Below are 130,152 nucleotides of genomic sequence, written 5' to 3' on the forward strand. Positions count from 1 at the left end.
CTAGAACTAGAGAAATTTTTTGATAATTTGCACACTCTGTTGCATCCTCTTTGTTTAGCACTGGGATGTGAGCACCTATCTTGACCAGTTCTTCTTGTAACAAAGCCTCTGGAACAGTCATGCCTGTTCGAGAAGCCTTTCTTCTTCACAATGACAATGTTATTTCATTTTCTGTTATGAAGGGTTCTTGTTCATAATCTGTTCATGTGTCTTGGTTATAAATGTACTCGGGTGAATGTAAAAGACATAATGTCTCCAGAGATGTACTTCAGTGCAAGTAACAAAGGTGATGTAACTTGTAACTACCCACCTCTGGTAATATATTAGTGCTAATAACAGCAAATACTTTATCTAATCTGATTTTATCCAGTTATACTTATTGGTAAGTTGTAAAATTTTTAACACAGATTCACAATCAGAAATTGAAAGGTTTATACTTCATTATATAACTGGCTGTTACACAAATAAGAAAAAACAGAATTATATTCAACATGCCAGTTTTCTCAAAGCACATTAGTGAAGCACAAAACAGTAAAAGGAGCTTTAACACATTAACAATAAACAACTTTGTTCTGTCATTAATTCATAAAGATTTAGATTTTGCTTGAAGTACTATAACTGAGAGTCACAATGTCCTCTCTAATCTATTTGAACAGGCAGAGAGTAACAGCAGACAGCTTGGAGAGATCACTTAATCTTATCTCTTGATGATTTGCAAAGTTTAATTTCTCTAATGCTCTTCCGGCCATGGCACTTTGCTGTGGGCATCATGCTGGAAGCGCTGAATAAGTTCAATGAGTCACGCCTTGGACAAAGAGTAAGAGAGAACCAGTTTTCAATACTACACTATTTAAATGCATATGGACCACATTTCTCCCCAGATCAATTTTATACCTTAATTTACAAGAATTAGAAAATACATGATTATTGGTTGTACACTATATGCCTTATACTTCTACATAATATAATATGTAGCCATGCACTAAAGAAATATGCTCTCTGAACAACTACAGCACCGTAAGTTTGGCATACGTCAACTATGTTCAGTTATAGAGTGCTGACTGCAAATCCAATAAAGGGCCTTTAAAATGCTTAGTGCATAAAAAGTAACTGTAGAAAATGAATGTCCACGAAAAGTGTAATACCTGCTGTATTGGTTTAGTGAAAAAAAGAGTATCAAATAATCAAGCTGCAGTGATATGAGTACTGAAATGACAGTCGACATGGTGAATTATGGGAATGCTGGGATTGTTAATGCTGCTGGTCAATGCCATCTGTAGAGACGTGTCTGAACTGCAAATTATTGAGACTATCGTTTGGTACAGTACGTAGGACATATAGTCAGGTTTGCTCATATTGCTGAAGTTGTTTTTCCAGGACTTACTGTATTACTTTTATTATGTTACTACTTTTATTATGTTCTCTTTATTAACCTCATTAATACACTTGAACTTTAATGAAGTAGAGGATAAGGCTGTTTGTAAGCTAAATACTTTTGAATCACACATTGTTAAACACTGAACTGAATTGTTATGTTGAGGTCACCACTTAGAGATATATGTGATAGGTGAAGAATTTAAAAACTATCACCAATAACAAAAAGTGAGGAAATGCAAGATGCAATATACACTGAAGTATCAGAACCTTACACACTTTGTTTCAGTTTGCTCAACAAAGTAAACTATTGCTAGCAATTAAGATAAATTAAATAAGGGGAAACATGGCATGTATGTTTAATGTATATCAAAAATATTACAGCTATGGTTTATAGTATGATTGTAGCCATGTGGCTTGGTTCATCCCAATTAAATTGGTCCACTAATACAATCCATAAAGTCCGACTATTACTAAAAATTACGACAAAAAATAAAGATAGGCACATTATTCCAGTAATAGAATCCATTAACCAAGAAATTTTTGGATTGTGTTTTTAAAATTGCTGTACTAATTTTAATGTATATTTATTCAAAATGCCAGCTACTACACATCTAGACTTTACAGCAAAATCCACTGATTCCCAAGCTTTACATAGTTAAACTGGCAGCCTAAAAGTATCGTTTAAGTTCAGAATTTTGACAAAATCACAGAAAAACTGAACAGGAACACTGGTTATGAATTAAGACCAAGTGCACAGACATCTTATTTGCTGTATAAGCAGAAAACTTTGGACAAAGTTTTATTTAGGGTCATGTCAGCAACATAGGCAGGAAAGGGAATCCAGGTGAGTCTAAAACTTGCGAAGCAACAGTCATTAATCAGTAAGGGCAAAGGCACAACCTGGGACATGGCTTCATTACAGCACTTGAGGACAAACACAGCTGCTGAAACAGTTAGATGCAATGAACTGGAAAAAATGTTCATAACAACAATGTATGTTGTTCGGTCATTTAAACTGTCTGGAACCTTCCTATATCTACATCTTTGAGAAATTCTTAACACACTGTTTTAACGTACTTTAAGCTAAGTACATTCAGCAGTGAAACTATTTACTACTTTACATTTACATTTAAATTTATTAATTTAGCAGACGCTTTTCTCCAAAGTGACATACATCTCAGCAAAAATACAACTTGTGCATTACATTAAGAGAAAGAGACATTGATTCCTAAGTAAACCTAGTTTGTTACTTTTTACTAGATGCACTGATGTTCATTGCTCGAGAAGGTGCATAAAATGCTGAATACATGAATCCTGATAACCTTTCTACATTTTTTTTTTTAAATAAAGTACACAAACATTCACATACAATGCAGGAGTACCATCTGTGTAAAGGCTTATCTGGAGATGATCATGAAGTTACAGTGATGAGCACTTGCACTATACATGAGCTGGAGAAATCTTGGGTGAAGTGAATCTGGAAAAAGTGAGTTTTCAGACCCTTCTTGAATGTAGACAGAGGTTCTGCAGTTCTGAGTGAGGGGGTCATTCCACCACAACGGAGCCAGAACCGAGAACCTCCGTGCTTTACTTTTTGTGAGCGGGACCACCAAGCGAGCAGAAGTAGATGAGCAAAGGGGTCTAGCTGGGGTGTAGTGGTTGATCAAGTCTTGCAAATAGCTGGGAGCAGTTCTATTGATGCATTTGTAAACAATAACCAGGGTCTTGAATTTGATCCGGGAGGCTATAGGAAGCCAGTGCAGAGAAATGAGTAGAGGATATACATGGGAACACTTTAGCAAATTAAACACAACTTGTGCAGCAGCATTCTGTATCAGCTGTAGAGATTTAATGGCAGTACTGGAAAAGCCACACAGGAGCGAGTTGCAGTAGACCAGACGGGAAGTCACCATGGCCTGAACAAGTAGTTGGGCAGAGTCAGTTGTGATGTAGGGATGGATCCTATGAATATTATGTAGGATGTATTTGCAGGACTGGGTTGTGGCTTCGATGTGCTCAGAGAAAGACAGACTTGAGTCAATCGTCACTCCCAGACTCTTAGCTGAGGAGGTAGGCAAAATGAGTGAATTGTCCAGTCTGATCGAGAGATCGTGACAGGAAGACAGGCCAGCTGGGAGGTGTAGGATCTCTGTTTGAAAGAGGGGGTGATCAGACATCCATGTAGAGATGTCCGACAGGCAGTCAGTGATGTGCGCAGAAATGCCATGCTCCAGGTGGAAAGGAGAGGAAGAGCTGGGTATCATCAGCATAGCAGTGGTATTTGAATCCACGGGAGGCTATGACTGGGTCGGGGGAGGACGTGTAGATCGAGAAGAGAAGAGGACCTAGTACTGAGCCCTGCGGGACACCGGTTGAGAGAGGCAGAGGAGAAGAACGAGTGCTCTGCCAAACCACTTGATAGAATCTGTCAGATAGGTAGGACTCAAGCCATCTTAGTGCCGCTCCTTTGATCCCAAGCTGACTAAGAGAGGAGAGTAGAATCCGGTGGTCGTTAGTGTCGAATGCTGCAGACAGATCAAGGATGATGAGGACCGAGGAGAGGGAAGCAGCTCTAGCAGTTTGGAGAACATCAGACACTGCCATAAGCGCCATCTCAGTGGAGTGACCAACTTTGAAACCAGACTGATATCTATTGAGGAGATGGTTCCGAGTTCAAATGGACCACCACATACTTACCATCTACCACCTCCACTTCCATTCCATTGATTGCCACAAATGCAAAAAGTTCCAAAAGCAAAAGCACAAAGATTTTTGGTTTTGGCTCTGATATGGAGGACTGACATGCCCCTGTCACTCAGAAGAGAAGAATCTCCGTCCACTTTTATAAAGGGTTAAAACTCGCCTCTTCTGGACTCACTTCTCCCATAATCTCTTAAATTCATGTAATGTGTAAATGTTCATGCTCTATAACTTTCAGCTCATAGCTATTAAAGAACAGGCAAACTTTCACGCAGCTACTCGTGTAATTTAAAAAATTAAACTAACTAAACTAAAACTAAAAAAAATTTACTAAACTGACTAAAGTAGCTAAAAAAAATTAGGAATGTGATTAGGAACTGTAGATTATTTGGATAAACCTTCACGCAGCTACTTGTGTGATGTACATTGGTTCATATGGTGGAAAGAAACAAATTTACTGTGCTTTAGAATCACACATCTGCATCTAAGTCTGTATTTCTGTTGATGTAATGCACAGATTGTATTGTAACAACAACCTGTCATGGGGAACTGAGGCTGTGGGGAAAGCTGGACCGGACCCAAGTGCAGGATTGTTTAGTTGGAACTGAGGGGTCAAGTGAATTCTCATTGCTGGGGACGGTTGAAGAGTCGGTCGATTGGTGGTCAGAGTAGGAGCAAAGTTCCGTAAAGGAAGTCAGGGAGTGAGACAAATGGTCAGAAGTCAGGAAACGAAGGAGACCTAGACATAGGAGCAAAGGGTGATGGTTGTCCTGATGAGATTCTACGAGTGCGAAGGGGCTGAGGAGGGTCTTTTACTGCTGAGTGCGCTGATTGTCATCAGGTGCCCAATTGGCATCAGGTGCTGTTGATTGCGATGCGGGTGTGGACGTGACACAACCGAGGTGCAGAAGAATAGTATTAAAAACACAGAAAGCAATGGAGCAGAGCACACTTCATGTCAAAGAGTACTGGATGTCATAGAACGACTGTCTGCACACCTATTTGGGCCATGCCAACACTGGACGATATGTTATGTGTTAGTATTTCACCAGCAGTTCTGGAAGGGTAATCTCCTCAACCATTTTTTATCAAACAAGGGACATGCAATGTTATGGTCAGAGTTTCCATTTCTTGACTCAGTGCAGTTATCTCCCTTTGTGCAACAGCCTAGGGGTGCTTAATGGTCGCATAACTGATAAGTATGGTTATTACACATATCCAACAGCAGCAGGAACAACCACTCAGACAGCTGGCCAGGCCACAGTATAAACAGCAATGCCAGTAACTTTAAATAGAGCATGCAGTCAATAGAAATGGGTTGTAAGTCTATTTTTAAATGTATTGACAAAAAAGGACCTTTTGCAACAATGGCTGGGTAACTATATTGCTATTTAGGAGCTCTTTAACTGAAAGTACAAGTTGATTTATTTAGATTTATTAAAAAAGCAAGTATCCAGTGGTCAAATAGAGTGTCAGGACATATTATCAAGGTCTGATTATTAACTGAAGGCTAAACTTTTCACAGCTTCATAAGTAATAAGTAAGATCTCATTTAGAGATGGATTGCCAAAAAGATTATTGTATAGTACTGTATAATCAAAATTTTCTTTCACTTAAGGAAAATTTGGAATTACACACACACACACATCATCTGAACCGCTTGTCCCATACAGGGTCGCAGCAAGCCGAAGCCTAACCCGGCAACACAGGGCATAAGGCCAGAGGGGGAGGGGACACACCCAGGACGGGATACCAGTCCGTCGCAAGGCACCTCAAGCAGGACTTGAACCCCAGACCCACCAGAGAGCAGGACCCGGTCCAACCCACTGCACCACCCCGCCCCCTAATTTGGAATCATGGATTCATAAATGCATTTATATGAATGATAGGATGACTCATCATATTAGGTTTAGATAAGCAAACACATATGCATACTTAAACATATTAATAGCCTTTGCAGCTAAAGTAATAATGATGCCTTTCTGATTAAGTATAATGTTAAAGAAAATTATTTTAGAGCATGCCACTGTCACGTAGAACACAGGGAGCCGAGATGGCTGAACCCAAGCGCAGCGTTGTTCATTAGACGTTGAGGGAAGAGGCAAGGTCTCAAAAGCAGGAACAGGCGAAGGGTCGGTCGATCGGCGAACAGGACAGGAACGAGGATCCATGGACGTGGTTGGAGAACGAAGCAAGGAGTCAAAAAACCGGAGATCGTGGACAGAGCAAGAGTGTAGTAACATGAGGAAGGGCGGTTGTCCCAAACGAGATTCCGCAATGGTACGGGAGCTGAAGAGGGTCTTTATAGGGTGAGTGATTACTCATGAGCTAGTGCGGAGTCAGGTGTTGTTGCTTGTGTTGTGGGCGTGGACGTGACAGCCATAAGCTTTGCAGCTTTTAGTTCATTCCCAGTTTAAGAAACAGCTTAAGTTGCTGCAAGATATTACTACCCATTCAGTTCAAAAACCTTTTTTGTTAAAGTTGACATTTATCATAATTTTTTTATTTACTATTTCTGATTGTTGAACTCGTCCTGGATTGGGGCTTTGTTGTGGTCGAAGGGCTTGCGTGATCTAGGGATCTCCAAAGCTATATCGTTGGGAGCAGTATGCTCCTGGTAGGATTTCCCAAGGCGAACAGGTCTGGAGTGAAGATCCAGACTAACACTACCCAAAAACCCCCATGAAAAAGGCAGACAAGACAGCGTTTACCCTGCCCGGAATATGGTCACCGGGACCTACCCCTGGAGCCAGGCCTGAGGGTAGTGCTCCTAGGCAAGCGCCTGCCGGCCGGGCAACCCATGTAACCCAGTTGGGCTCAGCCCGAAAAGGCAATGTTGGGGACCCATATGGGCTTGCCAACCGGCGAAGTCCTACATGGGGGTCGGGTGCAATGCCTTTCAGACAGCAGGAAGGGGCAGGGTGGGGCATGGCATCATGGCCCCTCGTGGCAGAAACTGGCTCTTGGCATGTGGAACCTCACTGCGGGGGGATGGAGCCGGAACTGGTGCAGGAGGTTGAGAGATAGCAACTAGATATAGCTGGGCTCACCTCCACTCACAGTGTTGACTCTGGAACCAAACTTCTCAATATGGGGTGGTCTCTCTCCTACTCAGGAGTTGCACAGGGTGAGAGGCGCCAGGCAGGCGTGGGGATACTTACAAGCCCCCAGCTGGCTGCAGTACAGTTGGAGTTTGTCTCTGTGGATATGACTTAAGGTTGCAGAGAGGAAAACTGTGACTGTTGTGAAAGGGGACCGGAGAGTGTGTGCCAACTATCGGGGTATCACACTTCTAAGCCTCCCTGGGAAAGTCTTTGCCAGGGAGCTGGAAACGAGGCTCCGGCCGACAGTTGAACCTCGGATTGAAGAGGAACAATGTGGATTCCGTCCTGGCCGTGGAACAGCGGACCAGCTATTTACTGTCTCACAGATAATTGAGGGGACATGGGAGTTTGCTAATACAGTCTACATGTGTTTTGTGAACTTGGAGAAGACTTATGACTGGGTTCCCTGAGAAATTCTGTGGGAGGTGCTTCAGGAGTACGAGGTGCTGGGGGCACTACTGCGGGCCATTCGGTCTCTGTACATACGGAGTGAGAGCTGTGTCTGCATACTCGGCATTAAGTCAAGCTCGTTCAATATGGGTGTTGGACTCCGCCAAGGTTGTGCCTGTTTGTGGTTTTCATGAACAGGATATCAAGGTGCAGCCGAGGTCAGGAGGGCATCCTGTATGTGGGGCAGAAGGTGATGTTTCTGCTTTTTGGGGATGATGTTGTCCTTTTGGCACTGTCACATGGATGCCTCCAGCGTGCATTGGGACAAGACCCCGAGGTCGCCCCAGGACCCACTGGAGAAATGATATCTCCCAGGCCCAGGATCCCCCAGGCTGAGCTGGAGGAAATTGCGAGGGACAGGAGCATTAGGGCTGCTCTGCTCTCCCTATTGCCACCCCAACCCTTGTAGGAGAAGCGGGTAAGAAAATGGATGGATGGATGGATGGATGGATGGATGGATGGATGGATGGATGGATGGATGGATGATTGTTAATAATCATTCTGATTCTTAATAAAAGCATCATCTTCGTATCATTTTGTGATAACATCTTAGCATGTTGGTGGGGGGCATGGTGGTGCAGTGCGTTTGACTGGGTCCTGCTTTCTGGTGGGTCTGGGGTTTGAGTCCCAGTGGGGGTGCCTTGCGACGGACTGGCGTCCCGTCCTGGGTGTGTCCCCTCCCCCTCCGGCCTTGCGCCCTGTGTTGCCGGGTTAGGCTCCGGTTCCCCGTGACCCCGTATGGGACAAGCGGTTCAGAAAATGTGTGTGTGTATGTGTGTTACTTCTATGCCAGCAGAAGCAAATAGAGAGAGCTACAGAAAGTCAATGTAGAGTTATGCTGTAGCAGCGAGAAACAGCAAGTGTTTCTTCCCACTCTTTAATGACTATTTAAACACTCACAGAAGCATATCTTAAAACTAAGCAATATTATTTAAATTTAAGAAATGGTTCCTCTGCTCATTAGATAAAGAGGAGGATAAAATTCTTAAAAAACTTGTGCCCTGTGTTGCTGGGTTAGGCTCCAGCTCGCTGCAACCCTGCTCGGGACAAGCGGCTTCAGACAATGTGTGATCTGAGCATGTTGTACTTAACCAAGATAAATATATTAAACATTTTTGTAAGTTGTACATCTATCAAGTTTAAATGTATTGATTGATTATCGCAATTCTGTTATTCAGAGGACATCATCAAGGTCAAGCGAAAAAGAATTGAGGAAAGATGACAATAAGCAGAATCATCATGGAACTTCCTGAGTTGAAATATGTCATCTGCTTTCTGCTTGTCAATGTGACATGGTCAATTTCAGTCACGTTTGCAAATTGTCACTGTGACTTTTTTGAACATGTCAGTCCCCGCCCCCCCCCCCCCCAGCTCCACTGGACAAGAATCATAGGGGAAACATCACTTGCCATATTTTTGCTGGACCCTGTAAACATCAAAAACATTTATGAAGGCTAGATCTTGTCAGAGCAGTCTTAGGTGCTGCAACTCTTCCCGATGACTCACCATGCAATACATACTGCATACAAAATGCTTCAAGCTGATCAAATTAGTTGACTTCCATGTTTTATTTAATTCTGTTTGAACTCTTACAATGCTATGCAAGGGAAATCAATTTTTACTGTACCTAAAACAAAGCTTCTGGGAAATGATCATTGTAAATAGGTAAATGTCATTGGTATTTAACCTGAAGGTCAGTTACGGATTTTTTGCAGGAATACCGAATTAGTAATAGCACGAAAACATTAAGATAACAACCTGCAAGACTGTGGCCTGTGAGTAATTGCTTGTCCCTTTGCTAGAACCTCTTTTCTTCAAAGATGATGTGTAAAGCACCATATAATGTCTCTTATCCAGCGCATTTCCCATGTGCTTATTACTTATGATCATCCTAATACTATACAGTGAGCACTAAGGTTATAACTGCATGTTTTTAGTAAAACCAAAGTGACGGATTAAAACTGATGCATTAATGGATTATGGATAATGTTTTTAGTTTAACCAAAGTTAATCAGAATTTTTCCTCACAGATACCTTACCTTATATTCTAGGAATATACTCAAGCATGAGTTTGGAGGAGAGTTTTGGAGCCTTTATGGAATCAGGGACCTCACGGTCCAGCGAAGGCATGTTGCTGTGATGTAAATTTTGCCTCAGATTGTCCTTGGGACAGTACAGGAATTAAACTTTAATCTCTCGCATTTCCTGTCACTAGCAACCAACTAGAAAAAAAATGCTTTTGCTCACATTAGAATGCTTACTATCAGGAGACACAGGGATGTGATTTTGTAACCCTTCGTGAATCTGAAAATTTGAGCAAAATGGTGGATCATCCTGCCTTGTGCTGTAATGTGTCTTAATCTACTATAATACTGTGGTCATTTGAGATGTTTAACTAAAAATGAAAGCCCCTTCATTACTTCCACTGGAGAAAACTCTGGAAAGAGGACATATCTTTTCTAAGAGCTCAGAAAAATCCATTTTATTTATAGCGTACCTCAATCAGTTTTACATGACATTCGATGCCAAATTAACAAAACAGAGTGACATGTCCTTCGCACATACTGTGTCTCTAAAGAAACAAGAAAGGTAAACACATTTCATATTACACTATCACCTGAAACAAATTTAAATAGTTAAAGTACTGGTAGTGCAGGTTTGTGCGTCATTGGCGAATTGTTGCCGACAAGTAACATGAGAAGTTCCGAAAGTCACGGCAAATATGAAATATTTTTATATTTGCATTATGTTACGAATGTTATGGAAACAGAGAATATATATTTAAACACCATGTCTTTCTAAATACCATTAGTATCTCACGTGACATCTTTTAAAAATGTATGTTCACCTGTATCTGTGACTGCAGCTATTAACTGAATTGTATTCAGGTGCGAGTTCTGAAAGAAAACACCGAAACAATGTTAAAATGTTGAAATGTGCACATGCTTTGTTTTTTTTTTGTTTTTTGTTTTGTTTTTAAATCAGGTTTGGTGGTATTCAGGTATCTATTTTTCATTTTCCCCAATGTCAGAAAATGGTTTTATCAGAATTTCTTTTTTTGTTTTAACAGTTATCAGAACAGAACTAGATCACAGCACAGAGACACAATTAGAATGCTGAGAAATTACAAAAATTATACATACACAAAAAGAACTGCAGTACAAGGGCAGAAGGTAACACAATTTAATAGGGGTGGTCAAGAAGAACCAAGAAGTTCCAGAAGGGTAATTCTTTTCCCATAACCAGTAACTTTCACATTGTGCATAGGCTGTTAAAAACTGGCAATTGTTTAAATCTAAAGTAAGTTTTAATGCAGTTTTGCTCATTTTCATAAAGAGGTTAGTTGGCACAAAATAGCACTTGATTTATTGGCTAACAAAAAATAATTAATTGCTTGAAAAGTAGGTTCTGGACTGAGAAATGAGAGGTTCTGGAGTCTCAAATTCTCAAGTCACCTCAGAGATAATCCCACATTATGAGTTAACATGACAGTCTGTCATTAGCGGGTACTCCTGAGTAATAATGTACTGGGATCAGAAGATACTTGTGGAAAAATCCATCAGTGTTTGTGGGCAGAAAGGGTTAGTATTTACCACTTCTCTTACACTGTCGATCAGTAATGTATCATGTACAAAAAGATTAGAATGAACAGGAAACACTGGTAGTCCTTCGTCCTGCCTGGAACCTTTCTTCCAGTAGCACTCCTTGCATTCTTTTTTAGTCCCGCTTGTGTTAAATAATGGATGCTCCTGTTTCTCACATTTCTGCTCAATAAAACCAATATATCATATTAGACAGCAAAATAATGCCAAAAGCAAGCCTCAGAGACAGACCAGCTGTCATGTAACATTACAGTAAAAGAGTAATAAACCATAAGCAATTAACATTAAAGTCCAGGCAGAATTAAATCCGAATGTTTTAAATTTAAAGAAAAAAAACATTAATATCTCTGTTTTTCAAGTCTTAATTACATATGTACATCAACTTACATGAATAAATGCAGTATATCATTGATTCTTTATCTGGACAAATTTTCTGTCTTTACTAGTATGTACGTTCTCTTTCCTTAGCACCAACATCTCTTTTGCAAGGACCATTTTAGCAGCTGTGAGGACAAAAAGGGAAGAGCACAAACTGCAAAAAGCGCTCTCAGGACTTTGTGACATCGCCAGGCAAGGTGAAGAATAACAACAATGGATTACATTTGGTGATCTGTGGAACGTTCTGGGATTGTTTTATTTACATATCCATTGCATTTTAAAGAAAACGGAATAATGTCTGTCAGCTCCCACTCCTCTGCCCCGACTCCCACAATATGATATCCTTAGTATCTGTAGCACTTCCATCTAAATGGCTATAGAAATGTTAGATTTTTGCGCTTGGTCCTTGTATTGTATGAAGATGGAGACACTGGTTGTAACTCCACCTTGTCCACATGTAGAGACAAACCAGCACTCCAAAATGTGTTTGTGTGGTATTATGAGTTATTAATGTTAGCTGGCTGAACAGGTCAAAATAATGATTACATGGAATGTTAGTATTCTGACATTTTTAGAAGTCTGATAATTTCCTGTCTGCACTGGACCTATAAATATGTTCCAGCTGGCGTGATCTTCTATTATTTCAGTGCCTTTGAACTTACTAACGACTTAAATTATTTTTTCCAGCTACTTCTCTGACATAGTTAAATGACCATGTTTCACTTTCAATGTGCTCATTACATATTTTCAGATTGTATGTATAAAATTAAATATGTCCTCTCTTTCTTTGTCAGCAGTTATAATGAGCTGCACTCACTCCCCTAAACACAGAAATTACACAGAAGTGGTGCTCTAGCAAAATACCGCCACTGATTTATAATCTTCGTACAGTGCAGCAGGTAGTGTAGTGAATAGGTGACGCGACCATACATTCATTAGGTTCCTGGTTTGAATCCCACTTCTTATGTAGTTCCTTTGAGCAAGGTACTTATCTTGAACTGATAGCTAGAATATTATGCTGTATAAATGGATAGATAAATTATGAAGTTCCTTATCCAATAGTGTAAGTCATCTTGGACTATGGTGTCAGGTGAATTGAAGCTACTAATGTAGTTTTCTTCAGGCGTGTCTCTTAAAATGAACAATTATGATAAATCAAAGCAATACAGTATACATGAAGGCATGCTATACGATGGCTTAAGATGATGCTGAAAGTAACATTTACCCTAGAAGAATGCGTGTGCACATTGACACAGGACCAGCCTTTGGCTCAAATCAGATTTTTACTCCAGAAGACAAAAAAAAAAAAAAAAAAAAAAAATCAAACTTTAATCTGTGAAATGGTGTTTTGAGAATCGTCCCAGATTATTTTTCTCAAAGATTCAGCAGCTGGTGTGGTTTTGCTGGCGACAGGGGCGATCGGGGGGTTTGGACGGGGTGCGCGGTGTTGTCGTGCGTTGTGTGGAATCGTTCGTCCTCTTTCCACTAGAGGGATTCGAGCTCGGCTTTGAAAAGCACCAGACAGCGTCCCGACTCGGAGAGGCACGGAGGCGGAGAAGGCAGGCAGCCGCCAGGGTTTACCTTACCTGTAATTCCCCCAGTCCGCCTGAAACAAGCAAGCAGAGGGAGATAGAGAGAGAGACAGAGGGAAAGAGAGAAACAGGGAGAGGGAAACAAACAAACAAACAAACATACAGTGTATATATATATATATATAAACTTAAGGGTATCCTGCCAGAGCCTACACAGACATGTAAGAGGGTCGGTCATGTGACGCTCAGCAGGCTTCTAGCCCGACACATCAATGAAGACTCCCGATGGCACTGCGCTCCCTCCCGCTCCACAGCAGGACCGCTCTGTGCGCTTCAACTCTTAAAAAGACCGCTATCAACTTCATGAATTCCATCCAGAACTTCGAATCGTCGTCTTTTCCGTTTTTAGCTATGCTTCTAAACCGTTCCTTATTTTTTTCGAGGAGGATACGAAAACAAAATATCAGCCTTAAAGCTGTGGTAAAGTGTGAAAGTGCTGCGGGGTGCTGCAAGTAAATTCACCGGGGTTTAGAACAAAAAAAAAAAAAATAATGATTTAGAAAGAAAAAAAAAAGAACTGGAAGGGAAATTATTGTTACCTCCCCCAAACAGATTGATCACTCACTTAGTCATCCCTTTCTAGTTTAATGGGATCCATTCAATTGGGAAGGTGGAGCACTTGCATGAATTAACATATTCCTTTTCCCCTCAATCTGTGTTGAAGTATCTTACTTTTTTGCTTAAGGGGCAAGGAAAAGGGGGTCGTGGCTTAAACATTATAAAGGGGAAAAATAACAGCATCGCCTTTTTGGTTGGGCTAGAATCTGTGTCTTGACAAGCAGTTATAAAATCTGAAGGAAGAGAGCGAGAAGATTTTAGGAGAAATTTATTTAGTGGATATAAGAGTTTGATTTCTTTCATTCCATTGCATTTTTTTTTTTTTTTTTTTTTTTTTTTTAAATTTACATTCTCTTGAGGAAAAAAAAATGAAACTTTGGACTTTTCTTCTCTGGTTTCCCTGCTTTTTGATTTTTATCCTGTGTTTGGGGTCTGAGTGCGGGACTGTCCGGAGAATGGTGAGGTCTAAGAGGGACTTGGTGCGTATGAGGGAAGCCAGGAGCACCTTCCCAGGGGCTTGTGCCACTCGCCTGCCTCGGGGCAAACGCTCCTTGCCCGGGATGGATCGGCACTCGCCCCGCCAGCACCGTCGCTCCTCCCAGGCGGAGCAGAGCTCTTCAGGTCGGGCAAAGGCTGTTTATTTTACCGGCAGAGGAGATCAGCTACGACTGAAGCCCGGCGTGGAGGTGCCCAGAGGAAATTTTACCCTGGAAATGTGGCTCAAACCAGAAGGAGGGCAACGATCTCCCGCCGTAATTGCAGGTAATATAACAGGTTTCATTTCAGTTTTGTATCTGTTTTCTTTCCCCGGTGGATGAATGGGAGGAAAACACAAAATGTCAACAGTGTGTCTGCTCTCTCAAGTAGATCACGCGAAGGACTTCGTCTGTGCGTTGTGAGTGTAAACAATAATTCTATCTGTTTTGTTCTTTCGATTGCACCATAGACTAGTAAATACCGACTAGTATTAGGATTGCTGTTTGACTTCAGCGGAGCATCAGATGAAAAGATGCCCATGGTGGTTTATGGTCACGACCTGGATTATCGAAAACTTTTGCATTGCTGTGACTCTAAAGCAGACCTAAACATCCGTGCCATTGCTGAGGTTAAAGGAATTCCCTGTCAGGGTTTTTCCACACTAGTGTTTGGAAGTCGGACTTTCAATCGCGATTAGTGTAATTTCCACGAAGCCGTGAGCAGTACGAAATTATCATGTGCGACGATATTAACTGATTTTTTTTTTTTTTTTTTTTTTCAAATCTTATTTATATCGGATTAAAAGAAACAAAACTAATCACGTCCATCCATGCCTCTGTAGTATGTTTTTCCCCCAATTTTTTAGCCCGTGCGTTGCGATCCTCAGTGAGGACCCTGCTAAACAGCCCGTTTTCTAAAAGTTATTTACTGTGGATGTACTGGGACAGCCCGTCACCTGTGGTGTGTGTGCGGGATGAATGCAGACCCCACTGACTGAACACGATTTGTGTGCTGCCTCTGAAGGAGCGAGTAATCCCAGTATTACACTCTGACCGAACTGATCGGGACTCAGGCCACCTTGAGATAACCCACATCTCACTGAGTCTTTACAGTCAGTGCCGTTCAGTTTATCGATTAAAAGAAGATTATTTCATCTTTCTCTCTGGCCACTGTACACGTTTTCTGTATAATAAGATAATTCTAAATTCTCCACCCGTCAACTGAACCCAACTGCGGCGCGCGGACTGACGCGCGGGTTTGCCACGCTGAGCCGAAGCGCAGCCGAACACAGCGGTAACTTTCCGCGTTCGGCTCGTCTCCTCGGCATCAAATGCCCGCTTGGCGGATGCGTCGCCAGCTCCTGGTGAGGCAGTACCGCCCCCGAATCATACAAGGTAAGTAGCGTATATCGCCCACAAACTGTCTGGCAGTCCGGAGCTTCAGGGGACCGTGGTAAAATTCACGATTATTCTACGGGAAAAGCGTCAATAAAACCTGACCGTCCGTGTGGATTCCTAACTTGGTTTCAGTTTCAGTATATCAGCTGGCAACGTACGACAAAATTCAGTGTATTTATGAGCACTTTCCAACGTTACACAGTAGAATTACAAATTTAATTTGGTCATGACGTCGGCAACATATTTTAAACATTAGGTGATGAACGTGTTGCGATTATACATAAATTCTGTATTTTATATTGCTATGGTAAACACTTAAACCTGATCACGCTCTGCTACTGCGGGTGAGTGGTTGGAAAAACAAGAAGCTTTTTATTAACCTAAAGTTACAAAAAAATGATTTCTGAGCAACAATAATAAGAACGCGTGCGGTTCTGATCCTATAAAACGTAAAGTTGTTACTCTTTTTCATCTGTTCCCCCTCAGCTGCCAATAGAGAGCGTAATCCCCATTCAGCACAAGGCGAACGGAGAGCGGTTTAGGGACTGTCGCGAAACTCTCAAGGGTTTGAGAGCGTGTGAGAGCAAGACGAAAAAACCAAGCTTTACATTTATTCGTTTAACTGACGCTTTTCTCCAAAGCGAATCACGGTCCTAAGCTTCATACACTTATTTACCCCGTTTAAACTTAAGGTAAATCCTTTTCTCAAAGGTACTAAGGGTGTGGGGATTCGAACCTACCATTACCTAACCCAAAGGTGGCAGCGCTAACCACATATCATTAAACCTTTAGCAGATCACCACACAGAGATGCTGTACATTGATAAACCAGTACAGATGCATTTTTAGTAAGTTTTAAGTGTCACTGAAAAAGATGTAAAGGAAAACTTGCCATTGTTAGACTTGCCATTATCAGTGATGAACCGGTTATTAGTTTATTAGTTTAGTGTTCCTTTTCACAGCGAGTGAAAAAGTGGAAATCCACCCAGGTGAAGATAGAAATTTTGTGGGTTAATTACAAATTAAGTTAACTCAGAATTACTTTTGTTTTCATTTTTTTTTTTTTTTTTTGGGAGGGTGGTGAAAAGGCAATCTGAAAGTGCTCTGCTCTTCAATGTCCAGTAAGCCACCTATCTTCCAATGTTTAAGAAAGCATAATCCCCCCATTTTTTCTGTATAAATGTAAGTACTATTTCTAATATTTTGGCAACCTATAATAACGTTGTTATAGCCCTGATGTTTAATATCTCTAAATTATCTTTAAGTTTTTAATATTATTGCTGGCCTATAACCTGCCTGCTGTAATTAGCAGTCTTTTGGCAGATAACTACTTTCATATAATATGAAATACAACGGCCCTTGATGCTTCATCCTGCTTGTGTTGTTTTGTATATTGCCTGCACTTTTTGAAAACCTCATCTCTTATCTCTTCTAGATTTAAAAAAGAAAAAAAAAAATGTCTGTTATTTTTCTTTGATTTAGCAGATTGTAATTTCCTCCTCTTTATGGCACAATTAGTTTTATAGGGGTTGACAGGTTTCCACAGGCTACACAGCAGGGCATGGGTGGAAGTGAATCACCAACTTCAAACATCAATTGTGTTTTTTTCTGAAGTGCATGTTAATAGGAAGTTTAAAGGTAGATTTTGCCTGGTCATCCCTTCTCTAGGGCAGGTGTATCAGGATTACAGGGGCTACTCCAGCTGTCACTGGTCAAACAAGACCAGTGATGAGTTCTACTCCTTGGGAGAATTTAGCCCTCCTGGGTGGAGTTCTTTATTCGACTACCTTCCCATTGTAACAACTCTCTAGAGTGACTACACCACTCTATGAAAGTCTTCAATTATATTTTGTAAAACATAATGCAGGACTTCTTTTCTGTAGAAGTTTTTGCTGGCTTGAGAGGACAGAAATCATTGTCTGTTTATGAGGTTGATACAAATACAGCAAAGCAAGGCTTAAAAAGAAAATCTGATATGCTATAGGCACAGTGGCACTAAGCCTAAGCTCCCGTTTGCAGGCTAAATACGTCAGAAATAACATTCAAATTGCCCAGTCTTAAGCAATCAATACATTGCATGGATGTTTGTATTTCAAATAGCTGCAGCAGAATGAGCAGAGATTGGACTGGGGAATAACAATGACAAAATTCAGGACCTTGAACAGCTCATAGCAAATGAAATGTTGCTCAACAGGCCTTGTCCTCTCTTTTCAGTAGGCATGTGCACTTCAGAAACAGCCAGGACGCATAATCATCAAACCGACGTTTCTCCATGTCAATGTGTAGGTCTTTTTTACTTCTCAGCTCAGCCTCTTCATGCTTTCTCTGTGTTACTGGAAGTGTATTGAAAGACTTCATGCATTGACAGAATGTTGAGTCACACTATGTTGGGTATTTATACTTTGCTATGTTTACATTTTATCAAAAAAAGTTTAAAATATGTTCTTAAAAGTCATTGGTAAGTCTGGTGCCATTAGATGATAGAGAGATTTAGTAAAGATCTTTAAGCAGCCTTTTTTGTTGATTAAAAAAAGAAAATGGTAGGTAAAAATGATTCACCTACTACATAAGCATGTCAGCATAGACAATATTTGTGTTGGCCTGTCGAAAGAATATGATAAAGGAAAATGGTTTCACTGCTCTACTTGGTGACTTCAGTTTCGAGACTGAAGCAGTCCCTTCCCACATGGTGTGACCCTTTTGTTCTTGTGAAGTTGTTAGTGAGCTAATGTGGAATTTCTTGTATGTAGAATACTGAGAGAGGTCTGCTGAGGCTGCACTGTGCCAAGTGTTTACCTCTTGATCCACTTAAAACCTGTTCTGTGTTTCATGTATACCCTCATTTCTCACCCAATACACATCCACATCCATCTCCTCATCTGACTGATTGTTATGAGAAAACCCACTGAGCAGCAGCGCATGCAGTTCTGGTGCGAACTGATGAAACAATGGATTACATGGAGTGTTTTTGGGATCATGGCTTAGAGAAGGGGTCTTTCAAAAGACGTTCTATAGAGATGTTGTATGTAAGATGTAAGTTTTTTGTGAGTTGGAGTGTGCTGTCAGGCTCTGAGATTCATGTGTTCAATCACTGTATAATAGGATACTGATTATGTGGAAGACCCCTGGTTTCTAGGCCAGTGGTTCTGCAAGTGGAATTTTTTCCATCAGTTTTCACAGAGTGCGTTTAAAATCTGACACAAACTGACGGTACAAGTCCTTAAAGAGAAACAGAAGACAAATTTTCATACAAACACAGATGCTGTCTGAACCGCTTGTCCCATACGGGGGTCGCAGGGAGCTGGAGCCTAACCCAGCAACACCAGGCAAGGGGCTGGAGGAAGGGGGGACACATCCAGGATGGGATGCCAGTCTGTCACAAGGCACCCCAAGCAGGACTTGAACTCCAGATCTACCAGAGAACAGGACCCAGTCCAACCCACTGCGCCACCATGCCCCCCCTTTCATACAAACACACACACATTTTCAGAACCGCTTGTCCCATACGGGGTCGCGGGGAGCCGGAGCCTACCCGGCAACACAGGGCGTAAGGCCAGAGGGGGAGAGGACACACCCAGGACGGAACGCCAGTCCACCGCAAGGCACCCCAAGCAGGACTCGAACCCCAGACCCACCAGAGAGCAGGACCCGGTCCAACCCACTGCGCCACCGCACCCCTCTTCCTACAAACATTTTATTGAAATTATGTATTCATATCATATCACATGTGAAAATATGGCAGATGTGAGGCTGTTTAAAATTTTAAGTTTAGCTTCATTGTTGTCATTTTGAAAATGAACAGAACTTAGAATAGAAGTTGCAAGTCGTGATAGACCACGTGTGCTGTCGACTCTGAGCAGTATGTAGAAACAGTGTCTTTGACCTTAATCAGTCATCCATTCAGTTTTAAATTGTAATAATAAATATTTAAATAAATAATGATAGTTTAAGTGTTGTTTATTTGATTTTTTGGTAGTCTATTCAGAATAATAATTTTTCTTTTCTAGTTTTTTATCTCCCTCTGTTGGTTTATCTCTGAAATGCTATCAGCCAGCGTTAGGTATGCAATTACACAGGACTGTTTGACCTTCCAGTTTATTCTTTTTGTTTTTCTCATGCACGCCATCACACAAACCGCAATATTTTATTCACCTTCATTTATTATATTGGCATAAGCTATACGTTATGTATCAAAGTTTTATCTGTAGGTGATTTTTGAAAAATGTGAATATAACTGTTCACTGTAAGGCACTTTAAATCATTTACAAAGAAAATAATTGAACATTAAACATTCATTCACATCTGTTGAAATAAAATAAATCCATTTAAAATAGTAATAAAAGAATATGATAATTTCAATGGCAAATCCTGTCTGAAGTTTTTTTTTTTTTTGTCCTTCCAGGTCATTCCTGTTACATTAGATTACATTTTACATCTCAAATTGATTGCAAATTCAGACATAGAAGTTAAAACCTAAATTCCAACATAAATGAAAATATGAACAAATATAAAATTTATTCGATAAACCTCAGTTTATATCATAAGAGCAGAAAGTCATCACACCTCTTTAATTTTATGACTTCTTGACTATGGTCTGCTTGTTGTAGTAGGCATCTGATCTCCAGCTAATGCTGTACATTCTTTTCGTTGACATGGGGTTAGTGTGTGTGTGCATGTGTGTGTGTGTGTGGAAGAACAGCACCATGCCATGGGGCTGTAAATTACACCTCCCTGGCAGTAACCCTGGGGAATCCCAGGGTTCCTCCACTCTTTGCTAAACCCCATTCTTTGTCCTTGGATCCTGCTAGGCTGGCAACAGACACTCAGCAGGACAGAAATGAACGTGCTGGCAGCTTTCAGATGACCCTCTTGCACTTAGCAGGCTGATCTCTGTTGATACAGAGCTGGGTATGCAGGTCTCTGAGGTACACTGGAAAATAAAATAGCGGAACAAAAACCTTAAGAGATAGTAAACGTGGACCATGGGATATGTTCACTTTTTAATGAAAACGGCACAATAATAAAGACTTCTGATTGCATCTGTGCCTTTTTCCCAGCTTTATGAAATGCTTTTAAGCAGCATGTTAATAAGAGAACAGGCAGCACAATCCAGGGTATATGTGAACATTACCTTAATTGTCCTAAGTGGCAGTATATGTTTTCAGACCACCAGGTGTTTTTGCAGCTCCTTTTGCAGCATCTGAGAGAGTTTTTAGCCTGGTGCAATTACATGTGCTCAGTTTCTTCAGCATGACAGAATTTTAGCGCATGTTTACATTACAGACCTTCAGAATAGCTGTAACTTGAGTGAATTAGCATGTCTTTGGCTTGAGTGAACAGATGACCACATTTCTGCCAGACAGTGCAAAATATTGAAACAGTATATTTCGCAAAACCAGCGTTTATTTGTGCCCACGTCACCCCACCTGCCTAAAGTAAAGGGCGTTTAACCGCTGCAGTCTGAGGCCCAGTTTGTACCAGGGATGCTATTGGAACGAGGGAAATTGCCAGGATCCTGCAACCTGCTGACACTGTTAAAAAGAAACATATTTAATCCAGATCACATATGAAACTCATGAAAGTTCTTACTGTGGCGCCGACGGGAAAGAATAATGTGAAAAACCAACTGAACATCTTTACCTGAGTTATGCAGTATACCCCTTTTCATATGTGGACATCGCTTTCATTGAAAACTTCCTTTAACAGTCACTGCATTATGCACACACATTCCCATGCCTAATGCAGCTCTGCTTAATAATTACATGAAGATAAATGTCCTCTCACATGCACAGAGGTGTACATGTCTGCTTTTCACGGGGCTTTATTTTTTCCCTTGCACACTTTTTTGCCCTCTCTAAGTTGATTATAAACCCCCAGAAGTTTCCCTCTGATGTAGGAACACATTTCTTTCCTGAACTTAATGTATGCTTTCCAAGCGAAACAGGAAAAGGGGGCTTCGGAGCCCCTAGCATAATAAGGCTTTTGCAGAAAAGTACCATTTCTGATTTCTGACTTCCCCACTAGCGAGGCACATTTCAGGAAAATAGACCGAATGTTCATGTAACCTTTGCTCTGTTGATACAAGACCACACTGTTGGTCCCTGATTGTTAGCAGATGGCTCATTGTAGTCCTGTAGTCCCAGGACCAGGGTGATCTAGACAACCTGGTATGAGAGTCATGCTTTTCTATCCAATTAACACACTGACATTTTTTTCTGATGACTTTTTTTCAAAACACCGTCAGATTCAGATATTTTACACGGTATGTAATGAACCTACTACTTCTTGCTTTAGCAAACTCAGATGCAAGAATGCAACCGCTTCATCTTGTTTACATTAAATTTATATTTCATGTTAGTAGTAAAGCTTGACTGTCAGATGCAGTATATTTCAGTGTGCAGACCAAGTAGTTATGTGTACAGGTAGACGTATTTCCTGTTGAGCAATGCCTTTGGACCAGCTGCAGAGTTATTACCTGGAAGCTACCCGTCATTGATGTCTCACCCCTTTAATCCCAGAACTACATCTGGTGGTTGGGCAGTGGCTGGACTCTCCCTGCCACCCCGTGCAGGTGACCTCAGGATCCCTCCCTTCCAGGTGTTGTCTTTTCTCCATGACCACAGAGTTCAACTCCCTTTTGCTACTCAGAGTCCTCCAGCTGCCAACACGAACCACTTGTTCCCCAGTTTTTATCTCTCATTCTTAGCCAATAACTCATTGTGTTGTATGTCTGAAGCATGATTTAAGATGCAGAATAATAAAAAATGCACTTCGGAATCATTAAAAGCTTTTCGAAAAGCTTTTCTTTGTTCCTCATAAAAATGCATGCAATGATATATATGTAAAATAATTGTGCAATTTGTTTTGTAAATATACTTTTCAGAATGTCCAACTTTGCTGGTGTGCGGTGACTTTGATGGTGGGCTGGTCGTTTCCTGTTTGATGCCCAAGATCCAGGCTAGTGGCTGCAGTTCCATTGCCACCCACAGGCAACACTGTATTGGCAGCTGGAAGATGCTGAGGACTGGGGCAGGAGGAGGTCTTTTATGCATTTTTTTGTATTATTACTTGTAGGAAAGAGCAAAGAGCTCTGACTAAGGTTCCCACTGAAGGTTAGTACCAGAGGTATTGTGACCTGTGAGTAAACAGCAAAAAATAATTTAGAATTGGACATTTAAATTTTCAAACACAGTGGACAGCTAAAAGCCTAAAGAAGAATTAATGTTATTGATTAAAAAAATGCTTATCTTCATGCCGGGGGGGTGAGGTGGCGCAGTGGGTTGGACCACAGTCCTGCTCTCCAGTGGGTCTGGGGTTCGAGTCCTGCTTGGGGTGCCTTGTGACGGACTGGCGTCCCGTCCTGGGTGTGTCCCCTCCCCCTCCAGCCTTACGTCCTGTGTTACCGGGTAGGCTCCGGTTCCCCGTGACCCTGTATGGGACAAGCCGTTCTGAAAATGTGTGTGTGTGCTTATCTTCATGCTCTGCTTTAATTTCCCATTGACTCCTATTATACAGGAAGTAGTTTTGAGTGAAATTATTTAACACTTTCTGTTATCCAGCCATCCATCCATCCTCTTACCCGCTTGTCCTACTAGGATTGTGGTGCACTTTCTGTTATATGTATTAAAATAGATTTGATACGGTATATTGTACTTCCAAATAAATAATTCTTTAGTCAAGAGATGACTGGTAATCTCAGATTTGTTTTAAATCTCAGATTATTTGCTCATAAGTAATTTGAAGTCAAACTACTTTTAGAATGAAACAGACTGCAGACTTCCCATAATAAGTATAATTTTGTCCTGAAAATTTGCTCTTAAGGTGAAATTTTGTAAAATGAACTCTTAATTACTGGTAGTGAAAATGGGAAAAATAAATAATGCATTCAAGAGTTATTTGTTTTCTCCATTTACCTCATTTATTCAGCCATTATTTTCACTATTTAATTTGTTGTTTTAAGTTGTTCTTGAGCAGTGATACTGCCAGAAGTGCTGGTGGCTTACACCTCCTGCACTATGGGACATGGGTTTGAATCTCTTTCTGTGGAGTTTGGTATGTTTTCAGCAGGTAGCATAAGTATCCTTGTATATTACCCTCCTGTAGTACCCATCAGCAAGATACTTACCCATAATTATTTCAGTCAAAATGATACAACTGTTTAAATTGTGAGCACAGGGTTGTGAGACAGCAGCTAGAGCAGATGCTTCAGAATGCCTGGGCTGTGCCATTGGGCATTGGTTTGTTCCATGCTCAGTCTGTGTTTGTCACCCTGTGATTCCATGAGGTTCCTCTTTGTGCTCTTGTTCCCTCCCACTGTCCAAAAACATGCATTTCATGCATTGTGCATTGTGAACAGTTGACCCGAAATTGCCCCCTGTGTGTATCACAAATTTTAAAATGAGAGGGAAGGCTTTTCTTTGCATTTTTGGAATTTTTTATTTTAGCACCTTTACCACTTTCTTATAAACTTTTTCCCTTCTCGCAGTGGGTGGGGTGGGGGGACAGTGATTGTTTCCGTTCTGTGTGTTACCAAGGTGAGTATTTTGAATAGAAATTTCTTTTCTCATAGCTTTTTCTTTCTGTGTGTAAGTAGAGAACTGTGTGAATTTTAAACTGTGAGTTATATATGCTTGTAAATGTGACCTCTTCAGTATTCATTTCAGAGAAGCCTGTATGAATGTACTTTTTGCAATGTTGTTATGTATTTGTGTGTCTCTCCTGCTGTGAGATAAAAGTGAAATCTGTATCCCTTTGAATAAACACAAGTGTGTCTGCACCACTAGGAGGGCAATTGAACAGAGCCTTTGGCACAGTAGGGAATACTGTGACAGACATCTCAGCTCAAGCTGGATAGAATGGATTATGTATGTGCTACTTGCTCAAAATGTCAGGACCACAGTTTAGAACTAGGATCAATATCATGGTACTTCTAATTTAGCATTTTTTAAAAACATATATTTGTATTTCATATAACAATGTTAATACTAGTATTTTTTAAAGCTAGTAAGGTATAAATTATAAGAAGATATGCTACAGTTGTGTCAGACTTGGTTTGTTCCAGTGGCAAAATGCTCATATCTACTTTGTGGTTTCTCTTGGTTGCAGGACTCTATGATAAGTGCTTCTATACTTCAAATGATCGAGGCTGGCTGCTGGGAATCAAGGCTGTGAGTGAACAGGGCAATCGGGATCCTCGTTTCTTCTTCTCCCTCAAGACTGATCGTGCTCACAAAGTCACCTCCATTACCTCCAATACGCGTTACCAGCCCAACCAATGGACCCATGTGGCAATCACCTATAATGGGCTGCACATGAAACTGTTTGTGAATGGTGCCCAAGTTGCTGTGAGTAGGGAGCAGTCTGGTGAGATCTTCAGTCCTCTTACAAAAAAGTGCAAGGTGCTCATGATTGGTGGCAATGCTCTCAACCACAATTACCGTGGTGTCGTGGAACAGTTGGACCTGTGGAAGTATGCACGCTCCCAACAGGAGATCAGGAAAGATATGCGACGTAGAGTCCACGAGCATCCAGATGACTTTTCCCTGCAGGTCATTCATGAGAACTTCAGTAACATCTCCCACAAGTGGATCACTGTGAAAGACGGAAGTTTCCCACAAACAGAGGATACAGTCAGAGCCTTTGAAGGGGATTTCGGGGGGTGGCTGGATACAACTCTGGAGCCACCGCCCTGTGGGCAGACAGTATGCGACAATATAGAGGTGGTGACCAACTACAATCTGTTTTGGAGTTTCCGGAAGCCCAAGACGGTACGCTACCGTGTGGTGAATGTGTATGATGAGGACCACCGCAGGCCCACTGTCACAGAGCACCAGATCCATTTACAGCACCAGCACTTGAACGATGCCTTCCGCATGTACAACATCACGTGGGAGCTCACAGTGCACAATGTGTACAACTCTTCCCTGAGGAATCGCCTGGTACTGGCTAACTGTGACATCAGCAAGGTGGGCGACGAGGAATGTGATCTGGAGTGCAACCATACACTTACAGGCTTTGATGCCGGCTACTGCAAGAAGCAGAAGACCAGCTGCCCTGAGAAAAAGCAAGGCAATGGAGAATGTAACCCAGAGTGCAACTGGGATAACTACTACTATGACAGCGGAGACTGCTGCAACCCCAACATCACTGATGTCACAAAAACATGCTTCAACCCTGCATCACCTCTCAGGTCAGCCCTCAGTTATTCATGGATCTGCTTGAGCACATTAAATATTCCTTTATCACCTGAGGAAATGTAGGAAAAGAGCACTGTAAATACAGTACTGCAAAATTTTACAAGGGTATTGAAATGTATGTTGGTGGCATTGGGTTTGAATCTTTAAATAATTATAAGTACCTTGCTATAGCATGCCTAACATTGTAAGTTGCTATGGGCAAAAGTGTCAGCAATATGAATAATAACTGAAAGTGTGATTGATAGATAGATAGATAGATAGATAGATAGATAGATAGATAGATAGATAGATAGATACTTTATTGATCCCAAGGGGGAAATTCAGTATGTTTAAGAGTTATAAAATGTTAAAAGTTGTAAGAAGGGCATTTAGTATTTTTTGTTGTGTTGTAGTGGGGGGTGCGGTGGCGCAGTGGGTTGGACCGCAGTCCTACTCTCCGGTGGGTCTGGGGTTCGAGTCCCGCTTGGGGTGCCTTGCGACGGACTGGCGTCCTGTCCTGGGTGTGTCCCCTCCCCCTCCGGCCTTACGCCCTGTGTTGCCGGGTAGGCTCCGGTTCCCCGTGACCCCGTAAGGGACAAGCGGTTCTGGAAATGTGTGTGTGTGTTGTGTTGTAGGGTGGAAAATCCTATGAAATCAGTATAAATCTTTGTCTTCTGTATTCTTCACTAACACAAAGGGCAGAAGTGTGGTTCTCTACTCTTTCATTCTGTGCCTGTCAAGGCAAACAGATAACACATTATCAGCTGAATTTTATCCTCCTCTTTATCTAATGAGGAGAGGAACCATTTCTTAATGTAAATAATATTGCTTTGTTTTAAGATATGCTTCTGTGAGTGTTTAAATGGTCATTAAAGAGTGGGAACAAACACTTGCTGTTTCTCGCTGCTACAGCATAACTCTATATTGACTTTCTATAGCTCTCTCTCTTTGCTTCTGCTGGCATAGAAGTAACAACCTATCAAAATAAATTATTGATATAGTTCATAATGAACTATGTATCATGACATGTCAACAAAAAAACAAAAACAGTCAGTGATTTTTCATTGTCATGTAAGTTCATATTGAAAAACATAGGTGACTGGCCCGCTTCTTACTTGTTCCAGGATTTATAGCAAGATAGTCATAGTGCTTTATCATAGAGTCCTCTTTTGTTCTGATTGGGTCTATGTTGTGAAAGTAACCCGAAAAGTCATCTATGCTGTTATGAGGTCTGTTTGAGGAACAGAAGCCATTAACCTTCTGTCACAGTACACATTCCAGTGCCGTATTTCAGAAGTGAGAAGCTGACTAAGCATGAATGGAAAACAATTTGGAAAATTTGTTGTTCTGTGTACTGTGTATAACCCCCTCAAGAAGAGCACTGCCACTTTTGACTAACTTGGTCCAATTTCAGTATTTGTTCGTTTATTCACTCAAGAAGGGATTTTCAGTTTCAAACACAATTGATATTAAACCTTGTTAAAAAAGTCAGATAAGAATAATTTTGGTGGCTTTAGAATGTGCAGGTTTTGACCTCAAGCCTGTGATAAAGTGTTTCGTGGCCCTGTTCACCTTCCAGGCCTCATCTCTGTGACTCAGATTTCGTGTGGTTCTGTGTTTCGGGTCCTTGGTTCATGTCCTGTGGGGCCACACCTCCGCTTTGGCCTTTGTTCAAGAGTGATAAGATTCTCTAGCTCAGAGGGCAAGACAAACTGCTCTCTTGGTAACTTGAGGGGAGGAAAACGAGATCTTTCCCCTGGAAAAGTCTGAAATATCTTTCCCATTTTGAGATTTATTTCATGCTTATAAAAGGGGACTGATAGAGAGTGAGTGAGAATGGAAACCTTGTCCCTCTGGACAGCTGAGAGAGGCAATTACTGCTCAGGGCAGGATTTCCAGCAACATTACTTAGTGGGAGTCCCTTCGGAGACTGCCTTTGAGAGTACAGAACCTTTTAGAATATTTGGGGGTTGGAGGGGGCAATGAAGGCTATGGAGTGAAAATGCAGCGTGAAAGAGTTTACTGCTCCTTCTCACTCTCTTCCTTTTAAATATTGATACTTTCCGACATTCTGGTACACTCTAGATTTCAGATTGAAATGTTTCAGAAACACATATGTAGTAAGAGTGCGTAAAAAAACTGTTACTTTTTAATTCTTGTTGACCTGATCCTAATAAGTCATGATATCATGAGAGAAGACTGAAAGAGCAGGACTGCTTCAGAGACACAGCCCTGATGTCATTAGCCCCAGTGTGCAGCTGAGTGGTGTGGAGCCACAAACGTAATGTTTAGGTATTTCAGTTGCTCACCTTCACGTCTTTTTTTTACTTTGCTCCTGAGTTCAATTAACAGCTTGATGTTACATCCACTGTCATGTAACTTCTTGTGACTGCACCACCTACTCAGTTTGAGATGTTGTACTAATATACAGACCTTTGCTTCTGATCATAAATACCCTCAATTTTCTGGGCAGCAGGACTGCATGACTCACTAATTTGTAGCCAGTTATAGCACCAAAAATCACCACCAATCATCTTAACCACAACAATCTTTGCAACACATTTTGTTAAGCAAACAGTTGTTCCTACTGTGTCTTCTCAGTCAGTCACTTAGTCATTAGATGCTCATGAATATGTAGATAGACAAGTCTCTGCGACAACTGATTATGTCTGAGGACTGTGCCTTAAGTGTGACTGTGGGAAGTTTATATCAGCATGAGGGCTGAGGAGTTATTTCCTTTTACTCCGAAACCAAGGTACTCTTCCATATCTGTCAGCTGAGAGGAAGAGACATGGTGCACTAGCTGTCATCACAAGTGCTCCCAAAGAAGAGCCCACCAGGGTAACTACATAGAAAAGAAGTCAAGACATTTACCACCATCCCCTAGTGGGTATTGTTAGTTACCAAATGCAAAAGAACTTTGCTGTTTTTCTATTATTTAGCTTTATTTCTTAAGGATTATGAAAGAGTTACGATGTACACATGAACTTTGCTTTCATTTGGTGTTTGAATGTACAAAAGCCACAGATGAAATTCAGTAGCGCACTGAAACAGAATGTAATCCAAATGTCATTTCCAGCTGACATTACAGGACACAGTGTACTGAATGTGCCACTTGGGGATCTGAATGTGCCGCACTGGCTTTTATGTTTTCAGAAGTTTTTGAACAATCATTTATTCTTTTTGCTGACTCTATTTTTCCAAAGCAACATAAAATATTAGGCTTGTATGCCGCTTACAATTGTTTTATCTATTTAAACACCTAAGTCATTTTTTACCAGAAGAAACATTGGGGTAAGTACCATGCTGGGGTGCTTGAGCACGAGACTGGATTCAAACATGGATCCCTTGATTGCAAGACAACATCTGTAGCCACTATGCTATGAATGAAACCTTGAACACACACACACACACACACACACACACACACACACACACACACACACACACACACACACACACACACACACACACACACACACACACACACACACACACACACACACACACACACACTGTCTGAAACCGCTTGTCCCAAGCGGGGTCGCGGCGAATCAGAGCCTGACCCGGCAACACAGGCTGGAAGGTCGAAGGGCAGAGGAGACACACCCTCGACAGGACGCCAGTCCATTGTAAGGCACCCCAAGTGGGACTCGGACCCCAGACCCGCCAAAGAGCAGTGCACGGCCAAACCCGCTGTGCCACCGCTGAAAAAGTGAACAGAGTGCTTAAAAATGTAATGTTTTTTAACAATTAGACATAGCTAGGTAGATTTTCATGATAAATATAATTTAGCAGCTAGATGCTTCATAAAACTGATGGGGGCAATTCATTTTCCTCTGTTTCTGTTCTGTCTCATCAAAATAGCTCTGCCCACAAGAAGACAAGCCTTTCAGCAAAATTTCGGAGGTACAAAGTGTTATATCATTTGATTTGATGCAAGTACATGGTTGCTGGGATGTTCAGCACATGTTAGGCATAATATGATGGACACGTTGTCCTGAGATTGCCAGAGAATGTTCATATTCTGCCTAAGTGGAGTCCACTGCTCTGTCTGAAATCATCAAGAAAGGAACATGTTTTACCACTCTCCTAATCCCTAATGGTCTGTAGCTGAGAGCCAGTGGCCCCAGATGAGAACCCCTGAGAGGTTGGACTCCAGAATGTCCTGCCTCTCTCTGGGAGTCCTTACCGGTATTGCCACTCTAGCTTCATGCAATCGTTTGTTTTTCTGTTTGCGTCTTTCTTTGGTCTCGTAATGTTTTGTTGACACAAAAGACTTGGTGTGTGTCCATTTAGAACTTTGGGCAATGAACTCACAAAACCTACATTTACAGATGTCCTAAATAGCTTTGTGACCTCATTTTGTTTGGGGACCTCCATGAAAGCAGGTGTTTGTTTTTGTGTTTGTCGCTGTGTTTAAAGAGTGTAGTTTTACACTACCAATGTGTTTTATTGAGAGTGGTGTGAGATTCTTTGGAGTAGCAGAAATGCAAGAAAGTTAGTGGCACACAGTAAGCATTTTTATGTGCTACATGTGAAACAAGAATAAAACAGTACAGGACAGGCCTTCTTTTCTAAAAGTTTTGATCCTTGTTCGCTTTTGACGTGGAGCATTTTTAAGGCTTGCTGCATACGGTTTAATTCCAATTTAAAGAATTCACTGCTGTGTACCAGGAGGTCTGGTTATGATTTTCTGGTTTAACCCTTTGAGATTCCTATTTAAAGTCATGGATTTTTGGATTGCATTAAGAAATGATTTACTAGCAATTTTTATTAAACTATTTTTGTCTACATTTTGAAAGTGACACAGGTTTTCTGGCAGAGACAGTTTGTGTGGGACAAAGAAGGTGGAGGAGAGAGAGAAAGAGAAATGTGTGTGTCAGTTCGAAAGATAAGCTCTTTAACTGGTCGCTTATTTTTGTTTGATTATGGTATGTCTGGAGTTCCTTGCCGAGGGCTGCATAACAAACATAATTTTACATTCCTTGTTGATTGTGGAATCCTGAACAACGAACTAAATGAGCAAGAAACAATGGACACAAAGGCTCAAGTTTGTTATGTTAGCCTCACAGCCTGTTACCTCTTATGTTTTGCCAAGAGTCTGTCTCAGAAGTGCCTTGGGGAAGACTTCATCTACTGTAAGAAACTGGAAGAATGCTTTAAAAAAGGGGGCCCAGTGTGAATACTACAGCAATAGCAAGTATAATGCTGAATTGGTTTATTGATGGTTATTTAGTTGGTGGTGGTTTTTTTTTGGTATATGCAGCACTATGAAAAACTATTATCAGAATTCCTCTATTACTGAAGATGCTTTGTAGAGCAGCTAATATTAGGGTTCATACCTGGGACCAGTTTTGTTATTAAGACTGATATTAAAGCAGAGGAGCTGGTCGATGGGTCAAACACACTGAATTATGTCTCCGTAATTCTTGTGATATCTTGTGAATTGTTCATTGGGCTTGTTTCCTTCTTACTTAGAACATCCAAATTACAATGAATAACCGCCGGAGTAGTTACTGTATGTCCTTCAATGTGTCAGCTTCCACCTCCACTGTTCACCAAGGGTGGAACTACAAGGTGGTCACTGGTCACTTCTGAGATCTTTCCACAGTCACCCTGTCAGCAGTCACCCGTTAAACACACACTAATGGAAAGCCTTTCCTCTTCCTTTACTGGATTTTCTCAGAGGGCCCTTGAGTTCAGTACTTAACAACCTGGAGTCTAAATTTAAGCCCCTCAGCTTGTAAACCAGGGGATGTTAATGGCTTTACCTAATAGAGGATTTTCGTATAAAGCGTGCTCTTAGCACCTTTCTTTTAAAGGCTTGATAGGCCAGTAAAAACTCCTGTTGCCAAAAGTGCAGTTATCTGTGACAACAGGCAGCTGTGCCTCAGTGCTCATCCTTTCAGCAGGGGAATAGAGAGGCCTGGGGGAGGGAGAAGGGATTTCCTTGTGTAAATGCTTGTAATTAAGGGGCCCTTAAGATTCCATTGTGCAGAGAGTAGATTTGTTTCTGTGGTCAGCTTGAAGACACTTTTACCCCATAAGCTGTGGAAGCATCCACTGTTCTGTCTTTACACACACACACACACACACACACACACACACACACTCAGTCACTGTCATACATGCATATACACACATGCAGGGTTGCTGTCTTTCACTATTTTGGCAGGTTGTGGCTTTTCACACATTGTTTGACTGCCAGTAAATTGTCCAGTTCTTTCCCTCTTTTTCGCAATTGACAAAGTCAGGATTATACTCACACTGGGGGTTCCTGAATAAATCTGAGAGCAGAATTCCTTTATACCCTAAAATCTCAACCCCTTATAATCTCCCCCTGGGCTTCAACAACACTGTGTAGAAATTCAGCGGCAAGTTGCAGGGCGAGCAGGTTCTGCTAATCAAATTGACAGGACTGACAAATTCAATTGGCATCATGTGGGACAAAGGCCATCTAAATACTGGGATGAAATATCACAGTGATTAAAGACATTGGCTTTAAATATGACAATTTCCAAGTCAAGTGACAAACATTTGCATTTCTTCATTTAGCAGAGACTTATTTCCAAAGCACAGTACCAATTAACCTGAAATGCATTTCTTTGCAGTGCTAGAGAGACCCCATGTGAAAATGAGGATAACATGAGAATTTCACACAGCCTGAGTGAGGACTGACCACATGTCCAGTCACATTATACAAGCACTATGAGACAGCAGCACTATCCACTGCACCACTATGCCACTGTTATGTCGTTAAGGGGTTCTCTTGTAGCACCCGTGGCAACATAGATAACCTTTATGGTTTAGGGAAAGGCTTCCTGAAGACCCACCAAATTGTAATATTCTGGGCTGTCAGCTGAGCAATGACAAACCAGTACACCTAAAGCTCTGGACCACAAGCAAGCAGGATATCTGTACAAGGCGATTTTATGGGTTTAGATAAATAATATATGGGTGTAAATGGATGAAGCCATAATCATACATTTAATATGTATTAAATATAAATGCATCAACATGCCAGTCTGAGCACTCTGTGGCCAGTCACATAGAAATGATTCCCTTGGATGTCTGCATTTAGTGGAGTGCTTTGTTGATAATAATTTTGTTTAAAGATTCCAGCCTTAGTGGGGGTGCACTGGCACAGCGGGCTTGGCAGCTGTGTGCTGTGTGGTGGGTATGGGGTTCGAGTTCTGCTTGGAGTGCCTAGTGACAGACTGGTGTCCTGTCCTGGGTGTTTCCCCCTACCCTTTTAGCCTTGTGCCCTGTGTTGCCGAGTTAGGCTCCGGTTTGCCGTGACCCTGCTCAGGACAAGTGGCTGTAGGCATTGTGTGACATTCTGGCCTTAAGAGTGTAAACAGTATACAGATAGATATTATGGAAAATTATGCATCTCCCGAGCGACTCAGCCCATGTGAAAATGTATGCAGATACAGCTTTTGGGGCACCACATGTGAGCTGTGCCTTTGGTGCATGATGGAGGAGATGCTGGACGACAGCGTAGCAGAACATCCAACAGAAAGTCGGTTCCCTTTGGCACCCAGCTTTGGCACTCACTCGATGTATACACAGACACCCACAAAAAAAGTAAATGATGAGTACATACAGTACGCAAATAAAGATACATCCATATTTCATTTTTACAATGGGTTTGCATGCACATTTCTTCTGTCTTTTTGTAACAGAGCCAGTGGATTAGGCTTAATAGAACTCAGATTAGGTGGCTTTCACCTACAGTAGTGGGCGATTTTATTAAAGCAAGACCCTGTTAAAATTTGCTTTCTGTTTGCTCAATAGCTGACTTATTCATCTTGCCATTAAACCCTCTGACCCTTTTTTCCCCTTCTGCATAGCCAAAAGACCAGCCAAATATTTTCATAGGAAATAATGAAATTCCTGAAATTATTACGAGGGAAACCTTATATCATGTGCTCTCCACAGGCCTGTCCCTGGAGCAAGCTTCCTGGTTTTCATAAGCCGACCTTGGCTGTCCTTTGATAGTGGCCCCCATGTAACAACTTCTCACTTGAATCGTTTCTTATGAGAAAGAGAAAAGAAATGCCGTCATCATCTGTTTAACCCCTCTTGAAGATCCCTTTGCTTAATTCTAGGGAGGTTGTAGCCTTTGTTTCCTCTAGAAGAGCTACGATTGACCTTTCCAAAAGTAAGTCAGATGGGACGCTCCTCTGGAAGTTTATGTTCTTAAATCTCATCCAGTTCAGTGTTGGCGAGGTGTTTCTGTAATAGATTATGAAATTCTAGTGGTACTGAATCCCTGGTGGATTTTCTGTTCTTTTTTATTATTAAATTTATATTTTAAAGTAGCAGTTGTTGACACACTAACTGCTCTGAAACTCTGAAGCGGAAGCCACACCATCACAATGATTCTGAGTGAGATCTGTAGTGCTTTCAACCATAATGCTTAGGTGTTTCACAGGGAACTGCCAACTGTAAGATCCTTACAACAACAGTTAGCACTCTCTGCAAATTCAATTTTTGACATTAGCGATGAGTTGGAGCACAAAACATCATTAAAGTTAATACTCCTTTAGTGTTTCACAGCGTTTGCATATAGGTAGGTGGATGGATGGATGTGTTTGTATACGCATGCATGTGCATGTAAGATGGAGTGGAGTGATGAAGTTTCCTCACTTTGCTGCCTTGGCGAAAGTGCAAGGCTGAGCATGGTGGTCTTTGCAAAGAGACTGACTAGGGAGTTATGCACATCTGGCCTGATGTTCATGGGACAGTGACAGGGTTTCACAACTGCCATGGATTGTAACACCATCACCACCTACAATCTCTGCTTTTCTCTTGCACAATGTACGTAACTGAGACCTTAAACCACTGAACACCCTAACATCCAGTATTTTCTTCTATTTTCATTAAAAAAATGCATAGATGCTCAAACTGAACTTAATGAAACTTAAGTAAAATGGAAAAAAACTCTCTGAAACAATGATTCCTTGGAGACGTTGTTAGTTATCCTTTAAAGATGTTAGATGAGTATAAAAAAGTTATCCGTACAATACCATTAGCCTTACATTTTCTGTCAGGAAAGATTCCCATGAAATGCTTTAAGATTTACAAATAAGATCTTCTTTCAAGAAGATTGGTGTTTTCATACAGCCATCTTTTTACCATGCATGAAGACACAGTTTGATTCCTCTCTTAGTACGATTCAGTCTAGCCAGTGAGCCCTATTCATCCCTTAACTCAGAACAGTGAGCTGGTGAACAGATGTGGCTTCAAAGACAACAAGTGAGGTCGGGGGCGTTTGCGGGTGGTGTAGGGGTTAGAGATGTTTTTTGGGGTGTCTGCAGTGGGGGTTTGAGCATGTCTTTTATTTTTTTTTGTTCCGGGAGTATAAAGGGGGATGGTTTTTTTGGGGCCTTCAAAGAGGTCACATTTTCACTTATCAGTGAATACCAGAGATGTAGAAAAGGACAAAAAAAGTCTAAAAAAATAAATTACTGATGATTTAATATCTGTCATACATTATTAGGTGTAGTTACAGTTTTTCATTTTGCTGTGAAAAGACCATTTTTCTGATGCACATTGAACAAGTTCTGACATGGAAGTCATCTGTGTGGAAAAGATGTATAATCCATGAGTACTGTAAAACCTCCTGAACACATGGCCCCTGTGTCACACCCTGCTTGAGTGTGAAGACTATACAGAACTTGACCTATAATGATTTAATACAAGCATTAAACTTTACGTTTACAGATGTACTGTGTTTTTCTGTGGAATGAAAGAACTTGCAGGGGATGCAAAAAATATGAAATATGAAATGTGAAAAAGACATGTGCGTCAGATACAAAGAGACTTTGACTTGATGAGCTTATTCATTGAAATCAGAATGGCAACTGAAATGCTCTGTTGTTTAACCAGAGAAAAAAAGTTGCCCCCGGAATGTGAAAGAAACAATTGGAAACAATAAAAGGTGTGCACCATTTGCATAGAGAGAAATGTGTCATAATGTGTTCTTTTACCCTTGCGATGTCAGCTGGGTTTCCTCTCAGTCTGTCAACATGGTCCTTGTTTCTGTTTTGCACATCTGGCTCTTTTAGAATTTTTTTGGGGACACCCAGGAAAATCCTGCCCCTGGTGAAATACGGAGGAGGACTTTGAAAAGAAATAATTAGCATGTTAGAGGAGAGGATGATTGCAATGGACTAGATGACATGTTGCATTCCTAACTAGACAGGTCCACTGACCCTTGACCCTGTAGACGTGGACTCCTTGCGTGGCTCAGATTTCATTCATAATAAGTCTTTCCCCACATGACAGGTGCCTCATCTGGGCTGTGAATCTGGAGGACGCTGCCCTTGCTGAAGAGCAGTTGTGACACTTGCTGTGGCTCTGGCTCGTGTTCGCGGAGCACAGACTGTGTTTGGCAGTTGTTCACAATTTATTTATATTTGCCAAACAAAACAACTTGCAGGTCAAGAAGCTACTGTGTTAGAGCAACATTTTAATTAAATTATCTTAACATTCAAATTTACGTAATAAAAACAATCTACTTTTTTGTTTTTCATGCTGCAGTTCTTCCTCTACAGTGATAATATATGTCTGTTATTGCATATGAACTTTTGCAGAGGCCAAGTATAGACTAAACATGTTTTTTCACTATTTTTCTCTGTGAGAATTTCACAAATAAGTTCATAAATTATTTCTTTGAGCTTGTGCAATGGCCGTGGCAACTCTGCCAAGTCATTTACAATGAATACATCTCTGTCATGAATTTGACTTCAGTTTAATATTGGAAGGAAAAATAAATACAATAAATACTTATAATACTTAATACTTAAAATTATTTAATAAATACTGAAACTTAAAACATTCCCTTTGTGCATGAAAGTAGTCTAGCCAGGCATGGTGTCAAGTGGTTGTCGGATGGTTTCATTAGTTCTGTTCTAAACCCTGTCTAACCACCAGGGCGTACTTGGATGTAAAAGAACTGAAGGACATACTGAATCTAGATGGTTCCACGCATCTGAACATCTTTTTTGCCAACTCCTCGGATGAAGACCTGGCTGGTGTTGCCACTTGGCCGTGGGATAAAGAAGCTTTAACACATTTAGGTAATAAAAGCGGTTTATTTATATAATTATAACCAATTCATGTTTCTCTTTCTACTTTTTTATTTTTTCTTTATATTTAGTTCATGTCAGGAAAACAGTACAAGCCCGTTGTGTAAATTTGCCAGTCCAGTATGTTTGTACTGTGAACAAGCTTGTATTTTGTTGAAGGTTTTTTGTCCTGTTAGATTTACAGACATTTTGTGTATATTTATGTGTGTTGTAAAAATATGTGCTACACTACTCTCTATGTCTTTTGTAGGCGGAATTGTGCTAAACCCGTCCTTCTATGGCACATTTGGCCACACCCACACCATGATCCATGAGATTGGTCACAGCCTGGGCCTCTACCATGTCTTCAGAGGGATCTCCGAGGTGGAATCCTGCAATGACGCATGCTGGGAGACTGATCCTTCCTTTGAGACGGGAGACCTGTGTGCTGACACTAACCCCACTCCCAAGTACAAGCACTGCAGGGACCCTGAGCCGGGCAACGATACCTGCGGCCGACGCCGTTTCACCCACACACCCTTCAACAACTACATGAGTTATGCAGGTGAAAGACTTTCCCACTCCACACACCCTTTAACAAGTACATGAGTGAAATAGATAAGGGACTGTCCAACTCCCCAAACATTTCAATGAGGATACTAGTTATGCAGGTGAGAGACCACACCTTTACAGACTAGAATGTAAAACCCCTCTGGACATTGTTTTTCCGCTGTAAAAGATAGGTCCTTGTTATATAATAATGTCCAAACATTTATTGTTGTGAGCTCTGCCCTTTCTGATGGACTGGCATCCTGTCCTGGGTGTGTCCCCTCCCCCTCCAGCGTTACGCCCTGTGTTGCAGGGTTAGGCTCCGGCTCCCTGTGACCCCGTATGGGACAAGCGGTTCAGATGATGTGTGTGTGTGTGTGTGTGTGTGTGTGCGCTCTGCCTTTTCTCCCTACCTCCCCCAGCATGAAGTTTTGTTTATATTTCTCCGTGCTTCTCGCCGATCAGCTTTTCTAAACATTTGTTTTCTCTCCTATACGAAGATGACGACTGCACTGACTCCTTCACACTCAATCAAGTGGCTAGGATGCACTGCTATCTGGACCTGATTTACCAGTCCTGGCAACCAGACAGCAAGCCACCTCCAGTGCCTATAGCTCCTCAAGTGGTGGAACAGGAGCCAGACACACTCACACTTGAATGGTTCCCACCAATTACAGGACACTTCTATGACAGGTGAAGCTTTAAGGCCACGTGGGCTTCCCTGCGGTCAGTGGATGGTATTCTTTCATTGGAATAGTCCTGCAATATTAGAGTAGAGTACAATCTTTGTGGATAAAATAAATGTTTTGTAGTCAATAGTCTAGTCATGCATATCTCTTTGTTGAACTCGTAGATGAGCTTATTAGCCGCTCATAAAAATTCTACGTTACAGTTTTACAGGTCAAAAATAATTTTTAAACTTCTCATTTAATTTTAATCTGTAGTATATTGACAGCTAATCTTGTTAAACCTGAACATTACATTTATATTTACATTTTTTTATTTAGCAGATGCTTTTCTCCAAAGCGACTTCCAGTGAACTCAATGTAGTGTTATGAGCCCACACCTTATTCACTGCAGTGACTTACACTGCTAGATACACCACTTACAATGGGTCACTCATCCATACATCAGTGGAACACAAACACTCTTTCTGTCAATCACACACTATTGGTGAACCTGAACGGAGAGACAGCCTGAACTTTATGAGATGACCAGACAAGATGCTGTAAATAATAAAATAATATTCTGGCTTTAGTGCTGAGTTTTCTATGTTGAATGTATCTAAGTTGGTACCTGTGGCTGTCTGTTGGTTTCCTAGAGAAGTGGGATCAGTATGTGATAAATGCACAGAGGGTGGTGTCCTCATCCAGTATGCGTCCAACTCCTCATCACCTCGGCCTTGCGCTCCTTCTGGGCACTGGAGTCCCCGGGAAGCTGAAGGTAGGACTCTTCCACCTCAAAGCCCCAATTTTCCTCTTTGAGGACCAATGTCAATGTTGTTCCAGGAGTTCTTAGAATATTTACAATAGTCTGTCTAAAACAGCTTAAAGATGGCCAGTGTGCCAGCATGTTCATTACCATTGGACTATTTCCTTAATAACTGAAATTTTGATCATTTGAATCCGTGAGCACTTGGAACTTTCTTGTACTTGATAAATGATGCAGTTCAAAATCATTTTCCAAGCCTTGCCTATGGAGACATTCAATTTTTTTATTACTACATGGGCTTGTTTCACAATTCAGGTAGTAGATTTCAGGATTGATGGATGGTTATGCTATATAGCGGTACAGCCTGACATTACTGCTGTTGTTGCATACATAGCTACATAAACTGGTGTGAAATAAAGGGAGAAGTAGAAGTAGGAGTGGGTGGTGTGACCTTAAATTCATTACAGTTGGACAGTAATAGTATATATTACTTTGTATGTGTCGTGTTGACATAGCAAGACAGATGGGAGCAACATTTTTCTCCCTTTGATTTTGATTTGGAGCTTTTTGTTTTCCTCTCCACTGTTGCCTGTTGGCTTACTCTATTGTTATATACGACATGACAGAATGTCATTGGACTTTATTGTCAGATTTCTCAGAAATTTGTTTTGCATCATAGCAGCTCTATCCTTCAGGTACAACCAATACAGTTCCTGTATGTTATTAGTTTAAGCAGATTGTGTTTTGTACTGTGACTTAGGTGAAGATCAGACCACATTTTATGAGTAATTAATGCAGGAATCCAGGTAATTCCAAAGGGTTCAGAAACTTTCTTGCAAATGTGAATTGAATTTAAGTGAACTGAAGTGAAAGTTTTTAAATGTATCATTGTATGTTAATTTCAACAACAGATTTTAAGAGTAGCACAGTACTCTGAAAAGGTAAATGTTTTTGCTTGGTGGTTAATCATGTTGTTTGTTTACAGTTCTCGAGTACATTAAGAGCATTTTATTGAGCATATATGTTCATATAGCAGTGGAACCATGTATATGTTGAGCATTATATACCTTACACACACACACACACACACAAATAAATAATAAAAAAAAAAAAATACACATACAGAAAGATGTTCTCAGCAGTAATAACATTTCTAACAATGCACAAAATTAAGAAAAACAACTGCAACATTCAAGGAAAAACAACATTCAAATAATAAACATTACATACTTTACAGATTATACGTGAGTGAAACCACATATAATGAACTTTGGGAGGTAAAAGCCTCGTCACTGGTAATTGGTGTCTTTTCTGATGAAGCCAAAGAGATACAAATATTACTGTCATTTACCACTTGGATACTCACTGAAAATGTTTGTCATGGAGCATCTAACACACTGAAGGAAAGGCCCTGCTGTTCACCTTCTGAGATTTGTTTTCACCCCATTTTAGCAGAATGGCTGTTATGTCAAGCAACTGAACATTACTCAAGGGCATTCCGTTTTTTCAAAGAAGCTTTCCAAACTTTTTAAGATTTTCTTCCATTGGGCCTAATAGTTCTGCAGCTTCTTTCACTGGTGCTGCAGTGACTACCGTGGACATTTCCTGCTTTGCACGGACTGACTTGATCTCTGATTCTCTACTGCTATGGCTTTCATATGGTGACCTTGATGTAATCTTAAAATGAGGTTCTATGAAGAAAGTCTTGCCTAGCAGGTCATCTGGGTTAAGGTCAACATATAATACATTCATGTTTCAGAGCACTCAGATTGAAAAAACACATGCTGTAGTTCATAAAATATAATTCTTATACAGACTTTTCCTTATTTTCTTTTAGAATAAACACCTTATAACTTGAATGGTTCTGATAGGAAACTCAGTGGACTGCTAGCATTGTTTGTTGCAGTCTGCTCTGGAACGTCATCCAGGTCAACCATTGCTCCCTCAAGCCCTCTATCAACTGTGGTTACCCCAAATCTTTTTGTGGTCTTACAGTTACACCAGGGATAGTTCTGAATGGTCATACAGGAGCAGTAGTCACCATCATTAGATGAGTGCTCAGGTATTATAAACTTATATAAAAGTATACAGTATATAATTTAAATAAAATATAAAACTATTCAGTATCAATGACTTCATTCCTACAGTGATAATCCAAAAAGCCGAAGTTTTCATCTCAAAGCATCAGTAACGGACAGCAGAGAGCTCAGATCCTTGATAGCAGACCCTTGATCATTCATAATATATTATGCTGGGACCAATTACCTGGCGGAGAGCGTGGTGGTGCAATAGGTTGAACCGGGGCCTGCTCTCCAGTTGGTCTGGGGTTCGAGTCCTGCTTGGGGTGCCTTGCAACGGACTGGCATCCCGTCCTGGGTGCGTCCCCTCCCCCTCCAGCCTTTTGCCCTGGGTTAGGCTCCGGCTCCCCACGACCCTGTATGGGACAAACGGTTCAGACAATGTGTGTTTGTGACAATTGCCTGTTTTTCTTTTCAGGCCACAGGCCTAGAAATCTTTAGCCTTGTCCTGCTCTGTCATTTTTTCAGTCATTTTTCTGTTGAAAACCTTACCTGTTAGGCATTTTGGTTATGAGAAGGATGGTAGGTAATTCACGTTCACTTTGAGCAGTGTCCATTTCTTTCTTTCCTTTCCATGGGAGGATCTCCACCTTTCCTCTCCTCTCGTTATCCCTCTTCCTTTTTTTTTGTCTACTCTACAATATGAGCCATTGGGAACTAAAGCAAAATTCCTTGGATGTGTGTGCATACTTGGCCAAATAAATCTGATTCTGATTCTGATTCAGATTCAGATGTGCATAGGGCCACTTTTTTTTTGCAAAATTGCAAACTCTATCCGTGGATCCCTGACACTTCTTTTTTCCTCATGGCCATTGTTTCATTTATGCTTTTGGTATTTACGTGAAACATTTATGGTGTGGTACCACATAATTTGGATCCAGTGTTTTCACCCTTAGCTCAACCGCTTGCATTGGAACCAGATCCTTGGGTATACTGTTACTGAATGTATAACGTCTGTGAACCACTTGCTTATTTTGTCAGTGGGACAACCACATAACAGTACCTCAGCCAGTGATATTTTTTTAAAAATATTTTTCACAGGCTGAAGCACAACATAACGCCTCCTTGCTCACAGAATAACACTTTCCTCATACTCACACACATGCCTTGTCTTTACATGATTAGGAAAGATGCCTGCATGACTTATTTATTTGCATACAATGTTTTTATGCTCATGGTCATGATTGTTGAATTAGAGCTATGCACAGAAATAAGTGGTATAGCCAAACACAGTAGTTAAGTAAAATTATTTTACTTTTACAGAGTAGTTAAGTCAACGTTAATTCTACTGTACAAACAAAATTAGGCAATTACCCAAATCAAATGAATACAAAACAAATAAAAGATCACAGTCTGCTAGGTGGTAACAAACGGGTTGCAAGTAGCTTAAAAATATAAGTCACTATGGAGAAAAGCATAAGCTAAATGAGAAAATGTTGCTATCCAGAATACATTTTCTGGAATATACAATGGTATGTTCCTACCTGAGATTCAGGCTGTTGAAATTATTGTGTACATTTTGTACCTCTGTATGCACACTATAATCCAGATGAAGACACAGAGGTTTAAGAAAGTATTTATCCATTTATAAGTATTTATAATATTTATAGATTGTGCTGAGGGAAACAGTATCAAGGAATGGAAAACTGCCATATATCTGGAAAATGGAGAACTTTAGTCACAGTATCTTTGTAAACTTTTATTCTCTCATGTGTTTATTTTAAGAAATGAGAACCCATAAATATAATATGAAAAGGAGTCCACAGAGCTTTGTGCACATATATTGTAGTTATTCGCTCAATTGGAGTTGACTCATGTTTTCCCCTCAGTGTCAACATCTTCCCCAAGCACCAGGGAGACTTTCCTTAAATGTACAGCTTCTAGCATGATGAGCTGCTGGGGTTATTTTTTCTATGATTCTTCAGATTGGAATGCTGTGTTGACATGTTCAATTTTACTTGAGGCTCAGAACATGTTTTGCAGTCTTATTATCATTGACCAACAGAATGTCACATTCATTAATTTAACTAATGCTTCTCTCCAGAGTGACTTACAATGTTAAGCTACTTACAATTATTTACCCATTTATACAGCTCTGTAACTTTACTGAAGCAATTGAATGTAAGTACCTTTCGCAAGGGTAGTAGAGTTGGATGTGGGATTCACACCTGCAAACTTTGATTGAAAAGGCAGAAGTGCTAACCACAATGCTGCCAGCTACCCCTACACTCCTGCTCTATTGCTTCAGTTCTGGGTGGTCAAGCACTTCAGTTTTCTCAGAATCAAGTGAATTGTACCTTTGGAACAATCCAAAGTGCTTGTGATGTCACAAAACACATCCATAACCTGTCTCATGGCTTATGAGCTATGTGATCAGGTATAGGTTCGATCCCCTGCTCAGTCTGTGTGGAGTTTACATGCCCCCCCTTTTGTGTGTGAGTTTCCATTGGGTGCTGGTGACTGTAAATTGCATCCAGTGTGTGAATGTATGTGTGATTATCAGGTACAGGGTCAGTAAGAATAAAAGCTTATTGCTGTCCTTCATTGCCCTCCCAGCTCAACACTGGTGACTTGTGCTTCGATAGCAGGGGCATGCCTGGGCTTGTTGCTGCCACAGCACATAATTTGACCCTGCTTCCCACTTGGAAAGTGTTCCCTTTCCGCTGTTTACATCATCTGATAGGGACCTGCCAGAGACACCTTGCAGCTGCTCTCCTTTCTGTTAGTTTTACCGCCGCTTTCTGCCCTGAGCTTTATGGGAATCGCGCACCTCCTAAAGCAAACATTCTTCTTAGAAGGACTTCCCATGGAATGTGAGCAATCGTGCAGCACTGGTTTTGAGTAAGTGCAGCTTGTTCGACGTCTGTAATCACTTCGGGGTTTGTGGCTTGTTTCCTCACACGATGCATCTGTCAGAAATATCACTGGTGTCAAATATAGCTTTTGGTAAAGCTTTGCCGTGTTTTACTAGAGCAGAAGAAGGCCGAATGCAAAAGGCTGAAAAGAGTCAAGAAATGCATGCATGGAGGGTGAGTGCTGTGGAAAACGGCCCCGATTCTGCTATGCAAATTGCCCTGCGGTTGACGACATTCATGTGAAGCATCCCACAGTTGATTGAAATCAGGAGACCAAGAGGAGAGTGGACGTGAGAGGGAAAACCAGGAATTTGTGGAATGAGTCTGCTTTTGGGAGAGCAAGCCACCCTTACCTCATTGGTTTGCTTTCCGGTGCTGTGCCATGGGACTGTGGGGGCTCAGGGAGCCGTGGTGCAGCGCTCATGCACTGTGCCACCACTCCGCCGACCCTGGTGGGAGCTGCTCTCGATTCAGTGTGTGCCGCATTCTGGTAGCTCTACACTGATTAATCCCCAGTTGCAGGTAGTAGTCACAGACATTACCTCCATCAGCCATCTCTGTGCAAAATTTATGTCACACCTCCTGTTACACAATTGGCAGCAAAACATAAGCACGCTTCTTCAAGGCAGTGTTTAACAAAAATCTCTCAGATCGATGTCAAAACAGATATGCTTTTGAATCACGTTTGTCTTTCTAGCTGGACTGTCTTAAAATTTGACAGTTTTACATACTGCTACACTGATAGGCTTGATACGTTTGCGCTCGATTAGAAAGGTAAATGTCGTAGTGTACAGTGATGCTCACATGGAGGTCAGTGTATAAGGAAAAGACACACTTTATTGCAGCTCTGCATCAGTTCGAGAACAACAGCCTTCTACATGACCCACTGTAAGAAACTCACTGCCCTCTTAAAAAGATTGTATGGACTATATAGATTCTAGTTTTGAATATATTTTATTTGTCCTCCTTTTTATTTGTGGTGCCATATTTTGTCTCTGTGCGATAAATTAGATTTGGAATGAGCTTGGAGCTGTCCCGTGAAGCACAAGGTGGCCCTATGACCCATAAAAGATCAAGGAAGTCAGAGAGCTATACTGGGAAGAGATTAATACGTGAATGACTGATTCCATTTTGTGATTAACAATAGTTAGCGGTGAGGTCCGCAAGAAGCATGTTTCACATTCCAGACCACTCATAGCTGCTGCACTCTCAACAGGTGGGAAAGGAATTTGCTTGACATGTTTTTCATATTGAAGCTATCATCGGGATAGGCGTGCAAAGCTGTACATTTGCAGCACATATGGTGAAACACCACGGCAGGCCTGTCACCCCTTTGGCTCTCGTCATGCTGTTAAAGATGTGCAAACTGGTGAGATGAAAAGAACCTGTGCAAATTGGGTACGTGTTGATCATGTTTCCTGCTAAATAAAAATTCTTCCATAACATCATCAGGGAGGAGCCTAGGTCCACTGATGACATGGAGAGGTGAAAGAGTCCATGTTTCAAGACCTACCCTTGAGAAGTTTATAAACCTGAACAGCCTTCAAGATGTTAATGAAAACACGTGTCTTATATTTATGTACTGTTTTTGAGGTTGGTATCTTTTTTGTTGTGACTCATAAAATTTGCAAAAAAAAAAAACTGGCTCAACCCTAATCTAATTATCGTTTAAAGTCACAATTTAGTTTAGAGACAAAATCATGGATGAGTCATCCACTTTTCCAGTATTGAGCTTCTCATTAAGTAAAATTTAATTTAATTTAATTAATTGTATTATTTTCATACTGAAGTTTGGGAGATTCCTGAGATGAACGGAAGGGAATGTCGAACACAGAAACACAGTGGAAACCAAAACTTCAGGAGACTGTAATATTGGAATCAGGCCTGTCTGTCTGAAGGAGGATGCCTTGTTTTCTATCTGTACTTCGCAATAATATTTGTGCAATAGTGGAAAATACATAAATAATACGAAGAGGAAAAAACTGCAGCCACAGTCTTTGGAATGGTTTTCCACAAAATGTAAATAAAAATAAATCCCAAAACAAATTACAGACAGATTTCAATTGTAATCCAAAGTCCTTAAAGTCCTTTGCTTCTAAAGATGTGCTTTTATCCCATTTTCATACCAGTGTGCCCACAAGACACAATGCTTTTTTTTTTTTTTAATTAAAAAGGTGGAAAAATGTGTTTGCATCAGATCAGTGTAAGAATGTTGATCAAGGGTGGAACAGTAGTTGTAGGGATTTGAATCTGTGTCCTTAAGATGCAAGGGGATGCACTGTGCCACTTACTGACCCATTAGAATCATTTATTGCATTTAATGTGTTAAAGTGCGAGTTAATGTGAAATCTTTGTAACAAAAAGAATTGTTTGTCGATTGCACTATAATTACTGTTTTGATTTTTAAATCTTAAAGGCACATTTGTTCCAATGTCTGTCTGCAGTTACTTCTTTCAGTGTTAGAAATTTGCAGTGGTTTCAGTTATAGAGTCAGTTAGTTCTGAGAAAATACTGGCAATGAACTGGTTAGTCTTCCCCCCTATCTTGGTCAATAGCTAAAACTGAAGCTTCGTTGAGGCTTCCTTGTTTGGAAGCAGCTGTTCTTTTACAACTGCTGCACCACTTAGCACGAACAATATATATAAACTTGTTATAAACTTGTTGGCTTCTTAAATGAATATTTCAAACGGCAGAGGAGTCTTTTATTGAAACACGGAAAGCAAAAAATAACCCCTTGTGTGTTTTTTGCATAATCCGAAATGACATCATACATTATGCATTTGTTATACAAGTCTGCCCGGAAAGTGTCTGTGCTTTGCAGAAACATGCCACAAAAAGTACTATTTTATAATATTAAAGTAATATTTTAAATGGCCAATCAATGTATTTCAATCAGAGTTAAGAAAAAAGTTATGCTTTGGGAAATTTTGTGAATCTAAAGGTCTTGACTGGAAGCAAGAAAGGTTCAACTGTTGAGATATGTGGAATATTTGACAAATAAATATGTTGAAACCCACAAATGGGAGTAGACAGGGAATAGAGTGTCTTGGTGTCATGTGACAACAGCCCTTGGCATGTTGCTTTTGCACAAACTATTAGCTCTTTCAAAGAGCATAATCTTGTGAGAGCAACATTCCAGATAGAACTTTTTTTTTTTAAATTGTCTAGTCGCCACATTTATTTACATTTATTTATTTAGCGGGTGGCGCAGTGGGTTGGACCACGGTCCTGCTGTCCGGTGGGTCTGGGGTTCGAGTCCCGCTTGGGGTGCCTTGCGACGGACTGGCGTCCCGTCCTGGGTGTGTCCCCTCCCCCTCCGGCCTTACGCCCTGTGTTGCCGGGTAGGCTCCGGCTCCCCGCGACCCCGTATGGGACAAGCGGTTCTGAAAATGTGTGTGTGTGTGTGTGTGTATTTATTTAGCAGATGCTTTTCTCCAAACTGACTTCCAATGAACTCTATGCAGTGTTATCAGCCCACACCCTCTTCACCAAGGTGACTTACACTGCTAGATACACTACTTACACTGGGTCACTCATCCATACATCAGTGGAACACACTCTCTCTGTTACTCACACACTATGGGTGAACCTGAACAGCATGTCTTTGGACTGTGGGAGGAAACCAGAACACCCGGAGGAAACCCACGCAGACACGAGGAGAACATACAAACTCCACACAGACTGAGCGGGGTGCAACACCATGTCCTCTCACACCACCAGGCACTGTGAGACAGCAGTGCTACTCACTGTGCCACTGTGCATCCAGTGCACACCGTGCATTTGTGGATAAACAATTTGTCATGAAATGAGGCATCAGTGACAACCAAGAAGAAAAAAGATTGTGGAATGAGAAATACATTTCGATACATACTACATACATACTATACATACTGCATCTTTGGTGCAAAAATACAGTAGTCCATTTCTGAACACAGGACAAAATGCAGCTAAGGAGTTCTGTAATGAGATGACATTTTCCCATTTGGCAGTTAATGCAGGCATGTATAACGGGGATGTGGTGACACAGAAGGTAAAGCTGGTACCTAATACCCCCAGAACTGCTTTGTGGGTATGGATTTGAGTCTGGTTCAGGGTATGTGGACTTTGCATGTTTCTGCCCCCAGATGGGCAAAAGGCACTAGCAAACCACTTCTGCCCCCCCCCTTGCCTAGAAAAGCAAACAAGTACTCACTAAGAGTCAGATTGGACTGGCTGGCACTTCCACCGGCATCAGCATGTATGAGCTTTAAGTGGTGCTGTGTAACTTGTGTCAGTTTTACAACACCCAGCAGCATCTATTTATCATCTCTGTTTTATGGTGTCACAAGCTAACCTTGTGAAAGCTCACTGAGTTCATTTCTGGACACATCCATCTCTGCTTTCCTTGGCACTAGGACCTATGAGGACCTTTTTTTCTTGGATAAGCCGTGCTCCAGGGCCAGATTCCCACAAGACGCAAGGAGTTTAGTTGGACCCACAGGTTATGCTTGCTTGTCAACTGGCAGCAATTAAGCTGGAATTTGTCCAAAAGCCCCTCTATCTTTTTCCTAGAAAGAACTTTTCCTAGACACAGTAATACTCCAGTGAGATTAACTAATTGACTGTAAAAGCAAGGCTGAAATTTGTTTTAGCAATCTAAAGTGCCCCCCTTTGAAACTTCTCCTGCCTAAGTAATGAGCACAGCTCTGAGGAATAGCACATATTTTTGTGACATGAGTGACAGAAGTGTCCTTTGCACCACTTTTTTCTGAACTCAGAACTGGTCCCAAAGTGGCTGAAACATGTTTTACATGTTAAAGGAAAGCAAAATAAATAATTAATCAAGCTGACAAATCTAGGTGCTGAGCTCACAGAGATGAGACGTGGAGCATGTGACATGTGCTTAAACAATGAGTGATCAGAAACATTCCCTAGCAAATCCTACAGCATTTGTTTAGCAAACTGAAAAATTTCCCATAGAAAACAGTACTGATTACAGCTGATGTACATAATTGCTGGAGGGACGTTGCGTTCAAAATTCTTGAGAAATCCAAAATCAAAAATTTGTCTTTTGCCCTAAAATAACTTAAATCATTCCGACGACCACAAAGCGCAGACTTATCAGTGATGAGGACAGATTCTCAAAATCCGTTGTGAAATGTTTTTCACAAAATAATCATGAGCTGAGCAACACAAGAAGGTACAACCTGTAATGTCAGCGCCTTGCAGACTCCAGCATTATGAGTTGTGAGCACATGATGATGTGTTTGCACCAGATGCCTCACCTGGACACTCTCTATAAAGAGCACTTGACAGCGGTGAATGGTGTGAAGCTGTGTTTAAGAAGCTTGTTTAGCCATTTTAACGGTTATCTCTGCCCTGTTCACATGCAAACCCATAACCCATGTGTTGAGATAATGTAGGCTGGAAAGTTAGTTCATTGCTTAGTTGATGAAACGTTTAATTTTTATACATGCCCCAGAAATGAGGTTAGCAAACGGGATTGTGGTTGCCAGTTTGGAAGTGTTCAAAGGGCTTCCTGGGAGACCACAGCATCGACTGAGCTACAGCCCCTCTGAGCACTTGATGAATGTTAAGTATGTCACTAAGAATAAATGAGAGCTGCTGCTGACTCCAAATATGGCAGTGCTGTGCTGTTTAGGGTCTAATAGCCCTTCTGAAGTGAAAGCCCTGCAATGGGCCCCTGGACAACCTTCAAATATGCACGACTACGCTCTGGTGTTGGTAGTGTATGCAAGTGCCAGGCCACTCTGCTGATGGCCCACAACCAGGGACTGTGTGTGGGCATGCTGTTTGGGGTATGTGTATGTTGTGTAGGGGGGCATGAAAAATGCACACTGTTTCTGCAATGGAAAGGCTCTCCTTTTGGACTGGGGCCTCTCTGCAGGGACCTGCCCCTCCTCCCACTTTTGCCTCACCAGGCCCTTTCACATACCCCTTTCCCCCTTGCCTGCCTCCTCCTTCCCCCCGACCTTTTGACAGCTTCAGAAAGAATGGCTAGGACCCGTGACAAAATGAAGAAAATGACCAAATAACTTTGGGAGGAAATGACAAGGACGGAAGATATCTACGCATTTTGCCATTCCTTAAATGGCATTTAGCTCAGTACTCTACAGTACTGAAAGACCATAGCGCTGAATTCCCAGCTTGCATCAGTCCATCTTTACTTTCAATTAAACTGTCATTTACTTTCAGGCAAAGGTTAGAAAAAGTTACAGTTGGTACTCACAAAATGCAAAAAAGTTTAGCCTTTCTGGGAATAACTTCTGTAAAATTCAGATTGGATGAGGGAATCCGCCTATTTTATGTCCATGCTAGATCAACATCATTTCTTATGAGAATACATTAATGATTTTGTTGCATTACAGTGCTTTATTAGCTCTTCTGCATCTAATTTTCTTGGAGTGAGAAACTGTGTTCCATTTTTCTCCCCGCTCTTAGAGAGTTATGCACTGTCTTGTGCCTCTTATCCCAGGCCCACCAGATGTGGAGCAACCTTGCGAGCCCAGTGTTCGCACCTGGAGCCCCAATTCAGGCATGGACTCCAGCAGTGTGGGCTCCCCACCTTGCCCACTGCAGGGCTGCATGCTACAGCTGGAGTTTCCTCATCCACTGGTGCCTGACTCACTTACTGTCTGGGTGACTTTCTTCTCGCCCGAGGAGACCCACCTACCTGCTATCCACAACATTCTGCTGCTGACTGTCAGTGGTGACAACGTGTCTTTGGGACCACATGATGTCTTCTGTGACACGCCGCTCACTGTCAAGCTCTCCGTGCAGGAGGAGGTGTATGGAGTGCAGTTCTTCACGACGGAGCCCCACCTGGAGATTGATGCCACTCTGCTGACCTCCAAACCTGACTGCCCACTGTGCCGCAGCTGCCAGCCACTGCGCTACCGGCTGCTGCGTCAACCACCCTTCACCCATGCCCCCCAGGGCCTCCTGCTGTCTGATCCCAGCCGCCGATATGTTGACAGGTAAATGCTGAAAGTGCTCCATCACTGAACTGCTTTGTTTTCCAGGAGTCAGTGCTGTAGTTCACAGCTTCATAGAAAAAATAATAGCATGCTTTGGTATATTGTTCTCTACCTCTATATTGTTCTCTATCCTTTTTTTTTCAAGCAGTATACCCTCAGATCTATAGGTAGGACCACATACAAAAGTTTGAGATGGTGATACTCCTATTTCAGATGAGCTCTTGGAAGTTGTTGGGTAGACAGGTTGAAAATTCATGTAAAAGTAGCATAGTTGAAAGTTGTATACTTAATAAATAGTATAAATAATGTAAAAAGTACAAATAAAATTGCATGCATTAATTATTTACTGTCCAATACTGTCACGACGACACACGCACCTCAACCAGCGGCACCAGACTCTGATTAGGCACCTGTTCACAATCAGAGCATTCATCCATGAAAACCATCCCCAGCTATTTTCAGTTGCGTAATCTCATAGAGACAACGTCCCTCCTGTGTCCACGATTCTTTCTCAGCGCCTTACCTGTCCTCCTCTGTGCACCTCGCTCCTTGTTCCCTCGCCCATCTCCTTGCCCCATTCCTGTTTCCCACAGCAACGAACCTCGCTCCATGTCATCAACCACGTCTTTGGATTCTTCCCTCAGACCATGTTTGCAGCTCAGATTGAACCTCCCTTGTCCCCGACAGAGAGTATTGTCCTGTCCTGAGTATCTTTATAATAAATGATCCCGCAATTGGGTCCACACCCGGGTCTCTGGTCTGCTCTGCGTGACAAATACTCCTTTGCCTGTTATACTGATTCAGTTTTTATTAGTTTTATATTTTTTGGAAAACATTCCTTTTTCACCTTATCTAGTTAGTTAATCTGCAAAGTGCACTGTGTGAAAATATTCAAGAGAATAAGGAGTTCAGCTTACCTTAGTGAGTTTCACATCTGCATTTTTGAGAGGCACACATCTGAGAAACATGTTCTTGTGAAATGAATTAAGCAGTACCTCGCTGTTTGCCGTTTCTCAAGTAAGGTTTCTCACTTGTGTGTTTGAAATGTAGAGTGAATATTTCTTTCCAGATTTCATGGGGGTTTGAGGTATGATGACACCAACCTGGGTGGGATTTTGCCAAGCCAAGATTAGTGAAAGTAGGAAAGACTATAGACATTTGACCGCTCAGGCACGTAAACCTATTTATGCGGTTCAAGGGAATGGACCTTACAGAGTGACCCGTGGAAAGTGGTATAAATCTATTTTTTTATGGTTGAAGAAAAGATATAGGTGGTTCAATTGCTTATAGTAACTACTAAAAGTGTTGTTTTTAGAGATAACGTTTAAGCGATATCTTGTACATGACCTCCCCCTTTCGCTGATCTGTTCTGCACAAAGCACACAGTCAGTCAAAAGGGTAGTATGAAAGCTATAAAGTGAATAAAATAAAGTATAAAAAAATGTCTTGGTTCAATTTCACAGCTGTGGAAATGTCATATTTTCTTAGATGACAGTGCTGCATTTTGCAGCAAATGGCAAAATGGCTACATCATTACTCTGCGTCGTTGAAATGGATGACTTTCGCTATTAAATATACTGATATCTAAAGGCACCAAAAATGTCATAAAGGAATTTTATAGACATTGAAATGTTTATAAAGATGTGGTGTGTACTGGATTTGTGTTTGTAAAAATGTTATGTCCTTATCGCTGTTCCCCAAGTGTAAATAATTAGCAATTACATAATTAGTTTCACCCACTATACCTTAAATGGTATTTGCTAGAAAGAATACTGGAATGGGAAGCAGAATAGAAAGTGGAAACAGTGGAAAAGCAACAATAAAATGCCCAGTTGACTTAAGTATACTGTTACAACAAAAGTACATATGGTATTAAATCCGGTTAGTATCAAATAAGAAGCACAACCTTTTTCTCTGTAAAAATAAAAGAGCAAATCAAGATGTTCATTGCATACTTGTATGTCTCCAGTTCAGCTGCTGGCAAAGAGAAGACAGAGGCTGGGGTATACATTTGAGGAGGCGGGGATGGGGGAATGTGATAAGTCCTTTGGTAACAGGAGGTGCTGGCCACCAACTCTGTGCGCTGACCCCCCAAAATGCCTGGGATTTAGAATGTGTGGTAATGTTGAGACCACCTGGTTTGGAAGTATGAGAGGGCAGTACAACATGCCTCTTCCTATAGACGTCCACCACATCCATCACATTTGACCTCTCTTCATCACAGAACCAACTTCTTCAGCGTTGAAAACAATCCCCTCATGGTCTTTGAAAACGACCTTTTTCTTTTTCTTTTGTCTGCTGGTAAGATTCTGTTTTTGTGTTTGAAAGACAAGGCAGTGGCTGAATCCTGGAAGAGAAAAAGGGGGAAACGATAAAGTTCCTGAGCAAGTGTGAAAAATGTGCTCACTTCAAAGTTGCTGGGAATTGTGTTGAAGCAGAGATTGTTTTAGACCCCTGCCACGCAATTCGGACAAGTGCTGTTTTGTCTTTCTTCACTGGAGTGTGACAACCAAAGAGAAGAGAAAACAAGGATCCAACTTGAAGTTTATTGTTAACCCCTATAATAAATGGAAGTATATAGTGCTGTAAAGCATCCATTATTTTCCCCTGGCATATCGACCTAATCTCAACAATGCACAAATTGAGAGTTTAATCATTGTGGCGACTCAAGTTAGCTGGTGTGGCTTGTTTTTGATTCATCTCTCTGTGTAAACTAGTCAATGTTTGCTGTGTTGTGAGCTGGTAGGGGGTTGAAGGTGCAGGTGCTTGCTGATTTACAGTTTCAGAATATTACATTCCAAGTTTCTTTTGTCACTACACTGATGACTCTGATCTTGTGTGTTGTGGTATCATCAGGCTTCTTAGTGAGAAGAGTAAGATTTTGGACCAGCCTGCTTTCTGAAGAGACTGGTTTCTAGGCTCTAGGACTGGGATTGGTTTCTGATTTGACAAGGCTTTGTAATAAGGAAAAAAGCTTTTCTGGCCTCTTGGATTTATTCTAACATATAGACCTTCAACTGGCATGGTCAGAATAGCCATTTTTGGGAAGAAACATAACCCGAAAGCAGGTTTCCTACTGCTAAGAGGAGTTTTATTTGAATATCAATAAAAGAAAGGGCAGAGGCCATGAAGTGTTTCAGCGCTACTTCCATTTCACTGACAATGTTGTGCAGTGTTGAACTCAAACTGCCCTACTGATTATTTAAACTTACTTAAATTTATGCCATGCAAAATTAAATCAAAGTGTAGTTAAAAAAATCATTATTATTTTTAGCTATTATTTTTTATCATTTTCTATGTTTGTTTATTTTTTATTTGAAAATAAGGGGTACGTATGAAAGTTTCTAATGAAGCCAGTTTGATAATGACACTTAATTTTTTGCAAAATTGAAAGTATCTTGCTTTCAGAATGTGAAATTTAATGCTTCCCAGATCACTGCTCACACATTTGTAGTTAGTAGTCCTTGGTTTATAGTGCAACAGCCAGCATTTAGCTTTCATTTCAGACCTTATGACTGCATTACGATTGTATATCTAACAGCTACTATTTTGGACAGCTGAGTTTTAATGGATGATTTGTGACCACAATCTTTTATGGTAAGGACTTACTACTATGGTTCTCTTGAATCATTTTCGATTACTCAAAGTGAATGATGCATTTATTGTAGCTGCTGTCATGGTTAAACTTGGGAACATATTTTATCATAACATGTTTCATTTCAAGTTTTTCGTTCAACTGAGTATTTACTTCTTTTTTTGCTGTGTCTATCCGTATGTTCTTTCTGATTCCTGAGATTTTGCTCCTCTGTTGAAGATGAAGGAAGATGCAGAAGAAGGAAATCCTAATTATGAAGCATTAGGTGATGCTTTAGAGGGTCTGCCTAATGCAGAACTTGGGCTTTCAGTGACACATGATGGGGACTGGCGTGAAGCTGGGATCCCTGACTCTAGAGGCTGCACCACTGGTAGTGCTTTTCCAAGAATGCTTCAGGATTTCCCAGGGATCCCTTTTGCAGAGTATTAGCCAGAGTCTGAAATCCAGGAAACTCATTAATTCAGAACGTGCAGGAGCGTTTCGAGTCACCTTGTGGGAGTCTATTCAGACATTCCTAGCTTTTTTCCCCTTCCTGTTTCTTTTCATTGGCACTGACCCCTTTGTGCTCTACAGCGGCATAGAGCCCACTTTAACCGCCATCCTGTGTGCCTTCTCAAAGCCCTTCCAGTGAAAGGCAAAGTTGGCTAATTTAAGGTGATAGCTCTTTGATATCCCCCAGTGTAGGTGAGCAGTCCAGCTCCTTCCCAGCAGCAGTCCAATCTGATTTGTGTTAGAATTTTTCTTCCCATTTTTCAAGAATGGGGATTGCATTTTTCGGGAGTGAGGCAATCCAGGTTCATGCCTTAACAATTCAACCTCATTTCACGCATTGTGGATGTCGCTCATTTCTTCTGTCAAGCTGTATAACAGCATTTGATGAAACTTCACAGCATGCACACTAAATTGGTATCAGTTGTGGGGGCTGTAACTGGAGACACAGGTATGTTTTCATCCCTAGAACAAGAAAATTGCAAGTATCGTTTTCATTGCTTTCTGTCTTTAAGCAATCGATTAAATAGCTCCACTCTAAAACTTCCAGCACCCCCAAGTTAATGTAACAAATGACTACATCCTTCTGTTATTGCAGTTACAGTATATCAATAAAAATCCCACACACCTTATTTAGTTTGCTCTGGAGGTGACCTCATCAATGAAACTGTGGTCATTGCACTGCCTCTGTTTTTGTGGATTGTACTTCCATGTGGGTGGCCGAGGCAGACTCCCAAGTGTCCGACTATTGTTCACCTATTAATGACTCTTTTCAGTCAGTCATTTAAAGATTGTTTTCATATCACAGCAGAAAACAGTGGACTGAAAGAACCCCCTCCCTGCCTCGCAATCCAGTGATATTTCATCTACCAGGTGCGGTGCCATTTGGCTGGGAAGAGCACCATTTTGTTTACTTTTCCTGTGAAAGTGGTGCTTATCAAATCTGTCTGCTGTTAAGAGAAATGGGTTGCTAATGAATGCTCTTCAATGGCGGCTGAGTAATTTCTCCTCCAATCCAAGATTCTTCTCCATTTGCCTTCACTGGTCAATGTTAACTGGGAAACAACTGGAGTACATGAGTTATTCATTATGCATGATGGAAAATAGTGATAAAGTTGTTGCCTTTTGTGGCTCTACTTATCATCTTGAAGGACAGTCTGCAACAGGGGACAAAGTGCTTTAGACCTGATTTCCATATCTCACCCTAAATTTTTTGTAATGATCCTGGAAAGGCGGGATGCCCTGTGTGGCAGCACTGCCTCTTTTCTCCATCTCCATTTTACCTCTCATCTCATATGTAATCATTACAGATTCTCATCCCAAAAAGCCTACTGGCAACTGTAAATTTAAAGCTTCTTGCTAGCTATTTCCAAGGTAGCATGCTAGTAAGAATCACGTCTGCATCTAAGTCTCTCTTTCTTCTAATGTAATGCACATATTGTATTTTCTATGAGATGTACATTGCTTTGGAGAAAAGTGTCTGCTAAATGAATAAATGTAAATGTAAGCTCATGGATGTATGTACAGTCCTGTAATGTAAATATCAATTGTGCAAATTTTCTCCAGTTCTCTTTTTACGATTAGGTCAGTCCGTCAGTGCAAGAAGAAATCTAAGCAGGGGAGCTGGAGTCGGTCATAAGGAAGGACTGAATTTTGTGTTCCAGCTAAAATGAACCCTGGCTGTGAATGAAAGAGGTCAGCAGTGACACAGTGCACTGACGGTGTTTTTGTTTTAGTTTCGTCGAGGCTAGTGCAGTGGCGTTGGAGATGGTGGATGCCTCAAGCTGAGAGGAACAGGAAACCCATGCAGCTAGAATGTCATGCGGGCGCTTCATGCAGTCCAAATAAATTCTTGTGGTTTCTGAGCTGGGATCATTTTGGGACAGTATTTTAAGTCCAGGTCATGCCCTTTGTCAGGGCGTTATGAGAACCCCAGTTGTTTTGGTCTTGGTGGTTGATAGACTGATAAAATAAATAAATAAATAAATAGCATCCAAAATAGAAAGAAATGAAAATGATAAATTTAATATCGTTTAAATTTAAAAATTTAGATTATGTCATGAACAAGTGTTACATCTATAACCACACTGAAATACACTGAGAAAATGACACAAAACGGCTTTTTAAAATATTTCAGTTAAGCTAATATTTTTACTTTGACCTCATTCCATAGAAGGCTTACTCCCCATTCTAAATAATACACATGGGACCATTACTGTTATCTCAGTAAGTTTAAACAATTTTATTAATTCCAATTTGGCAGAATAGGCTTTTCTTATTTATCACAGTGTAGAATCATTGAGGTGGTCTCATCTGTTTTCAATAATCCAGACAGTGATGAAGGAAGGAAACAAATAGTGTTCTCTGATAACATGGGCATGATAGAGATGTGTGGGAATGGAATGCTGGCTTTGGTCTGGTCAGCTATTACATCCTCCACCCTCCTCTGGGCGACAGACACATATGTTTATCAGCAGGTACTAGAATGGGAGAGAAAGCGTTGGGCTAGGGGATTGCTTACTGTCAGAATACCCTCTTCATACAAAATCCCCCAACTACTTTACAGGGGTCACTGGTTGACATACCAAGCTACCAATGTACTCTCCCACACTTCAGGGTGTTCCGCAGAGGGTTCCTGACCATGATGTCATTGGCCATCACACATTCCAGAACTAAAACAAGTAAAAAATTACTTATCAACTGTGGAGACAAGTATTAAAAACAAGACAATGGAACTTGTTTTTATTCTTTTTCTTTTTCGCTTAACAACAGAACAAAACAAGAACAAATAGATTCAGAGACAAGCTGCTAATAGCTAACTATAGCCTAAATGACAACTGTTATGAAATTTTCAGATTTTCACTGAAAAAATTAAGAAATATATTAAATTTGTCCCTCTGTCCATTTGGGTTTTAGTTAGTTGTTTTTACTTTTTAATTAAAGTTCAGTTTTTCACACTACTGTGGTTGGGGCAGAGACAATCAGTTTTGTTTAATCTTGTGATATTTAGTCACAATTCAATTTTACAGTTGCTTAAGGAACAAAATACTCTTCTACTAGAGGTGAAAGCTGATCCTAAATCAGTCTTTACAAATGCAGCAATTGCTGAAAATTTTATTAAGAAATACAAGAAACAAATTTGTTTTATTTTCAAGTGAATGTTCTGAAAAAGGGGGACGTGGTGGCGCAGTGGGTTGGACCGGGTCCTGCTCTTCAGTGGGTCTGCGGTTCGAGTCCCGCTTGGGGTGCCTTGTGGCGGACTGGCGTCCCGTCCTGGGTGTGTCCCCTCCCCCTCTGGCCCTACACCCTGTGTTGCCGGGTTAGGCTCCGGTTCCCCGTGACCCCATATGGGACAAGCGGTTCTGAAAATGTATGTATGTTCTGAAAAAATCAGTGGTGCGGTGGCGCAGTGGGTTGGACCGCAGTCCTGCTCTCCGGTGGGTCTGGGGTTTGAGTCCTGCTTGGGGTGCCTTGTGATGGACTGGTGTCCTGTCCTGGGTGTGTCCCCTCTGGCCTTACGCCCTGTGTTACTGGGTAGGCTCTGGTTCCCTGTAACCATGTATGGGACAAGTGGTTCTGAAAATGTGTGTGTTCCGAGAAAGCAACTTGTTTCTTTTGTGAAAAATCAGCTTTGGTGACTGTCAATACACACACACACACACACACACACACACATTTTCAGAACCGCTTGTCCCATACGGGGTCACGGGGAACCGGAGCCTACCCGGCAACACAGGGCGTAAGGCCGGAGGGGGAGGGGACACACCCAGGACGGGACGCCAGTCCGTCGCAAGGCACCCCAAGCGGGACTCAAACCCCAGACCCACCGGAGAGGAGAACTGTGGTCCAACCCACTGCGCCACCGCACCCCTCTCATGACTGTCAATAGTAATTTATATATCTGATTTTTTTTTTAGATTTAGGGGGTGCGGTGGCACAGTGGGTTGGACCTTGTCCTGCTCTCGGGTGGATCTGGGGTTCGAGTCCTGCTTGGGGTGCCTTGTGACGGACTGATGTCCCATCCTGGGTGTGTCCCCTCCCCCTCCGGCCTTCCGCCCTGTGTTGCCAGGCCGGGCTCCGGCTCCCCGTGACCCCGTATGGGACAAGCATTTCTGATGACGATGATTTTTTAGATGACATTTTTCGAGTTTCTGTGTAACTGAACCAGTTGTATCACATCCTCTGTTTTGCTAGACTCAGTGTCATACCATGCCTGACATTGCCTGGTAATGCTCTTTTTAAGAAATGCTAGAGAGCCTGGATTTGTAAACTTGAGCACAAGTTCTTTGTTTCTCCCTTCATTGCTGAACCATGGTTTATCAAATTTTGTTACTAATTTCACAACTACATTAAAAAAACAACAATGATCACTGGCAAGAGTTCAAAGATGAGAGTCTAATATTTTTTCCCCTTATTGAAAACCATTTTGTAATAACTAAAAATTTATTTGCAGCCTCTTGTAGTGAAGCTATAAACACACATACATACAGTTGCAGTTGTGTCTGATGTGAGGATCCTATTTATTTAGTCATTCATCTCCCTGAATCTAGTGTTTCACAAATACACGTTTGCTTTGGCAAGTTTGCTTGTTTGTAAATGTTGTCAAGATATTTCTCTAAAAGTGCACTTAAAAGTTACAACACATAAATAGTCGTGGATTTCTTTTATTGCCATAAAGCAGCATAATACACCTTGGGACCTGAAAGGTTTTGTGACATAACTGATTACCTTTGAACATCTGGGTATTTTTTGAGCCATAAAGGAATATTGCTGTCCTGGACAGTTCTGTTTTTTTGACTGGTGATAATTCACAGGGTTGTTGGCTTCATTATTCTGATTCATATTACAGAAAATATTTGCAGTTTGTTACAGAAATTATTTTAGAAATGCTATAACCAATTATTGCCAATACAAATTATTATCTTCCAGGAGCAATTTGGGATCAAACAGATCATTTTTCATTGTAAGTTTATATATTGTAAATAGAATTTGCCAACATCTGTTGCTTCAATTAGTATACACTGTAGATTTTTTTAAATTTATATGTTGTGTGTTCCATGGCATTCACATTTGGACTGTAGTGGCATTGCAGCTGTAAAGCTTTACTCAATGACCATTTTACTGTGTACACTTACCTAGTATTGGCAGGACCCCTTTTTCCCCACAGAATAGCCTCAATTCTTTGAAGTATGGATTGATGCTGCTGGAAAAATTCCTTATGGATTTTTGTCCAGGATGACCCAATAGTATCTTGCAGTTCTAACAGAATTTGTTGGCACATTCATGCTATGGACCTGCTTATTCCACTTCATCCAAAGGTGTTTCATTGGGTTGAGATCTGGGTACTGCGCAGACCATTAAAGTAGACTGAGGTATCTTTCATGCTTCTATAACCACCTTGAGATAATATATCCTTTGTGACATGGCACATTACCCTGGTTGAAGTAACCATTTGCAATATACCTGCTCAGCTTGGGGAGGATGTGGAAGTGAAATGATACTCACTTGGTATTAAGAGACTTAGTGTGTGCTAATTTCAATTTTCCAACACCATTATACCATCTAGTATGGTCTTCTCTTGCTGTAGCCCATCCATTTCAAGGTTTGATGATTTTGCATTTAGAGAAGCCTTATGGTATACACCCTTGTGTTGAACTATTATTGTTGTGCTTTGTTTCCTTCCTGTTAGGTTTTACAAGTCTGGCCATTCTTCTAAGGCTTCTACCATTAACAAAGTTTTTTAAACTACAGAAGTGCTCCTGGGTGGATGTTTTTTGTTTGTCCCATCATTCTCTGTAAACTCTAGACACTCTATTGCATACAAATCCTGGGAGTGTGGCTGTTTCTGAGATGCTGGAACCATCATGTCTGACACCAAGTCAAACTGTCCAGAATCCTATAAATCTTATTTCTACGCCATTCTAATGATTTGTCCCATAGAACCTCTCAGCCTTGTTTGTTTGCTTTACATATGCTGAGTTGTGTCCACATAATTTGGTGTTTGCAGAAGCAGGCTATTTGGGTTAACAAGCATGTGTACTTCATAAAGTGACCATTGAGTGTAGATTTATTAACAGAGCTTCTACATCTTAGGAAATTAATACTGAACCCAACATCCTCTAATGTGCAGCTTGACTGGATCACTCAGACCTCTAAGAAGTAAATCTTTTTAGCTTTTTTGTACCTTGTCTTCCTTTCCTCTTAATCTTTGTCATAATGATGCAACTGAAGCTTTCCATACTCTACCTCTGGAGCCCTACTGTATGGTCATTTATGTGCACATCAAAGACAAGCTTGGGAGGAAGCAATTTGATTTAAACCAGGAGGGGGTTCTCCCATCCCTGGTTGTCCATTACTTCCAAAACTGTTGGGGTCACGCTGCCTCGATGTACTCTTTCAAGGTTTTCCTTTTCTCCTTCATACTCCTGGTGCTTGATTTATTGCCATGTCAGAAATGGCTCTAGCAGCACTGTGCAATTAAAAATGGACACATGTAGGCCAAGGCCAAGATGAAGATCCCATCAGGGAGAAGGAAAGTTCAAAGCAGCTCAAACCTTATTCTTGATACTCAGTAAACCAGTTGCCTGCTTGCTGTTTTAAATTAGACCTATTTTTTGATGATACGGGATGCAATATTCTATACGCAATGCACTTAATGACTGTTTAGCATTGGTGAACTCAAAAAATTGCTGTTAGTATCTCATTGATCACCCCAAAGTCTTCCCCAGATCTCAGCTCCTTTGTTTTCATAATATACAAGGAATTATCTTTATGTCCTTCAATTTTTACTTGTTTTCTGTTAGTTCTCTCATCCCTGGAGAAAAAACTGTTATGAGCAACTGTCTGATTTACTGCTTTAAAGCCTTGATTGAACCTCACCTCTGGCACAAGGTGCTAATAAACTATGTAAATAAATACACACACACTCTCCGAAACCGCTGGTCCCAAGCGGGGTCGCGGTGAACCAGAGCCTAACTTGAACCCCAGACCTGCCGGACAGTGGGACTCGGCTAAGCCCGCCACACCACCACACCACCACACCCCCTTTGTACACACACACACACACAGAGTCTGAAACTGTTTGTCCCAAGCAGGGTCGTGGCAAACTGGAGCCTAACCTGGCAACGCAGGGCGCGGGGCTGGAGGGGAAGGGGGCACACCCAGGACGGGCCGACAGTCCTTCGCAGGGCACCCGAAGCAGGACTCGAACTGCAGACCCACCAGAGAGTAGGCCCCAGCCAAACCTGCTGTGCCACAGCACCCCCCCCCCCACAAATGAATGAATGAATGAATGAATGAATGAATGAAAACATTTGCATTTATTGCACACTTTAGATTGTCACAAGAAATTTTTCCTCACAGCATACCGTACCATCTTGACTGCCTTCCCCGACACCCACTGTCCATGGCCTGGCAATGTCTGATATTTCTGGCTTTATGCCTTAGAAGATCTCTTATACAAGACCTCAAGATCCTATCTGGCTATTTTTAAAATTTGTAAGAATCTGTAAATTAATACAATTTGTTGCTGAAAGTACCACTTATTTCTGTGCTTGATTTCACAGTCATGCTTTTTTTTTATTCTTAGCAATTCACTAATTTAAAAATAAAGAAATGGGTTTTAGGAAATTTATCTAAATTTGTCTCAGCTGTAGAGCAAGGAGTAGAATGCAGTATATGAGAGTGACGAACTGTTCCATTGTGCTAAAGAAAAATATTATTAATAAACAGGCATTTTTTCTCCTGACTCCTTTAGAATGCGGTTTTGTGAAAAAGTACATGCATGTATTTAGCAAAGTTCTGCATTCATATTTTCACTGGGGCTGGCAGTTGAATATTTTGCAAAGCATTTTCTCTTTACAGTGGGAAAATAATGACTATTGTCCTAGGAGGTGAAAGCTAAAAACACATTTTTGACTTGGTTTCCCTCCATTTGAACGGATGTGGTAAAAATAGGCTTTCCTGCAGTAAATCTCTGAACACATTTTGAAGACTAAATGCTTTGTATTTTTATTGGACCCATGCAATGTCTAAGTTCCCAGCTATTAGCTTGAACAAACAGAAACAAATTGGTACATAAAAGACAGCCTTTATGTTAATGACTACTTCTTGCCACTTATGAAATGTTACTGCCTCTCTCCTCATTAGTTAAAAAGCTGCTTCTAGCTCTACTGCAGTTTGTGGTCATATGCTGGCCCTGCTTGAACCCTCAGCATTTCTATAATAATGTAAGGAAGAAAAAGCTATAAAGCCTTTTTGTTCAGCATTTGTTAGTGCTAACTTTCCAAATGGTGGAAAAAAGTCCTGTTATCAGAAAGAGTGAAGTCACCTGGCAGTTATTGGCACTTTAATGCTGACCTGTGGGTTCCATTTGGCTGTGAATGAGAGAACCTTGTTTCATAGTAAGTCATCACTGTGATATTGTACAAATATGATTGTTTCACTGTGAGGTTTTTCACAAAAGATTCCTTACAGGAAAGAGGAATAAAGTTGAGCTGTTGGGAGATGTACTTTCCAGCTGGGTTCTCCTTCCCAGATTTAACACCAATCTGGTGAGCCTAGTTTGGCACCAAGCCCACTCCTGTTCTGTCCCCTTACTACTACAGCTAGGCTTTTTGTAGAAGGGAAAGTGATCGGTACCGTGTTCCACAACTGTTTGCTGCTCGTTGACTGATTGCTTCCATCTGTGCTATCAACGATGCATTGGTAAAACGGGAAGACCCCCATGTGTGTCACACCCCAGTGGCATTTGAAGAATGTTCATTGGCTCTAAGTGGAATCAAAGTGAAGTTGGTGTCCCATAAACAGTGGCTCAGAGGAATAGCTGAAGAAGTATTGTTGCTCTGAATAAGTTGTGTTGATTGAAAGGGGTTCTTTGCCTGCTACTGGGTGACTTCCTTCAGGGAGTCTTTTATGCAAGTGTGTGTTTATGACTGCGGGTGTACGCTATGTATTTACACCAGTGGAAAGACATTTCTTTATCTTTCCTCCTGAGGCAGCTGGAGCTACGGGCAGGAAAACATCAAATTCTTTGAAGGTATTAATGAGTCAGGGACTAATATCACTTAGTACCCTGTGTGTTCCTAGAAATCAGTGTAAACATTTGGCAACATTAATGTTAATGTTTTCAACTTTTCTTCTGTCTTGGATTTCTCTTCCTTTCCAGTGTACTATTTTGTACTTATTCTCTTCAGGATTTATTTGCTTTTTGTTAACTGGCATTGTTAACCAAGGGCAATTTACAATGTGATATTTGTACAGAAAAGCAAAAAAGAATTTTTGCACCCTTATTCAGCAAAGTATTCTTGTGGAAATAGTTCAGAGTAACTGCCTTGTTTAAATGTCCTGCAGCAGGATTTAAACTGAAAACCGTAAGATTGAGAGGTAACAGTCCTTGCCACATTGCTACCTGCTGATGAGTTATTGGCAAGTAGAATCACTGGAGAAAATAGGAATGTCATGCTGTTGGATAATGGAGGGTTTAGTGAGGATTTTTCTGTGTGTTATTGGTTTATATTTTTTTATGTACTCTGTTTTTCGAATGCCTGCAATGTTGATTTTTAGCTTAATGTTGAATGTTTTTCTTAAAACTGATATTTATCCATCAGATGCTTTTTTAAATGTCAAAATTTTGTTTCTCTCTTGTTGGTATAGCCCCATTGTTTTGCACCACATATTTGCTCTCTATGTATTTGTTGCATCACAACACTGGTGGTCAAGGTTTAAGTAACTCAGCAGACTGTAACATGATACAATCCATTAGCATGTCAGTGTTGATATTCATCACTTTTAAAGGTGGTCTGAAAACATGCAAATCAGCTTTGTGTGAGGAGAAAAAGTAAAAATGGTATACCTGTATGATGAGACAAATATATATTTTTATAAATGAGTGTGTTAGTGAGGTAATGAGGGGGGAAAAAAACATAAGTTCAGTTACGGGTAGCTAACTGCCTTTTTTTTTTTTTTTAAAATGCCCTATGTTTGTCTGTCGTAGGGATGTGGAGCCTGGCTCATTTTACACGTACCAAGTACGTACTGTGTCCATGAGTGCAGAAAGTGAACCATCACCCGCTCTCACACACCAGCTGGGTGCGCCTTACTGTGGAGATGGCCACATCCAGAAGTAAGCAGCCAACACTGAACTCATCTCTTCACTAGCAATTTAATTTTCTGATACAAATAGCTTGAGATGAAAGTATATGAAGTGCAGTTTTATTCCTGCTGGTATAAGTGTGATGGTATATCTTGTTTCAGGTCCCAGGGTGAGCAATGTGACGATATGAACTCTGCAAATGGGGATGGCTGTTCCAGTCGGTGTAAGAAAGAGCCTTTCTTCAACTGTGTAGGTAGGTTTGCAAATCTGTGTTTTTCAGACGTCTCAAGGCTGAGTATATATTAAGAACATTTGGTGTTGGTGTCACTTTGTCTTAGTTTTTGTTTTTTCTGCCATTTCGCCATAGATTGTAGTTTTGCCATGATACTTCTTGACAGGTTCTTGAGGAGTCAGAACCCCATTTATTATATCAAAACAGCTTGACAGTTATTTCTGTCTATATTCTCGTTGTACCAGTTCACATAATGTACTGGTTTACTGGAAACCACCAAACTGAAGAAATAGCTAGAATATCAAAAGATTTCTCCTCAGGATGTATGCATAGTACAGTAAAGCACTTGTTGTGGATTGGTTAGAGGTATTCTGGATAAGAAACATGTCTTTAGCATCTCTGTCTTTTTGACCATTTTCCCACACAAACACAGAGGTTCACCCTTTTTCAGTGAAATCCACTGGTAGCTGAAGATGCCAGAAAATTTGTTCAGGATCCCATAACCATACGTGTTTCAATCCTTTTCACAAAAGAAATTGCTCCCAGCTTGTAAAGTTTGAGATTCAACCTTCCCAAGCATTAACAGCCGCCTGTATGCTTTTCCTGTTAGCTTTTAGTTTTTCAATCGGTTTTCTTTTCAAATGTGTTAATAAGGAGCTGGAGTGTTTTGGGGGGGGGGGGTGATGGGGGGTGGCTTTAAGAATTTCATGGGCCTTTTGATGTGAAATCCGTGAATGTATATTTGAATAGCTGAATGGTTGTCCTCGCTTGACCTGAGAAACCTGTTGGAATTTGTGGCCTGGTGCCGCCCTAATTGGCAGAGCGAGAGAGAGAACGAGAGAGAGAGAGAACTAAAAGGAACATAGGGGTGAATGGGTGTAACCTGTTCTGACCGATAGAGGTCTGGGGCTATGCAGCCAAGACCAGTATCTCAGGGGCTTGTCTTCAGAAAAGGCATTGCACTGAAGTACAATCTCATTCTTCAAAGTGTCAAAATATAGGGAATCCTCTTTTCTTCAGCAAGAACTTGAGTGGGTATTGTCAGACTTGTAAGTAATCTGTGATACCAGAGGAAACATTTTGACTGCTAAATATTGAGTCAAGGATTGGTACCTTTTCAGATCAACTGAGGTCAATTTATTTTTGTCAACTTGTTTGACACCAAGGTGGGGCTGAAGGACAGTGCTGCATGTTTGACTAGTGGGGACTGAAGAGGAAGGAAGATCCCCTTAAAGTAGAATTCAAGTCTGAACCGTTCCATTTGAACCCTGGACACATACATCCGCGTGAGTGAGTTCTGTGGGCCCCTTCAAAAAAAAAAAAAAACCCCTCATTTCAGCTGCACTGGAGTCAGAGAACAGGGCAGACCTAGAAAATCCCATCAGCTCCCCCCGACTGAACCTCACTACACAACATTCCTCAGAGCTCCATTGGGTGCCCCAGAATACCATAGTACTGCTTTATCTCTAAATCATGAGGATAGATCATAATCTGTCAAGTTTTCACCCCCACCAGAAAAACTTTCCTGAATTCAGGCCAGGAACTTTTTGTCATGGAATGGACGACTGTGTGCGTGTGTGCATGTGTAATATCTGTATCACACCCCCACACATCTATCTATCTATCTATGCATGTATGTGCACACCCTTATCTCATGTTCCGTCACACTTAAACTATGAAACATCTTGCTGGTGTGAACAGACAGATTATACATTCCATAAGCATATGGTGTAATTCAACTGTTTTAGATGAAAATATTGTATAGTAGCGTTTACTCTTGCTAGACGGCCTGCACAGACAACAAGGTGCACTCTTCTGATTTAGGCTCTAGGATGTGGTTTTTGATGCTAAACGCCTTCAGATTTTTCGCTGTTTCGTTATCACCCTCCTCTGCTCACTTTCCACTTAGACCAGCCACTGTCTGTTTGTGTCAACGTACAGACGTCATGGTGTGAAACCGGGGTGGCCCTGGACACCCAGCTACCTAGCACCAGTGAGCCAGCTGTGCGCTTATATGGGATGTGTGACTTTTCACACTGGCTTGTCTCTGTCCCATCCTGCTGTCATGCGCTCTGAGCCATCGGGTGCAAGTGAGGACTGCTTTTCCAAAGGGTCTGAAGGTTAAAGGCTGTGTGTGCAACATTATTGAAGAGTTAACATCAACACAGTACTTGTACATTTCTGAAGCTGTGCGCCAGGCATCGGAAAGAACACTCTCAAGAAGTCCTGCGAAGGATTCTATGCATTCATTCGTATTAGGACATCAGTAATAATGACACTTTATAATTTCAAAAGGATCAAGTCTGTTTCTTTCTGAAATTGTCTTCAAGAAGGGACATGCAAGAATGGGGGGGAAAAAATTATGGAGGTAAAGAAATGCTAATCATTGTGCGTATAAAGACAACTAGATTTTTAGCAATATTAGCCTGGTGGCAAAATTAATAGGGCTAACACTGAACACTTCAGATCAGCAAATGGAAATCCTTGTATGAAGTATTCCTGCCTATGTTTTAATATCCATTTCTTCAGGTCAGATATTCTGTTGTTATGGATGGTATGAACCAGTCCTGATGGTCTCTTAAAAACACCAAGGCTAAGTTAACAGGATGTGCCATGGTAAATACAAATTGGAGAACTTTAGAAGCTTATAGTTCAGTACTGAATCCGGCCTTTTTTGTCACTCTGTACAGTGTCTTGTTTATCTCTCTAACTATTATTCACTTTCAGATGTAGACAAATGCACCGGCTCAGTTTAAGAATAACCAGTGCAGAGGTTCATAATATTCCTTTTCTGTGAACATGGTGGGTATGAGTGTGTTTGGAATACACAGCCCATTATCTTTGAAGATAAAGCCGTATCAGTGTTTTATTAATCAATGCCACATTAACTGAGTGTTGTGGGAAACTTAAATTGTGAGTCAGCCAAGTGTTATCGTATTCATTTTGTAACGGTTCTTGCTGTGTTCATCTCAAGACACCTTGCTGGGGCCTCTCAATGTGTCTGTCTTTAGGGGATGTAGTGTAAAAAGGTAAATGTCTGCACAGTGGAAAAAACCAGTGGATTAAGGTTTACCCTTTCTTTCAATTCAGTTCTTGGTTCAAATGATAAAAGGAGTATTCATGGGTGTGACAAAAGAATTAAAAATAAGTCACTTTCAGTATTTAATTTGTAAGATTATTTGTGCTCATTCTTAATTACTATTTTGCATCCACTGCTTGTAAGATGTCGTGACACTACATTTTATGTTAACATCCCACTGTATTTTTAAGGGTGCATCCTTTGACGTACGAATGTGATGGGCTCAGCTGTATGATGATATTATGGATGCGACCCATCCTGTCTCTTTCGAAAGTGAAGAATTCTGCTATGTCAATTCTTACATTTATGACTTGCATTTCCAAATATTGTACTGCAACATGACTATGAATTTTTTTAGTATAAGAAAGAATGGAATACAGTAATGGAATTGCCAAATTTCTAATGTCTCCTATTTTATTTGCGGTGGGTATTAGACTGACCTTTTCATACAGTAGTGAGTAAGCAGCATAAGGACATTCTGTAGTGGGACTAATATAATGTTTAAGGCTGGAAAAAAGTGGCTATGAAAGTGTATGCCTCATTGTAGCCGATTTATTTGGTTAAGTGCTTAGCCAAATCTGGTCTTCATCAGAATTTCTACAGTTTTTCAATTAAATGTAGAAAAGAATGACCAAGTCTACTCAGACATCCAGTGTGATATGTCACCCTTAGTCTTCAAGCTCAGAGCTCAGTGTGTCCCAGAGGGAAGGGTGACACCTTCTGGTTGGTGAACATCTTCAGCTGCAGTAACTACCCTTTAAAATGGACACAGTTACTTCAGTAGTTAACATTAGTGATCATAACACAAGTTTCCCTCATTAATTACACTCTAGTACTGTATAGGCGTTTCCCTTCACTCATTCTGCTTAATATGCAAATATTTATTGCAGCCATGGACATTAATGTGAAAAGACAGTACATCCAGAGCTTCCCCATGTAGTTTTAAAAAAAAAAAAAAAAACATACCTCAAGCCTCCCTACTTACCCCAGGGCTTGTGCTCAGCCCAGTATTAGCACATACGGTGTAATTTACTGCCAGCAAAACCTCAAGCAGCTAATATTAAACATGCAACGTCAAGCCCTCCTGCAATGAAAGTACATATAATGAATAGTACAACTGCAAAGACTATAAACACTTATTTACTCAAGCATTCCACCAATAATCAATACAGACATACCGTGCAAATGAAAGCTGACCAATAGTTTATTTCTTAATCTTGTTCCTACTGGGAGCACCAGAGAAGCTGCAACTACAATATGATGCTCATTGTTGACTTATTAATGCAACCATGAGGGAAGCAAAATCCAAATCCAGTCTCCCTGTAAGCTGACATATGAGTATTCACCGAAGCACGTTGTAAAGGCAAATTCTCATAACTGTAATGGGTGTACCTCACGCTATAACTGAAGCCTCTGCCAGATACCCACTTAAGCACCAGCCTGAAGAGACCATGGCCACCATGACTTTATGAAATTCTTCTTAGTATATTTCTTACTTAAAACCTGATGAAGAGGACATTAAAACTCTTTACAAAGATGTTGAGGGCTTACTTTGGTTATTACAAAATACTATCGCTCGAAAATGCCCTATGACAAAGTTTAAAATAAAAATCATTCATCATGTAATATTTGCGTTCAGTGGATTGTTATTGGTGCTGGACACACACCCAGGCAAACACGAGGCTTCAAATGAAATTTTCACCACTTCACACTTTGTTTTTATTATTTTTTAGATGTGGTATCTTGGGATGCTGCTCATTGCACAATGTGCACATGGCAGTAGCATGTCCTTCATCAGTATGTGCTTCAAAACAGGAAAGTTGGATGTGAGGGCCTCTGGAGGGGCGTCATGCCCCTCACCCTCTGACTCTTCCTCTGCGTGTACCAGCTCCAACCAGCCTGGGGAGGATGCCCCGTTGTTTTTGCAGCAGTCAAGTTATTAGATGGTAAATGGAGGTTGGACATAGTTTTAGCTGTGGGGGAAGGGGGGAAATGTGACCAGATAAGTGGATATCCTGCAAAGATGTTTCCTTTTGCTGGGTTCAGAACCTTTGGCTGAAGCAGCCTAGAGCAGGTGACAGTGTCTTGTCCCTGGGAAAACATGGCAAGCTGGGTGCCTGTGTGTTGAAAACAATTTTCTAAGAACCATAGATAGATAGATGTAATTACCTCATCCTCAACTTTTTGTTGTAGTCACAAACACATCAGCAATTATGCAGCAACCTGTGAAATACTACTATTTTGCATAAATTTGCTAATTATTTTCTATATAGATATTATATGTTATTTTTCTAGAAATAATGTTTAGCAGGTTAATTTTGAAAGACAACTGTTAGATTTTTTATAACTGTTATAGATTACAAATATAAAAATAGACCTTAATAAACACCTTTACTTCTCCACTGTTGATGCAATATTCTTGAGCAAGATACTTCCTCTTTATTGCTCAGTAAAAGTACATGCTATATTAAGTTAAAAGTACAATTGTGTAAATTGCTTTTCTATAAAAGCGTTAGTGAAGTGAAATTAATAATGAAAAGGGCTTTAGATGTTGTGTAAATGCTATGTTTTATGAAACAGCATGGAACTCTTTTACTCCACAGAGAGGATTGTCTGCGTAATCAGATTTACAGTTGATTTACCATATATGATGATTAGGAATGTGCTCTGTAATTGAGGTTTTACAGCGACTGTTAAAAATGACCACTTTTAGCAATAACTCCATGCTTTGTGATGATCTTGGTCATTTTGGTTCCTGCCATCCTATCACCCCTCATATCAGTGCCTAGTGTTGGGGTTGTAGATAACCATGAGACTAAGCCCTGTGACCTCCCTTTTTCCTCTGCAGATGAACCCAGCATATGCTACTTTTATGACGGGGATGGCATCTGTGAAGATTTTGAGAGGGAAACTAGTGTGCGGGACTGTGGCCTCTACACTCCCAGTGGGTTCCTGGACCAATGGGCTACCAAGATTGAGGTGTCTCATGAGGAGAAGGTGCTCTGCCCTGCAGATGTTGCTGTGGGGTACCCAGCGGTCACCAAGGTGAGGAACAGCTGGGACTGTTCTTTTCTCTTTCCTTTTCTGATTATTAGAACTGTCCCACAGAGGTATATTACCTCTTTTAAATGACCTAGAGAGAGAAAATTAGAGTAGGGTTTTTGCTAAAGCCTTTGGGTGGCATATGCTATCCAACGGTGGTCAGATAGTACAGGCAAGCTGCAAATTTAATGCAGTGCCCATTTCATATATACCTGGGTGTATGGCATTTAATAATATGCTATGTCAGGTGTTTGAATGATTTTTAAAATTTATCAGGCATAGCTGAGTCTTCTGGAAAAACAAAAACCTGTAAAAGCATTTTTTATTTCAGGTAGAACCAGCTCCTTAAATTCCCCCTACATTTTCCATACATACCTTTTTCAATCTTTTGTTTGTGAGTGCTGAGTGCAGCATATCATGGCAATACGGCCTCATCCCATGTTGTGAAAAGTCATTTTCTTACCTGCTGTGGATTGTTTCACTATCAAACCTCATGAATGATCCAATGGCCTCATGAGTGTGGATGCCTTTGAGGTGTTCAGGGGCAAAATTAAAGTGATTGTTTTCTACTTTCTTCTGTACATAAAGCCAGGAAGTAATCCCTGTTCAACAAGGTAAACAGCAAAGCTGAGAAAAGTAAATCAGAACTGCTGCAGCCTAATACATAGGAAACCAGTTGAAAAATTGTGGTTGTTTTTTGTGGGGTGTCCAGGACACAGTGCTCTATGAATTCCTATTCATGTGACCATAGTTATAATATAAGACTTTAATCCTTCAGCAGTTTGTAGTTTTTTTAAACTTGCTCTACTCCTTTCTTTAATTTTTCCTGCTTAATTCAGCTTGTGGTGGAGTCATCCACAATAATGATTGATCTGGAAATGAATCATGTGAGAGTGTTATTCATACCACAAAAACCAAACAATTTTTGGCAATCCTAAAAACGTCTTTATTTCAAACAATTAAATATATATGGTCTGTAAGTCATTCACTGCCTCATGTAAATCTGTGGTGGAAGAAATGATTTCACAGCTTGTTGAAAGAAGAGTAGTAGGTACTGTCTTCAATATAAAGACTACATCAACTGTAATCAGTTCTAAATCTTTTATTTTGCACTCCTAACCCAATTATTAGAGGAGCAGCTGTAACCCATCACTATCTGCAGCATTCGAGATTGAACTTCAAACTACTTTGCAGCTGAAGCAGAGAAGCAGTTGCAGCATGCTGCCGGGGGAAACCTCAGACTACAAGCTACAAGAGCGAGTGGATCTCTCTCCAAAGCATTGCATCAGACTCCTTAAAACGTTGCTTCTAATTTGGGAGCACATTCATTCAGTTCTCATGAAGTATTTAGAATTGGCAATGGTCGATGTTATGAATCCCTTCGTTTATCTTTCTTGCTCCAGTTCCTGCTTCTAGTATAGCTGCAGAAAATGTGGTATGGAATGGTCATGGTAGTTTGCTGCTCTGCATCGGCCCTGCCAATGGGTGCAAATGCAGACCTCTCACACTACTTTTGTGCTTTTTCGGTCTAGCTTTTCTGTGTTGCAAGCCTTTCTGCATTATACTCCTGGGATTATGGAGCAAAAAGTCATTTCATGGTTTAACGAAGCTTGACAAAAGGTTAGCGATAGAAAAATTTGGAGGAGCACTTACAGAGCGAAGGTTCTTCCTGAATGACAGAAGACTATTCTTGAAAATAGTAATTCACTAAAAGAAAAACATGCTCTCATGTTACAGTATAGATCTTATTTTTTCATTTGAAGAGGAGAGGTGAATAATGATATGAATAAAAAAATCACTACGTCAGCTTACCAATATTAGTATCTGTTGCGCAGAGTCAATATTTTACTCTATGGTGTGTTAGTCAGGATGGTTAGTTGGAGTAGCAAGAACTTATATTTGTGGCAGTATTAGGCCAACAGATTGAAGAATCTGTGCTGACAGAAGTATCAGTGCTGTACACCTGTTTAGGCCAGTAAATAATAGTGATAATAGTAGTAGAGTAATAACAATAATAGTTCATCTGGCCTGCACTTTTCTCTGAAGCAAGTTAGAATTTAATGTTTGTAGACTGAGCTACTTAAAATTCTTGACCCATATATATATAGCTATCATTTTATGATTTTTACAAAATGAGTACTTTCCAGGTTACTGCAGTGGGAGCAGAGATTCAGACCCAGGTCCTTCTGAATGCAAGGCAAGAACTCTAACCATTACATTGCTTGTTGCCCTTGGGTTTACATGTAGCTATTAGCTATAGTGCGTGTTGCCCCCAAGGCCACGAAGAGTTCTTTCCAATCTGTTTGACTTTTTCAAGAATGTTGTACATTATGTCTATTTAATGAGCTTTATCTAAAAGGATTCCTGCAGGCCATGATGAATCGGCAGTAAATGCACATGCCGAGCATTAGATTTTAATACGTTTTGTTAACAAGTTAGAGCAGGAAATACAATTGACATCTTCATATCAATTCCTTGAAATTTAGGACACATAGGTGGGTTTCTTTACTTTTACTCATTCCTCCATTTTACCCTATAAAAGTGCTGTCTAGCTTTTCCAAGTGTACTCAGCGTTTTGACTGATATTGTATTTTTTTTCATCCATGACCATGTCATTACAGACAGGCTGTTTCTATGATTTCATAATTAATACACTAAAACAATTTTGTTGTGCCATATATATGAAGCCACATTGCACATCACTTTTTTCCAAACAAGGAAGCAAATAGTCAAGAACTAACAGGTTTCTCTTCAGATTATAAGATAGAAGCTCATTGTACTGGTACCTAAAAGTGTTTATTTATTTATTTTTAAATTAAGCTACTCTGCTAAAACTCTATTTAAGCTATTAATGTACAAAAAAACAAGGTGAAAAAATAGTATTTTTATACCGAATGTGGAAGAATGTGTATTTATTACGTGTTGCTGTTTTTCTTGTTTACGTATTAAGTACCCTGTTTGCTTTTAGACTTTGGTAACTGAGAACTTTCCGTTGTATAGAGAGAAATCGTTCTGAACAACATGGCTTAAAATGGAATGTTTATTCCTGCCATCGATGAAGGCGAATTCGAATCAGCAGTGTGTACCCGGGAGGTGTTCATTCCACTTAATCTCAGCCTCCATCACCACTACCACTACTGTTTCCATGCTGCTTACTACTTAATTGATTTTGACCTCAGAAAACACATCTGAATATAACAGATTTCTACAATTTAATTCTATAAAACTCTCATTCCACGTTCTGAAACTTGGGAAAGTATGTTTTGATTACATAATATCCTGAAGTATGTTGAACCTTACAGTAGTTTTATTATTCCTTCTTGCAAGGTCCAGGCTCCTTTAGCCTTATGTTTTCATGCATTTAAATGCAGTTTATTAGCTGAACAAGAAATCTGTTAGTTTCTCCTTTTTTACATTTACATTTTTTTCATTTAACTGACGTATAGCTCAGCATAAACAAAAGTACATTTTACAGCAGGTGGAGAGATACAGATGGACACACTCTATACTGTACGTACAGTTAATCCAATGCCCGTTTGCTTAAAATGTGAGACAGGTGAATGTGAAATGAGTTTACTTACGTGAGTGAACATCTAATTGTACAACTAAGGTAGAAAGTTGGTAAATATTTGTTCATTAATATTACTTTTTATATTTATTAATATGATTATTACACATGCCTCCCAAACCAGAGAGTGTGAATGCATCAATACACAGACAGTTTTGGGAGGTTAACTTTGTTTCTTTTTGTTGAGTTTGATTCCATTTACTAAAAATGCTGCATAGTTTTGTGTGTGTGTGTGTGTGTGTGTGTGTGTGTGTGTGTGTGTGTGTGTGTGTGTGTGTGTGTGTGTGTGTTGCTACTCTCTAATGAACTGGTGTTCTGTCAAGAGTGCACCTTATGCTCCAGGTTGGGCTCTAGACTGCTACAGCCCTGACCAGAAAAATCTTTTACTGATAGTATGGAAAACTTTTGAATAATCGGAAAATTTTCCCAATTTTATATTAAAGCTGGATAGTATACAGTGTAACCTAAAAGTTATATTGACTACACCTATTTACCTACGCTTCACACTTGTTGTCATCTTTGTCTGCCAAAACATATTAACCTTAATATACATGAACTCCCAGTCACAGCACTCTGGTGCTCAGTGGCTGAGGTGGTTGTGGCTTCCCTTCCTGAAACCAATAAGCATTTCGCCAATGAAGAGAAACAATTAATTTGGTTACAGACTTTTTAGAGGGAGGCACTTAAGGAGGGGTCCCTTCATTTTTCCCTGAATTTGGCAGCTAACACAAATTCATGGCCGTGTTCTATGGAAATATACTGCACTTACAGAATTCAGACCCCAACCATGAAGTTATCAGGTTATGATCTTACCAGCACCATACTGATCCCTCATGACTTCTCTGAAGTAATTTTAAAGTTTGGCATAATCAGTATAAAATAAGTTTATACTACTCTTTTTCAGTTTTGTCAAAGTCTAAATTAAAAGAATGTAACTGATGAAGTTTGGCAGTGTCTGGAATAGTTCTGGGACAGTAATTTTTCTGGAATAGCACTCCTCTCAGGTCTGCTTTCTGGAATAGCTATCCTCTCTTTGTCTTTAACAAACCTGCTCCCACTTTGGAGGGCACAACAAAGTAGTGCAAGTGTTGTTCTGCATAGCAGCTACAATTTGCTTTATCAAATATAGTCATAAATATTTTGTGCCTGATGTCAAATTCAGGTGTTGTATTTTTAAACATTATACTATGCTTGCTAAAGGGAGTTTTGAGTGAAGCCATTCCAGGTTTTACAACAGTAACATGAAAGTTTCAAAGTTTTAATGTTTGAAGGGTACTTTGTGCAGTTCACAGTGTTCCTAATAAGACATATTTTTGGAACAGTTATTTTTCATGATGCATTTGTTTCAAACTCTGCCCTTTTCATGAAATAATGTCTTTCCCCTAAAAATGATTCAAAATGTTCTAAATGAAAGGGCAGTGGGTCTTGATTTATAACTTTTAATATCAGGTTAAAAAATTGAGTGTGAGGTGACTGTGAGGTCATCTTTAATGCTTTCAAGCCACAGAAAATCGCACCTTGTCAATATTAAAATAGTCCCTGGATGACTTTATGACAGTTGAGATAAGTGGAGTACGTAACACCAAAGTCACCCCCTGTGTAAAAGCCAGGAAGCAAGAAGACTGAGAAGGGAGCTAAGACTTAATTACTGACATATTATTAAAGAGTGCCAAGTGAATCATGATGTCAACATCAAAACTTCAGTACATTTAATGTTATTTACGTATGCTACATGGAATAGTTTTGCCACTGAACTAAGGATTAGAATTTGAAAGGTTATGGAGGATATGAAGGATAACATGGTCCTATTAAAAGTCATTCACTCGGTTTCTTACCCAGAAGGCCATTTTGAAAAGCAAATGATTCCTGAGTTTCACAGGACAAACAATGCAATAACAGCATAGTTCGGAGCATGTGGCTACGATGCCCTGGTTGCACCCTAACTGTGATTGCAAGGACATGAGCTTCATCTAATGGATGCAAGATATGTTCAGCAAACACTGTGTTTGGAAGCACAAAGGGTGCTACGTTATCCAGATGTGATGCCACAAAGGCCCGGAACCTTGAAAATTCAAACTATCGTCAGAAGGAGTGAATTGCAACATAGCTTTATCTGGTGAAAACATGGAAGTGATCAGCAGCCCATCAAGCACAGGTCCACGATGATCAAGGGTGAATATGACAATCCTAGGAAAAAGAAAGTCAATAAATTGATAGAAAAAGAATAATCATTGTAAAATATATACACTATTTAAAATAAAACATATTAAATATATATATATATACATAAATTAAAATGTATTCATTTAAATTTGAACTTCAGATTTTAGGGTTAGGCATAAACAGCACATAGCAGATGTTTTTATACTCAGGTGGATTCATGCAGTTCTTAACATTTTGGTCCAACACACAATTTCCTTTATACCAAGTTCACAAAACACATGTTGACTGGATTAGCATATTCCCATGCTCCAGATTGTCCCTCGTGAGTCTGAGGCTCAGCTATCAAGTAGAGTCTCCTTTCCATTACTCTACCATTAGTTTTGCTAGGCAGACTGCAGAGTGTGATCCCCTTTTCTTGGAATACACCCTGTAGTACCCTTATTTAAGTATAGAGACCACCACTGCAGTTTACCAATCCAGAGGTACCTTACCTGCCTTTCTTGCAGCACTGAAGAAGTGCATGAGGTACCCCCACATTGTCCAGTACTTTTTAGACCTATGACCAAATCTATTCCATCCCTGGGCCCTTTCCACAACTGAGGCCTTGCATCACCATAGTCGCTTCAGGGACAGTGATGAACTTTAATCTGCGTGAGATGTCAAGCAACTGACTCCTGGTAGGAGGGTATGTCTGATAAGTTGAGGAGTTAGACAAAGTGTTCATACCATCAAATGGTTTGCCAGAGTTATTTTGAGGGCATCCAACTGTCTTTTTAATGGACTCTCCAAACTCCTTCAATATCCAAGCTTTTGCTTTATCACTTGCCTTTGCTGTGGTCCCCTTGGCCTAACTCAAATCATATCTTTTAGCAACCATATTTACAGCTGAGGACTTCAACATGCTCCTTTGTTACTCAATGTCCCTGTCTTTACTTGGGATCAAGGAGAATTTATCTTAGAGGTTAGAGTTGAATTTGTTTCACACTGAGCTGTTAGACAATCATTTCCCAAAAAAACCCTCACGGAACATTTGATTCTATGAGACTTGTCGAAATAACCTCTCTGTATGTCGAATCAATCTCACCAGCAAATGGTGATCAGTTGACAGATTGTCCACGTCTTCAGCCGAGTGTCTAGAACATACAACTTTAAATCAGTTGACATAAACACACACTCAATCACTTACTTTTGGCCTGAGGTACCCTGAGATCAAGTACATTTATGAACCTCTTTGTGTTTGAACATGATGTTTTTTATGGGCTGTCTGCCTCATAACAATTCATTGTTCAAGTTCCTCCCAGTCACGTCCCTTCTGGTGTCTTCATCTTTCCCAGCATTTGGCAACCTCAAGGGTATATCACAAACATTTTCTAAAAAGGCTGAATACTCTGTACAGCTGTTTGGCAACCCTTTTGTCCATAGGGAATAACTCTCCATGGCCCTCATCCAGGGGCTTTTGAGTATCGACACAACTACTTGGGGTCTTTCCATTAGGAAGAAGTCTTGAGTAGGAGAAAGACCATCCTTTATCAAGTTTTGCAGATGGTGAGCTCATAAAATGTGATCACTGTTAATACTTTTATATAATTTGTACGTATTTATCTTGATTAGTTTCTGCTATAGTGTGTAAGGGCAGCACGGTGGTAGAATTGATAGTATTGCTGCCTCACAGCCTGGGCTTGGGTATTTGGGCATAGGGTTGTTTCCAGTTCAGTCTGTGTGGAGTTTTGCATGGGTTTCCTCCAATAATCCAAAAACAGTACGTGTGTGCTTGTGTGCCTGTCCTGTGATGAACTGGTGTCCCGTCCAGGGGTACACCCTCCTGGTCTAGTGCCCAGTGATTCTGGGATTGGCTCCGAAACTGCTACAACCCTGACAAGGGCAAGTGGTTAGCAAAAGTGACTAAGTACAGTTTTTAAAGCGAGGAAAAGAATACTTCCATAACACTCTGTAATTAAAGGCCTTTATGTTTAAAAATCAGATATGAAGACTTCTATTACAGACAAAGATGTCATGTCAGGAAATGTAAAAGATGTGGCTGTTTTTGTGATTATTTAAATTACTGCAGTGAGAACAGATATAGCAGTAATTGTGTGTCCCCTACTCTCCCTATGTCACTGTGATCCAGCTGTTCTGTTGTTTCTGCCTGCTTTGGTAACCTGATTTCACCCTAGCAGGGGGTTCCTTTCCGTCAGGAAATACTGCCGTGAGACTGATTAAACTGTCAGAGCAATTATTATGTTGATTATTTATTTATCTATTTATCCATGTGTGCGTGAGATGGAGGTGGATAAGGCTAATAAGTAGCCTGGCTCTTTGGTCTAGATTCGTGCGTATGCAGCCGTGGAACTCTTTCTAAATTGTTTTTGTTACCATCAAAGCTGGTCTCTCTTCTGAGGCTTTCTCGTGGACTTTGGAAGCCCCTCTAGAGTGTTGGAGGCCCCACTGGGGGAAACAGGGAGCTGCACACGTCTGGGCAGGCCAAGCTATGGAGCACAGCAAACCCCTCTCCAGCATACCCTCTAGTCTTTGCTCCCCCAGCGTGGCAACTCTTCTAGCATTTCACTCTGTTTAGTTTCATCTCCAGTGGCACTTCACAAATAGAATGTGCCTTGGCAGGCCAAGATTTGCCAGAGTTTACCACATTGCTTCTGAGCATAATTGTACATTTCCAGATGGCCTAAATTACATCTCAATACTAAATTGTAGACTGTGCCCCAACCCGATTACAGAGTTTCAGTAGTGAGCGCTTCAGGTAATTTGCTTGTAATTAACTTTAAAACATTTTTTGAGTTGTGCAGCACCAAGACTCTGGGAGCAATATTTAAGAAATCTAGTTCCTCTCCTCCTGGCTGGGGTTTAACTGATAAATGGCTCCTGTGACATTACACAATGGGAAGTCTGCAATCATCCCAACTTGTTCTTACATTTACATTTATTCATTTCAGAGATTAATACAAAGAGTGCATTACATCAGCAGAAGGGGGGATTTGAATGCAGACACATGATCCTTATATACAGTCAGTTTGTCAGATTCTACCATATGAACCAGTAGAGATTACATCAGTAGCTGCATAAAAGCTTTTCCTTTATTAAACAAATTGTTATTAATGATTATTAAACATAACAAACACGTACACACTTAACATGTACATACGAGATCAGGGAGAAGTAAATCAGAAAGAGGTGACTTTTTTGACCCTTCTTAAATGTAGAAAGAAATTCAGCAATTCTGAGTGAGCCAGGAGGCCATTCCACCATGTCGGAGCGAGAACCGAAAACCTTTGTGCTTTTGATTTTGGACCTCTTTGTGTGTGGGCATGCCAACCAGGCAGAGGAATGTTACAGTCTTGTTCTGATGTAGCGAGTGATCAGGTCTTGTACATATTGAGAATATCTGTCGATGGTTTTGTAGGCTGTAACAAGAATTCTTTTGCCTATGAGGTAGGCAAAAAGAGAAAATTTTATAGAGTCTGACAGAGAGTTCTGGACAGAATGGTGGACCAGCTGGGAGGTGAAGGATATTTGTTTTGGAGAGGTTGAGTTGTAAGTGGTGATCAGACATCCAGGCAGAGATGTCCAATGTGCGAGGAAATGTTTGTTGTTGAGAAAAGAGAGGAAGAGCTAAGTGTTGTCATCGTAGCAGTGGTAAGAGAATACATGGAAGATGATGACGGGTCTAAGGGGAGCGATGCAGATTGAGAAGTAACTACAATAATGAGTTTTTTTTCATTAACCTTTTATTTAAGCCTTTTATTTTGTGTGACCATTTTTCCCGGCAACTGCTTTCCCTCTGTGCTGTACCAGCAAACCAATCTTATTGATAAAGTCTATTTCGTCATCTTAAAAACTTTGGCTGATGGCATTGTGTGTTATCTTGCATAGCGACAATAGGCTTTTCAGTTGACCTACAACACAGGCTTGAAATGATAACGTAGTAGAACTGGGAATGGATACATCATAACATAGAATCCTATAGATGAGAATATACCTTCTGTATACATACTTTTTGTATACTGTATAATATATGTGTGTGTGTGTGTGTGTGTGTGTGTGTGTGTGTGTCTGTGTCTGTGTGTGGCTACATTGTGATTGACTGGCATCCTGTCCAGGCTGTACCCCCTCAGTCTTTTACCCAATGATGGTGAGATAGGCTCTGGTTTACCAGGACCCTGCTGAAGACAATAGTTATTGAAATTGGATGGATAATATAGTTGCCTGTAAAAGGAATGGTTTTATGTATATAAAAAATGTGAAGGATTTTTATGTTGTCAAAAGATTTAACAGCAGTTTTAGATTCTGTCCTGTAACTGAAATTGTGTATGATTAAATGTCCTTCTCTTGGCTGTTAAAATGGCAAATGCAATTTATTGAAGCCAGAGGGTACAGCTGGTATTACGCAGGTTTACACACATAACCTCTAATGGTTGTTTCCATCAAATTCAGACATATTTTCATGTGGAGTGTGAGTTTGCTCCTGAGTTCAAATGATTAAACAGAAAGGGAGACCTGTCCACTTTCCCCATGTCTCAGAAATGTATTTCCATGTCCATTTGTCCCTTTAAATCATGCACAAGTTTACAATGTTCTTTCATCACTTAGACTTGTTTTCCCACTTCATGTTCTGATAAAGACAAGGGGATTTTTGTAATACTTTCTAATTTAGATAATTCTTTGTATTGTATTGTTCTGCAGTAAATGCACCCTCAGTTTTTGGCAGAATTCAAATGCTACTCCAATGTTGTGGCTGATGAGTCCTGAATCCCAATGGTGCCTAATACCAGGGTTGAGTTCGTGTGTTACTGTCTTTAGATGTGTGGTTCTGTCTTTATCGTATAGATATGTGTCACCAAGGACAATGTTACATTTCAGAATAGATTAACATTAAAATAAAAACTTGAACAATAAAAATACTCTGAATGTTTTTACTTGTTACCTATATTGAAAGGAATATATTGATTTATTATATATTTTCATCATGCGCATTTAAAAATGGGATGCAAAGTGAACATTCAGTACTAAAATACAGCTTTTACTAGTGTCCATTTTCCAATGTCCATCTTTTTATCGTCTTTTCTATCTGCATTCTAAGCTTTAAAATAACATTTCACAACTTAAATAAGAAAGTAATAGAGCAGCAAAAAAAAAAAAAAAAATGCAGTTAAAAATTATGTGTTTACATCTTGTGGTCTTAAGGTAAAAAAAAAAAAAGATAAAAGAAAAATTGATTCTGGACCTGGTTTCAAGAAAGAATCAAAGGTCCTCTCCAGGCTATTTTCTTTGTATAAATGCACTTAGCATGTTACACTGTCAAGTCAGATTACAAAAATGTGCTATATATAATATATTTATAGTTTGTATTATATAAATAAAATAAACTGACAGGATATTCCAAATGTAAATAATAAATATAGACAAAATTTTACAGCTGAAGAATCTAGTTTGTTATAAAGCTGAAAATAGAACAGACCGTTATTAGCTGTAACTGAGCTTCTTAATTGTAACAATGATTTTAACCATTGTAATTTTTCTGGGAATAATAAAGATTAACAAAATATATATGATCTTGGCAATATTGTTCAGTGCCTAAAACAGTGCCTTTTACGCTGCAATACAGTTTACAGTCCATGTTCAGTGTTTTTATTGTCTTATGCATCTACTGTTCTGTTATGTATATTTATTGTCCTGTACTCATCTCACGCTATTGTGTATTTGCACTTTATGTAGTCTTGCCTACTGTTCTGTGTTGCACCATGGTCCTGGAGAAACGACGTTTCGTTCCACTGTATACTAGCTATATAGAGGAATGACAATAAAAACCCACTTGAACTTGTACTTGCTTTGAAGTAACATTATTACCTGGCCAATAGAGCATTTTTAAAGTCCATTCTGGCATGTAGTATTTAGCTTGATCTTGCTGTCCTTAGATGTGCCAGTCCAAGGCGTTTGACCTGTCTTATGGAGTTTCCCAGTACGCATGGTTCCCTTGTCAAGAGGCTCAGCAACACTCCTGGAACCCTCAATACTGGCTGAAGGTAGTAGTTGCTCCTATCCGTGCATCCTGCCATGTCTTGATGCTATGATATAGGAGGCGATTTTAGAGCAGACACTTTCTAAACTAATTATGTTTTTGTTTTTTTGAACTCATTGACTATGGCTCAGCATTTCTACCAGCTCTGAATGCATGTATGTGTGACTATAATGAAAAAAATAATGTTTGAACTGATACAGCTTTGTGAAATTGAATCTAATTTGCGTTCGTTCTGTTTCCACTCCAGGCATACTACTCTCACCCCATGGTAGCTGCAGCTGTCATCATTCATCTGGCTGCAGATGGGACTGGTTACATTGACCAGACTCAGTGTAATATCACAGTTCAGCTGATCGACACAATGGAACAGATACATAGCTTAGGTCAGTATTTTTGATTTTTTCTTTGTTTACATAAGTTTATACAATGTCAGGGTGGCTAGATTGCTTCAGTAAAATATCCAGCTTTACAGAATCATTAGGTAGTATGTACAGTATAAGCAATTTAAGTTGTTCCAGATAAAACCTAAGCAACTATGTTCTTGATTAAGAGTCCACAAAGTCTTATGGGCAGTCTTTTTTCTTTGATAATATGGGAAAATTATCTTTTTCTGTATCTTCCAACAGGTGAATGGCGCCTGAGCTGCAGGAACAATCCATTAGTAATCCCTGTGAACCATGACCTTAGCATGGCTTTTTACCGCACAAAAGCCATATTGGTTAAGTTCCGTTCTCACTTGGTGGCCATCTCTGGAGTGGGCCTTCGTTCCTTCCAATATTTTGACCCCATCACCATCAATGGCTGCCAGAGTAATGAGATATACAACCCTATGGGACAGAGGTACATCTCTCACCACAACTTTAAATACGTGAACCATTTGTTTCCTTGAAATTCATTGGGGTCCAAAACCTATCCCTGATGCATGGGTTTAAGGCTGGTTTAAAATGTGAGATTATTCATAAACTCTTCTGTTTAATGAATGCACTTCTGAAAAAACGCAAAACTGGTTTTTGGTCGTGAGTGTTAATTGCGAGTCAATTTGCTCTTGGTCACATGGCCTGAATGTGCATTCCAGTCCTGCACCAGGCTGTGCTATTTGTGAGAGAGAGAAAGAAGGAGAGAGAGAAATGAAGAGATGTCTGCATATATTTTTTGTTCTTGCTTCTCCTCTCTCAATCATTGCCATGAATGAAGCTCCTCAGACAGAGAAGCCAATGCCTAAAGGTCTAGAGGACCATAGAGAGAAACAGCATGGCCTGTAGACAAAAAGCACAAAAACAAAATGTATCTGGCAGCCGCCAAAGTCTATTGTAATCTGAATCTGATTGCTCCCTTGCTAGACTATCCTACCCCATGCAGAGCACTGAGGTAATGAGGAAACCATGATAACAGCAATAATAGCAATTGAAAAATCATAGATCTCAGCAGTTCCCAGTTGATACTGTGTGGTTTTATACTGTACTGGCACAGCAACCTGTACAGTATAAAGTAGTAAAATAAAGATAGGTCCAGTACTGAGAGCCAAGTGGTTTGAGTGCTGGATGGAATCAGCAGTGTGGATAAATCCCAGGACTGCCTCCAAGTCATCTTTAGTATGTCACAACCGACCTGCTGTTTCCTGTGCGTGCTTTTTTGAAAAGCAATATCCTATCCAAAAGCAGACGTGTTATGCTTTGTAGTTACCTATGGGTAATTTTTAAGGGATTCTATGCATATTTACAGTATCTAAAAAACTTTGAAACTCCAGCTGAATACTTAGTAAAAAATCATTACACTGAGAGGACTATGGAATGAACATGACACAATGCATTAAATATATTTCAAATATGCTTGAAAAAGGATACAACAACAACAATAATAATAATAATAATAATAATAATAATAATAATAATAATAATAATAAACAAAGTTGCCCAATTTTCAAGTTTAATAAGGCATTACTACTGGTGTACTTTGTCACTGAAGTTACGTCTGAAGTATCGTGGCAATGTCATAATTGCTTTGAAACAGTAGGACAAAGAAATTCTAATATTTATCAGAACTTTTTAAATCAGTAAGGATGATCTAGAGTCAGCACTTTAAATTTTACCATAATTTTTTTGAGGGTCACTTTAGTAGACCCTTCATTATGACCATAGTTTTCGAACAGAATGTAGGACAGGATAAATTTAGCAAGTTACATTATATATATATATATATATATATATATATATATATATATATATATATATGTCTAAAGGTCTGAGAAAATGAATTTTAAAAAAATTCATAACAGCCTATCAACATTTGTTAGCGTTATATTAAAACTTTGAAGTCCTCAGTCATGAGGAGGTAGTTGCGGGGGAGTAATGGCTTTTGTGATCTGTTTCTCTGGTGGAGCAGGGAAGGATATGATGGAGGCCACAGCTCTGGGAAAGAAGCTGCTCCTCAGTCTGTTGGTGCAGGAGTTTATTGTCCTGAACTATTTGCCAGACGGCAGTGGTTCAAACCAGGAGTGACTGGGATGTGTGGGGTCCTTGATGATAGTGCCAGCCTTCTTCCTCAGTCGGCTAGCATAGGTGGGGTCCAAGATGGGGAGCTCCATCCTGTCAATGCGCTGGGCCGCATTTTCAGTGCCTGCAGAAAAACTAATCATTTTAATACACCCAGAGATATATAAAGCACTCGGATAAGTTGATGTTCGGCTTTGTACTCTCTGTATAAATGATTCATGGAGGTTATATCACTGCGCTTGTAATCTAGAACTGCACCTGTTTTATACTCATAACACTTTTATTACAGTGTCAGGTTACATTAAGAAACTTTACTTGGACACTATAACACATTTGTTGATGTGCCCAAATACAGCAGACATAAAGCCCCCCCTATCTTACAGAACCAATTTTAACAGCAGTTGATGATGTAGATAATGTCATAACAATGTGCACTGCTTTAGTGTTTTAGTAGCCCTAATCTAGGGGGGCATGGTGGTGTGGTGGCGCAGTGGTGCAGTGGGTTGGACCGGGTCCTGCTCTCTAGTGGGTCTGGGGTTCAGATCCTGCTTGGGGTGTCTTGCGATGGACTTGTGTCCCCTCCCCCAGCCTTATGCCTTGTGTTGCCAGGTTAGGCTCTGCTTCCCCACAACCCCGTATGGGACAAGCAGTTCAGGAACTGTCTGTGTGTGTCTCTTTTACAGCTCTGTCATTAACTGTGTCACTTTGGTGTACTCTAATAAAATGGAGTGAAAACATTTTTTTTTAAACATTAACTTCAATCAATAACAGATGAAGAAAACTACACAATTTTTCCCTCGTTATCTAGTCACTGACCACATACACACTGTCTGAAACCACTTGTCCCGAGTGAGGTCGTGGCGAACCGGAGCCTAACCCGGCAGCACAGGGTGCAAGGCTGGAGGGGGGAGAGGACACACCAAGCAGGACTCAAACCCCAGACCCACCAGAGAGCAGGACCCGGCCAAGCCTGCTGCGCCACCACACCCCCCTAGTCACTGACCAGCTGCTTGTTAAATCAATAAAAAGTTAACTTCATTCTAATACAGTGAAGCTATGTGATTTATGTACCTTTACACTCCTCAGTATTCAGCCAATGCACCATCTAGAATATTTACTATACAGTACATGAAAATTACTTGAAAACCATCTGTCTTTTATGTATTAATTGAAATGTATCCCACATTATTCGTGTGATCATAATTTTATCTATACTTTTATCATGGAGAGATACTTGCCTGACCTACAACATAATCTGTTTTCCCCAGTTGTGTACACTACTCCTGTGAGGCCATCTACTGCCAAGAGCCACTTATCCGAAATGCTGAGATGGTGTGCAGCAGCCCCAGGTACCTCAATGGGGCTCGCTGCACCGTCACTTGTAACCGTGGATACGTCCTGCAGATACATCGAGACGATGACATCATCAAGACCCAGGTAACACACACACAGACTTAACATTAACATCACATCATTCAAACACAACTGAACAAAAGATCCTGGAGTTGAAAATTCACATTCTTTTCAGTAAATGGTATGGTTATTCTGGTTCTCACTTGATGAAAAGCATTTAGCTTGTTTTGATGTAAAAAGCAAAAAAAAAAAAACCTTGTGTAAAAGGATTTCCTCCATTTCATAGTCTCCCAAAAAATGCGTGAGGTTACGCACGTGCTGAAACACACATACACATATGCACACATACTCATGACACAGACCATTGCCACACCACAAACTCATTTGCTCTCACAGATGCCTTAAAGAAAGCAGTAAAATTTTATAACACTCATGGGTTATGTTAACTGGGCTTTTAGGAGGTAAATTAATGTTAACAATAAATGCAGGAGGAGCTATGGAGGAGGTGGTCTGACGCAGTGGCTTGTTAGTGGTTTCATGTCCGTTTTCCTGAACTTTTTTCATGAAGTTGGTAATTTCCCTCAGCTGCAACGTAGGTATCAAATACAGTGCGAAAGAAAGCTGCAAAGTTATGGGTTTATAGATTTTGTTATTTTAATGTTTTAATGTCATATATAGTATCCTCATTATTACAGTAGCTGAGTGACACCAAGATTTGCTTACTGCCGAGGTGGCTGACTAAGTGGCAGCAGTTATCGCCGTATAAGTGCACATCTAATGACTAATAGTATATATATTTTTTTGTTTCCCTCTTTATTTCTTACAATTCAGTGGTACCCCAGTCCATATTTCTTGTGCTCCCAACATGTGTTGTTTCCCATGTCTACCAAAAAGATTGCTGATGCGTGCTCTTGAGATCCATGTCCTTGCCAGCTACTACTCCTTTTCTCTCTGCAGTTTAGTTGCTCTCCAGTGAGAAGGCTGAGCGCTGACTAGAGGAGCAATGGATCCCTCAGTATTGGTAACCAGCTGTTTTTTCAGAGCTTGAAGAATTTGGTGTGCCACATGCATTTAGCATTTGATCGATGGGTTTCCAGCAATTTATGCTACCCTCCCCAGACGTAGGGCGGTGGTCTGCTCCACTCCTATATTTCCTGCTCACAGTCTCCAAATGATGCTACTCAAATCTGAATTGAGATGTGGGATTCGTTTTTAGCTGACTGAGCCTCTTTGGGAGTGTGACTTTACATGCATTATCAAACACATTTCTCAGCAGCGTTTTAGCTGTACCTGAGTGTATATGTGCTTGCATGTGTTTGCATTTCAGCCAAATTCCCTTCATTAATGTTTAAGGAAAGAGTTAGCATAAACAGCAGCCATGTGTTTTGAGTTTAGGACCATCAGCCATCCAAACACTTTAAAGTCCTTCTGTTCAGGCCAGTGGATTGCTACCATGCTCACATCTTCTGTCTTTGTCTTTATCCCATGTCTCAGTAGAGCCTGCAGGCCATGTGCCAAGCTTGATGCAATTGGGCCTCCCTGTTTCTCTTGCAATTGGTCATTAAATGGGCTGATGCAGGGGGTAATGATTAAAGCAGGCAATAAAAAAAGAAACACAAGTTGTAGACAAGCTGCTTTCCTCTTTGCTATTTTGTTCTTTTGTTTTTACAACATAAACTTAAAAAGTCACCATATACAGTATATGTATGAAGCAGCTCAAGCTGAATTAGTAGCTTGTCTTGAATATATAAAAACTGCAGCAATTATTTGATTTATTTTTTCTTCTTTTTGGTAGGAAGGAATGATTTCAATGACCAAGATTTCATTGTTAAGTTTTTTAAGTGCTTTGGGTAACGTGTTGAAAGGCAGCCACCGTGTTAGCTGACCAGGTTTAACACACTGCTTTACTATAACAAAATTAATTACTCTATGGTAGGGCCAACGGTAGGGTTTTTGTTGTCCCTAAGCAAGAAACAATTCAGCAACCCCTTAGACTTTTTATCTGAAATTCATTAAGGTAAATATACATATATGGCAAATTATTTTTATTGTTGTTATGGATACTTACAAATTATGAAGAAAGGAAAATAAAATTTGAATTAAGGATCTTATACTTTTTAAGTGGACATTACAATATGGGTTTGTGTACAAGTTTACACAGAACAAAAATAAAATATTTATTATCATTTATAGTGCTATGAAAAGGTATTTTCCCCTTCCTGATTTCCTGTCATTGCAAATTTTTGACTCTGCATTTTTTCTGGTCTTCAATCAAAATCTAATGTTAGACTTAATGTTAAAGTGTACCTGAGTGAACCAATAAAACTTTTAAAATACATTTTTCACTTATTTGATAAGCAATTATCAACACTAACTGGCAATGTGAAAATGTAGTGACCCCTAATTAAATAACAACAATTAAAGCGATAAACATTCAGATGATTGAACTTGAAGCTTGATTAGAGCCAGCCCTGCTCACTCTTACCTCAGAGTCAAGTTGCCAGCACAAAGATTCAACAAGCACATTATGCTGCGATCAAAGGAAATTCCTGAAGAGAGTTTTTAAAGAAGCTGTTGATATCTATCAGTCTGGAATGGGTTATAAAGCTATTTCCAAGACTCTGGGACTCCTAGGAACCACAGTGACAGCCATAATCTTCAAGTGGAGAACACGTACTGAATCTTCCCAAGAGCAGTAGGCTTGCCAAAATTTCTATAAGGGTGCAACATAAAATCATTGGGCAAGTCCAAAAAGATCCTAAACAACTCTTAGCTTCTCTTCCGAATTCTGAACAGTTAGTGTCTGAACTAAAGCAAAATAGTTCTTCCAATACTTGGTCCCCATATTACATAGTTTGCTGAAGTGTAAAGTTGAATATGTAATGCATGTTAATAAGCAGAAGTACTAACTATGTAAAGATTGTAAAACATAGTTTTTAATTAACAGTTGAACAACAAGAGGGCAGAAGATCCATACGCTCAACCAGCTTCCGCCATGACATTTAAATGTATTCATTTAGCGGACACTTTTCTCCAATGTGACGTACAGCTCATAGAAATATGTGCATTAGATTAGCAGAAAGAGAGAGAGAGATGTAGACAAGTGATTCTTAAGCAATTAAGCATTCAGATGGATGGCCCTACCTGTTTCACCTCGCATATAAGTAATAAAAATAAATATCTTACCCTGCATCAACAATATTAGTTCTATGTCGCCTTTGGTACCTGAGTATTGGTATTGGTATTGGTATTGGTCTAGGGTGGACTCTCTACTTCGTAAATACATATGGAATGGGAAATTACCCTGCGCAATCCACATTGCAGCAAAAAAAAAAAAAAAAAAAAAAAACTGCAGGGAAGTTTGGTCTTCCCAAATTTCAAACTTTATTATTAATTAATCATTTACATTTCATGCCCTGAAGCACTGGTTCTATTCAAACTCTTATCTGCCTTGGCGGAAAATACACAATGTTATAGCTCCCATTAAATTAGAGGACTTTTCATTCCTATCTACTAAAGAAGGTATGGCCCTGTAATGACGTATATGCTACAACCCTTTAATGTTGCAGATAGCTCTCTTGGAATTGAAGTAGCATGGCATAAACTTCCATACTCTGCTGTGACAAAAACTGAGTAAGAGGTTAAAAAAAAAAAAAACTTTATTCAAAACACTTGGGTGGAAAAATGGTATGAAATGGTAGAAGACATTAATGATAACAATTCCCTACTTAGTCTTGAAGAATTTGTTTCAAATTATGGCATAGTTAAGTATTCTTTATTTAATGACTTTAGACTCAGATTTTCACTTAAAACACATAGTACTGCAAAGGGTGCTGAATCTAAAAGATCAGTCAGCAGTTACTTGGATTTTATGTTCTCCTGGAAGTCATTTTTATTTTTCCAAAATTTATATCCCATCTGTCTGACTTCATTAGATAGTAACTTCATGAACATAAAAAGATATACAGTGCTTTATAAGTGTATTCATATATAAACAAAATAGAAATATATAGTTTAATGACTCAAAACTGACTGGAAGCTAAACTTATCAAGTTTGTAAATGGATAAGTAGATACACAGGTGATCCCCGACTTATGAAGGGGCTACGTTCTGTGAAACCCATCATAAGTTGAACGTGTCGTAAGTGAAAAATGCATTTAATACACCTAACCTACCGAACATCATAGCCTAGCATACGTGCAATGGCCATCATGGGCTTGATGCCTTTTCTTCTTCCCACCAGTAACAGGAAACACAGATGGGCTTTTCGGTGACATTATGGATCCACAAAACACAATCGCGTGGCAGACTGGGAGATGCAGATCGCTGCTGCTCCCCAGCATCACGAGAGAGTATCGCGCTGCATCTTGCTTACCCAGGAAAAAATCAGAATTCCAAGTACGGTTTCTACTGAATGTCTGTCGCCAGCTCACCATCGTAAAGTCGAGAAAAAAGTAAGTCGAACATGAATATGAGTCCCAGTGCAGGTGAAAACAGGTAACACATAGAGCTGTGACATCACTCATGCTAAGAACACAGTTGTTAGTAGCCAGATAGCATATTGCAATGGAGATGTTATTACACTCCTCCAGTTCTGTATGCAGGGGATGGTAGATGATGGGCCATCTTTTTATTGACTTCTTTATGACAAATGTAAGTTTCAGGTTTCTGTGCAGAAAAGTGATTAAAGACGCTACAACACTGATGTGTACTCTTGAGGTTGCTGCAGCTTTATAGTAAATGTACAGTGAGAATGCTTTTTCTATAGGGAGCATTGATGGTTAGTGCTTTTTTTCCACAAAGATGTCATTGACAACAGCACATGTGCCAAAATAACCAAGGAGTATGCATTTCATGAGTGCAAGAGAGGTTGGAGGGCAGGAGTTTTCTCTTTTTTTTTTTGGGTGGTGAAGGCATGAATGAATGGGGGAATGGGGATGGGGCAGAGGGGGGCATCTGTGTTGAATTAGGCACAGTAGCCATTGGTAGTTAAATACTCAGTGGAGGAGGAATCGGCAGCTGTAAATTTTTAAAAGAAGGAAAGTCCTTGCACGCATCCCCCTCCCCCGCAGCCGACTATTTACTGGGGACTCTGTGGAGCTGCTGAGACGCAGCTGAAAAAGTGGTGGAGAGAATGTCGCTCTGTAGCTGCGGGGAAGGAGGGTTGAATGTCTGCCTCATAATAAAAAGGGCTGCCCTGCATGCTTCCTATCCACATAGCCTGCTTTTTTGTTTTCAGTTGGACCCACATTTATTGTTTCTGCTCCCCTCTGCTTTGGTCATTCCTTTAACTGCTCTTGTAATTAAGGCAGTTCTGCCCTATAAATGGGCCATCTCAGCGTCAATGAGGTTCGAAACGGCTTTGCCGGCAATGCCTTGGGTGCAGAGAAATACCACGTGACCTTTGTTTATTTATCTGTTCCTTGGCTTGTTTGTTTGTTGTCATTGATTCTTTCTGGAACTTCGCAAATTTCATGCTTTATAGGTATAAGGTAAAATTAGATGTCAAACCATTTTTAATCTGATTGTTAAGTACTGGATGGCAGCTTTAGAAGTTCGAGTGTTTTTTGTGGACTTTTAGGTGTTTTCATCACTGCATGTAGTGTCTAATTGCCAAATACCTATTACTGGTGTATTTTTATTAAAACACTTACATGAAAAACCCATGAATTTTCATTTCTGTAAAAGAAGACCTGAAACTACTGAAAGACCTGGAAAAAAAAATGTTGACGCATAATCATACACTATGACCTATTTTATAGAGTAGCAGAATTATATTACATTGTGTTGCAAATCATTTACAGTATCTTTTTTATAAAGTCCATCTACCAACATGATTCCTAGTGTGAACTACTTACCAAATCTGACTGCAAAGTAAAACGGAGTGGTGGAAGTTTATTACATTGTATCAGTTACAATAGGAGTGTGACATTGATATAATATAATATTCCATATAATTTCAAAATGTTACATTGAAATGTAGCCCATTGACTGTAGTTATAATTACTGTTGTGTTTTGATTTTTGTTGCAAATACTGCTTATCCAGTTTTGGTTTTTTGTTGGCTGTTAATTTTTTTTTTGGTGGTTGTTTTTGTCGTTGATGTTGGCATTGTTTTTGTTATTGTTTTTTAACTGTGGCTGTTGTTCTGTTACAGATGCATGTTTTAGCTAGTTAAGATTATACTGTTTATGTGGCAGTGGAGACTGTTGCTAGGACAGCTTGGCTGGGGGATTAGTGTTGGTGATGACAGAACACTGGAAGAGAGATGTTGGACATTCGGCTTATTTTTTTTTCCTTTTTCAAAAACACTTTTCTTCTCAGAGATAGTATCGTCATTTACTGTTTTTATTTATTTATTTATTTATTTATTTATTTATTTAGTCTGCAATACTTCATATACCACACAAGTTTAAATCTTATGTATGTAAATGTAAATCTTAATCTGCACACAGCTCGAAGGGGTTTTTTTCAGAAGTGTCAAGTATAATGTATTTCATGTTTGTAATAGAATGGGAATATATGATAATGAAACCTATCTTTGTTTTATATTACATAGAATTGTTCAGCTCACACATTTTGTGTTAATGTTACACAAAACAGCATATTTGTTCAGTTATTTCAGAAATAGAACATTTTTCTGGTGCATTTAAAAAAAAAAAAAAAAAACATCATGAGCATTGTGGGTCACTGGTAATCAGATAGAAACTGTGTCCATGGCAAACAAACATTTCTTCAGGAACTCCTAGAGTTTGTCAGGGTAATAGAGGCACACATGGATTCTTTTCCTGTCAGCAGCTGAGCTGGTTGGTTTTGGTAAATTATCATATCTGCGTGTTTTAATGTTGAGGACCATACTTAACCATGTCTGGGGATATGTATTACATTTTCCATGTGGTATATGTTGCTTTTGTTTTTGTAAGCAGTTTCTATCCTTTAATTATAGTAATAGCTGAGTTAAATTAATGTATCTGAAGACTAAAAGACTGAACTCCAGTTTTTTAAAAAAGTTTAAACTGAACCAAACTGAACTAAAACATTTTGTATAAGCTACTCTTTGTTCCCCAACGCATGCACACAGATCATCACAAAATATCAGAATAATAGCTGTGTCGAGGGCCTATATGGTCACCTTTATATGTCTTCACTGCAGCCTAGCACTGGTGGGATTGACAAACTGATCCTGAGTCACATCTGACAGTGTGCTAACATGACAGGAGTGGTTGGATTGACTCCTATCACTGGATTATGGGGTTAGTCACAACTGTTATCATAGAACTAGAGAAGATTAAAAGCCACACTTTCTTTTGTGATGCTGTACACAGTAGATTTAATTTAAAAATCAATAAATAATACTAAAAGAGGGCAGAATAATCAACTGGGTATAATTTCATGGGTGTATGGTTTTTTCTCATGTGATTTTACAATTGAGGGATAAAATGTGCTAAGTGACTGAGAACTTTATGTGTGGTGGATACGAGCACAACAGAAGGGCCTGGGAAATCGCTCAAGAAAGACTAGTATAGCCAACTTACTGTTTATGACAACATCGTATGCCTATCAAACTAAACCGTCATGGTAATGGTGACAGGTATACCTGTACTTCATTTTACAGTACCAGCCATTTTTCTGCTTAAAGTAATAACTTGTGAGCGAACCATAATGTCTTGAAATAGAGGTTTTAAAGTTTTAAATAACCATGTATCACTTTTAAAAATTCTTGGTCCAAGTTTTATAGTTTTTTTTTTCTTTTTTTTTGGTATCTGTCTCTGTCAATCTGAGTTTTTTTTTTATTTTTTTGGAACTAATGTTTAATTTAATTAAGCAGAAAGTGGAAACGAGTTTTTTTTTTTTTTTTTTTCCAGAAAGCCAGATGTGAAAACACTTTGTTTGCTACCCCGCAGCATACCATTTGTATTGTATCAGCACAATATTATTACAAAAGAGAGAAAGTTCCTTAAAGCCCCAAAGGACTGAAGACTTTACATAATTTTCACATATTTGCAGACAACAACATACACACATTTGTGGTCTATACACAACATGCTAACACAGTCTCTTGTGTGGTCTTCTATTCCAATTTTCAGCCATAAGTTCAGTGCACAGTGACCTGACAAAGAGCTGTTTTCAATACATGGGGGTGGGGATCGGGGAAAGGACACGTTTGCAGCTGTGTCTGGATTGCATTTTACGTTCTGTTTCCTGCTATTTTGTTCATTTTTTGCTGGTGGTACATTTCCTGACAGAGTACAGTACATTAGATAAGTATTACATTCTACAAGATTGGTTAAGTCCTATCTGTTGAAACATCACCCGCAGTAAAATTGTGCTTCGATTTCCCCGAGGACTCCTATTGCTCACTGTGTCAACCAGACATCAGGGGAGGAGTAACTTTAAAGAAATGGTTAGAGGCCCCTCAGCTCCTCTGCTCCTTGGCTTCTGGAAATAACAACTAAGGCAAACATTATTACTGGACACTGTCTCAGTAAATTTATGTACATAGCTTAAATTTTAGGGATTTCTTTTGTTGTCCTTGTTTATCACAATATCATTGATCAGTTAGTTAATATATCTGCATGCAATGTAAATTATTATTATTAATCTGTGTGGAGTTTTCATGTTCTCCCTGTGTCTGCGTGGGTTTCCTCCCACAGTTCAAAGACATGCTGTTCAGGTCCCCCATAGTGTGTGATTGACGGAGAGAGTGTGTGTGTTCCACTGATGTATGGATGAGTGACCCGGCTCATCACACTACATAGAGTTCATTGGAAGTTGCCACTTATGGCACTTAATGTTTCCATCCAGAATTGGAAGCATTTGCATTGTGTGTTGTTTATAAATAACTGCTTGCACCAAGTGGTCCCTCAAGTTGGGTGCTCTATTATAGGCACACCTGGGTGGCATCTGTAAAGTAACACCAACATTAGGATTGGTTTTCAGATTGTGCCATTGACAATTCAGTATGTCTTTTACACACAAGTAATGGAAGTGTATGTGTTGACTCAAGTGATGGGAGCAAAAGAAGACTGTATATTTGCTGACTGAAGCAGGCAGGCTATATCAGCACTGTGGGCTTTAACTGTACATATGTTGATTAATAGACATGTATTTTCATGTTGTGCAGCGCTATGCCAGTGTAGTTTTATGATAACAACAGCAACAATACAGTAATAATAATAATAATAATAGGGGCTGAACAGGGAAGACCTACTACCCTCAGTTACTGACAGAATTGCAAAATGTATTTACATTTCTGATAGAAGTTAAAGAAAATCAAGAGAATGAAGACAGCATGAATATCTGATGTTAAGTAAAATTTGTAATGTTCAGTACTGGTCAAAAGTTTTAGTACACTTAATACCAGAATAAAAACCATAAAACCAGATTTGCTTCGCTCAAAAAAAAAATACAGAAACTAAACCTTTGAAGTGAGAGTTGATCTTACAGACTGATGAGTCAAGATTTGAAGTGTTTAGATCCAACAGGCTGGTGTTTGTAAAATGCGTGGCTATCATATATCAGAGACATGTCATTCCTTTCGGGCTACGGCTAGTTTAGCAGTTCTTCATTCTTCACACACAATAACCGAACACAACAACCTATAATACACATCAAAGTTATGCCAGAAATATCTGCCGAAGAAGGAAAGTGGAAAAAAGTAACTAATCATCTGGATGCAAATTATTAATTTGTTAATTAATTTAATGTACAAGAAAATGATTGCTTCAGCTGTCATAGTTTTAAGGGATGTCTGATTAATAAGAAAAATATTAGGAAAGTCCCTCTTTGCAGCCACCTAAAACCCCAGGATCACCATTTACTGCAAGTTTACTTTACGGCATTTACTGCACCATTTACTGGACTGAATCATGACACCTAAACGAAACTGAAATGTATGACATATTTATCTCGGTTGGTGGTTATACTGAGTACATCAGAGAGAGCTCTACACTCATTCAAAGCTGAATTTCCTACCTCCACCTCACTTTTCTGAGAATCATCCTGCCTTCCGTGAGTTTCTTTTTTTTAATTCTGTCCAAATTTTGCTCCAAAATTCCTGCTTGATGGGCTGATTTTTCAGGAATGCTGTGGCTTTTCACCATTGTTGCCCAGAGTGCATGCTTTGTGTTGAGTCTGCGGTTGTGCCCTTTGGGAGAAGACAATGGCATTATTTTGAAGAGTCAGAAGAAAGCAGCATCCACTGCCTAGGCCTGATGAAAGTATAGTGACCGTCTTTCGGGTCGTGTTTCCAGGTTCCTCATTCAATATCTTGCTGATGGTTTTATTACTGCTTCACAACTGTATAACTGCCATGCTCAAACCACCATATGACATTACTCTTTATGAGGGACTTGTAGACAATCTCATTGATCTCTAGTGGAGTAAAAATAATGTCTGTCAACATTCAATTCCAAACACTGAGGCTTTATCTTTGAAGTGAGAAGAAATGACTGCACTTGGTATATGGTCAAATAATAGCTGGGCATATTTTTTGTTTTTCCTTTTATAAATGCATTTTTGGTTAACTGAAAAGGAAAAAGGGGGTGCAGTGGCGCAGTGGGTTGGACCACAGTCCTGCTCTCCGGTGGTTCTGGGATTCGAGTCCCGCTTGGGGTGCCTTGCGACGGACTGGCGTCCCGTCCTGGGTGTGTCCCCTCCCCCTCCGGCCTTGCGCCCTGTGTTACCAGGTAGGCTCTTGTTCCCCGCGACCCTGTATGGGACAAGCGGTTCTGATAGTGTGTGTGTGAAAAGGAAAAAGAATACACGAGTGGCATTGTGGAAGACAATGAAGGACTCATCCTGGAACAAGAGAAAGAGAAATGCCAAAAAAGGGGTCTTTTTCCACTTCAATCAGAATAATGATCATTGAATACAGAAGCCCTGAGTCATTGCCCTCTTGTCCCATGTTTGTTATAACATGATTTCAGTATTTATTCATTTAGCTAACGCTTTTATCTAAAGTGACTTACAATGTTAAGGTTATGGTTATTTACCCATTTATACAGCTGGGTAATTTCAGTGGACCATCTTATGGTAAGTGCCTTGCTCAAGGGTACTACAGTCAGTGGTGGGGATGAACCTGCGATCTCTGGATCCTGTCTGTCTTTTCAGCTGTCTTCTCAGCTGTCTTTTCAGCTGTGTTCACCGTCTGTGTGCAATGTTAATGTTTTGGCTGGATTCACAGGTCAGTGTTACAGGGTGTGCCGTGTGCATACTTTAAATGCAGTACACCATTTAAAGAATGCTAGTCCCTGGTACCAGACATTGGAATTTTCCTGTCCTATTTCATTTTTCTTTATTTTTGTAAGCAGTGCTTTTGTCAAGGGGCACACAGATGTGCCGGTGGTTTTTCCCGTTTGCAGTGCAAAGATAATTAATAAGAAATGAAAACAAAAAAGATAATCAGTTGTTAAAGTGATTTAATAATTTTGCACATTAACTTATTACTGGTCATGTTATTTCAGTAGTCTAATTTTGACTAAGAAAAAACACAATAGAAACAACAACATCAAAATACATTTACATAATGAATAGCTCAGTCATAAGGCAACACTGCCAACCATTGTGGTTTAGAAAAATTTAAACCAAAAGTATTAATGCAGTCTAAGTGATTTTTTTTGTATACCCCTTTTCTTGCAGTCGGACTCCATAGTTACTATTACCTGTGCAGACGGAAAGTGGAACAAGCAGGTCACGTGTGAGCCTGTGGATTGTGGCCGGCCAGACAAGTACCATGTGCATCCCGCCATCTTCCACTTTCCTGAGGGGACAACGTATGGCAAAAGATGCACCTTCCAGTGTAAAGAGCCTGCACAGCTTGTAGGTGAGGAGCTCTCAGAGAATTTTAATAACTCAGGAAGATGATAGTTTTCAGAAAACATCACTTTTCAATGTGACATGCAATAAAAGAGACCCAATTCTGAAAATGCAGTGCACACCAAGTTGCTTCATATTTGTGCGTAATTAGATTTATAAAATCAGATGAAGACACATTGTTTTTCTTTTTTTTTCTTTTTAAATATCACTAATATCTGCAGAGAAATTTAGAACTCAGATCTACAACTAATATGATATGTGTGCTGTTTCCATTTTTTGCCATTGAACTTTTCATGTCCTCTTCTTCTTATTCCTGGTTTCTACTTCTTCTCTTAATCCCTTGTCCGTTCCACGCTCCACCCCACTGCTTTTGTCCTGTCTTTCCCTCGTCACTCTTCTATCCCCCTCCAGGCTCTAACAACACCCTGATGTGTATGGAGGATGGCATGTGGTCCTTCCCGGAGGCACTGTGTGAGCTCCGCTGTCCCACACCTCCCCCGGTGCCCAATGCTGTCCTGCAAACCAAGCGCTGCAATTCTACTGGCCTCAAAGTGGGCTCCTTCTGCAAGTATAAGTGCAAGCCAGGCTACCACGTCCCCAATACCAACAACCCAAAAAGGTGAGAAGCTGCCTCATTTCTTCTTCCTTCAGTAGCCATCTATGCTACTGAAAACTAGTAATAGTTGACTATTTATATACTTATAGTTATTTATTTACGACAGAACATAACTGGGTCATAGCAACAGAAAGAAAGAAAGAAACAATATGCCAAAAAAGTGCACACATACATAATGCAATGTAAGGGTAAAAAGGTTTCTTAATTTAGCTGGGGTGGTCATTATTTAAACCAGGAATAAATGCCAAGTTATCTACTAATGTATTTTTTTTTTTTAATTTTCTTAGTACGTAAACACAAATGTAAGAGCTTGGTCGCCTTGGTTGTATTACTATGACCTTGTATAGTTCAGCCTTGCTTTTATTTTTGTTCTGAATAAACATTTTAAAGATGAATATACCGTCATCACCCCTCTGTGTTTAATGACATTGTCTCCATCCTTAGGCGTGCATTCAAGAGACAGTGCACAGAGGATGGCAGCTGGCAGGAAGGGGCCTGTGAACCAGTGACTTGCCCCCCACCGCCACCTGTCTTCCACGACACCTACCACTGCACCAATGGCTTCAAGTTCAACAGTGACTGCTGGATCAACTGTGACGGGGACAACCACACGGTGAGCCTCTACACCCCTTGCGACAAGGTCTGTCCATCCTTTTTTTCATGCTTCCCGGTTTTGGCTCACACACGTCCTTCATTTTCTGCTTGTTGATTTGCTTTTATATCTGTCATCAGGCCTTGATTTGTTGGTTTGACCGCTGTGAATTTCATGTTGTCTTACTGCAAAGTTGAAGCACAAATCCTACATTTGTGTGCGCTGGACGATTTGTGGTTTTGAAATGTTAGCTGCTTTTTGAGTATCAATGCTACCTTCACATGGTCAATTTTTCATATTATTCATCCTGCCCACACGATGCTCTGTGGTTCCGTACTGTGTTCCTGTTTCATTCTCATATTATTTACCTCTAAACCACATGGAAACTCACATAACTGAAATCACTGCTTCTGGCTTTGGAAAATGAAAATGTTTATGTTGAACATCTTCCTAAGAAGAGCTGCATCTCTGTGAAAATCAAATATGGATTGATGAATATAATCATAGTAATATTGATAATTATAAAGCTTAATTGGGTTTAAGAGGGGTGCGGTGGTGCAGTGGGTTTGACCAGGGCCTGCTCTCTGGTGGGTCTGGTGTTCGAGTCCTGCTTGGGGTGCCTTGCGCCAGACTGGCATCCCATCCTGGGTGTGTCCCCTCCCCCTCCAGCCCAACGCCCTGTGCTGCTGGGTTGGGCTCCGGTTTGCCGCGACCCCACTTGGAACAAGTGGTTTCAGACAATGTGTGTATGTGTGTTTGGTTTAACACATAAAATTCCTGTTTTTTGTTTGTCTTGCCTGCTGTAGACAGAGTAATTACCTTACTTGCTGTTTTCAGGGTCCCACGACCAATATTATCAGATGCAGGAAGGATGGAAACTGGACTGGGTCATTCAAGGTTTGCCCTCAAATAAAAGGACAGTGTGCACTCCCTCAGAACCTCAGTCCAACCATTCGGGTCAGCTGTAAGAGAGGACATGGTATAGGTATGTACTGAAGACCATATGAAGATAACATGTCAGTAGACTGTACTTCTGCTTTATACAAATAAAATGTAATGTTTTATAACCATAGAATTCTCAATGTTGGTACCATGATATACACTCAGCACTATTATGAACTACAATGAACTACTGAGAAAAAAGAACATTTACTCCATCATTTTTGGCCAGCTGTTTGCTGACTTTAAATTCTGTTTAAATCTATCTTTTTACAAGCAGCGCTCTTCTAGCATTTTTGTTTCTGCCTGTACTCGTAGGTGAAGAGTGTGAGCTAACATGCAAAGACAGGAACAATAATGTGGTCATTTTGCCCAGCAACACAAGTGTGGAAACAGTTATGAAGGATTACTGGTTGAACCCACCCAAAGTTAAGGTGAGTTCCCTGGAAAAGGAGCCTGTGTAATTATTTGGTAAATGGTCATTTCAAATTATTAGCAAGTTCTGTGAGCTCTGTGCTGTATTGTACAATTATGGCATTGTATGCCTTGGACAGAGTCATCAGTAAGCATTTTGTAATATCTGTCTTTTAAAAGGTTGCACTTTTCACACTTTTCATTCAACTGCAGCCCTAACCACCAGGAACTGCAGTCTCTGTGGAATGAAAATGAACTTTAGAATGTGGCACAAAAAAAAAAAAAAAAACTTACTTTAAATGCATAAATAACATTCAACGGGGTAAGAAAAAAAAAACTAGCATATTCAGTATATGGGTGTACCAAAACGAAGATGAATAATCGCTGTTTTAGAATATCTGTATCATGCTACATTCAACATCTCTAAGAAAATGCACAACCCCCAGAAACAGTGGGTCTCCTCAGAGACCAGTCCTCTTCACATTTGTGCCTTGATCTCAGAAAGGTCTCAAAACAGAAAGAACATGTGACTATGATACAAATATAACAATACGAAATATATAAAAATGAGAATGGCCTTGAACCTATATACACACACTTTCTGAACCGCTTGTCCCATACGGGGTCACAAAGCCTAACCCGGCAACTCAGGGCGTAAGGCCAGAGGGGGAGGGGACACACCCAGGATGGGACACCAGTCTGTCACAAGGCACCCCAAGCAGGACTCAAACCCCAGACCCACCAGAGAGTAGGACCTGGTCCAACCCACTGCGCCACCGCATCCCCCTGGCCTTGAGTAGAGTTTAATTATCTGACAATTTAAATTTCAAATCATTTCATTATCAAAAAGTCATCAGTATAAATATCAGAAATAGGAAAATAGCATAAACTGAAACCATATCAAGTCACTCCTTGCAGGAGTAATTGGAATAGTTTGTTACTAAGCCTTTATCAATTTCCCAGTAAATTAGCAAACTGATGCCCAAAGTCAATCCAGGAAAATTTTGATCCACTGACAACCCAAAAAATATCTTAACATTTTTTTAGTCTACTTTACATGGCTTTTATTGGATTGAGAGAAAATGTACCCTGCCTACATTTACATTTATTTATTTAGCAGACACTATTCTGTGACATTCTCCTTGTAGTTAAGAAGGTTCAGAAAACTGAAGTGAAGGTTACAGAAGAAGAAAGGTGTTTTCCATTACTTGGCACAAGTCATTATGGCTCAGGTTACAATCAATTGCCTCTTATTGCTGGCACAGTCGGGTAACTATCAAGCATAGTAATAACAGTCCTGGAAAAATAGGGAAACAATGATCTCTCAACTAGGGGGTGCGGTGGCGCAGTGGCGCAGTGGGTTGGACCACAGTCCTCCTCTCCGGTGGGTCTGGGGTTCGCGTCCCACTTGGGGTGCCTTGTGATGGACTGGTGTCCTGTCCTGGGTGTGTCCCTTATGCCCTGTGTTGCCGGGTAGGCTCTGGTTCCCTGTGACCCTGTATGGGACAAGTGGTTCAGAAAATGTGTGTGTGTGATCTCTCAACTAATTTAAACCAAAATGCTCATGGTTGTCTGATGCTAATTAAAACTTTATATTTAGTTTCTTTAATGAGATCTTTAGAGACACCAGTGGCTTGTCTTAATTGTATTATGTCTGACTGATTATTTTTGTTCAGCTTTTTGTTTTACTTACAGTATTTCTGTTGTAAAGAGGACTTCTTAGAAGTGTATAACAGAAAAAAAAAAAAAAGTTGACAACATTTAGCCTTATAAACCTGCAGAAAGTAATATTTTTTAACTTTTTCAACTTGGACAGAGGAAAGAAAAAAATCATTGATGATAGTTCCAACATTCCAGTGTTTTGAGGTAAAATCAATAGGTGCTCCTATCCTTCAGAACTGAATGTCAACTGCTTTAAAAAAAAAAAAAAAAAATCACAAAGCACTAGTTCCTTTAGCATTCTGCCAGATTTCTCAAATTCTCTGTAGTCCTCCTTTAATGAAAGCTGAACTTGCTGGTGGTTCAATGAGTAATGCTGTACATGGCTGCAGGAATAAAGCAATGTGGATAATCTTTCATAGGAAGATGTTACTGCAGGTCAGGAAAAAAAGCTATACACATTCACTGGCACTGAGTCTGTGCTCAAAAGAAACAAAACACACAAAAATGCAAATCGCTTAAATGCCAGAAACAAATAGGGAAACAGTGACATAATTTCTCACATTAAATTTATGTTTTGAACAATGTCCACATGACCTCGATTGCCCATGCAGTAATGACTAACCACGGCACACTGGAGACAGTTTGCTGTATTTCTACCTATCTGAACCCTGTTACACCTCAGCTCGTCCATTTCAGAGTGATTATAGGCGTTCCCTGTGGTTGCTGACAGTGTCTGGAGCGAAACCAGCTTTGCAACAATAACTACCATTCTTTAATGATTGCTTCTCATTGGGATTTATTGCTTAAATACAATTAGGCCCTGGAACTACAGCTCTCTTTAAACAGTTACATTTATTATCAGCACTGGGGAAAAAGCATGTAATCCTCATTACAAATTCTGGCTAATGCAAGTACTTGAAATTAGACCTCTTGATGGATTGCCCGTAAATCAGTGTTACTGGTATATAATTGGGTTCCCAGTTGGGCAGTCTTGCTCTTTTGCATTTTCTGTGCCGAGTGCACCACTTATCCTACTGTATACCTTTACCTGGGATTTACTATATATCGTACCTCTTTTTCAACACCCTTTTTCTATCAGATAGTTAGTGGCTGTGTTATGTTTTAAACAGCATTAATATATGCTTACTGGCACATTTGCCATTTATTGAGTCAACTTTTTATCAAAAAAAGATTAAGGAGTGGTGAGAGACCAATCAAGGGCTTAAAAGGATAACGTTCTAGTAGTCAGATTTTTTTCATGTTTCATATAAATACATGTAGAACCACGGATAATATTTTGAGTTGACAGAATGCTTGCATGGAGGATATCTTTCACTTTTTGCATGGCCTCCATTATGATATTGCATCATTTTCATAAGTCTTCTTATACACAAGATTTTGATCCTAGCTTCATTTCAGTTCATGTGAAGTGAATCGTACATCTCCAGACCAGTTTAGGAAATACAGCTTAGTTTCTGCAATGGTTAAGAAACAGCTTTGCATATTTCCTGATCTACAGTAAGTTCTCTGCTTTAGACACAAGGCATTTTCTTACTACGTGTGTATGTCTTTACCATCACACCTATATTCTCTTGCACACACAGACACACTCACCTGTTCTTACATGCAAACTCAGTCAGGCTCAGCCTGCACAGAATACACATTCATGACATACATATGCACTCACATACGCATACATAAACAAATACACCCAACCCACACGCACATATGCTCACATTTCTCTCCTGGAGTTTAGATACACAGACGGGTAGGGATGCTGATGGAAAAGACTTGGTCCTGCGTCAATGGCTGGAAAATCTGAAACTTTCAGAAAGAAAAACAGTCCGGATACAGATAGTATAAAAAGTCTATTTAACAGAAGTCAGGTAAGCCTCAAACAGCACAGGGCTTGAGACGACCTGTGAAAACAAGCTGAGGCTTCTTGGGCAGACGGTTTAAATTAGGCCTTGTGTAAACAAGCAGCCGGACCTCAGTGTGACACTGAATACTAAGTATGTGTCGATGTCCCAGACCAGGGCTCAGCGCCTTGCCTGCCATCAGCCGACACCAAATGTCTGCTTTCTTGGAATTCACATGTTTATGCTCAGCATTTCCATTCCCCCAGTCCATCTGGAGACCCACAGAATACGTCACTGCTTCTCTCCTGACATTCCCTACCTGTTCTGCTCCAGGAGGAACCTGCTCTTAGAAGCAGCTTGCAGCTGTAAATGTGCTTCAGTATTAATATTTCATATGTTTCCAAAGCAACTTGTACAGATGACAGCTGCGCATGTTGTCCATTTATAGAAGTGGATATATTACAGAAGAGGTTCTGGTTAGCCAGCTTTCACCTGGGTACAACACCAGTGTGTCTCAATGAACTTCAATCTCTAGGTCATGAGTCCACATCCTTAGCCCAAAACGAACTTACTGGACATTCGTCTAGAGAGTTCATGGCGAGCACTGGTTGATTATTTTTCTATAAGCCTTTCACTGTGACACAAAGGCTAGCCTAAGCTGCACACACTGGACAAATGCTCAATCCAGTAAGTCAGTATAAACATTTAATTAGATTAAAAACTTCATCACAAAGCAAAAGCAACCAGCATTAGCCAAGCAATTTTATAATAGCTGTTACAACACTATTAAAGTATTGATTTGTGTATATACCTTGCAATGGTCTGGAATGTAGCCTCCAATTCTTTCAGTATTGGAAGCAAACCCTTAAGCCTGACAGATACAGCCTCACAACTGTTATAACATACATAGAATCACTTACTTGTAGAATCAAACTATGCAGACAATGTCACTCGGTAAGAGTTTCAGTATCTGCAATGGCAAAATGTTGTAGGTTATGAGATCAAAAAGAATTTTGCTTTTTTATAATGTTCAAACTCCTCAGTGTTTTTCTATACCAGAATTTCTTTAAAATCTCTATGAACTCTGACCTTCATGCAATTTTAAATGCCCTTTATCATGAAGAATAGGAGGTTATGCACAAGAGTTCAGGCAGTATTTGATTCTTTGTTTTTTGTAAATTAATGTATGAACAGTTTTATAACAGATAAATATTGATGAAATGATATTTAAGTCACAACCACGGCTTTTAAAACTACTCTTATACTGCTAAATCATCAGTGATAAAATATTTTCCTTGGAGGAATAAACCTTTTCTCTATGTTCTTACAGAGTATTGTGTGTACAATGGGGCTGAAGTGGTACCCACACCCAGAAACTCTGCACTGCATTAAAGGTTGTGAGGTAAGGGATTCTGAAGAACCTCCGCATACATTTAAACATAACACATTTGATGTATTACCTCCCAGAGGGAATACAACAAGCAACATGTGACCTTTGGCAGATACAAGCAGCTGATCATGTAATTTAATAAAAAATTCTGATGTACAGGGCAGCATTGGAGAAGGGGCACAGCTCTTACATTCATCCATTTAGCTGATGCTTCTCTCCAAAGCAACCTACAATTTTAGTCTACCTACAATTATTCATGCATTTATACAGCTGGGTAATGTTACTGGAGCTGTTTAGGTTAAATACCTTGCTCAGGGGTACTACAGCTGGAGGTCGGGATCAAATCTGCTACCTTGGAGTCCAAAGGCAGCAGCACTAACCATTACACTATCAGCTGTCCTTACCGCTTGTTCCCTTCAGATTACCATAAGTTGTCTTTATGTAAATTCCAGTTGGATAAATAGGAACAACTGTAAGTAACTTTTAATGTATCAGCTGGTTAAAATCACATTTATAAAACACAATGACTGCTGAATTGTGCAGGTATTTTGAACCGTGTTGAAACGGTGTTTTGGGATCCTTCAAATTAGCCACAAAAGCTTAGTCTTTTAGCATAAATTGCTTCTACTTTCAGTTTTCAGTGAAATGGACTCCAAAGGCAAATATGAATTGAAGGGATTTGTTAAGCATTGGTTTACGGCTTCAGTCACTATAGTAAGATTGCACTGGAACAGATCATTTTCTTTATATAGTTCTCAAGATACTAAATTTTAAGCCATTTGGTTTGGACACATTGTAGAGGTATACACTATTTTGTTCATTGGGGAGTTTTGGTTGAGGTAAGCTGGGAACTACTTCACATGCACGATAAGATTGAAATTTGAAATGATTCCCGTGAGGGACGCACAAATATTTAATGGGCCACCAGCTGGCCATTAAAGCATTCCTCACTGATCTACTGTGCTAGTAAAAAAAGATTATTTCCCGATGAAACCTCAGCTTTACCATTAAACACACATTAAACGCAGTTAATATGAATGTGTAGCTCAGCTCTTGGGAGTCTATCTGAATATTTCAAGGAAACATTGGAAGGCAACACACATAAGGACATAATCAGACTGTTGAACTGTACTCAAACTAGGTTGTCATCTTTTACTGCGGTGTTGACTCTTTGAGTTTTCCAATAAATGGTTCTTGTTAATAGATTTTGTAATAAACTTTATTATTAATAAGTTTATTGCAAATATTATTATCATTATTAATGTTAGTACACTACATGCCCTGTGATCCTTGGGACTGATGCCAGGTCACCACAATGCTAATTATATGTGTTTAATGAATGAATATATGGATTTTTAAACATTACTATTATTATCATTATTATTGTTGTTGTTGTTACTAGCAATACTGTAACATTATATCTATTCCCTGTTAGCTTATTGGGTTTACTTTCTTTCTGCCTTGTATAGCCCTTCATGGGGGACAATTACTGCGATGCCATCAACAACCGTGCATTCTGTAACTATGATGGAGGAGACTGTTGCCACTCGACCGTTAAGACTAAAAAGGTAATTAGTGCTGTTTGCTATTAAAGTTTAATTGCAGTAGATTAAAAATACAAAATATTGAGGGATGATAGAAAATGAGCAGCTTAAAACAGCAGAACTATGAGAAATGTTATCAGTTTTCATAGTTTAACAGTTGTGGACTTTTTCGCTGCTGGACACTATTGCAGCGACCTCTGAAATTTTTGTATTTTATTGTAATATCGTGCTTTGCTAAAATAGGGAAAGTCATTAGAGTTCTCGTTTTCTTCAGTTCTCTGTTTCAATATACAGTATTTTCCCTTCAGGCTACTTTTGATAAAACATATCTATGAAACAGATATTGTTATGCATTACTTTAATTTGATCTTTTCAAAAGAGTTTCATGATTTTCCATCCAGCAGAAATATTTAATGATAGTGTAGAAACTTCTTCATGGGTTTGTGAACAAAGAACATTTTTACAACCACAAAACAAGTAGAACCTTTCTGTGCACAAGGTAATCCAGAATAATTCTAAGACAAAATGTAGGTGTATTTTACTTTATATATTCAGACATGTGGACAATGTTTTCTAGGCTTTCTTTACTGCATTGCATTGCTGTAGGAACACTCCAGTATATCAACATGTGTACGTGTTTAAATAGAGTAGTAGCTGTATTGGTGAAAATGGTTTTTTTTTTTTTTTTTTTTTTTTTTGGTTTGGAGCATACTATATTTAGAAACCATAATCAGATTACCTTTACTGTTAATTCTCCCCTTTTAATAGAAGTCATTTTCTGACCTCTTCAGTTCACTTTTATTTCATAATGGGAATTGCCAGCATTCACACACCCTTCACCCCTCATTTCATTCTGGCCTGTTTTCAATGGTTTTTACTCTACTGTTCCTGGAAGCTTACAGTTTGCTTAATTCTGCATAATTTGTGACTCTAACTAACCAGACATTGTTAAGAAATTAAGATTGTGTTCCATTAAAAATTGTGTTTTTCTTATTTTTCCTTAAAATGTCTCTTATAACATTCTTAGATATTAAATGGCAAATAACCTAAATACCGAATGTCAGGAATACATTCTGCAATTCAAAATTCAGTGTAATATGTGACCCTACCATTAATACCAATTTTAGAACTTGTATTGATGGTACTTCTTTCTGACACTTTGTCACAACTTTGCAAATGACGCACTACTTGCATAATGTTCTAGCCAAAGATATGCTTAAAACTGAAATGTACCCTTTAAATGATTGTTTAAAGGAAGTTTAAATCATTAATTCTGAGTTGAATGTGTCCCTCTTGCTTTGTTTCATTTGTTCGTGTGGATGAGTAATTAATTTTTCACAGTTTTTATTTTGCAATATTTTTGCTGTCAAATTCTTTACTTATTCACTTACGGGAAAAATAAGAGTCGCTTAAAAAGTGTTGGAAATTTACTTCTACATGTTAGTTCTGGTTTATAATACTGCTGCTAATAATAATGAAAAAAAAAGATTATTATTAGTAGTAGTGCTTGTAGTCCTAATGTTTGTAACACTTCTTTTGAAGTTTACTAAAGTTTCATGTAATTGTAAAATGGGTTATCTAATTCATGCACAGAGTTATTTTTTGACAGACAGAGTCACTATCTTCTCAAGTGTGGGGAATGCTGGAATGACTGCCAAATGGTGAGGAAATCCCTTTAACTATTACACCTCTTGGTGAGACAGGGAGCTGCTCCAAGTTCTCCTGAAGCTATGAAGACTTTTGAACGTTTTCTTTGGCGTGCCAGTAGACATTCCCAGTAGAATACACAACATGTTGAGAAACATCTTGTAATGGCATTTCGACTGCACTATTAAAATTTAAATGCTGCAGTAAATCATACAGGAACTTATAAACTGGGGGGCCATTAGCCTCTTCACGCCACAGGATTACCCAAGCAAATAATAAAACAAATTGAACATCCTCCCTCTCTCAAATGTGGGCCTGATCAACTGTATAAAGGGGCAACAAAATATTCACACACAGCAGGAAGTGGATGCTATAACCAATGGAGGAAAGGAGAGGTCTGAAGTTATGGAACTGTTAATCAGACTCTTTGGTTTATGGTTTATGTGTGGATGAAAAGAGTGCCTTGAATAACTTAAATAATCCTGATGAGCTGCGGTAATTCCATATCTTTTTTGTACTTGCCTTGTGGATAAGATCCAGTCTCAATGCACGTGTGTGATACAGAACAACATGACAGTGAACCCTTGGATTTCTGAATCTTGCAAGCCTGCAAAGCACTAAGATGCATGGGTGTTAGGGGAGTAATTTTAAAGTTATAGCAGAGTACAGGATGGAAAAAAGGACTCCTGCAGGACAAGTAGATGGACCAGGGGTACAATAAACTCTACTCCAGTGTCAGAAAATTGCAAGTTCTCACTCTCATGCTTTATGTCAGACAACAGTGGCTCGCATCCATCTGGACTGGTGGTGTGCATTACAGTGCAATGGACTTTCTGTGTGGAAGGTGTTAGTATATGTGCTGGGGGGTGGAGGCAAAGAACATTGTGACTGTATGAACACGTGGGATTTCTGGAGTTTTTCAGATGGACTTCTGCGTCTACACAAGATTATAGAATTAAAATTGCATAGAGTAGTTCAATACCACGAATAAGACAACAAGGATCTCCAGGATGGTAAGGATGCAGCAGCAAGAAGCATGGATTCGGTGGGAACAGGCACTGGAACAAAAGGACTCTTTGGAAGAGCTTAGAAGAGTAGAGGCTCAGGCTAAGTTGTTGATCAAGGCAATCTCTCACATGCTGCTATGTTCGTCTTACCTGTCTAGCTGAGGAAAAAGTTGATTCTAAAGCATATTGTTCTTTGCCTAAAAGACAGATATTTGAGCATACCTTCAGCAGTTGCATAGGAGCGCTGTTTAGGGCCACTGTCATTGATTGTCATTACCAGGTGCTTTAGGCCGTGACAAAGTCTGTTAGGACTCTAGGACTGTTAGTCTAGCAGGTCTGTAGCACTGTTTGCTGGCTGGTAAAACGGGTCAGTGCCAGGAATGGTGAAAAAGTAGAATCAGCACATAAATACTGGTTCAGGGTTCCTGGTGATAGCATAACACCAGCAGTTCATGGTCAACCTAGGAAAGCAACTTACATTTCCAGTAACTATCACAGACAAGTCTCTAGGGTTAGACATTGTTCTGTTGTCTGAAGCTTATGGACAAGTCATTTTCTTGGTGCTTACAGGCTCATGGGAAGAACGTACAGAGGAGGCCAGTGAGAGGAAGAAGAGAAAGTACAAGGAACTTTTAGGGCAGTGATGCTTGAAAGGATGAGAGGCGAGGTGTGTGTCTACTGAAGCAGGATACTGAGGCTGTGTTGGAAAGTCGCTGTGTAGGGGCTACAGTATGCTGAACAGTCAGAGGAGGAAGGCTATCAATGCTATTACTGAGATTGTGGAAAGGGCTTGTAGATGGCTGTGGGTCAGGAGAAGTGACAGTAGTGCTACCAATGCACAGGCTTGGATCAACCCTGGTTTAGTCATCTGGGCAAAGGTGATGCTGGAAAACTCCAAACATCCAGTTATCGCAGGTTACTGATGATGCATTAAGGTGCATCACAAAATGTGTCTAATAAGAAACGTGGTTACGTGTGTGTTCCATGTAAACATGTGGAATGTGTGTGGACATTATTTGTACGTGTGCATCATGGAGGACCACGATAAAGCTTGTGTGTGCTCTTTCTAGAACTGGATTTTATTGAGCAAGTATCTGCACACTTGAGTTGACCACGAAGGATTTACAGTAATAGGCCGAAGAGACAGGAAGTCACCAACTCACCCACTCAGACTCCTGCTGTGTGTCCAGCACTTAATGGGTTAGCAGCAGCAGGGAGCTTTGCTTCCCTCAGGTTTTTAACAGTTTTCAGGTGTTGCAAAATAACATGAGGTGCTTCATCATCAAATTTTTGTTTGTTTGTTTTTCAACAAAAATGATGTGATAGCTGTTCCTTTAGCGTTCCAGTTTGCTCAACAATTCAGTTTTATTATACAGTGAGAACTGGGATAAAACAATACATATTCTTTAGATGCAATCAGGTGGAAGCTTATTTTCAGCAAAGTGTCTTTTTCATTGCGGACCTTCGTAGATAATGTCATTGTTGCAGTCATCATGTTTTTCCTGTGTGACTCTGCCACACATTCCTTAGTGAAAAAATGTCTCAGCCCTGTTGAATAAGAGCAACAATTTCCCAGCTCTTGGCCCTGTTTCAGGTGTACTGAAGTTGTTACTTCATACAGCATGGCATTGATTTAAACCCACATCCAAACCCACAGCCCAGGACCTGTGAGGCACCAGCTCTACCCAGTCTACCACCATGCCACCCTTAATACATAATTGTTAATCTTTAATAGTATTATTTATGTAGGGAACTTGCCATTTTAAAATTTATAAACACTGGAAAAGGTGAGCTATGTCTTTCTGTTTCTTAAACAGATAGATTAATTTAGCCAATGCACATATGGGCTGTTATTCCCCAAGCAGGTGTTTGATACATCTGTTTCAGGAACAACATGTATAGCCAGGAGAGAACATGGTGTCTGCACTCCCCGCAGTATGAGATGGACTGCAGAATGATGTCATAGGCATTGAGCCCACACCGCGGTCTGCAAGCTAGGTCAGGTGTACTGCTGAATCAGAGCATCTTCAAGGCTGAGTCTCAGGGGAGGTCACCTTGCAGAGCTCAGCTCATAGTTGTGTCATGTGGCAAGGGAAGTCCTCTTGAGCCAATACTATTCTCAGGCAGCCCTTGCAAGCACCTTTTGAAATGAAAACATTTTGGTGATGTTTTGAAAGACAGATTTTGAAAATAATCAGTCGTTTTATGATTTATCACATGCCAGGAGGGACCAAAAAAAAAGGAGAAAAATAACTTCTTTGAAAGCAGCTGGATTTGACAGTTTAAACAGTATAAGTTTTGTGGTGTCTTATTTCAGATTTGGTTTCTGTTTCTCTTCTGACATGCTTTGTTTTCCCTTCTGTGTTTCATATTTAATGAAAGCCCAATACATGCTGTTTAATCAAATTGCTCAGTAACATAAGTGATTTACAAAACTTATATGAAGAGCTTATTCTTTTATTTTTGCCTCTTTATGCCAATGGTTATTTACAGATGTTTACTCTCAAGGTAACTACCTATCTCAAGAATGAAAAACTAATTTCTCTACAGAAATTTAAGAAACAAAAAAGACAAGTGTTTATATCTCTGTCACAGGATCAAAATCTCATGAACATGCAATTTCATTTTTCTCTGCTTTCTGCCGTAAGTATTGTTTCATATTCCCAGAATTACCAGCATAATTAATTAAGCCTTGTCACCAATAAAAAAATCAGAACTAAGAACAAAAGAGGAGGACAAGTTTTTGAAGACACTATGTGGTTGCCAAGAGTTGGTGGGAGTTAATGGGAGTGAAAAGTAACAGCACCTAACAGAATGTTATGAAGAAAGTATCTAATACTCTACAATGCATTTTTTATGCTGCAGCCTTATGCTAAAATGATTTTAAATACATTTCTCCTCATCAATGTGCACTCCATAATGACAAAGTGAAAAGAGGATTTTAGAAGTTTTTGTAAATTTATTAAAAATAGAAAAAAAAAACTGAACTATCACATTGATATAGGTATTCAAACCCTTTGCTGTGACACTTGCAATTTAGCTCAGGTGCATCCCATTTTTATCAATAATCTTTGAGATGTGTCTACACCTTGTCTGGAGTCCATCTATGGTAATTTCCATTGATTGCATTTGTTTTGGACAGGCACACACCTGTCTCTGTAAGGTCCTACAGTTAACAATGTGTATCAGAACAAAAGTCAAGTCATAAGATCAAAGGAACTGCTTGCAGAGCTTAAAGATGTTATTGTGTTGAGGCACAGATCTGAGGAAGGCTACAAAAAAAATTCTGCAGCATTATTGAGAAACTTCTGGAAGGACAACCACCACTGTAACACTCCACCAATGTGGGCTTTATGGCACAGTGGGCAAACGAAAGCCTCTTCTCTGTAAAAGACACATGAAAGCCTGCTTGGAATTTTCAAAAGGGCACCTGAAGGACTCTCCGACTTTGAGAAACCAAGGCTGAACTGTCTGGCCGCAGTTCTAATTGTAATATCTGAAGGAAACCAAACACCGCTCATCACCTGTGCAATACCATGACAGCAGTGAAGCATGGTGGTGGCAGCATTATACTGTGGGGTTGTTTTTTGGCAGCCCAGATTGGGAGACTAGTCAGGGTTGAGGACAAGCTGAATGGAAAGAATAACAGAGATATCCTTATTGAAAACCTTCTCTAGAGTGCTCTGGACTTCAGATTGGACCAAAGGTTCACCTTCCAACAGGACAATGACCCTAAGCACAAAGCAGAGACAACACAGGAGTGCCTTTGGGACAACTGTGTGAATGTCCTTGAGTGGCCCAGCCAGAGCCCAGGCTTAAATTCAATTTAACATCTCTGGAGAGACCTGAAAATAGTTGTTTACCGATAGTCCCGATACAACCTGACACATATGGGATATTGAGTGTACGCTGATGAGGGACAAATTAATTTAAAACCATTTTAGCATAAGGCAACAACATAAAGAAATGTTTTTTAACATGAACGTGAAGCAGTCTGAATACTTTCAGAATACAGTGTATATCAGATGTTGACTACTTTTTGATTATCTGGCGGTGTACATTATGCCATTGTTTTACATTTTCTACATCTGCGTTAAGCAGTAGAATTATGCTGGGTTTCAGCGCTGGCTGAATGTCACAGAAGAAAAAACTTGAAAGGGAAATACTGTTGGCTAACAAGAGATAAAAATCACATGCCCTGAAAAAGCCAGTGGGGCAAAAACTTGCATAAACGTCACTTCTGCTTCTATGCCCCCCTACTCCATGCCGTTCTTATGAGTGCAACAATTAAGAAAAAGAAGCAAAAGTAGTTCCCTTCCGTTTTGTTTGTTTTCTTTTCTTATCGAAGCTTTCTTGCGATTTGAGTGTTTTGAAGTTCTGGATGACTTGTAGTGTATTATTTGTCTCCTGCACTTTGAAGACTCCAGGCCGAACTCACGTAAGGTCACAGTGGGAACCTTTATAATGACTAAAAGCTGTTGGCAGGCATGTGGAGGGCATGAAGTGGTTCTGTGGCTGCCTAGCCATAAGGTCTCTAAGATCCCCTTAGAAGGAAGTGTTCCTTGGAAATGGAGGGAATGTGAAGGCAATTATTATGGTCTGGTTCTGTGTTTTCTCCATCACCCACTGTGTTTTTTCCCACTTTCAATTGTGTATGTTTTTTGGCTGTTTGTTGTGTTTGTTAATTAAATGTCTGCCTCTCTGTGGAACACTGACTACTACTGTCGCTCATTCGGGTCAGGGAATGGGGAGGGTTCATTCGCATACACTTGTCATACTATTTTGGCCTTTTCACTAGCAAGCAAGGGTTGGCTGTTCAGAAGAAGCCACAGGTGGCTGGCATTGGTCTGCCACCTTTCCAGCACGTCATATGCACATGGGAAACCTCAGACACTCTGTGGTGTGTGGAGACTTGACATTTGCTGTTTGCTTTATTTGCATTTTCTGTTACAACATCAACCCCAAAGAGACTCTAAATAGAACTAAATATATAGAAAAAACATGGTGAGACAGGCAGCAGCGTGGGCCATGCCTCATTGCTTTGACTGGTGGTTTGGTTCAGAACTCCAGTGTGACCGTTTGATTCTTACCGATTCCTTTTTTTAAAAGGTAATTTTGCAGTGCACTTAGTTAGCTTTGGATTTTGTGTGATTGTGCTGTTCTCAAGCATTCTGCTTTGTAGATTCCTCTAAGGGTTGTACTTTTCTGTTAAATGGAGCACAGGAGCATTTGTCTTAATGTGTAGGTCTTGTGTTGCTTCTGATTTTGTTCTTATTTTTTTAAATAATGAAATACAAAAAGGAACTAAAAAAACTAAAACCCTACACATTTTTGACTTGCATCTGGTTACCCTCTCAACTTAACATTGCCCAGTCCATCCAGGTTGTTACACTTTTTAAAAGTATTTAGGTCATATGTAAATAGTGAATACACGAACTCTAACACAAATTAGGTGTCGAACTTAATTTGTTCTTGTAATAGACAAGAGAAAGATGCTGCAGACAACTAACTTCAGGGTCATTCATACCCTTGCACTTGGCACAGTGGAGACAAGTGTGCAGCATGACTACCATGTGGGTTATGTCTTTGCAAAGTACCTGACCAAAACTTTGTGTTGCAGCTGTTAGCCTCTGGAACTGTATGATCTTGTGTGTCTCCAGACTCAGGCCAAAGGAAGCAGGTGTTCCCCACTGCCATTACTTGGAATGCAGATAATCTCTCGTTTAAGAGATTTACACAGTAGATGCAGGTTATTTCTGGCTATATGATTTGTTGCTACTACTACTGATGCATGTATTTCGCTTGCACTTCTGATACATTTTCAAAACGTGCACTTTTTGGGATATGAGGTCAGCTTAGTACATTTGTTTAAAGTAAGAACACTTGTAAAAGTACCATGCAGGCATGTCAGCAGGAAAACAGTGTATCATAAAGTACAGGGCCATACTTTAACTTAGGTTACATCAGTTAGGTGTTATGATTTTTCTTAAACTTTAACTTCTAGAAATAAATAATACTTTCTGTTTGATATGTTCAAGTAGCTTTTGAAAAACTGCCAGTATTTAAAGGTTTAGGATTAGTAGGTAACTGGCTGAGGGTTAATTCCAGAAAATTAAACAACAGACCTCTAGACCTGTGATGTAAATCTGGAAATTAGAGTTCAAACATTTACCTGAAACCCTTTTTTTAGATCAGTCAAAGAGCAGGACAGACCCAAGTTGGAATGGGCAGTATACACAATCATGCCTAGTAGAGCTGTACTTCATCCCATGACCTCTCCATTAAGGGGCTTGGGCTTCTTTGATGATAAGACGGCTGCACCGTAAAGCAACACGCATGGTGTTTTTAGAGGGGGTTAATGGTGTCCATGCTCACCAATGGTCCTCCCTTCCGTAGGCCTGCTTGGCTCCATGACCACCTTCCTGGTCACTCTCACATTTCCACAATGAGGACCACATGTGTGCACAGAGCCCAGTCATGCAGAGGTCAAGGTCAAACAAATCTGAATGCCATTCAGTACCCTGTTTGCGCAGAGAGACTTTGTTTTTAATGAAGGAAGTGGTTGTAGAAAACATGGGGTGTTCAGTTTCTCAGCCTGAAGGATCTCTAGGTAGCTTGGGACAGACACAGGGAGCAATGTTATGTTCTACTGCCAGTGCACTGACTCTTCATAGGCAATGAGTTCATATGTTGTTCCCTTGGGATGAAATGGGCTTCTGCTCACATTCCCTGCAAATGTTTCATGGCACCAGAAGTGGAGGGGGAAAAAACTTCTGAGCTTCAAAACTGCCTTAGGTCATACCTCCACCAACATCAAGACCTCTGAGGTCACCTCTAACAGGAAATATGTTTGATTGCAGGAGGCCTTATGTAACTGCTCACCTACAAAAGGGAAATGTCACAGAGTCTTGTGTGAAATTTTTCAGTGTTGATATTAATCTAAGGCAGTATGTTTGTAACATTGTTTTGCATTTCGTGGCACTGTTTTTGGTCTGTTTTTTGTATTGATTCATTTATGGTTTGTACAGTGTGTCCAAACACCTTAAGCTTTCAGTGTATTTTGTTGCTTTCGTTATCTCCGTGTCTGTCAGCACAAAGGACATGTTGAACAGAAAAAAGAGAAGTCCAGCATCCAATGTCACTTCTTGTGAAAAGCAAAAGACATATGAGAGACAGAAAGTCTATGAAAAAAAAGCTTGAAGTGTTAGTTGGAATGAGTGATGAGCAATGGTGGATAGTAACAAATTTCATTTACTCTGTTACTTGTACTTAAACATCTGTAGAAATTGTACTTTTAACTGGAATTTTTCACATCAGTTCTTTTCTACTTTCATTGGAGGACATGCAAAGTGACATGTATGTTACTTCGTTCTTGTAAGTTTTCTTTTTTTGAATATGTTTTAATTAGTGCATTATATTTCGTGTTAGAGGATTGACGATGCAGTTTTTTGTGAGTTTGAGTATTTGGTGCTAGTGCTATATCCCGACATGCATTCTTGTCGTGTAGTTGTAAGGTTAGATAGAAACAATCGGTTGTTTGTTGGTGCAGTTGTCGGTTCTATGTTTTTATTTATTTATTTATTTACTTGCTTATTTAAATGAATTTGCAGTTTGTTAGGGTGTTTAAAGGTAAAAATACTGTTACCCATTTAGTGGAGTGGACATGTCTCTGTCGAATTGATAAAAATGGCGTCTGTTTGTTTAGGTTTCCATTGTAGGAGTAGTGTCGATTTCGATTAGGACTCAGCTGATGTGAATTAGCTTGGTTGAAATAACAGCTGGTGACCCGTAGCGGCAGCCTCTTGGTGCGAAGACTCGGGTACAAAGACAAGGGAGTCTACCCGTGGGAGTCCACTGAGGGAGGCCACCACGTGAAGTCCATCACCATCGTGTTCCACGAGGGATCATACGTCACTTATTTTTTTGCTCATGCCCATAAGGTATGCATGTTCATGATCATGCTCGGGTCAATCCTTTACAGAGCCACTCTTGCAATGTAATGTAAATATTTATATCTATCTCAAAAGAAAAAAAAAAAAAAAACTACTAGGAAGATGATTACAAATCGGCAATATTCTGGTAAAGTTTTATGCAGCTACTTGTGTGATGAACGTTTGTGCATATGGTGAAGGAAACACACTAACTGTACTTAAGAATCACACATCTGCAGTTATGTCTCTTTCTCCTAAGGTAATGCACGAATTGTGTTTTCCATGTACATTGTACAGATGTACATTGCTTTCGATTAAGGTTTTAGCTAGATGGCAAAAGAATGATATAACTTCATTTGGGGTAGCAGCCAGTATACTGATGATAGATTTTGAGTTGCAATCGATGGACACGATTTCAAATTTCTCTTTATCCTGTAACCTGTACCTTGATTACCGTACTTACCCTGAATTTCTTCCACAATACTTACACAGCTCTATAAATGAGAAATGATCTATGAGTACATTAATATATACACCTGACTAAGTTGCCTTGGACAAAGGTGTCACCTAAGAAATGGTTAATAATAACAGACAGTGTTAATAATAAGTTTCGTTCTCTATTTATTTAATACATTTTACTGACAGTCTAATTTGACTCGCACAGCAGATTTACTTTATTCTAAAGATACATAACCCTATTTCCTATGCGTTAAAACTGTATATTGAATATCATATATGTGCTAGTGTTTCAAAACATAAAAAAAATAGATTCCAAGTAACTCAATACTGAAATTTTAGACTTGATACTTTTATTGAAGCTTCATTACTTCACAATTATTTTTAATTATCTCTTCCTACCTCTAGTGATCAGGCAGTAAGCTTGGGAGTCTGGGCATGATGAACTGGACAGGTTTACAGTTTGTGGAAAAAGCCTCCATGGCTGCTCAGGATAGTAATAGGAAGAACCAGCCTGTCTCAGGGGGCATAGAGAGGGCATCCTCTACCACTCCACCCCCAGGCCCTGCATGAGTGCAGGGAACAAGGGTACCCTTGTGCAATGTTTTTTCTCCTTTGCTCTGAGCTGGAACTCTGTCGTGCTGCCATGGGAATGACTAACAATAGGATGTTTGATTTTTCTACCCTGGAACATGCCTCTGTGCATGTGAGGGGACACCAGAGAGAAAAAAGCCTCCATGTGTGCCTTTGTATTCATGGATTATTATTGACAGCCATGGGTTTCACAGTAAACAGAAGGGACCTGGGGTGTACTCAACCTGGAAAGTGTATGTTAGGCATGTGCATTTGAGGTGTGTTTGTGCAGAGCCTGGGAGTCCAAGAAAACTTGCATTTTTACGTTAATGTTGTTGACCTAGAGTGAGACCTGGAAATGAATTCTGGATTGTTCTGATCTCACTAAGGCAAAACCTTTCACTGTGATTTCGCATAAAGCTATTTTTAAAAAGGAAGGAGAATATCATATCGTAACAGATGTAATTAAAGTTGGACTGTTAACCATCTCTCCTTTCCTTCTGTTAAGACTTGTCACATTTGTTCCACACGCGATTCCACTGTGCTACTGTCCATCTCGAATGAGACCGACCCCAGAGAAGTCAGCGGTGCTTCGGGACAGTGTTGATGTGTAGCTTCTACTTTGCATAGAAAAGTCTTAACTTGCATCTGTGGATGCAGCAGCGAATAATGTTGACTGCCGAAGGTTTACTGAAGTATTCCCGAGCCCATGTCATGATATCCATTACAGACGTGTGATGGTTTTTAAGACGGTGATGTCTGAGAGTTCAGAGACCACGTGAATTCAGAAATGGTTTTCGGCCAAGGATTCCTTGAATTTTTTCATTATATTGTGCACTGTAGAGGGTGAAATGTGCAAAATCCTACTGATTTGTCTTTGGGCAATATTTTTCTCAAAGTGATGGATCATTCGCTGATGTATCTGTTGAAAAATTGGTGAGCTTCGACCCATCCTTATTCTTGAAGGACTAGGCATTTCTTGGAGGCTCCTTATATACTGTAACATGATTGCCTTATCTGTTTAACATCATCTGTTTCACACCACCTTCTTATTTCAGCTTGTTACATTGTCATTAGTTCTAAACTACCCCATCCCTACTTTTTTGGAATGTGTTACAGGCATCAGTTTCAGAATAAATGTATATTTTCAAAAACAATGCATTTGATTAGGTAAAACATGAAATACCTTGTCTTTATACTGTTTTTGTTTGAATACAGGTCAAAGTAAATGTACAACTCACACCTTTTTGTTTTTATTAGTATTAGAAAAGGTTTAAATTCCATACTGCCCCAACTTTTTTGGAATTGCGGTTGTACTTGTACAGTTATATTGTGTTGCTCCAGTAAAATTATCCATCTGTATCAGTAAGTAAAATTATTTGCCTCTGTGTAGATGTCAGGTGTGCCACATAATGACTATGTAAAGCTTTTCTTCTCTCCTCCTTTGGCCTCTAAAGGTGATTCCGTTTCCCATGTCCTGCGACGTCCGAGAAGACTGTGCCTGCCGAGACCCCAATGCCCAGGAACACAGCAAGGGGGGCCGCCTGCGTTCTCTGGGTTGAGTCCAGGGGCTTCCATGATGCCTCTCTCTCGTCGGGGGTCCATCTGGGAGAGACACACATTCCTTGCTACATGCTGCTTACAGGAGTACCTCTCCACTCATATCGCACCCCTATACATTTGCCAACCTGCCTTCTCATCAGGAAGCAACAGAAAGGACTAAAGTGGGTATGAAAACAATTAATGACAAAATCACAATTTTCAGTGAAATTAGAGAACAAAGTAATAAATTAAATACAGCAACATACAAATACACAAACTTTTGCAAAAAAAAAATCCCTAATAACATGTGTGTCAAGTTTATTGCCCACATTATGTATCATTTTCCCAGCAGTGCTGTAATGTCTTTTTTAATGAAGAGAGAAATATGATCATGAAAAAGTTGCTACTACTGGCATATTTCTGAAAAACTGTCAAAAATAATTATATCAAAAAGTAATCCATAACACAATGCTTAATAGCAGAGGTTGAGTAAAAGAAAGAAATATAGCCAAACTAAAGAAAAAGACCCGTGACCTTTTGTAAAACCCCTATCACCATAAAGTAGTCATTTTTGTTTCTTGTGAAATTGTGACCTCCCAGTCAGTGTTTTACCAAGAACAATTTTATGGAGAATTGTGAATGCATAGAAATAAAGAATAGTATAGAGGAGGGACAGGGATGGGGGAATATGTCTGTTTTGTTTAGAGAAATATAAACTTTGTAAAATAATGATCCAGAAATGTTATATATGCACGGGAGGGAAAGTATACACAGCTTTTATCTTTTTCTCTTTCAGTGACTACAAATTCCACATAAACTTTATGTAATTGCAAAATTAGTTTATGTTTTGTGTGCAGGTCATAGGGGTTATTTACATGGGTCAGTGATCATCGGATTTAAGTTTTGGCTGGGGTGTGTTCTGGTTTGGCTGAACTGAAAAAAAAATATATATATGCTTTTTTCTAACTGAAACAAGAACAACACACTCAAAGAAAAACAGGTGCCAATATTTAGAAATTGTAAAACAGGCTGATTTAAAAAAAAAAAAAATGGGGGATGACTGATGTTTTGGTGGAATGTGACAGGAGATCAGTTGGGTTAGTACAGCTGTTGCTGCTGCTAATTTTGCTGCTATTTGCCATATGGCCAACATCCTGATTCTGCAGTCCATTAATGAGAATGAGATTCTATATTGCATATAATCTGCTTTTAAAGCTTACCTCTAACCTTGGTATGTCTATATATGTATGTATATATGTATATGTATATATATATATAGATATATATAGATATACACATATAGATATATATCTGTGTGTGTGTGTGTGTGTGTGTGTGTGTGTGTGTAAGTGCTATACATTCACACAAAGTAAATGCCTTCCATATTATATAGGTGTGTCTAGATATGTGTTTGTGGCTGTGTTTGTCTTTCTGCATGGACAAACATACGCGGACTAACACACACCTTAGTTTCTCTGTCAAATTGATCACAATAACAGCAGACTGTAGTTCATCATTTTATGAAGTGGATATACCAAAATCTTTTCAGCTCTTTATATTCACAGTGCTCCAAAAACACAAACACCAAATGTGAAAGGCTGCAAAACCTCTTGGGGGAGAAGGAATTAATTAGGGAAATAAAGAGGATAAAAGAAATTATTTACTGAGTTGAAGATTACATCAAAATTATACTTTGAAATAAAACTGGGGCGATATGGGCAAATATACTATATGATCGCATATCTGTATGGAAGCAGAAAAAAACATATTTTTGGGAACTGGTTCATATCTTGCAAAAAATGGTCTTTATAACAATGATTTCATCTCCTGTATTATCGTACAATTACCTGGACTGATCTTTCACTGATGAGCTACAATGTAAAAATTCTATAAAATCTTGATGAATATGAAACACAGAATATTCCCAAATATGTATTATTATTATTGCATATGTAGTTGTTCGTGTTGATGTTATTTGTATCTTTACTGTTACCATAGTTTATGTCCCATTAATATTTTTCAGTTTCATACAGCATAGCGAAATTCATTGTCACTACAGTTTTAAAGACGTTCATTGGCTTGCTTCTGTAGTTCGTTGTGACCTTAAGAATGTAATTTAGGACACAGCAGTAACCTCTTCCATGTAGATAATGTAATGTGAACTTTTGCATTAACTGAGACATGTTTAATGGCAATCATCTTTGCTTTATTTCAGTGACAGACCAAATTGAAAATAGCCATTTGATACATTAGATGATTATATTGGTTAGTAATAATTTATCTGTAGGTAAAATTATAGTGGCGTTTTCTTTGCAATGTTCTTGACAAATATGACTGAGAGTCCAGCTAAGATGGTCTTACAACTTAACAAATAATTTAGTTCCAGTGAAAAATGCATTTTCTCCCTATTTTTTCGAACAGTCCTTTCAAGTTTCTATGTTTTAAGATGAGATTTTTTGAACGTGTCCTCATTGGAATACTTGTGATTTGATCTGCGCATCCTCCACTCGTAAATCGGTTTAAGAGAAATGATGAACTTAATGTTTTAATGACTTCAAAATCCTGACTTCATCTAAAAAAGTCACTTCCCTTAGTTCTTTCAGTCTCACAGATTTACACATAAACACACACTATTTTTATGAAGCTACTTTATTTTATTAAGTTCCCAGTCAAGGTAACATTCTCTGTCCAGGCCTCTTGAAGATCCCATCGGCAACTTTTCAGGTGGGATTGTGCAATTTTTTTATAGGTTGTTGTACCGTTAAACTAGACACATTTCCAAAGGATCTTCTGAAGAGTGCTGAACTAACTTGTCCTACTTCGTCTTCCTCCCTCTGCTTCTCTAACTTGGTTATAACTGTGGCTTTTCTAGGTCATTACCTGTGTTGTTTGGAACAGTCACCATTCCTCTTCAACATACAGTATTAATTTTCATTTATAACAGTTATCCAAATGAAAACATTCATCGAGAAAAGAAAAAAAAAAAATTTAAAGACAGTTCAACACCACATTGTGGAAATAGGCAGGATTTAACAACAGCAGTTTTCTGTAGATTATGTAATGCTGGTTTTGTGAGTAGTATTAGGTCTGAAAAGAATGAGGTAGATGAAATGCGTAGTTTGTTTTAAAAGTATTCTTTTATATTTGTTGTTACTATTGTTGTTGTTGTTGTTGTTTTAGTGTTTCTGACATGTACAAGTACTCATATTTCACCAGTATATGTATTATTGACCTAATTTACTGCACTTCATTTTGGAACAGTCATTTAAGAAAAAGAGAAAAAAAAATAGTGTACTTTTAAAAAAAGCTGCTATGGTCAGACAGGTATTTTTAAGTTTTTCCTCTCTGTCTAAGTTAATTTAGCTTTCTGTTGCTGTTAATATCAGTGTTACATAACCCCTAGCTTTCTACCCCGTTTAAAGAGTAGATATTCAGTATGACTAATATGTACTCTCATATGTACACGTATAAAGATTGTATTCAGAATGAAGCTACTGAAAAAGGGACAATCAAAAAGAACTCAAGATGTTATGGAAGTAAAAGCCAACATACTGTAGCTGCATGGCCTGCTTGTAAGAACATTTCCCGAACAAAGTAGTAAAATGAGCATGAGACAACACATTAAGAGCAGGATTTACGGTAACGTTGATAAATAATGGCCGTGAAATGCATTTGTTCTTATGTCATATATTGTTCTGATAAACAAGGTGCATTATTGTGTGATGGTTAATCCACATGTGTTTTTGTTCATGTTAAAATATATGTAATTGTATGCAAGATTCTGCTGCTTTCAAAGTAGTACCAATGAGCAGGGAGTTGATAAATGATAGTCGCAATATAAATTATATCAATATAAACATATAAAAATGCTGAAATCTGGAGAACTAGTCACTTCCCAGTGCATACAGAACACTCCTGGAAAACAGCCAAACAACCAATCGCTCTCAGCTGACGAAGTTTCGACACATATCACAGGATCTTCTATCAATGAGCTGAAAAAATGTTAATGCTGGACAAAGCTGTTGACCCTTCATCCCCTTTCTCTTTTTTGGCATCTACTTTCTTTAATTTCAGTTTTTATTTGTAAGCAAAATTCTAAATTTAAACTGTTATCAGTGATCAGTTGCTCTCAGTTGTCCATGGCTCCCTCATGAGACATGCAAAGTACTTCTCTCAATTTCTTTTTATACTACCTTTCGGAAGCCATGAAAAAAGACTGAGTAAAATGAAGTCGCTGATAAATATGTTTAAAAAGGAAAAATGTTGACAGTCTACTGTAAGCGCCGCAGGTTTCTTTTTGCTGTACCTCATGCCTGTAATGTTTGCTGCTTCTGTTTTAGGTATTTAGTAATTTAAGCTCATAGCAATATATAATGATGTAAATAGTAGAATTATTTATTGAGAATGTTATCTTTTTATTTATATTCATGTTCATCTAAGTTATTTTTTACTTTGCCATTGTAAACTTATTTGATGTGATCAGAGTTCAGAACTGTTGAAAAATCCTCATCTCATTTTATTTTTCATACTCATTATAAACTACAGGTCTAACCTTACTGCAAGAAACCATTAAAAACAGAAGTTCCTTATAATACAGCAACTGTTTTGCACTGCTTTTTTCCTCTGTTAATGTGTAGAAGGCAGAATGTTGTGCTAAGTATATTTGCTCTTTATAATGCATGATTTAATGCTGGTAAATTCATGAAGACGTGACTGTCTTGCTCAAACCTTCCCCCCCTCCCAAAACTCATGTGCATATGATTGTACAAGAGGCCAAAGATGTATTGCCATAAGCAATGTATTAAGTAAAATGCAGGAACCCGCTTTGTAGTTGACCAGGTGCTTAAGTGTAAGAGCAAAGAGCCTTCAGGGATTGAAGCAGGCTTCAGTACATTCAGTTCAGTAAAACGGTTTTCCTTGCAGTAAAAAAATGTGTAAGTGCCCCCAGTTTTTTTTTTTTTTTTTTTTTGTTTTTTTGTTTGTTGGCTGTTGTACTGTCATGGATGCTGTTCTGTTAAGAGCCTAATACATGCTGGGCCTCTGTTGACATATTTCCTAAAATTCTGAATCTCTACATTAAGGGTCTAAAATGTAAGTCAATAAAACAACTACTTCCAAAATTGCTTTAGCAAATGTTAAAAATGTGTTTTTCTAGCAGCAGTGTTCTTAGATATCTTGTTTACTTACAGCGTTTTTTTTCTTTTGGGAGTATACTTGCCCTGACGATGTAATATTCCATTCATCCTTGCATCCATACACTGACTTCATCAAAACATTTACTTATGTATTTGAGACTGTTTGACATGGTACATTGGTTAACTTTATCGTGTAGATCAGAATGAAATATCGGATGTAGCGGATTTGTTTTTAAGATCATTTTGTTAAGCAACTTCTGTCAAACAACTAAAATTTGAAAACAGTCATACATCAGTTTTTTTCTTGGATGAGATAAAATGTAAGTAGTAATTTCCTTTTACTGAACTATGGCACATATCAAGCAACTAAAAGCAGTTGTGGAAACTCAAGTAGTAAGTGAATAAATAAGTAAATATATAACTAAGTGATAGAAGACCTGATTCAAAATATTCAGATTTCTATTGCATCTTTCTGTGAAATCTCCCAGAGCAGATTTGTAATGTCTGATTTGGATTTCAGCTAAAATATTTTTCTCTTAAAGAAGAAAACATCAAATGTTTGCCTGAAGCTAAAACTATATATAGCTGATTGAGTGATCATGGTACATTGCATCGTGGAATAATGGAAGAAAACTGGTTTTGCCTTTCAAGACAGGGTCTTGTAGGAACGTTTTAATTGTGGTATGTATATAGTACATACTTAACACCTTGCATCCACAAGTAACTGGAAATGTGTGATTTCCTGATTTGGTCAAATCATGGAATTTCCATATGTTCATGTCCCAGATATGACTAAACTAAATGCTACTGAAGGGCTGCCCCAGAGAAGCTCAATATGTTTAGCAGATCTGTAGGGGCTGGGTCATCATTACTGAAATGTTCTGCATTGTGAATAGGTCAGAAAGCATTTGTTATCTTTGGATGTGGATAAATAATGTGGTAGGTCATTAATAGGCTAAACTGAGACACACATGGTCCTTGGAAGAATAGGTGTGCTTTACTCAAGGCTAGACAATCACAGCAGACAACAAAACTCTTGTTTGAATGTAGAAGCGGTAGAATTTCTGCCTGTTGATGTAGGCAGTATTCACTTATTCAGTCATTAAGAATAACTGCTTTTCCAGTGCAGGATCCAGAGCCTATCCAAGAAAGCAAAGAATTATTTATTTATTTATGTATTTATTTATTCATGCATTCATTCTTTAAAGTTACTTAAGACATGATCAGTATTTAAGTAAAACAGATATGGGTTTCCTATTGTTACCAGTTTGTCTTTATTAAACTCAGAATGCTATATGATCCTTGCAGTTTTAAAACCAAATTTATTATTTATAAGACCAAAGCAGGTTATTTTGCCTTCACCAAGTCTCTTACTGCTTCTGTCTTTTTGTGGTTCACATTTATCTCTTTTTTTTCTGCACAGTAAAGGTTACCAAAATGGATTTTATCTTAGTAAGGAAAATAAAATGGGATTGGGTTAATATTTATATTTCAAGAAAATTCTAAAACAGAATGGCAAGCTGTATTATTGAGGCAAAAATAAATAGCAAAAATGTACCTGCAGTCCAGCTCGGCTCAGTAAACAGTTATTGTTTTTACAAGCTTTGTCTAAATTGTAGCTGAAGGATTTTTCTATTTTCTTCTGGTTCTCTTACCTTCATTTCCTTATGAACCTTCAAAAGTGAACTGAATGTATATGGCCAACAAATCACCCCCAGCCACTCTTCCAAAACCCTGAGAACACATTTTTCTTGATTTTGCCTACTTTGTGACTTGGCAGAGGGTTAGATCTGTACTTTGACACTGTTATGGTATCCATAAGCACTATTTAGCCTGGTGGAATCCACTCCGCTCAGTTCATGAACACAATCTTATTTTGGGTGCTTACCACAATCCCTTGTAAATTTTTTTTTTTTTTTTTTTGCAGTTCCATTTTAATGATTTTCAGAGACACATATAGTAATATACAAAATATAAACAGAAAAATATATAATTTTCAGTTTTGGTGCTCTGATTTCTCATGAAACATACATCTGGTGTACTGTATATTTCCAAATGAATAGCAAAAAGGAATAAAAATGTTACTTTTCCTGTTATGTATTGTTTAGAAATAAAACACTGGTTAAGTAAAAAAAAAAATAAGCTGAGGCTGTGTTTTTACGAGTTTTTAATTAAATACATGTCACCAAAATCAAGGGACTTTAATTAGATAGTAAAGTATAGTATCAAGCTACACGATACGTTATTTAAAAACCAACAATTTGTCATGGCAGTGAATAGCAAACCCTACTCTATGTGCAGACTGTGGAGATGCAGGGTATACATTACACTTTCCAGATAAAACAGAGGTCTGAATGTTGATGCAAGCTAATGCTATTCAACTTTAACTGTGATAAAATATTAAGATTTACAACACTGCCATAAGCATTTCATGGTAAACTGTATAAATGAATTAGTTACGACAAGGAGCATGTGGGGGAAAAAAGAAAAAACACTTAAGAAATTGTTAGGAAATTACCCTGATTTGCCATTCCCACACAGGGCGGTGCGGTGGTGCAGTGGGTTGGACTGGGTCCTGCTCTCCGGTAGGTCTGGGGTTTAAGTCCCGCTTGGGGTGCCTTGCGATAGACTGGCGTGCTGTCCTGGGTGTGTCCCCTCCTTTCGCCCTGTGTTGCCGGGTTAGGCTCCAGCTCCCCGCGACCCTGAATGGGACAAGTGGTTCAGACAGTGTGTGTGTGTGTGTGTGTGTGTGTGCCATTCCCACATTTGTAAGGATGTAAGAAGAGACAGTAATTGTTTTTGTAGATATGATTAAAATTATGATTTAAACGTTATTTATTTATTTATTTATTGAAATTTTTGCTTTTATATATAAGTCTTGTGTATGGCATAAATACAATTGAATTATTGACTTTTAAATAGACTTTAGTGATTCATGAATGAAAGACTTTGAAATAATATTTACTGTAGAAAAAACTGCAGACAGAGGTATGTGGTTGGGGGAAATCTGCTTTTACATGTTTTTTACTTCATGCACAACACAAGACCTGTAATTAGCTTCATGATTTACATGCCCATTGCTACAGTGCAACAGTTCAAATTATACCAACAGTGACATTTTCTCAAATGTGGGTGTTTTTGATGAATCCACATGGACACAATGACACAATATTTTGCTTTCATTCACACACTAAAATAGCTATAAATATATTTTTATATGGTGCAGCTACAAACATTCACACACACACACACACACACACACACACACACACACACACACACACATTGTCTGAAACGCTGCTCCCAGATGGGGTCGTGGCAGGCCAGAGCCTAACCTAGCAACACAGGGCGTAGGGCCGGAGGGGGAGGGGACACACCCAGGACGGGACGCTGGTCCGTCACAAGCTACCCAAAGTGGGACTCGAACCCCAGACCCACCAGAGCAGTACAAACATTCATTGGACTAAAAATATTTGCTTTTCTCTCATTGTTCTACCATATGAAGTATCTGTAAGTTAAAAAATCATTTTGCTAAACTTGGTTTAGCTGCATTATTAGTCTTCATATTGTACGGTGGATGTGTATGTTCTTTACTAATATTCAGTGCATTAAGTGATTAAACAAAATATACTAAATATTAAACACTACTAAGAAAAACTTAAACTGTCTGGGGAATACTTTAAAAACCATAATGAAAATTTTCATTTCAAAAGAATAACATTAACATACATAATTTCACACAATGCCAGAGTGGTAGTTGGTAGACTAGGGAGGTTCTTATTCAGCAGACTGAAAAGTTAACAGCCAGTTACATTTACATTTACATTTATTCATTTAGCAGATGCTTGTCTCCAAACCGATGTACATGTCAGAGTTACAACTAGTGCCTCACAGCACAGGCGTAGGGTTGAATCCAGAACACAATCCAAATACAAAAAAGATAGTGGTAAGCCACTACCATAACCTCCCTTAACAAGAAAACCATGGCAGTGGTTAAATTATCTTGAGAAGGATTCAGTAGTTCTGAGTGAGTGAGGGAGTTCATTCCAACTCATTGGAATCAGAACCAAAAACCTTTGGGGTTTTGGTTTTAAACTGTGTGTGCACGGGATGGG

At 39.7% G+C, this 130,152-nt stretch overlaps 1 protein-coding gene across 1 annotated transcript; it reads left to right on the forward strand.

Moving 5' to 3' along the window:
* Window positions 1–14,129: 14,129 nt before the first annotated feature.
* On the forward strand, window positions 14,130–121,164 carry pappab (pregnancy-associated plasma protein A, pappalysin 1b). Its single transcript, XM_018758954.2, has 22 exons — window positions 14,130–14,523; window positions 24,740–25,823; window positions 36,754–36,899; window positions 37,159–37,452; window positions 37,937–38,129; window positions 38,758–38,879; window positions 50,276–50,777; window positions 64,856–64,984; window positions 65,116–65,207; window positions 71,114–71,310; window positions 82,966–83,073; window positions 83,317–83,452; window positions 83,696–83,909; window positions 86,830–86,998; window positions 98,554–98,737; window positions 99,142–99,349; window positions 99,791–99,959; window positions 100,776–100,923; window positions 101,196–101,311; window positions 106,143–106,214; window positions 107,672–107,770; window positions 120,818–121,164. Exons 1-22 carry the CDS (start codon window positions 14,130–14,132, stop codon window positions 120,920–120,922), a joined length of 4,881 nt encoding a protein of 1,626 aa, XP_018614470.2. The 3' UTR covers window positions 120,923–121,164.
* The last annotated feature ends 8,988 nt before the right edge of the window (window positions 121,165–130,152 follow it).

The sequence above is a fragment of the Scleropages formosus genome, chromosome 17 (genome assembly GCF_900964775.1).
Source record: "Scleropages formosus chromosome 17, fSclFor1.1, whole genome shotgun sequence".
Taxonomy (NCBI): domain Eukaryota; kingdom Metazoa; phylum Chordata; class Actinopteri; order Osteoglossiformes; family Osteoglossidae; genus Scleropages; species Scleropages formosus.

What these genes read in the sequence shown, in the direction of transcription:
- pappab (XM_018758954.2), top strand. Translation starts at nt 14,130, where the DNA reads ATGAAACTTTGGACTTTTCTTCTCTGGTTTCCCTGCTTTTTGATTTTT. An exon ending in GAGTCCCCGGGAAGCTGAAG is followed by an intron (nt 38,880 to 50,275) that starts GTAGGACTCTTC and finishes CTCTTATCCCAG; the next exon opens with GCCCACCAGATGTGGAGCAA. An exon ending in ACTGCATTAAAGGTTGTGAG is followed by an intron (nt 106,215 to 107,671) that starts GTAAGGGATTCT and finishes TGCCTTGTATAG; the next exon opens with CCCTTCATGGGGGACAATTA.